Source organism: Caloenas nicobarica, chromosome Z (assembly GCF_036013445.1).
Source record: "Caloenas nicobarica isolate bCalNic1 chromosome Z, bCalNic1.hap1, whole genome shotgun sequence".
NCBI lineage: Eukaryota > Metazoa > Chordata > Aves > Columbiformes > Columbidae > Caloenas > Caloenas nicobarica.
In genome coordinates this window covers 108,594,634-108,736,143 of record NC_088284.1, presented here as the reverse complement: position 1 = coordinate 108,736,143, position 141,510 = coordinate 108,594,634, and the positions used below count along the sequence as shown (strand labels likewise).

General features: G+C 46.7%; 5 protein-coding genes across 11 annotated transcripts in view; all 5 read left to right on the top strand.

The window, feature by feature from the left end:
* The first annotated feature begins 20,134 nt into the window (after window positions 1-20,134).
* Window positions 20,135-32,825, top strand: DEPDC1 (DEP domain containing 1). Of its 3 annotated transcripts, none has more exons than XM_065657097.1 (12): window positions 20,135-20,182; window positions 21,892-22,157; window positions 22,785-22,935; window positions 23,062-23,180; window positions 23,575-23,705; window positions 24,142-24,186; window positions 27,083-27,223; window positions 27,711-28,574; window positions 29,183-29,355; window positions 30,285-30,461; window positions 30,741-30,926; window positions 32,685-32,825. In XM_065657097.1, the coding sequence occupies exons 1-12, from the start codon at window positions 20,135-20,137 to the stop codon at window positions 32,823-32,825; spliced, it is 2,442 nt and encodes an 813-aa protein (XP_065513169.1). The 3 variants fall into 3 exon arrangements, with proteins under 3 accessions (XP_065513169.1, XP_065513168.1, XP_065513170.1); XM_065657096.1 differs by having other exon boundaries at window positions 24,139-24,186; XM_065657098.1 differs by lacking the exon at window positions 27,711-28,574 and having other exon boundaries at window positions 24,139-24,186.
* Window positions 32,826-37,265: 4,440 nt separating this feature from the next.
* RPE65 (retinoid isomerohydrolase RPE65) lies at window positions 37,266-43,781 on the top strand. Its single transcript, XM_065657237.1, has 14 exons — window positions 37,266-37,276; window positions 37,929-38,011; window positions 38,356-38,506; window positions 39,062-39,169; window positions 39,260-39,401; window positions 39,810-39,957; window positions 40,246-40,327; window positions 40,665-40,797; window positions 40,901-41,040; window positions 41,592-41,721; window positions 42,308-42,422; window positions 42,519-42,613; window positions 42,712-42,823; window positions 43,630-43,781. Exons 1-14 carry the CDS (start codon window positions 37,266-37,268, stop codon window positions 43,779-43,781), a joined length of 1,602 nt encoding a protein of 533 aa, XP_065513309.1.
* Window positions 43,782-73,016: 29,235 nt separating this feature from the next.
* Window positions 73,017-112,234, top strand: WLS (Wnt ligand secretion mediator). Its single transcript, XM_065656697.1, has 12 exons — window positions 73,017-73,265; window positions 90,747-91,019; window positions 99,369-99,493; window positions 100,493-100,654; window positions 102,431-102,567; window positions 102,956-103,124; window positions 103,290-103,387; window positions 104,022-104,085; window positions 104,887-105,030; window positions 106,676-106,759; window positions 108,459-108,612; window positions 109,261-112,234. The coding sequence occupies exons 1-12, from the start codon at window positions 73,160-73,162 to the stop codon at window positions 109,368-109,370; spliced, it is 1,626 nt and encodes a 541-aa protein (XP_065512769.1). The 5' UTR covers window positions 73,017-73,159; the 3' UTR covers window positions 109,371-112,234.
* Window positions 112,235-118,677: 6,443 nt separating this feature from the next.
* DIRAS3 (DIRAS family GTPase 3) lies at window positions 118,678-120,207 on the top strand. Its single transcript, XM_065657018.1, has 2 exons — window positions 118,678-118,744; window positions 119,403-120,207. The coding sequence occupies exon 2, from the start codon at window positions 119,472-119,474 to the stop codon at window positions 120,066-120,068; it is 597 nt and encodes a 198-aa protein (XP_065513090.1). The 5' UTR covers window positions 118,678-118,744; window positions 119,403-119,471; the 3' UTR covers window positions 120,069-120,207.
* Window positions 120,208-129,142: 8,935 nt separating this feature from the next.
* The window catches only part of GNG12 (G protein subunit gamma 12), a 21,514-nt gene continuing 9,146 nt past the window's right edge, over window positions 129,143-141,510 (top strand). The window contains exons 1-3 of one of the 5 annotated variants that reach the window (XM_065657358.1): window positions 129,143-129,218; window positions 136,027-136,084; window positions 136,644-136,743. The gene's annotated coding sequence lies outside the window, so the exon portion shown is untranslated. The other 4 variants (XM_065657360.1, XM_065657361.1, XM_065657362.1 and 1 more) reach the window with 4 other exon arrangements.

Sequence of the window (141,510 nt, the reverse complement as noted above, 5' to 3'; positions counted from 1 at the left end):
AGAGATCAGAGAAAGTGGCTTGCCTGTGCAAGCAAAAATAAACCCTAGACCAGCAGGAAAAAAAGAAATACACTGCTTAAATACATTTTCTTTATTCAAATTCTGTGAAGTATTATGAAGTGATCTTAATCATCCAAGTAAGACTCAAATGACCTATAAATATAGAATTAATACACCTAATTAAGAGCCAAGATGGTATGTTTATGGATGAGCTTGGGCACAACAGAAGCAGTAAGATAAAACCAAACATACAGACACAAGATGCAAAAGGTCCAAGGAGGGAAATGACACAGGATCTGGCTGCTCGGTCCCACCAGTGCTCCAGACAGCCAGCGAAGGAACCACCTCTAAAGATGGCTCAGCTTACTCCGAGACTGTCTTCAAAGCTATCTCAAAAAAATCTCACGATGAATAAGAGCTGGAACCTTCACAAGCACCACGTACAGCCCCATGCCACGTCATGCAAGCAGCACAGAGGAAGGAAAACTGCTGCTACCTGTGCAAAAAGCCCAGGGAGCTGCAGCCCCCGGGGGGCGAGGGCTGGGGGCACGCCAGGCTCTGCAGACCCTGCACACCAGGGTGCTCCTGCCCAAACCCATCGCAGGGAGCATTAGCGTGATCCAGCAGAATTATTTATTTACAGAGAAGAAGCCAGGGGCAAGTCTATGCTAAAAACTGCTGGGGAAGCCAGACAGGCTAAAACAAAAATTCTGTTCAGTATAATGCACAGAGCTGCAATATGCTCCCAACTGCACAATATACAAAGGCAAGGTACACCAAAGTTCACTACAATGAACAGGAGATGCTCTGAGTTAATTTAGATGTATGCATTAAACAAGGGCTGCCTTGTTGCAGCCCTGTTCACTGAGTGTCATTGAGGGCACTCAACTCTCCTGACAATACTGAGTAGCCAGCAGGAAGGTCCAGAAAGATGCATGCAGTGTGAGGAGACAAGAAAGCCACATGAGCTTTGCACAAGCCAAGGCTTCCACAAGAGTCTTCTCAGGAGACAGTGGGGTGTCACCGAGTGCTACTCACACCCACAGTCTTCTTACAACACGTTGAAAAGCAGCTTGGAGAGGGAGCGTTCACTCAAACTACACCTGAAGGGTTGTGCTTTTCCAGCCAGGGAGGATATCTGGCTTTAGTATGGTATTTTGTTGGACAGAACTGCTGCTGGTTTTGACAGGCAGCACCTAAGCAGGGCTGCGGGACTGAGCCTGTGCTGAGCAGCTGCCGGCAGGCACAGAGCGATGCGAGGGTCAGGTATCTGCAGGCATCCATCTGTCCATCCATCCATCCCAGCGCCTCTGCTCCGGGGGGCTCACACAGCTGCTCACTTCCCAGGAGGAAGGCAGCGATGAACACATTGCTCCCAACCTGCCCTTCTCACAACACACAGGACAAGAGGTAAAGCTAAATAATAGAAACCTCATACATTGTGTCACATACTTGATGACTTCACTGCACTGTAATGAGCACTGGAAATAGCTGGCTTGGCCAGGAAACTGAAAAATTGCATTATCCCAGATGAAGTCCAGTAATATCGATGTTCCCTACTAGCATGAACACAAGTCCCAGTGACTGAAAGAGGAGCACAGCCTCACTTTCCAGCAAGCACAGCCATCCAAAGCAGCTCCAAGGCCTCTTTTCAGACTGCACTGCAAGACAAGTGATGCAGCTTTGATATTAACAGCTTGGAAAGCTCACCCGAGAGCATGGCAGCAAGAAGTGCGGGTCGATCCTCAGAGCCCCTGAACCAAAGCCTTTGCAGAGGTTGAAGACAAAGAGGAACCCAAACAGAGCTTCAGTAGGTATGTGGCCTTTGGTTGTGACCCATAGCTTCTCCCTGATGCAGCAGAAAATGGAGATGGATAGAGCAAGGAAACGGAGCAAAGCAGAAAAATAGCATGAAGGGGCTGAATGGTTGAAATCCAGAGAGCATTTGGGTTAAATGAGTTCAGTAAATCAGGAGCGATCTCCTGAACTCAGCACTGCTTCCAATAGTTCAGTCAAACTCTACAAAAAGCCAACACACACCTGATTTTGCTTTGGCCTGAGGAGTGGATTAGTTGGGGAAAAAAACCTCAAAAAACCACAGATGAGTTCTTATGGCTGAGCCAGCGTATACAGTTTTATATTCAAAGTCCTTTATGAATCAGTGACTTTAGCATAACAACCATATTCACAGTATTTGTCATCTGTATGGTTTTCTAGCTCTGCTGTGTCCTCCATGAACTTGGCAAACACAGCCGCCTCCTCAAAACCCAAGTTTTCCTCTGCAGACCTGGCCAAGCAGCACTGAGCTACAGCAGGAGCCAAAAGAAAGAGGTTTGCTCTTAGCAGAAAAAAAAAAAAAAAAAAGGCAAAATTAAAGTCTCCAGGAAGAAAGCTGGAAGGCAGAAATAGAGGTCCAAAAATCAGTAGACCTCGTGCTTTGACTTGGAGTAACTACCCTGTCTCCCCAAAAATAAGACAGGGTCTTATATTAAGTTTTGCTTCAAAAGATGCATTGGGGCTTATTTTTCAGAGGATGTTTTATTTTTCCATGAACAACGATCTACAGTTATTCTTGAACAAAACAAAATAAATCAACATTTATTCAAATATAGTCATGTCATCACATTCTGTCACATCTGTCCTGCTGCATTCTATTGACAACTAATTTTACTTTTTTCCATGTATAGCTGCCTGGACACTATTTAAATTGACTTTTTTATGAACTGTAACTAGGGCTTATTTTCGGAGTAGAGCTTATATTTTGAGCATCCTCAAAAATCCTGAAAAATCACGCTAAGGGTTATTTTAAGGTTAGGTCTTATTTTCAGGAAAACAGGGTAGGAAACTACACAGCCCAGATCATGCTAAGAGAGGCAACAATATGCAAAATCCTAGCATGAGATCCTACATAGTTAGATCACTGTCACCTCCCAGGGGGATGACATTTTCCCCCAATAGGTATGAAAATCCATTTTGTTTCATCAGCAAAATTTTTTAGACCCCCATCTGCAAAAAAACAAAACAAAAAAACCACCAGGAGATACAACAGGTAAACTCTGATTGTAGGATCCACACCTGGGAATCTGGGGTCTGGCTGCCATATTCCTTGGGGAGGACAAAGCAAGAGAAGCACAAACATAAAAGTCCTGTCGAGGAAAGGGAGTCCAGAAGATGGAAATCCAGAACACCGTTATGGATCTCTCTGCTGTCACAAACAAAATTAATTTAGTGTCATGTTAGAAGTTTACAACCAGCTGCCATATTAATATATGAGTGAAGGCTTAAAAGGTCTAAAGGGTGAAATATCTTATTAGCAATACAAGAAAAAATTATTCTGCAGATAACTGGTGACAAATGGTTTCTGAAAAGTTTCACATAAATAAGGCTGAAGTTGCCATTTTTCAGCAGTGCTGTCAGTCTCACACCAGAGTATGTCAATGAACATCGTATTTGTCTTTTGGAGGCTTTTTCATCTGAGATTTGTTTTAGCAGTGAGACATGATGGGGAAAATTACTCTTTGCAAGATTATGTTTCCCATCCTAACAAGTAGGAAGTATTCTCACTAAAGCCAGGAAAATGGGAACATTGTATTAGTTAATCCTGTTCAAGACAATTCCTTTACTGATTAATGTTAATAATTACTTCTATTTGTATCTCATACTAGAGGGATATAAACAAAGATTGAAATATTGTCTATATAAGATTTTGCTCATGACTAAATCAAGCAAAGGATAATGTTGCCAACAAGAGTAGCTGATTTTTGTACTGAAAAAAAAAAAAAAAATCACAACTGATTTTATGTATCTCCTTCTCCCATATGCAGGTATGGGTTGCAACTATCAAGTGCAACTGGTAGAAATTACCCGTTCAACTACAACCCATACTGGCCAGTATCAGGCAAAAATTGTTACGTGATGGTTAATGCCACAGGGGATCACTGGAGAAGCAGCGGGATTATTGATCCATGTTGGACAAAGCAAGAACTGCAGTAGCTAAAAAAGAGAATTTAGATTTTTTGAGTGTGTTATAGTCCCAGTTCCAGGTGGGTTTGCCCGTTTGCTGATCTGTCCTATCAGCCTATGTTATCTTGAGTCCAAGCACCAGCAAGCCGGCTTCTTTTTTCCAAATTCAGTCTTTGAAATGGGAGGTTGTCCCAAGACATTTCCAGACACAAGCCCCAAATTCTGCTCTAAGCCCATTGTCTTTAACTGCCTGTTCTGCCTGCAGACCCACACTCACCTCCCCGGTTACTGCACCCTGCTCTCATACTGGGCTTTGGAGGGGACAAACCAGGATTAGTTAAGAGATGAATGGAGTTGGGTATTTAAAAGATTGATTCTAGCTGCCATCATTGTGTATATTAACTTGGCTGAACAGCAATGGGGAAGTCACTCTAAAAATATCTGAAGGGACTAAATACCCAGGATGCACTACTCAGAAAAATAAGACTACTGGAATTTAATATTAAAGATGAGCTGTCAAGTATTTAAAAAAACCCACCCTCTTCTTTTCCCTGAATTTGTTTCTTTATGTGGGCTTGAAAGACTATCTAGAATGGCTTTGCTGGATTTGTTCTTTGTTTTAACCTTAACATATTAGGAATGCCAATATTAGCCTGTTTTTCTACACAATTCTTGAAGATCCCAAGGATGTATTTTTAAGCCAAGCCTTAAGGAGAGATGCTGGATTTTTAGCAAAGCCTTCCTTTCTCTGAAATGTTAATTAGCCACTGAAGTAGAAAAATTAGGGGGAAAAAAGCAAAAAGCAGAAATTCACAATATTGTGCTCAAACGGGAAAGGTTGAGAGGAAAGAGTTTTCACTTCCTTTCTTCTTGAGACTTTATCTTCACACATTTTCTCAGGTTTTTGTAGACCAGACACATAAGCAGCTTAAAATAAATATGCTTCAGCCCCTTAAAGCCTTTTTCCAGCTACCAGTGTTTAATTCATTACATGGTCTAGCTTATTAAGGGAGCCAACAGAACTCTATTTTCAAGATATTAGAAATTAAATAAGCAAGAAAATATAATTCTCGATTTTCCTATTATTTGTCATTATAAACAAACATTCTCATTGCCCTTTGTTGGAAATATATAATCAGCTGTGGGAAAACAGCCTTGGACTGATGGTATTTCCAGACAAGCTGTGGGCCCGTCCTTTCTAGAACAAGGCAACTGATAACAAGAAAATTTATTCAGCTAATTGTACAACTGCATTGCAAAAACTCATTGTGGGACTTCTCTTCCCAGCTTCCAGCTTGGCCTCCCTTTCCAGCAACATCATGGGGAAAAAAAAAATATATATATAACATTATAAAGAACAGATGAAAGAAAAACCAAAACCAAGGGGCTGCAAGGACGCTTTCATCTGCAGGTCTTCAAAAAAATACCTGCAGGGCAGATACTTGTGATTCCAGCTGAAGCAGCTCAGTGCTGCGAACGAGCGCAGAGCAGGACCTGGCGCTACCTCGGCTGGAGCTCGGACGCTGCTGCATCCCACTTTTCAGAACAGTGTTCTTCTGAGAACTTTACGTCAAGACAGGATTTCTTTTCGAGAGAGAAGACGGCAACGTTGGTGTAGCCAGCTCCAGCTAACCCAAATTTATCCCAGCTATGCCTGCAGAATACAAATGGCAAAGGCAGGCGGGACCCAGAAGTGGAGCCCAGCTGAGCCCTCCCTGTGGCCCTGGCTCCAGACTCGGTTCCACAGGGCTCCAGGGTGTGAAACCCAGATTTACAAGATGCTACCGCCAGCCATAACTCCCCCAGTGCCCTTAGAGAGGTCCATTTGGCATTTCTAGTGTCAGGAAATGGTTTTGGTGATTTTAAGCCCAGGCTGAGCACGTGCCAGAGGTGGGCACAGCTGGAGATGGCTGTGCTGGATGAGCACTGGTGCTGATAGAGGCACAACTCCCCCCAAAATCCACTCTACAACATACAATTTCTTGCAACAGACATTGAGACCAGTTTCATTTGTCATCTCCGAGCCACGCAGGAGATTAATTACTCTCTGCTTGATGCAGCATTTCAAACTCCCTTTGCTTTTGGACTCCATCTGGCAAGCGGATACGCACCTTGAAAACGGAGCTTCCCAGGCGCAGCTCGGCTGGAGCCGCTGATCCACGACCCATCACCTGCACCACGGGCACTGCTCACACAGAAGCACCGCTTTCATAGCTACACTCCTAAGCCCACAATAAATAGACTTTTTTTTTTTTTGCAAATAAAGTCATTGCCAAGGAATATACTATTTGGCTCTGCTCTGTTTAACTGAAAAATTTGCTAGGACTGAACTACTACAGCCTGTATTAAATGTTGAGATTATCGAACATGAGCTTGTACTGAATTAATATTTTATCGCTCCTGGGTCCTGTGTGGGCTGGCTGTTCTCCTGGAGTGCTTTAGCACCATGGAAACGTTGGGAGATATTTTCTCTTAATTGCATGAATGGTTGACAGATAACAGTACAGTACCATGGAATTAAGCCCCAATTGCTAATGAATTCTGATGAGCTGCTAGGCTGTTTCTGTTGTTTTAATTTTATTTTTAAACCTCGCAACATCTGTCCTTGTCCATTATAATTTCTAAAAGCTTTAACGTCAGTAGGTAATGTACCTGTATGACAGGTAATATATAATTATCACAATTACAACTCGCACAAGGTGAGCCCTTTAAACTAAAGGGAGAATTTCAGTTAAGAAATAAAAGAATAAAAATCACTTGAGTGATCAAAAACTCTAATGAAATTTTTCTTTTCCTTTTAATTTTCATTTTTGTGGCAAGGTTAATTCAATAAATAATAGTGTCTTGGTTTTACAGTTGTCAATAAAACTGTTCAAGCACTGTTATTCAAAACTATTGTCAGCAAACACAGGTAGCTGATTATAAATCAATTTTTTTTTATTTCTTAGGTTAGAATTGTTCAACAGCTTGTAGGACAGAGCCCTAGAAATCACTGAGCATTATTATATAATGAAGCAGTCTTGCAGAGCACTTTTTTTTTTTTAAGCATAGTTGCTGCATGATTCACCCTACAGTAACTGTTCAAAATGCAGATTACATCTTTGCAAGAACACTTTATCTGCCCATGTAAGTTTGTGACACACATTCCCTGCATCGCTTGTTCCGCATTACAGGGGGTTTCCAGAGTGTCCCGTGTACGGTTGCTCAACCACCTGCTACTGATGGACAGCAAACTGCGTTATAGTAATTAACCCTAAAAATACAAACGAAAGGCAACTGCATTCTGCAAATGAGAGGAGACAAGAGTACCAAAATTAAGCACAGCACCAGTCCCTTTTGCACGCTGCAGTATGATCTACTGCTAAAATTGCTTGATACTGTGCTTTAAGTGTTATATCACCACAGTTGTACTGAGCGTTAGCCCCAAATTAGTCACCAGGCTAAATCCATACTCTGAGCCTAATCTGTATCCACGTACCATTTCAAGGATCCACTGCTCCTCAAAAGTTTTCTTGGCACTTTAAACATGGCAAGCTCTAAAATATTTTCAAAATACTTTCCAGATTTTAATCAGATCACATACGGAGACACTGAACTCTGTCTATAGGTGACAGACAGTCTGGAAGGGATTGACAGATTCTTATTCACCCTGTCTGTATAAGAGCAGGGAAACAGAACACGTGTGATAAAGGGGCAGGTTTGAGAGCTGGGGGATCATTGTGCCCACTTGCTTCAAGGTCTCTGCCAGAACCCTCAAAGAGTCCTTATATAAGAAACCAAATTATATTAATGTCACTTATTATTATCATTAATATAATATGCCATTAGAAACTTCCAGTAAAACTTGTTTGATTTGGGGTTTCGTTGTTATTTTGTTTGTTTGTGGTGTTTTTTAGGGGTTTTTTGTTTGGTTGGTTGGTGTGTGTATGTGTGTAGTTGTTTGTTTGTTTAATTGAGACGAATTTAAGCCAAATGTCCAGTCTGAAATGAGCTGTTTCTGAAAAGCCCACGCAATTCCAGTTCTGCACTTGGGTTTAGACCCAATTTTGTCACTGTGCCCTTTTTTAAACATGCAGCAGTAAAGCCTGGATCTACTCAGGATCTCAGATTTCTAGTGTTCAAAGTCTGGGTTCGAGCTGCACACTCTGAACCCGTCTCTGCTACCAGCAAGGGACAGCATCTAAACAGAGGCACCAGGACAGACGGACTACGGGATATCCCTCCCCTGCTCCCCGTGGCCCCAGGCAGCAGTGCCCAGCTGCCCAACTGGTGCTGCTGACCCCGGTAACAGCAGCACATAATCCAGGTTGCCCATTTTCATATTTCTCCACCTGTGCACCAGTATATTAATAAAAACCCACTCACATAGGAACACAGCGCTGCTGAATCCTCACAGTCTTCCTTTAAGACAACGGCAAGAGGCCCGAATTTTCTACAAGAGATGCTCACGCATTCACAAACACGCACAAGTTTACTCCAGCAAGGTTTCCACAGAGTCCTACAACATCTACATTTGAAAAACGTCTAAATTCAGTAAAGCAAGAGCTAAATGCAGCCATGAACATTTCATAATAAATCTGCTTATTCTCTGCAGTTGTTAAGAAAATGACACCATTATCTATATTTTAAACCACAATGAACTACCTTTAAAATGCCAATCTGTTGAGGAAAGAGTTTGATTTTTTCCATGAGAGTTATGGCCCAAAGAGAAGAAAAATGTTTTAATCAGCCAAACAAGCAAGTTGTATCGTTAGTTACGCTGCAGGCATTTTTCCTGTGCTGTCACTCTCCTGTGGGGGAAGCCTCCCCAGAATAATAGCTTCCTATTTTCTTAAAATTTCAACTACATGAGGACAGAAGAGTCACGACCTAGAGGCTTCAGAAGCTGAACCGCCCAAATCTGGCACTTCTAAGCTAAATGTTCAAAAGGTTGCAGTGCTTAACTTGCACTGAAATCAAGAGTAGCTGTGAAGCTAAACCCTTGCATGTGCTTTGAAAGTGCAGGATTAATGTAAATACTGCACAGCTTTGTCTGATCTCCAGCAGAAAAGTGTTTAACATGCCATGTAGCTTCTATCCAGCCTCATTTCAGATTACAGATTTAAGGGGCATTGCTGCCAGTTCCCATGCACAACCCGCATTAACAGCGACATTAATGCCCTGCAAACAATAGTGTGAACAGTAATGAAAGAAATTATTGCACAAATGAAGAAATAGATCCCTCTGGGTGAAAAGCAGAGCTCAGGGCAGTGCCCAGCCTATGGACACCTACGACAGAGTGAGGTAAGCAGACATTTGTTCTGCATACATGAAGCTGAAAATACATGTAACTGGCAACGCGAAAGCAGAAGTCCTATGGAAATGTGCCAGACTACTCGCATTCCTATCAGCATCATTCAGTTTAAATCAAATGAATTTTCAGCATATCACTACACCACTTTTGGCACTGCTCAATCTGAGCACATATATCTAGTCTAAAACTAGAGTGGTTGGAAGTATGTTATCGGGGGAAAAAATTGGCTGAAAAGAATGGATACCAAGCTAATTACGGATGGGGCTGGTTGTATTTCCTGTTATTGAAACTGCTCCAGATTGAAGACCATTTTTTTTAAGAGGTCTCTCATCAGAAGACATTTGGTATTTCATTACTTTTTCCATTCTACCTCAGGCAGAAAAAGAGAGTGCCTACAATTTTCAGATACAAGTCCAGAGGGACAAACCTCACTTTGCAGCACTTAACCTGGAGTTCAGGCACTCGTAGGAGACAGGTAAGAGCTCCCAGGTGCAGCACGGACCTGACCTCCATCTACCATCATCTCTATGCTGCTGACGATTCTGGGGGGATGTCTCCAAGTCATTCCTGGTTTACTGCTCAGAAGTATTCACCAGAAACAAACATTGAAGAGGAGCCAGGGCATGGGTATCTCAGACTGGCTGAACAAGGAGACTGGAACAACAGAATTTTGAAGGAAAGATGCACTTGAGGCATGTGCCTAAGGTGAGAGGAGCCAGAATGCAGAGAGGGACACAAAGGTTCATATTTATTAGGATACACCACCAAATGGGGTCCAACATGAGAATATTACACACTCCCTGCTGTCCTCTGGAGCAGTTCCCAGCTCCATCATGTTGGTCTCTTTGCTTATCTGTCCTTCTCCTTCCATCCTTCCTGAGCTCCCTGGTTATTCAGAATATTCCTCCTAACGCAGCTGTTCATGCAGACATCACCAAGCCCATCGCCCCCTCGGCTGCCACTAAACCTGAAGCAGTCCGAGAATTTCTTCATGTCCTCGAGCTCATCAGCTCAGTTAATGGTTGAGCAATTCTATCAAAATCTGCTCTGCTGAAATGGAGAACTTATATTTAGCCTTCTACTTAAACAAAATAACCTACTACTGCATGAAGGTCATTTTTAACAACAAGCTCGAGCAATTTTAGAATACCATCTCCTCTTTTTGAGTCAGTGAATATTTATTTTTAAAAAATTGCTGGCTAGAAACTGAATAGTTGTAATATGATAAAAAGGATACCAGCTGATAATAGAGCACAGTGACCTAGAAAAAAAAATTTAAAAGACTGACATTTTTGTCCATAGCTTACAAGCAAATTAAGTACAAACATTTGAAAAAGTTCAACTCCATACAATTAATTCAAATCCTACTCACGGTAAATTATACTGCAGCATTGCTATGAGTCCATGACAAGTATGCAAGGGTTGCATCAACAGAATGCTCATGGAAATTACGGTCAGTGCTAGAGCCTGCACAGCCAGGGCGGTGCTGTCCCCGACCCAAACAGTGAACTGCTACAAAAATGCCTTTTTTTAATGTATATTGAAATTAACTTCCATGTTAATGCAACAGAGTACACAATAAGCAGTATGATCAACTGCACAGAGCTTTATTTTAGCTTTACAAGTACTAGCACACATGCTATAAAGATCAGAATCATTAAGCAAAGTAATTAAAGTGCACACAAATGGCTTCCTCGAGGCGATGGGGCAAGGGAGAGGAGGCACAAAAGCCTCAGCAGCATCGTCCTAAGTAGGGGTACTGGTACATTAATTGGGTGAACATTTATCAAGCCTCACACTTCTTCAGTGCATTAATCCTGACTTTGTTTCACATGGTCAATTTGTTCCTTCCATCTTCCCTCCAGGTTTTTTCTTAGACCCTGTTGTTCCTAATCAAGTCACGGTGATTTTCAAGTGGTTTTCTTTCTATTTAGAAGACTTAATTTTTTTCTACGTTATCCCTCCAAGAAAAATACCTGTATAAATAAGGTCTACCTTCTAGAAACTTTCTGCATACAGATCACCCATGGGTCAGGATTTCAAGGACTTTTCAACGACTTATTTTTCTCAGACTTGTTTAGCTACTTCCCAGACTTTCAGGAAGGCTTTCATATCCTTAGGGGCCCTGAAAGATATTTGGCCAAGGAGATCTGGACCATATCAGGTACTTGAGGAGCTCAGGGACCACAGGCAGCAGCTACTGCTCCCGAGCATCACTGCATGAATCATCCTCCCCGAGCAAGATGGTTATTAGGCTGCCGAGCAAAATATCTTTACTGATTTCAGCCTATGCCAACATGAATTTGAGCTAATACATTCCTCAGAACATGATGCCTAAACCACCTTTTTACAAACAAAAACTTTAATTTTATAAAAGTATTATTAATAACTCAGGGTTCATAAGTTCTCCTTGGAAAAAGGTATAATCTCTTTTTATTTATACAGACAAAGTAGCAATAAACCACTAAATGCAGTGAAAATATTAGATGTAAAGAACTGGGAAGCTGGCAATAATAGCCTTGCTACTGCACAACAGACCTGTGGGCTATTGATGACTTAGTACTATTACACCCCAGCTGCAAAAGTAATATGAAAATTGCGTGAACATTTCTTAAAAAATCAGCATATTACCATTAAGTTGCATCTAACAAATAAAGCAGTTTTAATTGCTCTATTTGGTCTTAGAAACCAACTTTCCAGGATTATCTCAAAAACAACACTGCCACCGTGTGGCAGAAATCGGTCACATCACAGAAAGCGATAAAGAACAGGACTCGAATCCAGGAAAACAAGGGCTTGCTCCATCTCCAAACAGCCAGACATCCTACAGCAGGTTCCTGAATTCACTTGAAGCAAGCAAGGTTTCCTGCGGGTACATATGGACCTCTGCTCTTTTCTCCCTGAGCAGTACAGGGCGTTGTACTTTAAACCCAGCGTTGTGGATTTCTTGTCTGCTTTGACTTTCTAGATTACACTGCAGTTGTCCCCAGTCCTCACTACATTTTTCAGATGTTGATCAAATGTATGCATGTGCCTTTGGGGGAAAACGGGGCACACACACTATCAACAACAGTCTGTCTGTCTGGGCACGCAGCACAGCTGCCGCATGCAGGTCCTTAAGCCCTCGTGCTAGAATAGATATTTAACTGATCTCAGACCCAGCAAGTGATTACTCACCAGTGGGAAATGTATCCTGATGTGGTGGGATCCAGGACACTAATCAGGCAGCAAAATCCTGGTGATTTCTTATCTCATGCATGAGCTTCCCAAACCTCTCTGCAGCAACTGGTAGTATTTGAAAAGGACCAAGGACTATTCCCAAGAACAATTTGTGCTTTGTGTTTTCTTGATATGTTCTCCCATTCGGTTTTTTGAGGGTTTTTTTGTTTTGTTTTTGTTGTTGTTGTTTTGGTTTTTTGCTTTTCCCCCAAGCTGTTCCGATCTTCCAAATCTTTTTACTAGGTCAAGCGATAACTGTATTTCAATTATTTAATTAAAACAGTACAGCCTCAGATGATGGAAGCAGCACAACTAACACCAGAGTAACGACCTTGAGGCTGTGTGCATGCATGCAGAAGCCACTCGCTTTGTGCTGAAGTCCTTTAGACACTACAGAAGAGGTATTAATAGTAAGATTTTTTTTTTCCTCCAGATTTTCCTAAATATTTAGTTTTACTTCCTAGTGATAATGACAGTTTCTTCCTTGGTTCCTGCCAACACCCCCTTTCCCACCTGTTTAACATGCCCAACAGCTGCCTCCTTCCACTCCAGGAACATCTGCATTTCAGAGACCTGCAGAGAATGAGTGAAGCACCACGAATCATGATGAAGGGCTGAAAACATGCACAATATTCATGTTTCCCTAGTGCTTCCAAATACCATTACAAAGAAAACTCCAGTCTGAGCATTCTCCCCTTCTGATGTAAGTACCTGCCTTGCACCAACAGCCAAGAGTTGTGAATACATATGTAAAACAACCACACTCCATATGCCATCCCATCCTTTGATCAACTGCCTTCCAAATTGCCGCACTGTGAAGCATTTTAATGTATACTTTGTACAGGCGGTTACGACCAAATGAATGATTTAGTAACAAAATGTTTGGAGTAAACCAATTGAGTAAAACTGCAGAGGCCATGTGCAATCAGCCCAGATTTGAGCAACAGCTGCTACACATTTGTAGAATAATAGATCTGATGAACTAATTTGTAAGAAGAACTGGGCACAGCTGTGATGCAGCTCACAAACCAAAAGCAACAAATTGTAAGCAACTGCAAGAAAGGATTGTTTTTCAGACCAACTTCACTGAAATTTTATGTAGTTGGGTTTGATTTTTTTTTTAAATTACATAGTTTGGTGGACAAACGAACCAGGGAGAAAACGCCTCTATCTGAAGTAACTGCTATTTAAAGATCTGTACCAGAGCCAGAAAATCAGTTTTCTTTTAAAGTACAGGAGTAATTCAATGGAGTTCAATGAAAACTACGTGAACAAATAGACACCTTGAAGGCAAATTCTGAATTTTTCCAGAGAAACACCACAGATCAAAATGCTTAGCATACCAACTACAGATATTAAACTTTCATTTGCTGTTACACCTAAAAGGAAACTACAGATTGCACCTACCCTTCTAAAAATCACCTCAGAGTGGATGTCACACAACACAGGGCTCACCAGATTTGCACAAAGCTGTTAGAGAAGCATGTGCCAATGGATTGTTACAGGTTCAGCACCATGTAAAAATAACTATGCCAAAGTTATCAGCAAAAGAGCATACACATAAAACTATATTTTAAAGAGATCCAAGTTGAAATAATGTTGTTTCATCTGTTCAGAAGTACATTTCCACTAAGCAAAGTCAAACCCAAATCATACAGACACACACAACATTGGATCAACAGAAACGATGGGCTGAAAATCAGCTCCATAGAAAAGGTCCTTGCTAATTGACACAGCCCTCAGGCTGCACCGGTGTGGGACTCTGCACTGTCTCCTTCCTCTCTTCTCTTTACAACCAGCTACAATTCTCTACTCATCTTTACTCCCTTCCACAAAAATACTGATTCAAACCCCATGTAGTTATCTGTTTTCCCTTTATTTTAATCTATTTTACTCAGAAAGTAAAAAGATATCCAGCCTTCCTGGATGAAGTTGTTGGATAATTAGAAGCAGTGCCAGTTTTTCATTTCATCACATATTTTCAAAGACCTAATAGATAAGCATAAGCAAGGGCAGCAAAAGGCATTGCAATTTCCATTAAAAAAAAACATATAACAAGGGAGTTTTTTATTAGTATAGCTGTAACCACAACAATTTGAGAAATGCTTTTCAGAGAGAAGATAAATATCCAGGGGAATTTGGAAGGAAGAGTCCAGCCAGCCAGCCCTGTGCTCCAGTGAACGGGCTGGATCCCACACCAAGCAAACACATCAAACCAACACAGTGGAGTAAGCGGCCTCAGTTCTCATCCTGTGCACCTGTGCTAGCGAGAAAACACCTCAGCTGGACCCCTTCACTAAACTATACTTAACAGCCACTATTTCATTAAGTCTTAAGCCCAACAACTGAGGGAGAAAAAGCATTAAGTTAATTAACATATCATAATGTAGTACATAAAAAACCACTTGACAAGATAAAAAAATATATGAAAGTTAAAGCAAAAGGGCTCTAATTTAGGATTGGTTCAAACATACCTCAAGCCTTACACTGTCTATATTAATTAAGTGTATTTGAAGCCAGGACTCCTCACATCTATACATACCAAGGCTTTATTTACAGTGAGAGCTTCAGATACATAGTATCAATACTTAACAATCTCAGGTATAGCCGCTGAAATAGATACTGCTATGGTATTTCTGGATGCAATGTCTTTGAATCCTATTAAAAATAAAACAGGTTTTCATTAAAGTGCAGCCTTCATCTAAGACGGTTGCAAGCACTAGCTGTTAATTATAGATTAAACATTTCTGCAAGACTTTGAAACTGTGCTTAAAACTAACCCAAATAAATTGAGCTCCAAGCTCAGTGTTTCCAAACATTCAAAGATCACACAACTTCACACACGTTTTAATTGTTTGCACGTACCTAATATTACATGAAATTTCTCTTGCAAAAAGGCTCTTTGTGCACATCACTCTACAGCAGTACAATGCCCATCTCACAACTCCTCCAGCTACAGCCACTCGTACTGTTACACATGATCCTCTCATCCACTTGATAGATTTTTCTAACAATTAATAATAACAAATAGATGGCTGTTAATTATTTCTACACTAAGCGTTCCAAACATACATTCTTAGCATTTTTATTCAGCTCAAAGTTCAGAGCTATTTACATTCTTGAAGTAATAGCATAAACACAACTCCTATGAGGTTTATAGGTCACATGGCCATAAAACCTGATGTTATTAAAGACTCTAAGGTTTTTCTTTATGACTTCCACAAAACATCAGCACATTTTTATAAAGTGCTGCAAATGAGTTTCTTCAAACCTTGTGCTGGGGAAACAAGGCTAAGACCAATGAGGGAACTAAGTAACATTTTCCTACCTGGTATCACGATGGTTTGCAATCCAAGGGACCACCATGAGGCAAAGTGCTGGGAGAGCTCTGGTAGAGACCACCTTGGGCCAATAATAGCTTTACAGACTGTGCGTTATTGCTGTTAACCAACACACCACCCTCGGCAGATGGGATGCATTGAGGATGGGGATGAAGGGCAGAGCCCTGAGCAGCTCACCAGGCTCTTGTTATCTCATTAAAAAGGGAGGAGGTCTGGGGCTGAGTAAACGCATTGGATAATGTGAAAATTTAGTGAGGAAAGGTGCAGGGTGTCTCAGTATCTGCGAGGTACAAGCAGAGCAGGATTAGAGCTGCCATCATTCAGAGGAAAGAAAATAACCAGGTGCTCATGTTGTCTGAGGCTGGGGTGATGCAAAGTGCTAGGGGAACCTGAGTTACTGAGGGGCAGAGCCGGGGATCTCAAGTAATCACTCAAGGCTGAACAACAGCAGGATTTATCCCACTTGTTTTGTTTGGTTTTTCTGCACTACTGTGTAAAACCTCCCCTCGACGTGGCTTTTTGTACAAGCTACTGACTCTACATGGGGCAAAGTTCAGCAGGAGTAGAAAAAGATATGGTTGCAAAGCAAGATTCTTCTTTTCTCTCAAATTCTCACACATGTATTTTCATTATAACCTTCACAGGCATTCTCCTCTATTCTTCTTCTTCTTCTTCCACCAATCCTTCTGAAAAGCGTCTGCACTCTCACTATAACAGTACAGTCCTTCCATCTCCAGAAAGCAGCAAATCAGCTGAAATGTCATTATCTGAAAGCTGGTAAATTCTACAGAAATGCTTTTCTAAGAAAAAAATGTCTTATAATGAAATGACAGTAATTGCTGCAGTTTGTCTTCAATGTGGATTTCTCCCCAAGGCACATCCTGCCTGGATTAGAGTCTCTGTCTACAAAATGTTGCTCTTACAAAGACTGTAGAACATGTTATTTACAAAAAAAGAAATCCAGCCCTCAGTGCTTGATATCCTCAAAGAATGATGCATAATGTTCTTGGGGAAAAAAACCAATTGCTTAAATATTTCATCCAGAAATGTAAACAGCTGAGTTCTGATCTTGTTATCTCAACGATACAATGAGAATTTTGCGCTAAGAACTCACATCTTTCAATTGTTATGCATTTTTATGCTTCCTGTTTCATTTCACTAAATATCAGGCAATTTGTTTTGTCTACTGTCTGTTTTGGGATGTGGCTCCTCGCAAACCAAGTGGAATATGTATTTGTAAATATTTAAGTATTTGTATTCCTTAATGACAAATACAGAAAGCTTACGTTATCACTAGGGGTCTCCACAATATATTCCCTCATGTTTAAAAAACACTTTCTATTTAAACTTAAGGACAAGAATGTTAATCTGCACTAAACATCAGGAGATCAATATTAAGTATTTCCAATTAGTTTTATTCCTATGTCTAAAAGCAGTGAAACAAAGACCTACAGCATACAGCAAACACCTCTTCTGTTTGTTAACGCACACAGGGAAAAGCAATCCAGCAGGACAACCATAAGCTTGATATTTTAAACGAACCCCATTAATCTCTATTTATTTTACCTTCTACTGTAACTAGTAGCAGACACCAACCGCAAACAATTCTAAAGGGGAAGCAGAAAATAACACTTTATTTTTCCGGTTACTTTCCCTCGTGCATTTTGCAGAACGTTGTATATGACGAGTTACACTCGTGCCTTCCTATAGCTAAACTGGTTTGGTATTTGTAGAAGTACACACTAGGAATTTGGTATTCTGTAATGAGAACGGGAAAGAAAAACACAGAAAGATAAAGAAATCTCATTGTAAAGCCATAAGAGTGGCTCTAAGAATAATTCTAGCAACCTGAAGGTACTCTCCAATCATTTTAAAACACTGTTTATATTTCTAGTCGATTGCATCTATTCAAGACTGTGTGTAGATACACAGAACACCTGCCTCTCATTTTTCTTGAAGTAGAGAAACCTACAAGCAAGAGTAGACTTAAAATAGAATTATAAAAGCAGAAAGAACTCTAGTTTTTGTCTCCTAGGAAAGTAATTAAAACACTCAAGGCTACACTATAACACTGCACACACTAGTATGGAGAAGACTGTAACGTCTCCCAAAATACTCCAATTATCACTTTTACTGTATTTGCCAGACATGTCTCTAAAATCTCTTTACTTGATCTAACATATGAAGTTTTACAAAATATATTAGCTCATCTGTAGGCAGTAGGTTGAACGCAAATACTTCAAGCATTATATTTTTTTAAATGACGTGAGAGAGGGAGTACGGGAAGTAATCCATAGTGAAACTGTTGGAGTCATCACTTTCTGCAGGTTTTACTCGTGGAGATTTCCCGAAGATAATCAGAACATTGATTTATACTCTTGAACTGTTTTAGAGCCTGGGTCACTGGAAAAATCAATACCACTTTCTATCTTGGCAACCACTCATCAGGCAATTTTGTTAGAAAGGAAAACAGGAGGTGAGTTGTTGAAACATATAGGTGATGAAGAACATCTCTAAAAGCTTTGAATCTAGTGAGAGGATCCACATCTTTCTTCTTCTAATCAGATGCAAAATGTAAGTAAAATAACACGGGTTCACTGAATTTTGAATTGTTTCCTATACTGACTCCTAAGTCAGCAACTGCTGGCTTACCAGCAGGTGCCACAGCTCACAGATCTGACAAAAATTATCAGCTCCTGCAACTAATTTCTTAAGCACATAAAAGCAGAATTGCCATCCCTCCTTTAGTAGGGGATGTGGCTGAGAAATTGGATTCCTTGGGGTGCTCTAGTCCTGGGAGGGACTACTGAGGTTGCTGTGTTTTGGTAATTTGGCTTTTTATTTCTATTTTTTTTTTCTTGGGCTGCAGCTTTGGGTCTTATTGCTTAAATCCACTTGTCATGCTGGTTGTGTTTTCTCGCAGCAGTGATGTTTCTATCCCTCCTTATAAAAGTGTTTAAGGTACTTGTGTGTCTATTGGCTATAAAAGTAGTTTAAGTGATGAACTCAAGATGTCTGAGCAAAGGATGGCTTTATCAAGGTGAGACACTCATGGGGTATTTATAGCTCCCAGGTTAGAAGAATACTTAGTCTACAGGCCCTGAGAAAGAATGCTTAAAAAGGAAAAAAAAAAGCAAAAGCTCTACTATTGCAATGTTTGTTAGGTTGTTGGGGCAGGGTTTTGCTGGGGTTGTTGTTGTTTGATTTGTTTGTTGTTGGTTTTGGTGGGGCACCTCTAGTATACCTACATCTGTAAGAAATGCACAGGATGAGACAAGGTAGTCCGAAAGCGTGTACTTTCTCCCAAAAGCAGAGTGCATGTGTTAAAGCAGTTGTGTGCCAGCTACGTGCTGGTCTCCTAGGACCTTTCAACAGAGATGATGGAGTGGAGCATCTCCTGCGTGAGGAAAGGCTGGGGGAGCGGGGGCTCTTTAGTTTGGAGGAAACTGAGGGGTGACCTCATTCATGGGGATCAATATGGAAAGGGTGGGTGTCAGGAGGATGGAGCCAGGCTCTTCTCGGTGACGACCAGTGATAAGACAATGGGTAATTGCTTCAAACTGGAACATGGCACGTTCCACTTAAAGATGAGAAGAAACTCCTTCCCGGTGAGGGTGGCAGAGCCTGGCCCAGGCTGCCCAGGGAGGTTGTGGAGTCTCCTCTGCAGACATTCCAACCCGCCTGGACACCTTCTGTGTAACCTCATCTGGGTGTTCCTGCTCCGGCGGGGGATTGGGCTGGATGAGCTTCCGAGGTCCCTTCCAGTCCCTGACATTCTGGGATGCTGTGACCTACGAAACATACAAGCCACACCAGCCTCTGCAAGCGCCGCCTGCGAAACCGCTCTGAACGTCCAGCCACGTCACACGAGGTTTTGCCCCCGTGTCTTACCCACGAAGTTTCTGAGCAGATGCGAGTTTTAAGCCCTGTGTTGGGGACTGACCTGCGGCTGTTGTACGTGCTTGCACACTCCGCAGCGCCGGAGCGGCCACCGCCGAGCGCCGCCCGGGACAGCGCCGCACCGGCAGGGGCTGCAGCGGCTCCGTCCGCGCCACAGGGAGAACGCCACGGCTTCGAACGTCTGCCTCTGAAGGCCCGGCGAGTGCCGCCACAGCCCTGCAGCCGCCCGGGACGCACCGACCGCGCCGTCCGAGCGCAGCCTGGCGCCCCGCAGCCCCCCCGACCCGTCCCCTCAGGGGCCCGGCAGAGCGCACGCGCCCGCCCCGTCCAATCCGCTTCCGCGGGCGGCTCGCGCAGCGAATTCAAACCGCGGGGCGGCCGTTGGGCTGCGCGCGGCGGGGGGGCCCGCGCCGGGAACATGGCGGGCCGGGCGGGCGGCCCCGGGCCCTACCGAGCCACGCAGCTGGTGAGAGCGGGGGCTGGGGGCGCGGGGAGGGACGGGGAGAGGCGGCTGGTGCCGCGGCGCCCGGGTCTCTGCGTCACGGTGACAACGTGGTGTGGACCCGCCTGCCCCAGTGAGAGCGCGTCTGGAATATTGTGTCCAGTTGTGGGCCCCTCAGCTCCAGCAGGACAGGGAACTGCTGCAGAGAGCCCAGCGCAGCCACCAAGATGCTGCAGGGAGTGGAGCATCTCCCGGGTGAGGAAAGGCTGAGGAGCTGGGGCTCTGAGCTGGAGGAGAGGAGACTGAGGGGCGACCTCATTCATGGTTATAAATATATTATATAAAGGGCGGGTGTCAGGAGGATGGAGCCAGGCTCTTCTGGGTGACAACCATGATAGGACAAGGGGCAATGGGTGCAAACTGGAACACAGGAGGTTCCACTTAAATTTGAGAAGAAACTCCTTCCCAGTGAGGGTGGCAGAGCCTGGCCCAGGCTGCCCAGGGAGGTTGTGGAGTCTCCTCTGCAGACATTCCAACCCGCCTGGACACCTTCTGTGTAACCTCATCTGGGCGTTCCTGCTCCGGCGGGGGATTGGGCTGGATGAGCTCCCGAGGTCCCTTCCAACCCCTGACATTCTGGGATTCTCGCCCTGGCGGGTTGGGTGGATGTCCCAGCGTGGGGCTGTTGGGCTTTGGGGGTGACGACGCTCGCTGTGGGGGTTGGAGGTGGCTCTGTCCCGCCCAGAGAGAAGCTGCTAAATTAATGTATGCTGTGATTAAGTTACAAAAGACGTACCCATCATTAGCCAATCGCCATGATCAATGCTTTCTGACCACCTGCAAAACCAGGGGTTATTCCTCAAGTTTTAGATCCTTCTGCATGACAAGAGGGAGATAGAATATTCAGTAATACATGGTTTAGGAGGAGAGTGCTTAGTTTATATTTAACTAATATATTGTAAGAAAGAAACTAAACAGTTTTAACTATCATCAATTATTTCTTAGTGTAGATGTATGTCAAAATTTTCAAAAAGTGCAATGCATATGTCGTAACTATGTGAATATAAGCAAGGCAGGAGCATCCAGTCTTTGGAGCACTGATGGAGAATGATCCCCTGAGCTCCCCAGCGCTGATAAAATAAAGAATGCCGCTTAACAGCATAATTGACTATTTCTTTGTTTTACGCTGGGTAGGTGGCCTCAGGGCCCGGGAAGGGACAGTGGCGGTGCCCCGGTCCTTGAGAATAGTGTGACAGCTCAGGATGAGGAGCCTGCCGATGAGAGTATGCCATTCTATCTGAACAGGGAAGGCAGAAAATACTTTATAATTGGCATTTGTGTCCTCTGACAGCTGGATTCATCTCATCTCTGAGGGCTGCTCTGAATTTGAAGGCTGTGGGTTGACAGTCCCTCAGGAGACTGAGTTGGTGTAAATGCTGGATGTGCGTAGGCTGGGGCAACAAGACTCATTCGTGAAACTCTCACCGTGTTTCCAGTTATAGAAGAATGAGATAAAAACCTAAATGACATGCTCATGGTTTTTTTTAACCTGAACTTTAATGTTTGTATATTAATGCTACTACATAATTTACTATAAATATTAATATTTGTTAGTATTAATGTTGTTATTTCGTTCATACACTTATTAACATAATATTGTTTTAATTGATAACTTACAATGATAAACTTCAGGCTTTAATCTCGCATTCTTTCCTGTTTTGTCTCCCATGCAGTGGAATGAAATTACCAAATATTTCCGAGCAGGCATGCCGCTAAGGAAACACAGGCAGCATTTCAAAAAGCATGGCAGCTGTTTCACTGCCTCAGAAGCTGTGGACTGGCTCCATGAAGTGTTGAGGTCTAACAGTAACTTTGGTCCTGAAGTTACGAGGCAGCAGACTGTTCAGTTACTGGGAAAGTTCCTCAAGAATCATGTAATTGAAGATATAAAAGGGAGATGGGGATCTGAAAATTTAGAAGACAATGGTGCACTATACAGGTACTGAAACAAAGACCAGTTAACAGAGCTCTTCAGGTTGAGAACTTTATTTAAAAACCTTAATGCTCAAATTCTCAAAAATGTCTTGCTTTGGGTTGATCACTTGGGTCAAAAATTAACTGCTAACACCATTTTACTGTTTGACTTTACTCTGCCTTGCAGTATAGACTGTACATCCTGTATGCTGAGGGCTGGTTCTTTGCTGTTGTCTAGCCACGCTTTTCAACTTGTAGTAACTCTGTGCTGTGCTACCAGTCCTGTGTTTACTTCTGTCCATTTACATGAAAGTCTAAGTGGGAAACGGACTCTCCCCTACGTTCTAAAACTAAAGGAATTAATGGCCCTCACTTCTCAAATTCTGGTCTCAGTGTAAATATCTGAGTATCTTTAGCTTGACTTTGGAATCAAGAAAAGTAGCCCAAAGCTAATTTATAATATGATAATATTAAACAGCATTGTAAAGAAAAAAAAAAAAAAATCAGTGTTTTTCCCCTGAATTTCCAGAATCTCTTCAGGATCTTATGGAATCACAGTGGCATGGAATCATAGGATATGGTCTTGGTTTAGTGACTTCTTATATTTCTAATCTACTCCTAGTATATTTAACATCTTTCCTATTAATTACAGGTTCCCTTCAACATCTCCGGTTAAACCTCTGCCAAGTTCATGTCCACAAAAAGAGAACTTGGAAAACATACCTAGAGACAAAGAAAAACTTTTTAAACTGCCGCATTTATCCAGGAGAACTTTTAGAAAACATGAGTTACTACAGTCTCTGGTAATAACTTACGCTTCTAACAGAATTACAGTTGCCATGCATTTTTATTATTAAAAAAAAAATAAAACTAGCAGCAATCATCTAAAGAGGCTTGTTTATCTTATGGTGTAAACCACTCATTTTCAGGAAAATTTAGAAAACCCAAAACCTGATACAATAGAAGAAAACAAGGAAGATGCACTGCATAGGAAGGAAATAAGCCAGGAATATGTGCAAGAAACTTGGAGAAGTATCATTCTGCTGCAGTAAGTAATATATTATAAAAAGCACCTTCTCATGTATGTGCTTTGTGTATGTAATGGTCCAATCAAGCTTTTGGCTTGCAAATTTTTTCAATGTTTTTAAAATTCTGGTTTAAGTTGAATATTTTATTGTTTATGTATTCCTTTCAATGTATTTATTAACATTAGATTGTTGCATTTAAGAAATCCATTGAAATTTACTGGTGCTGGTGTTGAAGTATATTTTAAGTACCATAGATGCTCTTTCTTACCGTTTTTTGGTGTTTGTCCTGGGCAAAAGTCTGTCCTCAAATAGTCCTTCTGGAAGTGAGAATTTGTTAAACTTATCAAGTAAGTTAGTTCTTTCTGTATCATTACTAGCAAACCTTTAGACAGCATCTGCTCTTCCTCCCCACAGTTTGCAAACCATCTTGGGCCTCCCGTCTCTGGAGGAAGTTTTGCAGCCAACACAGATAGTTCCCGAGTATGTCATCTACAACATGACTAACACGAGCAAACATGGTGTTGTTATTTTGCAGAACAAATCAGGTAAGATGATTTTTTTTTTCTGGCTTTGTTTAAAGTTTCTGTATGGTGTAATTACAACAAACAATACATAATTAGACGAGGTTCTTAGGGACATGGTTTGGAGGTGGATTTGGCAGCGTTAATGATTGGACGTGATGATCTTAGAGGTCTTTTCCAACTAAAATGATTCTATAAGAATTACAGTAATATGTTTCGTAGTCTGTCTTTTACACTTTTTCCCAGAGTACAGTTCAGTGCATTTGTGTAGAAGGTTTTGTAGGTGTATTACATTTGCTTTTAAATTACACATGTGGAGCAACATTTAAAACTAGTTTTAAATTTAATCTTTTATATTTGAGGTATTATTTAATACATGTGTGCCATTATTTGTATTAGTCACTAGGTATTTGGGCTTGTGTATAAATAATGTACTTGTTTGTTTATTTTATTTTAGAAGACCTCCCTCACTGGGTGTTGTCCGCTATGAAATGCCTCGCATACTGTAAGTCACGGAATAGCTCTTAATTTCCAGAAACCTATTTTGAGGGTTCAAAGTGAAATACACTTGTATGTTAAGATCAGTTGTGATGTTTCATTTTGGAAATTCAAATAATCTAAGTGCCCTGATGTGTGGAGAAGCCATGAAAGGAACTGTGTAAGCTTTCAGTGGAAGTGTGCTGTCCGAGGCCGTGAAAAAGCTAAGGACTGGTTTTTATGAAAATAATTCCTATTAACAAAGAGTCAGGCAGGGAGAAAACTTCAGTGTTTGGGCAAAACCCGTGTGTGGTTTTTTCTAATGCAGTTTTTCAGGAGTAAAGGGACTTTCCTTTTCCAGTTCCTGGCTTTGAGCTGGACTAACGCAGTTCCTACATTTCATATTAACCTGGGGAGGCCAGTTCACAGGAAACCAGTTGGATTTTTATTTGTTTTAGGAGAAATCAAACAAAGTTTTGCAAAGGATTTGAGATAAGAGCTTGCTTGTATAGTCAGCTTTATAGTCTACTAAATTTGTTGTTAGACCAGAAAGAAGAATTCCACTCATTTGTTCCTGGATCCTGGACTTGCAGTATAGCTCCTCTGATTCCTTCTTCTTGCCTTCCCCACCTTTTTTTCCAAACTGTCTTCAGAAAAAGCTTATATACCAAACCCTGTAAGACACCTTTTATAGTTATGGTTCAGCTGTGGAGAATGAAGACCTTAATGTCTTGTGAATCACTGTGTAGTAGATGAGTTGGAATTTTAAAGTCAGATATTTTAGCTGGTAAACGTGTTTTGTGACAATCGCACTTTCATTGTCTGCAGACTGAGAGTCTGCACTCATCCCTTGTTTTGGTGTTAATGTATGAAATATCTGAAAGTGGTTACAACCTACAGAAAATTTAGAGTTTCTGTTTTGTTTTCTTTGTGTATTTGTTTAAATGTAAAATTTAGAAAGGCGTGACGTTAAATCTTAAAAGAAGAATCAGTTACTAAAGGCATCAGTGTTACCTGTACCTGAGCAGCTGCTTTGGAACTACTGGGAAAGTATTTCCTATGAAGTAGTACAATTAACACAGGTTTTCACACACTGAGGGGGAAAAAAGGAGTACTTTCCCAGTGAACCTAATGAAGTCCAGTTTCTAATGGCTCGATCAAATGTGGATTCTGCTGCTAATAAAGGAGCGGTTTTGTTCTTAGGCGTGTGCTATGGCAGACCTGGGTGGTACTGATATCTCCTTTACAGTGCCATTGATTTTTGTGAAACTTCACAGAATCTGTCTTTGAGGCTTCCTTTGTCAGCCGTGTTTGAAATTGTTACAAACAGTACAGATCATGATTAAGTAAACTTTGCATCTTTACGAAGCAGGCTTTGAAAAGATTCTGGAGAAGCAGAGGACAGCTAGACTGACAATTAGACTGACTTTTTTTCTTTTTTAATAAAACCTCCTCTTTAAATGGCCAACAGGGCATGCTGGAGTTAGGTGAGCGCCTCTCAAATGAAAGCTGAGATTGAGGTCTTTATGTGTGTGCTTGCCCTGCTATTTAACTCTTGCCCCTATTACTGGCAGTCGCCTTCATTAGCTCCCCTCAAGGCCACACTACTTGTAACGTGGGTGTTTATATGTTTATATCTGCATATATTTCTAGCTGTGAAGTGGAACCGTGGTAGGGCTCTGTGCAGGTGTAGTGTGACTTCACCAGTACAGTTTGCAGCATCTGCTCTTGTGAAAATGATCCTTTTGGGGTTTTTTCTTCAACATGACCCTTTTTCTTCAGCTGCATTCCCAAATACATAGAGCCCCTTACGTGAAGAGCACTCTTAGGAAAAGCGGGACAGGGAAGAGCTTGGTGAGTGGATTTAAACCAAAGTGGAAAATATAGCTGAGCACTGGTCTTTGAGCATTTCAATACCTTAATTCCTATGTCAGTCCTGTATTTAGAACTAACAGGTCTTTATATTCATGAGATAAAAACTGCAAGCAAGCTTGCTGGTTTTTTTAATTCTCAACTCTGCATCTGAGTGAATTAGTTCAAGCGGAGATTTTATCTCTGCATCTGCCAGCTGTACAGTAACCAAATGATGAAGGCAGTAGGTACTTTGCACAGTGAAAACTGAAAATACACTGGCAGGGGAATTACTGCTTTAGTGTATTTTCAGTGTGGTGTGTGCTAATGTGATTATGATTATAAAGTTTGATCATATCAAAAGTTAAATTTTCCCTAGTTCTATGCGTAATTGAACCTGCCATCTCCTAATTCACTGGAATTGGCTTTGTAAGTTAGTTTATTACATTTGTAGGAGTTCAGTGGCATATAATAACGTTATGGTTAAAAGAGCTAGAAAACATCAAATATTTGTACCAGACGCCTTTTATTCATTCTTTTTCTTGTCTGTAGCAACATGGTCAAGGTTGATTAACCAGATTTCCTAGATATTTGAATTGTTTATCTGTCCGCTTCTGAAGAAAAGATCCACCATGGGAGTAGTGGTGAACAAAACTTCCTCTTCAAAACTGGGCCCAGCATGAGACTCTTGATCTGGGAGCTGGAGATTCCTGTGGGAGAACTGGGATTAGTTTGGAAATGAAGGGAAATGCTAGAATCTTGTGACTATTTTGCTGAGAAACCTAGAAAGGGCATAAATGAATTTTCTTTTTTTTTCCTGATGTGGAACAGCTTGTTGGAACTGAGTACAACTCCTCAGTGGGTATACAGAATATTTTATACTATTTTTGCTTACAAGTGGTACAGTGCTGAACTAAACAAAAATTTGTTCTTGTAGGAATTACTGTTTCACAATAAAAGAATCATGTCAGCATTATACAAATATTATGTTGATTTTTTTTAATCAAGTTTTTTAATAATGGAATTGTGAGAGTAAGTCCTTCTGTTAATTTTCTTTCTTCACCTCTTTTTAGGGCCTAGAAATAATGACATGAGCCAACCAACTTACAGTGGGTTTGAACGGGATGTATTCACAACAGTTGCTGATTACTTTCTCAATCTCCCCGAACCATTGCTTACATTTGAATACTATGAACTTTTTGTTAATATTTTAGGTATGTATGAGCTTAGAAATAATCAGTACAACCTGTAAGTTTGTATCAACAGGCGAACAAATCTGTAATTCAAAGCAGACCTTGACCCTGTAATTTAAATGGCAGGTTGAATCTGAGGAAGATCATCAATGCTGTCATTCTGTAATACAATATTAATTGAAATGCAGTTCTGTTTCATACTATCCTATAGCAATTGCTGTCTGAGCTAACATTCTAAATATGCATTAACCATAATTTTTAAAAATGTGCTCTTTTTTGCCTGTTCCTCACTATTGCAGCTTGTTACCTTTATCCTTGCATGTCGGTTGCAGTTATCTTGTTGGATTGCTTTTGGACTGAGCTAAAAACCGAAGGGTTTTACTAACAGAGTCAACTATAAATTAGTGTCTTACATTTGTTGTCTTCTCTGTTCAGTCAGCAGCTTTCTTTCTGAACTTGTTCATTTTCGTACCGCTTGCATCTTAACTTATTTTTCATTTTCTGATAGTTATGTGTGGCTACATCACAATTCCAGATATAAGCAGTGGAAAACATTCTGTCCAAGATGAGAAACATGACCCACAACCTTCGAAAATTCTTCACTTGAACTCTTTCAAGTCAACTGAGTGTCTTCTTCTAAGCCTCCTTCGCAAAGAGCCTGACAAAAAAAAGAAAGAATATGAAGGCTCCAGGAAGTCTTCTTCAGAAGAGTTAACTATTCAGAAACAATGTGCAAAGAAATTGCAGCAATATCAACTGACACGTACACAAGTTAGTGCTGAAAATCTAATAGGGGGAAGTTGTCAAAATCTTTCAGGTTTCAGGAAGGAACAAGATCCACCTCGAACGTTTAGGACAAGATGTTACTCTTTGGAAAGAATTGGAGATACTGCTTCAAGTGTATATAATAAAGGAGAATCTGATTCCCTTGGGCAAAGTGATATGAACACCACCCTGGGCACAAGAAATCGAAAACAATCACCGCTGTCTGAGCATAAAGCTAATTCTGTGTTGGAGCTTGGGTTTGATAACATGTGTCAAAACCAAACCCATGGTATCCAGAGAGTGGCTGCCTTAACTCTTCAGGATAAAGAGCTGCTTAATGAAAATTGTGGGTCGAAGCAAATACACAGGTCTCTGAGTTTACTTGGCAAGAGGAACTCCAAAAGTTGTGCCAGCATCAATGTACCCGTTGCTGAAATCACAGTAAAGCCAAGGCCTCAACTTTGTGGGCAAGGAAAACCAAATACCTCCGGTGCAGACATCAGGACGGAGGTTTCCGATATCGCCATCAGTAAGAGACGCTGCAAAAGTACCACAGAACTCTCAGAATTCTCTTTCACTCACTCTTTTATGTTGACTGGCACGCAAAGTAAGATGGATTTCTAAAGCATGTCGTATTGGCTTATTGTGTTGTCTGACTAATCTCTGCTTCCTTAATCTTTGGCACTGTTGCTCGGTTTTTTGATAACCGTATAACATGATCTGTGGGTTTTAAGAAAAAAAAAATAATTCTGCTACATTGCGCTGCCTAAGGGGAGCCTTTCATTCTTCTGCTAACAAATCATAGGGTGTAGTATGTTTAGAGCCTGAACTCGATGTGTCAGTGCTTCACCTTTCTGTTCAGGTAAGTGATGAGGAATTCTGACCTAGACACTCTCTAAGAGTGGGCAGGGGATTTACCCAGACCTGCCTGGTGGAGGAGATGCATTTTTCTGGGCTTTGAAACACGTTTTCCAGAAATACTTCCAGTAATAACATTAGTGTCACTTATTAATTGTATCAGCAGTTTACCATAATGAAGCAAATTGAAGATGACCGCACAAAAAAAAGCCACATAACATTATCTATCATGTTACAGCTGATTTCTATGAAACGTAGATTATTGTTGAAAATAATAAAATTTCTTGTACCGAGATAAAAATATCCTGAAAGCTGGTTCTAATCTTAACGACAGCTATCTTTACAATTAACTTGTAGATCTCCTTCAGCCTCATTTAGAAAGAATTGCTGTTGAAGCACTACAGATATGTTGTTTGTTGCTTCCACCACCAAATCGTAGAAAGATTCAGCTCCTAATGCGTATGATCGCTCGGATCAGTGAAAACGTTGATATGCCACGGCTGCACGATGCGATGGGAACACGTTCTTTGGTAAGAAAATTATAAGTGCAGCGTCTGATTTAAAATTGTGGCTGAAGTAACACTAAGAATACCCGCAATATTCTGTACTTGAGGTTCTTGTCCTTGCAATTAAATAGTGACTAACGGGCAGATTTTTCCTCTCAAGAATACTTACAAAAATGTGACTTGAAGCAAGCACTTTTTTGTGTCCATCCTAATATATTTCAAATATTGGTATTGCTTTTGTTTACTCTGGGAGGAGAAGGGAAATAATTTCTTAAAAGAACGTGAATGACTGCCTAATCTGATTTCTTACCCAACTGCCATCTAACTTAATAGATGTTGGCAAAGTGTCTGTAGAAAACCTTTCCCAGGCTAAACATTTGTGTATGTGAAGTTGTGACAAAACCAGTTCCAAATAAGTGTATTTTCTGCCTGATGAGTTTAAAGACGAGCTTCAAGGTCTGAATTTAAGCTTTTGTTGAAATGACTAAACACTTTTGTTAAACAAGATTAGATAGAACAAAAAAGTTACCTGCAGATGCTAATTTAAAATAAGCTTACTAAAAGCTGGAAATATGGAAGCTGCAAAAATGATTTCAAAGCTATTTAAAACTGGATGTTGGTTAGGCTGGCTCTGCAGGTTTTTAATCATCCCATTTGTCTCAAGATGGCTAATTGAACACTTTCTACAGGGGAAGACTTACTACCTTTCTAAAAATATTTATTTCTTAGCTGAAAGTACTGTTCAAAAGTGTCCAAGTCTAATGTTATAAGAAGTTACTTTTGTTTCAGGTAAGGAAAAAATTATAATTGGTTTTCCTCCTCTCTTGACCAGTGGTGCTGGCAAGAGGCTGCAGTGCCAGTTGGTACTGGGGGATTCCTTGTGCCACTGTGTAGACTGGAAAGGAGGCAAATCCCTCGGCTTCCCGAACTAACGATCTGCTGAACACTTCCAGATGATACAGACCTTTTCTCGGTGCGTGCTGTGCTGTGCGGAAGAAGTAGATCTCGATGAGCTGCTTTCCACACGGTTGGTTTCATTTCTAATGGACCATCAGCAAGAAGTATTTAAAGTACCAACTTACCTGCAGGTTGCAGTGCGAGATCACCTGGAATACGTGAGGATGGCTCAGGTTGGTGGCATGAGAGAAGTTTAAATTCATTTGCTAATTGCAGAGAATTTGTTACTTCTGAAAGTAGGATGGGAAAACTACAAATAAAACCACTGCGTTTTGAACGCAGATTTGTATTAAACTGTTGGTGTAGACATAAATATTAGCTACGTTATAAAGTTTTGTGGCTTATGATGTTGCTGTGAGTTAGTGTGCTTGGGTATTTGTTAGCTCCTTGCTGAAATAGTGATACATAATGATTTGCAAATACACAGACCCCTTCTTCAACTTCTGTTTCAGTGCAAATATCCAAAGGAAGAAATTTGTGCCATATTACCAACGTATTCATACTGCAAACAAATAACTCCTCAGGAGTTTGAAGAACAAAAGGTTTCTACCTCTCAAGCTGCAGTGGCAGAGCTCTTGGAGAACATTATCAAAGACAAAAACTTGTCTGTGAAAGACAAAAAGAAAAAGCTAAAACAGGTAAGAAACTTTGTGGATAATTCTTCCAATTCTGACAAGGCTTTTGAGGGAAGGATCTCAGGCCCTGGGACAGACCCGGAGCAGACTGGAAACCGAGGAACGCTGGGTTTGCCCCGGAGAGCTGGTTGGTGTGTTCTGACCGTGCTCTGATTGGGATTTCAAAGACAGCACCCAATACCGCATTTGGGGCAGCAGCATTCAAACAATGATTTAAAACCCATGTAATATTATTCTAAGACTCTGCTTTCCATTCCATCATGTGCGATACAATTACAGCGTGGTTTCTTGTGCGCTGGCTCTGCAAGTTTACCATTAAAATGCTATGGATGGACTTAATAAGCGATAAAATCGGTGACTTTTGCTTTAAGGTGTGAAGCTCTATCTGTTCACAACTCAAACATTCTTTTCTGGGGACTTAGCAATATACATGTTACAAAACACAAAGTTAAGATCATCTGACACTTGTGTGGCCTAATACTAAAACTAAAATACAGCAATTCTGGCAGGATTTAATGCTGGAGGGTTTTATTCTTTTTTGGAAAATCTTTGGCAAGTATTTCTGACCAATCGAATAGTGTTGTACTTGTCCTGGAATCTCCTAAGTGAGTCTTGTGACTCAAATTTGAAAAAGCAGCTTTTCGAAGCAAGCACATTTCTTTCTCTTTGCCCCTCTCCCAGCCTCTGCAACACTGACTTTCATATGTGTTGTCAAAACTTTCTGCTCCCACAAAAGTGAAGGCTGGACTTTTGTTTAAGTTCATTAAAGAAGAGTAATTAATTACAGTTGATTTAAAACTTGGAGTAAGCAAGCAGTAAATAGTGATACACAGCAGCATGTTAAGCAGGTGAAGTGAGAAGGAAGGAAATAAGACTCAACTCCTCTAACAGTAAAACTCGAAGTACATACTCACTTTTGATGAGTTCCCACTGAAGTACAGCTCGTACTGTAAGGGCCACATGTTAGCAAAGCTTATTTTTAAAAGTCACAGAGCTGTACCATTATAGTCCTGCCGTTTGTGCTGGGATAGCTAGTGGTGTGAAAAATCACAGCTTTTCAGAGCAATTATTCAGTTGAGATACCTGGAATTGGGGAAAGCCAAACATGTGGCACTTTTTAGAGCGTCAGGTCCAACCTGGGTTGTCACCAGGAGTTGCCAATGGTGTCGTGTTCCATAGGCTGAATCAATCAGCAGAAAGCCTTGGCTGGTGCATAGATATATTTACCGTTATCCGTTCCTTCCTGAGACTTTACATAATAAAAGGGCAAAATGTCAGAAACATGTCTCTGAAGCCAGGTATTTTTGTTTAATTGTATATCTGCAAGAATTGAAAAACAACTCCCTTGGTTGAGTAGTAAGCTTTCCTAGAGATTACCTTCAAAATATGCTGAATTTTGGCTTCCATGTAGATAAAACGTATTTATTGTTCTTGAAAGCCAGCTTTCCAAGCATGAACGGAATATCCAGCGATGCTGCAAGGACGGTGCGGCTGCAGGGGGGTGCTGCCCACCCTGGCTGTGGGGAGAGCACTGTCCTGGTCACAGCACCTGAGATTCCTTGGGAATAGAGCGAGACCAGAGGCTTTTCTCATTTCAACAGGAGATAAAGTGCCTGACAAAGCTTCTGTTTGATTCATTGCCGATAGTCGTGCTGCTCCTGCTGGTCCACATCCTTTCCAGGCGATTCCTGCTCAAGTCCTGCACAGCTGGAGGTTTTGGTAAAGTCTGTTTCATTTTATTTTTGCTTTTGTGTTTTCTAGTTCCAGAAGGAATACCCTCTAATCTACCAGAACAGATTTCCAACGACAGAAAATGAAGCGATGCTATTTGAGAACAAACCTACCATCAAACAACCCATGCTTAGCCTAAGGAAACCAAGATTTCGTAGCCTAAGATATTAATTTCACTGCACTTCAGCTACTTATTTATTTGATGGATGGACGTATGAATGATTTACCACAGGGCACGTGTTACAGAAATTTGAATGTTGCTGTGTGTGTAAAATGAAGAAATGTTTACATGGACGCTATGCTGAAAGGTGCCAAAACTTTTTTTTTTTGGTGCAGATAACTTTTGAATGATTGCAAAGAGAGAAATATTTATCTGTTTACACATTATTACGATATATTATGCTCAGTAACATAAATGTGAAAATGAGCATGAAGCTGTTAGTAACCAAAAATTTATATATGGTTTTCATATGGGAAACTAATAATATGCATATTGTTGTAATTTTTTAAATGGTCAGGAATTTGTGCCATTTATTATACTTTGTGTAGGTTTTTAAGTGTCTGTATGTTGTGAATAAGTGCCTCCTTTATATTCTCAAAATATTTGTCTTTAAACTAAACAATGTTCTCTAAATTTGGGACTAATTTAAAAGTTGGTTCTGTTGTTTCCAAGGGAGCCAGGAATTCACCATAAATAAAAGATTATCTGACTCCATACAATACTTGTGTTCAGCTCATCTGTAAAATTCACATAAGCTTTTGTATATTTATTTATATGAAAATTCTTAGGTATGTTTCTGACATTTTTGTGGGAAATTTATTTTGGATCTATTGGTATGCATCTCAAAGTACTGGAAATGATGGATTATACACAAAGTGACAACAAATAGAATCAGAATACACTGGATTTCCCTGTTTTATCTACAGAGTTAGAGGTTTGCTTATAAATGCTGATGGAGCCAAGAGTATAAATCTGTGTATTTGAGAGAAAAATTCAAAGTAAGTTCCTTTTTGTAAGGAAATCCTGGCTTAATATTTAAACTGATGTGCTGAGGAGAGGAGCAGGTGATGGGCAGGACAGCGCTGGGAAGGGCACAGCTGAGAGCGGGGGGATCAATGCGTAATTAATGCAGCTGAAGCGAGTACGTTAATTTGCCATAAGGCAGCTACAAGTCCTCGGACAAAATGAGGCCACCATGTAAAATGTTGCTTCTGGGTAAGTTTTAAACTATCTGCCTATTTTGGCTGTGTTTGCAGAAAAATGGAAGGGCTGCACTGGAAGAAGGTACGTTTGAAGTCCAACTTTGTTTTCACTTGAAGGTTTTATTTATTAAGCAGTTTTGTGCTTATGGAATCGGATATTTTGGAGAGCTGAGTGTTTTTCCCTCACGTGAGTGGTTCCAATGGCTGTTACCCTGTTCGGTGATCCGAGTTCTGAGCTGAGCCACTAGGACAAGAAACTGAACCATCATTGCACCTGCACATCCAGACCCTTACAGTAATTTTTATTAAACTATTGTCAAAATTAAAACAAATCTCAACTACTCATCTCTTTACCTGGTTTGGGAATCTTTCTGGCATCTCATGGGTCTTATACAAGTTCATATGCTGTGTCAGATCTGTTGGTGTTATGAATGAATGTCTCGTTGGAGGATTGTCACACTGATATTTGACATCTTAGCACATAACTGCAACCATGAGACTGCACTTCAGTTCTCTCAGGCTGTTCTCGCTGGAAAAATGGGGCAAAACCACCTTTCCATTCTGCATCTGACAGATAATTGTACATAAAGATACACAATTATATATATATGAAATCAGTCTTATATCAGCTTTTTGGCTGATAGCTTTCTGATAACTGGGGGGTATCTGGCACAATACCTATTTTGCAATAGATCATTTTGCTCTCTTCCTTAGGAGGAGGAAGGCTTGGTAAATGAGAAGCCAAGATGAGCCCAGTTTTAGGCAGTACTAGCGATGCTTTAACGTCCTGTAGATAACGCTTGTGTGAGAGGTGACAGATGTTCATCCTCTGTAAGGCCTGGTAGTAAAACTGCTTTGAAAAACCCAGTACCTGCCTAAACTTGCTTCTCATTCTTCTCCACCTGTTAAACTGTTGTGTAAATGCTTTATTTATGTGGTCCAGTTAAGTAACCTATTCCTCCAGAAGCTCACATTTCTAAGGATTTAGCTTTCAAAGGACTGCCCTCATTATTCAGAGTTCTTGATCCATGTTATTTAATGTTCCCTTCTAGCATTTTGACAGAACTTAGCAAAAATGTGAATAAATAGACAAATTGACTAGCTGTGGGACAATTAAAACGCTCCAACTGGAATGACAGATACAAATTTAATTTTCATCTAAACCTTTCTTTGAGCTACTGTTTTCTCTTGGGTAAAATTTTTTAGTGGAAGCTTTTTATAATTTTTTTTTTTTTAATTGCAAAACCTACAGTTCTGTAGGGGAGCAGTTAATCTGAGGTGAATTTGCAGTGTCCTGTAACATCTCGGTTGTGTCCAGCACAAGGTAGCAGAATTCCCTCTTTCAAGGGTAGTTTGGTCTGTTCGCTCGGCAGCAGCCGGTGCAGGTGTGACCATGATGGGCTATTTGGGTTTGGAATACGTACTTACTGTTTTGCAGACACTGCCCCAAAACTCCCTTCTCTTTTACTGAAGTGTTTTTAGCTGTTATTTGTGGTTGCCGTCTGCAATACCACCTGGTCTGCTGGAAATCAAAGGTAAATAAATTAGTTGCCTCCCTTTCCTGCACGAAAAGGTGGGATGAGATGCTGCTACTTAGCAGCACCTTTTGTGCTAATTAGCCTCAATAATTCCTTTTCCAGTCATATTAGTTAGAAGGAAGACCAGTTTTATGACCCGCTGGCAGGTATATGCCATCTCACAGTGTCCTTGGTGTTGGTGTCACACCACAAGTCCCCGGTCTAGCGCTGCCTGGTGTGTTTTGGCACCTGGCGATTCCAAGAAAGCGACTGGTTACATGGGTAAAATATTAACGGCTGAGCTCAGCGTCGAGTGGTGGTGCAACCGTGTGCTCCAAATTCAACTGCGTGTGGGCAGCAGACAGAAGTGGCAAAATTAAAACTTACAGGGGAGCAGGAGAAAGAATGATAGAAGAATTAAAGACTTGGCCCTCTGCCTCCAGAGCCGCTGGGGAAGGATGGGGCCTGGGAAGATGTGTCACCATGGAAACACTGAATTTTCATGACGTTGAAGATTAGGACACTGCCTTGGGTCCTTATCCTGGGGCTAATTAAAAATCTCCGTGTTATTTGCATTAAGAGGCCTTGGGTTTGCACTCAAGTTTATATTGAATATATTTCTTGCTGGGCTGCTTCCGCAGACAAATTACCATATAATTAAGGTTGCTTAATATGGAGGGTTAATGGGAGGCTTCAGCCAAGGAGCTCAAAAAGGCTCAACTTGGGCTCCTGGTTTTGAATTAGAAGCCTTGAATGAACCCTCAGTCCTAAAGGACACACTGTCTTGTACAGAGAAAAAAGAAAGAAAAAGAAAAATACATAAAAGGAGGAAGCCAACCTTTCACTGAATGGTTGTAGTAGCAGACCAAACATGGGGACTATTTAATGCTTAATTTTCTCCTTTCACCATAGTTTTGGTCACTGGAGCCCTCCTTCTGCTTGTGTGGGAGGAGGACCCAAAGATAAATGGAATTCTGAAATGTCTCCATCCTGTACCATGGGCTACCTGTGAGTACAGAGCGGTGATCTTTATAACCTCGTTAATCTTTGAAATTACTCCTTACAGCCCCATTGTTTTCATAAATGTCTGCTCTTACTAGAGGTTGTTTCTTAAAGTGATCTTTGGCCGTCTGTGCATAAAATAAATGATCAAGTCTGATGTGTTGGAGTGTGTAGGGCTGTTAAGATCCCGTGTAAAAATATTCTGTTACGTGCATTAGACTTCAGAAATCTGCCTTGTGCAGCAGCTGGAGCAACCCCAGTGCCCTCCCGGCCGGTGCGAAAGGTAAAGCTTTAGTCTTGCTCTCCTTGGACCAACACGTTGGAGCTCGCAAAGACAGAACTCCAGAGAAGCCCAGGGTGGAGGAAAAAGCTGGCGCGTACAGGAGGCAGGGATGATGATAACTGACACCGTCATCTCATCTCTCGGTCGGTGTCGGAGCAGGGAAGGTTTCCTGCGGCGCAGGGTGGTGAAGAGCGAGCAGCTGCGCCAAGTGCCCGGTGTGTCACCCGGTGTGTCACCCGGTGTGTCACCCAACGTGTCACCCAGCGTGTCACCCGGCGCGACTCCAGCACGCCCCGTTTCACTCCCTTCTGGTTTGGTGGTTGTTTTGTGGTTTTTTTTTTTTTCTTCGTAATCACTTCTGCTTGGGAAGAATTTAGGTCTCAGAAAAACATTCAAAGCCCTTTATTGTGTGAACAGCGAGACAAAACCTCTCAAAGCCCCGGGAGGATTTTGGTGCTGAAAGCCCGCTCTGTTCCCGGGGGGTGCGCGCCGGTGGGGGCGGCCGTGGGCACAGAGCTGCCCCCAGCAGCGCCCCATAAATACCCCTCGCACGGCTCTCGCTGCGCGCTCGGCTGCCGGAGCCTCGCGTCCTCCGCTGGGGAGAAAATGTACAACCAGTGAGTATCTGCGCGCGTCCCCGCGCGGGAGCAGCTCGGCGGTGCCATCGCGGTGCGGCGCTGGCCGCCGCGGGGCTGGGGGTCAGTGCAGGCTGGAGCGGGGGCTGTTTGGGGGTGTCCGTGCGGGTGTCTCCCCTGATTTGGGTGGCGGGGGACAGGATCACCGCTGGGTGCCAGGGGATGCTCGGTGCTTCGGAGGGGAAGGACGGTACAGCCTGTGTCTGCTGTGTCTTTACGGACTCTGCAGTCGATCAAAAATGGAACCTAACAAATAATTCTCCCTTTGCTCGAAGGGGGAAAAAAAAAAAAAAGCTTATCCAGCACCTGGGAAATACACCTTGGATTTTGCTTCCTGATTCAGGATGTCCCGAATTTGTGCACGGGGCGCGGGTGTTTGCCTGCAGGGCTGTCCTGTCTGTGTTCCCTGTTCCTCCGTCGTGCGCTTGGGGTTTGGCCGGTTCCAGGCAGCCGGTCAGAGCCCTCGGAGCCTTTTCCCCCCTCCACGGCCGCTGCTTCCCCCTCCCGACCTCTCGAGTGGTTTGCAGGCAGCAAATCGGTCCATCCAGGAGCAAACCCGCCTCCCGCAGGGGGTGGGCTCCAAAGCCACCCCCAAATCACAGGAGGCTGACGCCAGGTCTGCTGCCCCTTCCAGAGTGGAGCATCCCGCTGGAGGCTACAAGAAGCTCTTTGAGACGGTGGAAGAACTGTCCTCGCCGGTGACCGCACACGTCACGGGTGGGTCTGAGCTCCTCCTGCCCAGAGTTTGGTCTCGGGAGCTCGTGGGCAACCAGAGCTCGGAGGTTTCACAAGGGCCAGAGGTGGAGGTTGTAACAGGGCTGGCGTGTTTTCGGGTAGAGGAAGGGCAGATTGGCTGGGTCATCTTTAGACATTTCAGTATTGAACGTCTTGGTCTGCAGGAGGTGTGTAGGTGAAGGAAACAGCGCAAAGAGCTCGTGCGTGTTTACAAACCAAGTTTAATAAACATGCAAAAAAAAAAAAAAAAAAAGAAAAAGGTTTGAAGCTTTGTTCTTTCTGTCGGCACAATAAGAATTACTCGCTCTGATCTGCGTGTTCCGCAGGCAGGATTCCCAGCTGGCTGCGCGGGAGCCTCCTGAGATGCGGCCCCGGCTTGTTCGAGGTGGGCGCGGAGCCCTTCTACCACCTCTTTGACGGCCAAGCGCTGCTCCACAAGTTTGACTTCAAGGAGGGGCATGTTACCTATCACCGAAGGTACGTGGCAATTTTACAAGAAAAAACAAAATAACGAAGCATTTCCTCAACTCTGCTCTGCTGCCCAGCACGTGGGAGATGCTGGTTATCTCAAGTCAGTGCAGTTATTGGAAGAGCTCTGATGGTGAGATGACTGACACAGGCTGAAAATAACTGAAACTCGCTCACAGTTAGCAGAAATGCAACTTTTTGCACAGATTACAAAACATCGGGGAGGGGAGGGAGGGCTGGATGCAGCTGCAGCCGGTGACAGAATTCTCTGAAAAATGAGAAGTGTGTCAGTCGGAAGCTGCCGGGCTGTCGGCTCTCGGGTGTTTGGCACAGAACGTTCGGCCGAACCGCCGTGTTTCCAGCAGGTTCAGCTCCTCCCGGCCACCCCTTCCTGGGGATGCGGTTGGGGAGCAGCTGCTGGACCCCGCGTGCTCCAGATGCAGCGTGAAGCTGCGGGGACCTGCAGCTCTCATGAGGCTCCTCGCAAGAATATTTACATTTTAATTGCACAGCCCGTTGCGGGTTTACAGCTATGCCTGTCGTGTGCCTTCTCGCCCTGCCCAGGTTTGTCAGGAGCGACGCTTACGTGAGAGCGATGACCGAGAAAAGGATCGTGATCACGGAATTTGGCACCTATGCCTACCCAGACCCGTGCAAGAACATCTTTTCCAGGTACCCTGGGGTTGCGGACGCTGCAGCGATGTCCTGCGGTGCTTCCACTTCCAAGCAGCCCCTGACCGCCTGTCCGTTTTCTCTATTCAGGTTCTTTTCATACTTCAAAGGTGTGGAGGTCACCGATAACGCCCTCGTTAACATCTACCCCATCGGTGAAGATTATTATGCCTGTACTGAGACCAACTTTATAACCAGAATTAACCCAGATACGTTAGAGACCATTAAGCAGGTGCGTCTTTGTACTGCGTTTCTAAACAGGTGGAGGAATAAAACTAAAATGAAAATGTTTCATAAAAGCCTCTTACAGCAAGGCGAGAGTTGGGGTTTGCCAGGGGGGTGGCGCAGAAATCAAACCAGCTGGGAGGGTTAATGAGAGCAGAGGCGGAACGAGCTTGTAAGCGAACGCAGCGCTGCTGCTCTGAGTGATATTTAATTAGGAGGTGATGGGGTCTGCGTCCTCATGCGTGGGTTAGCATTGCCAACTGGAGCTGCATTGCAAAGGGGACGGTGATTTGGGCTTAGAGAAGAGCTGTCCGTGGCTGAAGCGAGGTTGTGCGGACCTGCGACACTTTGCAGAGCTGGCGACCTCCCACCTCCTGCAGAGAAAGCTCCTGACTTGCTGCATCTTCTTCCCCAGGTGGATCTCTGTAAATACGTGTCCGTCAACGGGGCAACGGCTCATCCCCACGTTGAAAGTGACGGGACGGTTTACAACATCGGCAACTGCTTCGGCAAAAACTTTGCGCTCGCCTATAACATCATACGGATTCCTCCGCTTCAGGCAGGTCGGTTAATCCCACCCCTGAGCGAACCGAGAACGTCTTATCCCATAAATCATTTTTTTACCCTTCAAATGAGTTTTGTCATCAAGTTACTTTTTCTTAATCTTCTTTAGATTTTATTCATTTTTTTTAAGTAGGAGAAATGTTATCTTAAAAACAATTATTTACGTGGTTTCTAAATCATGAACCGCCTTTGTGTTAAAAGCAGAAACTTGCTGGGTAAACGCTACAAGTAGAGAATAAGTAAGTGGAGGTGAAACCCTCCCTAACCCCTCGCCTGTCCCGTTCCAGACAAGGAGGACCCGCTAGCCAAGGCGGAGGTGGTGGTGCAGTTCCCTTGCAGCGACAGGTTTAAGCCGTCTTACGTTCACAGGTGAGGCTTGGTGGGGTTGGGAGCAAGGTCGCAGCTCGGGGCGCTGCTCCTGTGTCCCCACAACGCGGCTGCTCCGTCCCCGCGTAGTCCTGCGAGCACACCGCGGCGGGGTGGCCGTGCACAGCCTCGCTGGCGTTGCGTGCCCCGGAAAAGCGCCACACGGGGCTTGTAATCAGCGACGAAAATTAGGTGATATGCCAAAATCAGCACGTTTATATTCCTGTCGCTTTAAGCGATGATCTGCATGATCCATTCAGTGCTTAAGACAAACTGCTGCATGGGTTTTGTCCAAACTAACTCCTGTTGAGCTCGATGCGCTGCCCGTGTTTCCAAACAGCTTTGGGCTGACCTCGGACTACATCGTGTTTGTTGAGACGCCGGTGAAGATCAACCTCTTCAAGTTCCTCTCCTCCTGGAGCCTTTGGGGAGCCAACTACATGGACTGCTTCGAGTCCAACGAAACCATGGGGGTAAGCGGCCAGTCATACCAAACTGGGCTGTACTGGGAGGTCTATCGTCTTGGTTTCGCCTTCATTTCTCTGAGCCCAAACCAAGCTGCTGCTGGCTTTTCAGGTCTGGCTTCACGTGGCAGAGAAAAAGAAGGGCAGGCTCCTCAACATCAAATACCGCACCTCGGCCTTCAACCTCTTCCATCACATCAACACCTACGAAGATAACGGGTTTCTGATCGTCGACCTCTGCACCTGGAAGGGGTGAGTGTTGGTGGTGCCGAGAATGGAGCCGGCCGAGGGTCCCGGGCACGCCAGTCCCTGCGTTGAAATATTCACACATGGTGACACGCAGACTACGCAGCGTGGAAGTCACCCAGAGGCGCAGAGGAAGTCTGAAGCTCATTTTCCAAGAAAAAAGTGATTTTTATCTTTAATAAATGTGAGTGACTGCTGAAGGGCTGATGCTGTTTCAGCTCCTGGGGCCGCAACGAGCAGGCTCTGGGTGAGGTTTAAACGCCGCGTGTGTGTTAACACGGGGAAGTACGGCGCCGAAGCGGTGGTGCCAACCCCGCGTTGGCCGCGCAGCCGCGGTGCCTGAGCTGGGGTGGTCCCGGCCGCTGCCGCGGGTGCTCGGCGTGGAAAGCAGCGCTTGCCGGCTGTTCCTGGCAGGGCAAGCGATGCGCACACACAGCTCGCTTCTGCCGAGGGCTCCTCCTAATCCGATGAATTCTAGGGAAAAAGAGAGACGCATTTGAATCCCCTGGCTTGCAAATGACATCTTTGTTTCTGTCTGTGGCCCTGGTTCTATGCAGGTTCGAGTTTATTTACAATTACCTCTACTTAGCCAACTTACGATCAAACTGGGACGAAGTGAAGCGACACGCCGAGAAGGCGCCGCAGCCCGAAGCCCGCAGATACGTCCTGCCCCTGAGCTTCGACAAGGTACCGGGGGGACCGGCTGCCCTCCCGGGCAGGGCTCACGGCCGAGCATCGCTAGCGCTCTGCCCGACCCCACTTAATTACTATTAAACTCAGAAAACGGAAGCAGCAGCCGTTGCCAAGCGCATGGATGTTCTGTGCTTGGCAAGGCTCCGCTGCACATCGCTGCCTTCGCCGTTCAATGCGGTTCACAACACCCCTCTGCAAATGGGGTTAATTTATCTGAGGGATTTCCTGCGCTTGGGGTGTTCCTGGGTGGAGACAACTCGGATCCTCTGCATGGATTCTAAATGGAAGCAAAGAAAATACGTTCGAATCTAAGCTAAAAGATCAATAAAATAGAGGTTTCAGGTCAGTGGTGAGAAGCTGCAGCAGCATAAAAAGAAGGGCCAAAGCTCGCTCAGATGGTTTGGCATAATGAAAACTTTTCTCCGATTTGCAGAAAACCAAAACTCTTCACCCACCTCATCATTTGGCCCAACACTTAGAGGGTGATAAAATAAAATTCTGCGACGTGAGCCAAACCACCGGCTCCAGCTTCAAACAGACTAAGAAATTTGTTCCTCTTGGGTGTTTTTCTTGGTCCCAGGCTGACACGGGCAAGAACTTGGTCACGCTGCCCTACACGACGGCCACGGCCACGCTGCACAGCGACGAGACCGTCTGGCTGGAGCCAGAAGTGATTTTCTCCGGGCCGCGCCACGGTGAGATGACGACCCCCAAGCACAGCCCGCGGCAACGCCAGCACCCCCGGCATCCCACCGATCCTCATGCATACGTGTGTTGTTTTTTTATTGTAGCCTTTGAATTTCCACAGATCAATTACAAGAAATACTGCGGGAAACCTTACACGTACACGTATGGGCTGGGGCTGAATCACTTCGTCCCAGACAGGGTAACTATCACCGAACGGGTCTTTGCCATGATCTTCCAGTTTAAGGACAAGAAAGAGTATTTCTGAGGTGCGTTTTGGGTTTTTTTCCCCACCTTTAGCTTTGCAAGCTGAATGTTAAAACCAAGGAGACGTGGGTATGGCAGGAGCCGGATTCGTACCCCTCGGAGCCGATCTTCGTCTCCCACCCGGATGCCCTGGAGGAAGATGATGGTAAATACCCATTTTATTTTAGTTAAGGACACCGCGGCTCTGCTGAATTTAAGAGCCAACTCTCACTGGTTTATAGTGAGAGTTTCATACTTCATAGCCAAAACATGTCATATTTCAGGGTGAAATTTCATATTATGCATTCCCAGTTCAGGAAAGTGACAATGCAGGGGCTTGAGTCCCGCTGAAATGAAAAGGTTTTAAGCTTGTTCTTAAAAGCTTTCTTTAACCGAAGTAGACAATGCACATGTTAGGAATATGTTTAAGTCTCTCTCGCTTCCTGAGACTTAAGCCTCTGCAGAAAGCTGAGTTAAACCTTCCCAAGGCTGTGTCTGATGCTGTCACAGACTCTGAGGTTGTTCCCATGTCCCCTGCCACGTCTGACCCACAGAGCACACAAATGACCAACCTAAGAGCTATGACGTCCCATCCCTTCCACACAGGGATGCCACGATCCAGAAATGGGGATCCTGTCGCATTAAACCTGAGGAGCAGAATTCGAAAGTAATTTATAAAGTAATTCATAATATTGAAAAAATTAGCGGACAGATTTGAGATATATATTCCCGTACGTGATGTTTGTCATTAGCCCCTGCAATAGCTTTTCACAGTTCCTTTTTCAGAATAAAAACATCTTTCTGTTTCGGAAGCTACTGCGCCACGGCAGCCCGGGCTGGGGATGGCGAGAAGCCAAAATAGCACGAGAGAGAAATAAATCGCCTCGGTCTGCTTCAGAGCTGGTGGTCATGCAAAACCAGCGGGATTTACTGGTGTCCCGCGTGCAGGTGTTTTTGTTTTCTCCCTGCCAGGGGTTGTGCTGAGCATCGTCATCAGCCCGGGCGTGGGGCCCAAACCCGCCTACCTGCTGGTCCTCAACGCCAAGGACATGAGCGAGGTCGCCAGGGCCGAGGTGGAGATGAACATCCCCGTGACTTTCCACGGAATCTTCAAAAGGGCCTGACCTGACCGCTGCCCGCGACACACGGCGGTTCCTCCGGCGCAGGCTCCGCTTACGAGCGCTCGCGCCACCTGAATTCCTTCCGCATCGCTTCTTATTTGTGCGGCTACTTAATTAAGATCGAGCGTTTCAGTTCAGGTATTTTTCAAATACGCCCTTTGGCATAATGTCCAGACGTACAGTGCTAAGAACACTCGTACGGTTAAAACGACGCGAGTTCGGGGTGGCGGGAAGGAGTTTTTTGTTTTTACAAAATTAAAGTTTGCGGCAGCGGCAGAGTTAGAGATGCAGGAGACAGCACAGCGCAAACTCAGTACCTGCACACATCCTAACGTTACGTACAACAGTCTCTGTGCTCGGTTGCACGCCTTGAAGAGGTCTATTTTAGGCTAGTATTACAGATTTAAATCACCTCCTGTCACTCCTTTAGTACCTGCGAGCAATCCGGGCGCAGACTTTGCGCAGCTGCTCTGGAAACCTGACCTGGCAGGCGCAGTTTGTCCTTCACCAGCTGCACACACCGGCTCATGTCTTTTCTCTTTCCCATTTCGTTGCCCCAAGTGCAGTTTCTGGAGTTCTGGGTTTCATACTTAAACATGAATATGAAAAAAACCAGGCAATTGTTACGGCTTGGGATGAATTTTCTTCCTTAATGTGCTATAGACTCAGCTTATTCCTTTTCGCAAAATGAATTCTCAACTGATGTAATCAGAGGCTATGGTTCAAGATACAAACTTACTGCTAACAGACCTAAAATCCAGGATTCTTGTTTGTCCGTAATGGTTTAACATTTTTATTAATGGTATCAAAGAATGAGAAAATCATTGACATTAAAGATTTCTAGCACATGGTGTGAACTTTAAAAGGTTGATTACTCGAAAAGGGCTGCAGTCACTCTGCTGACAGGGACACGACCTGGTACTTCTGCTGTTCCATCATCTCTAAGAACTGCGCAATTACCTAATTACAACCAAAAGACAATATAAGCAGCAGGCCTCTGAAAGAATAAATGAGTAAATCTTACTAGTGATACACTCGTTCCGTAATGCATTTGTTCTTACTTTTTGCAAAACAATGAACGTTTGAAACGAAGAGCTGCCGGCTGGAGCATTAGGGGAAACAGGTGTGGGTGCCGGGTACCGCTGGGGCAGGGGAAGCGGAAAGGAGGAAATGTCCACAGGGTCCCAGAGTCACACAGAGACCACCACATCGCTTCCAAGTCACTGTGCTGACGAGAGAATTACTTTGGGAACACCGGGAAGTTATTCTGCTGCAAAACTCCAGTGAAAATCCATGACGTGAAAATCCATCTCTGTCACCACGTAGCTATGCACCCAGGACTTCCAATTGCAAATCAAAAATCAGCAGAACATCCCGCTCTTTCCCATGCACCCTTTTCTCAGGAGCCATTGTTCTTGGTGTCCTGTGACAATAGGCACTGAAAATGCAGAACTGGGTTTGGTCTTTAAAAACAAGATAATTTTCCGTATTTCACTGCTACTGGAGCACACGTTGTCTTTTAAAAGCCTGTTTAAAAGAAAAAAAGTTCCCTCAGCAGCAGTGCTGGAATTACAATGCCATGTTACTTTTTTCCATTTCAAACAGTTCTATCTAGCTGCATGACACTCCCACATATATAACCGAATGCCACCAACCTTTATAATAACTCATGTATTGTTTCTACTGGGTTTTTTCACTGCATGTTTTTCAGTCCTTAAGGACAGTACTGTATGCCGTCACTGGAATAGCTTCAGCCACATAAATTTAAGATAAAATAACCGTTTCTTTAAAACTAAATATGCTGAATTCTCTACTATATTTGAGAATTATTTCCCATACTCAGAGTGAAGTTTGGCACCTCCTAGGAGGACACATTCTCCCGCAGCAGCTTTTACCAGAGCGGGGCCAGCAAGGAGCATTGTGCCAATTTTATCTATTATTGCAGCTTCTCATGCCGTGGTTGGAACGTGGGCACGGGAGCCACGCGCCAAGGCACAAACAGGTGCTGCGGAGGGGAACACGGGAAGGCAAACCCATCACCTTTGTTTCAGAAACGTGCAAGAGACTAAATCGCAGCTTGGGAAGCAACGAACCACAGATATAAATGCGAGCACGAGCAACAGTGCTGATTTGGAGAGGATTCGCTGTTTACTCTGCCATAACCTAGTGATTTGGTGCTTTTCCATCATAGTCACTAAACACCCATCCTTACGGCTCAAATATTCTGTTAGGTGAGAGAGGATTTTGGCCTCCCCCACAAACAGAAAAGCTGAGCTTTAGGGATTTTTTTGCATGTTTGGGAGTTGTTCCCAGAGTCTGCATTAGAACAAAACTTGTTTCGGATCCCTACTGATCACAGATAACACTTGTACCTCAAATGGCCAGGGGGGATTCTCATGGCAGAAATTACCGCTTCGTTGTAGAAAACTCTGCCACCGTGTGACTTGCCAGGAGACAGCTCTGAAATTACAGAGAAAAGACAAAGTGAGTTTCAATCTTAGCTACAAAAGCCAGCGCTGCTGCTTCTCTCACAAAAGTGCCGTAAGCGACTCTGGGAAGGTCGCCACCACCAATCACGCCTGGCACTCTCACATGCAGCATCCACTGCGGTATTTATTCCCCGTACACGCTCTGCAATTCCACAAAAATACCCATGCGTTTCAAAAGCAGAGGTAAGTTCGGTGATTTTTTATGAAACCAATTGATTCTATGCAAATGGAGACTGTGAGCGTGGGGAAGGGGAAGCTCGTGTTCGTACTCCACCTGTGAAATGACTTCAGCACAGCTCCCCTTGTTACTCCGTTTTCGATGCCACTCCTTAAGTCAGGCAAAAACTTCTACCGTGTGTTTGCTTTTGGTCTGGAGAGAGAGCTGTAGACTCTGTGATAATACGACCTCTGTACGCTGGAAAGTAACCCGTGCAAATTCTCCTTTTACGGCGAGAATTTCAAAACCCACATTTGTAAAGGCCAGGGAGGTTCCTGCGTCGTCACCACAAACTTTACCGTAAAATACGGAGTAATTTTATAGGTTCTTCAGTTGAAACCAGAGACCTCAAACAACGTACTAATGTATGAGAGGCACCGAAGCGTTCCAGCACACGGAGGGACCCCCACGCTTGGCCAGCACTTTGTCCCCCCGCTGATATTCACGTTTCCGAACTCCGATGAGATGCGAGTTTAGCCAAAGCGGTCGCCACGGTTACAGCCGTCAAATAATCCGACTCGTGGGCAGAACTCGGTTTAACAGACAATGAAAGTCAGCCAGTCAAGAAAACGCAACATAAATCTGAGGTTTATTGCTAAAAATCAATGCGACTAAGATAAACATAGGTATTTTCTTCTATGAAGCGGTTCCAATATTACCCGTAGTGGCAGAAACGCCCCCTTGCTGTCAATATACAGGTACGGTCTGTTCTGCACGGCGGCTTCTTGAGCTTTTGTTTCTTCACCCCAACTGGATGAACAGTTCTGCCTTTTACGTTTGCACCATTTGCCGTGAAGACGCACCAGCGCCCACAGATTTTGCCAATTCCTCTGAGCGGTGCCACAGACACTTATCGGGACTCCCTAAAATACCACAGACCAAACAAGGGGCCACGTTACAGCTGGGTTATTCTTTCAGAAATATTATATCAAAAAGCTGCAAATTAAGTTGCAAATACCGCACGGGGAGGAAATCTATAGCTCTTCTCCGGAATAACAAGCTGAAAGCCAATGACATTAAAAAAATGTTGTTGGGGCAGCATCAAGTACAGACAAAGAACCAAATAAACTGTAAGCAAATGCGCTACCTCAAAAAATTTTGGTCTTGAATGAACCGGATTCTTCATTTATTTAAAGTAAAATATTTCTCAGCGAGATGAATCCTCTTTAACTAAAAATACGGTTGACACAACTATTTATGCAGCACTCTGTACGTGACTCCATTATCTTGCAGTGGCTTCCTGCAGACCGAGGGGATTGAGAAACCTCAGGAGAAGAAAGCTGAGGATCTGTAATAACGTGGTAAACGCCACCACAGGAGGGCACAGTGCGTTTTCCAGAGCTTTGCTCCCAGCTCATGTCTCCTTCCTCTGAACAAAGGCCTTTGCGGTTTTGCCAGCTGATCTTTAAGGACCAGCATATAAAATAACATTTTCCTGCTTTCATCGGTGAATCACGATTAATTGCAACGACTGTGACCTGCTCTTTCAGGGGGTATCTGTAAATGTGTGAGTCACCACTTCTGCCTTTGCATTCAAAATCAAACACGAAACAAATTTGACGAAGGCCTAGGCAAGAAGCTTCTTGGCAATATATGCAAACCTATGTCACATGGCGCTATTTTAAATAGAGGTTTAGGCATTTCAGTCAACGTTGAGGCACATTTTCTGTGGGGGCTGAAATATTTAAGTGCTGATCCTTGCAAAATTCGCTCTGCAGAGAAGCTACTCGAGAAAATAGCAGCAAGGAAACTAGTTTAAGCTTCAAAACGTTTTTGTTTGTTTGTTTTTCTTGGGGGGTTTGTTTGGTTTGGGTTTGGGGGGTCGTTTATTGGTTTGGTTTGGTCTTTTAGTCTCTGGAATTTTTACCCCGTCTCTATTTTTTTTTTGACTGTGGACTTTTTAATTAGCACTGTTCTTACGTTAAAAAGTTCCTAAAAGTGCCTGTAACTCTCACATCATCTCACAAGCAGCAACACTTTGAAAACACCACAAAACCAGTTTATTGCCTTTTAATAACAGCCTCGCTGTTCTTACATTTTCTCCAAACACATGTCGATACACGGACAGGATATGTCCATTTGAAACAGCTGAAGTTTTTGCAGACCGTCTGTATTTTATTACTTCCTAAATGTCACAGAATCACAGAATAGTTTTGGTTGGAAGGGACCTTCAGAGTTCAGCTATTCCAACCACGTCCTTTTCGGCCCGATTCTGCAGTTTGGGTGCTGCCTGTTTTACCACCACACAAAACTTTTATTTTATTTTGAACACACGATTTATAAGGTGATGCCGCTCCTCTCAAGAATAGTTGTAAGCCATTCAAATCACTAACTGCTCAGTCGAAGTGCCTAAACGCTTTCTAATTAAGTTTATCGTTAGAATATTAAAACTGATTTGATTTTTTCCCCCCTTCCAGACCTCATCCTGTCCCTGGGCTGCTTTACTCAGTTCGCTATTGTTAGTCATGCCATAACCTTCTAGAAATTACTGCTTGCTGCCTTTCAGCGATTTCATTAAAATGCATTCCTGCCAGAAAGCTCTTTACCATACATATTAATAAGGCTTCGTAGTGATAATTAAGCAATGACTAATATGTTGGTGAATGTAAGTATCCAGCATAGGCAGGAGAAAGAATTTGTAGGTAAGTTGTGTATGTTATTTTAAAATCTTGGCAATGATAATTAAGATTTGCTGAGCTACACTAATTTAAAATAATATTTTTTTTTTCCCTCTTAGACTTAAAGCAGATAGAACTGTCTTCGATTCTCTGCTGCTTTGTACCAAGAACCTCAGTGCAGGTGGAGCTGTGGGTGCAAGGGACGGGAATTTGTTACGGGTAACCAGCTATTGAAGAAAAGCCCCGATCCGACCCTGTATGAAGTCTGCAGCCTGTTTGGGGCATTCGTGGTGCTGGTTGCTGCTGATTTCAGATCACGTCTTCCCTCCTTCCACGGCGTGACCAGGACTGTCTGCTCCCGACGGTCTGAGAAACCTGTAAAGAGCTGAAGATGAGAGACAGAAGACACTTCGCAGCTTTACATAGATCTTGTGCATTTCCCGTGGGATTTTATGTGAATTTTTATGCTGTCTGAGGTGCAGGTGATAATGGGGAAGGAAAGAGTGGTGACAGAAATGCATGTAAAGCAGGAGAATACATTTGAGGAGGTGTGGACTTGCAACAGGTGGTGATGGCAGCGAGCAGGCTGGTGCTCGGCTTGCTGAAGGAGCGATTGCTGGTGCAAATGCTTGAATATGCATTGAAAGTGAGATTTGCGCTTTCTGTTTGCTTGTTTGGTTTTTAAGTGGACCCATATATCATTTCCCAGGATTCATAAGATATGTTTTAGTGCTCTGCTCTGTGAATGTATCAGAGGGATTACTGTTCAATTATACTTTTGATGCTTCTTATTTAATTTTCCATAACGAAGTGTTAGACTTTCGTAAGATACGTTCTCTCTAAACTGCTAGTGTTGCATAGCAGTTTCATTTTATGTGATCTTAATTTGCAGAAGTTTTTTTAAATACCTTTTGCAGTTAGTGTATTGGCTTGCATTCTTTTACAGGTTTTCTGGTAGATAGAATCTTTGCTCACAATCAGAATATGCTGTAAGTAGTACAGGCTGCTTTTACTCCGGCTTAAGAGGGGATTAAACATTCTCATGAAAGCTGAGCACTGCTTGCTCAGAGTAAAGAAAAAGAAACACTCTCCGTTGCATTTCAGCCTCCACAAGTATCCGAGTGAATGTTTATCACGAAGAGAAGGCATCAGTCATCCTTTTTTTGTACCGGGAGGCAGCCTGGTATAAATAACAAATCCTGTAATTAGGAGCCAATAGATTCTAATTGACTTACGTTAGTCCGCAAGCTGAAATGCAGCCTTTTCTCTGGTCGTGGCACGGAGCATCCTTTGTTCAGTGAACACTGAGGCGAAATCGAGTGAGGTAAGGGAAAAATAGCACTTCTGAATGGACGCGGCCTTGTGCAAGTGTTTGAAGTTGTTATTTTAAGTGCTTATTTTAGCGACTTTTGAGCGGAGTGTTTAGAATATATAGAGTAGCATTTAGGGAAAATGTTAATGTGGTTGCTGTGCCATTTAGGGAACGCTGGAGCCTTGGGTGAAGTTTTTACTCAACTTTATTTAGAAACTTGCTGGAGTGCACCGGATGCTGGGGAAACCAGAACACACTTTTTGGATTGTCAGACCAAAGGCAGGAAGGTTCCCACAGAGCCCTCCTCCTTATGTAGCTTCTGTTTCTTATTTCCATTTTGTTTTTTAATACCCAAGAGCTTTTAGTGGTGTCCCGACAATTGTGGCCGGGAAATTTCTCTAAATTGAAGCAGGTTTTGGTTGTTTCCTTAAAAGCGCTGACCGACTCAGACAGTCCCCCAGCATTTTTCAGGGCTTACATCATTCTAAAATAGATCCAATTGATTCAAAACAAATTTTTGCCTCAGACTCTGCCCCTCTTCTAGAAATTTGAGGAGACCAAACTCCTGGGAGAGATTAGAGGGGATGAGGGAGGGATGCGACAGTGGCAGCCTGCTCCGTGGCAGCTGGCTTTGGCATCGGTCTCTCGCCACAGAGAGCTTACAAAACGGTGAATAATTGCATAATAATTACAATTGTGGAAACAGAGCTCATTTAGATAAGACAAGGAGTGCGTCCGCTTGCTTACGTTAACGAAAAATGTGAGTTTCTGATTTGTCTTGCTGCTGCAAAAAATGCACAGAACAAAAAGAGCAGAATTATATTCTACTTAAGTCATAATCTAAAGTGTGTACAATTCCTCACTGAGGGAGCAGAGTCCTGAATTGCGCTGACACGAGCTGAAGAGAACAGAATTTGATTCAGAGAATCCAGGTAACTGGTGGCGATACCCAAGTCAGAAGAAAAATAAATTTAACTTTCGTGGGTTGAAATGGCAGAGCTGGGAAATAACCTGTTGGTTTTACCTGTACTCTTTCCAGAAATCACTGAATGGCTTCTGAAAAGCTGTTTTACAGTTTCGGTATGCAACAACTCTCTGAAGATCTGTTGCTTTCTCCGTTTTCAAGGTCTAATCGAGCCTTCTGAAGTCATCCGAAAGCTTCTTACCGGTCAGACGAGATGGAGATTCAGCTGCACATCGTTATGTTACTTGCTGGTATTTTATTCTAGGAAAGTGCTGATTGATTTTCTTTTTTCTCCTGTGCAGACGTTTGGCGATGAGTGGTGACACCAAAGCCTCAGCCTGTGTTCAGCTGTTCAGAGTCCCTTGAACATGGTTTTGTAAGGCCATTTCTAGCTACTAATCGGTGACTGGATGTGGTCAGGGTAGTTAGATAAACATACAGAGGAAGGGGATGAATCACTAAGTAAATATAATATCGATGCTGTAGGAACTGCTGTTACGTACAGCGCATTTGTGGCAGATGTGACGTATTTGTTTTCTGTTGTCAGGAAAATGTTACTTGAAAGATGAATCAAGTCTAAATGTCTAGTTCCCAACGTGCAGACCCACACCCTCCCGGTGCAGATGTTGTCTCTGTTTGGACTCTCAACCAGCGGTCAGCTTTTAACGTACCCCCTTCTTTTTACATGTCGCCTTAGAATTCGATCCCCTCATCTGAGGTCACACCAGAGAAGTTTCCATTGCTGTAAATGTCAATGTAGTTGGCGTCATTAAGAGTCCCGAAAGTAGAGGGTCTCTGTCGATGTAAAAAGGCATTTATTCCAATGAAACAGCATTATAGTTATTAGTGGGCCATGTTGGCAGTTTCTGTTGGCAATTTTTGCAACCATGCAACACGGAAAAGGATAAAAATACCACTTACTGTGATTCGCATGCCACAGAAAGGATAGCGTGCCATAGTACCAAAATCACAAAGAAAAGCCCTGCGAGTAGTTTTCTGTCCTCTGTTTTGCACTTTTGTAGGATCTTGGTGGACACCCAAAACCTACTTGAAGCGCTTTAGGCTGCTCGGGGGTGCTGGGGCTGGGACACCCCGATACTCAGCAGCCCCCGGTCCCTCCGCCGGCGGACGGGGCTGCCAGGGAAGGGGAACCGGGGCACAACGGTCGATTGTGTGCAGCCAGGTAAAGCCTTTATTCGTTCCTGTTTACAGAGTCGAGGATTTAACCATTAAAAAGGCCTAATTACAAGACAAATTGGATGTTTGATCACCTTGTTGTGAGATGAGAAGCATGCATCTATATATATACAATGTGTATATATATCTGCATGTGTGCTAAAATGAGTTCTCCAGTCCCGCAGTGTTTGTTATTTGTAATGAAAAATCTTTGTTCAGAAGAAAGAAAGATCAATTTTTTTTTTCCCCTTTATTTTGTCTTTCCCTCCGTGTGTGTTCATGCACATACGTGCACCCAATTCTCCATCTCCAGATCCCAAATGCTCGGTCCCGCTCTGCCACGGCAGGGTCCTCGGTCTGCGGCAAACCTGGGTGGTTCTCAGGTCACGGAATACATTTTCTGAAGACAAACAACTCACGTCTGAGCTTTGAACTCTGCCAAATTGTCCATGATTTGTAGAATATTTCTACCCCGAGTTCTGGTGCAAAGTTTCAGTAAGGAACTGAATATTAAGCAACAATACATAGAAAAGTACATAAGCTATTGCCAGACAAGATATTGTGGTGATACCATAAAATCCCTCTCGACTCACTGCTTTCCTGATCCACTTGGCATGAAATGTTTTCTTGACCTCCACTTACTATTATCATAAAAACCACAGGGGTTTCTTCTTGCTGCTGTTTGTTTTGTCAAAGATCCAGTGACTGGTAACACGTGAATTAACGTTTTGCAGAAGGACAGAGAGCACCAGCAAGGATGAGGAACGGCGTTCTGAAAAGTCACTTCAGCATTTTGATCTATGGCAAGCGCCAGGGCTAGAAACCCACCATCTTTAAGAAATAACGGGCTTACACATCAAATAGCTGACATTTCTCCTGCTGGTACCCACCTATTTGAATATTCACAACTGAAATGGAAACATGATGAAAAATTAATAGTCATCGCAGATCCTTTGGTGCGACGCTTATATTTTTGTAGATCTTTGCAGCAGATTCTGTTGTTATCTTCAGACTGGAATTGTTTTATACTTGCTTTGAGTGCACCCGCTTGCAATATTATATCGTGGTACACTGCTTTGTTATAGGTTTAGTTATCGGTTGACATGTTCAGCTCAGTTTGGTGCACTACAAATTATGTATATGGTTTATGACATTGATTGTGAAACATAGTGAAAAACTAACAACACCAGGAAAATAATTTTTAAAAAATCAGGGTCAAAACACCCTGTAAAATCTTAAGGTACATTTTAAAAAATTGATGGAAGGGTTTTGAATTCTCCAGCCTCCCATGGGTTACCCCTACCACACCGGGTAGTGAATTCCTTGGATCATCTTCTCACTCATATCCTTGACTTAATTGAGCTGTAGTGAGAGAAACATTTACCGAACACCTGCAGGTGGCCTAAAAAAAAAAATAAAGCCTTCTTGAAACCTCCAAGTTATTGGATAGGTCTTTTGATTCAAAATCTTTTTGAACTAGGGTCACCTGTGGTTCCTTTGCAGCTCTCAGCCCCGCTGGTGCATAAAGGAATTCTTCAAATTTCGCCCATTTTGTCTGACGAGATCTTTTTTTCAGCACTCATCCTTCATGACCACAATTTAATCATTTAAGGCGACAAAAAAACACCTAACAGTGGGCTCCCAGTTCTAATGAAGTCAATTTTAGCTGGTGGTGTTAGTAATAAAAAAGGAACACAGGCTTTCGAATCGGAAGGAACCTGGTACTTTTAAGAAGCTATTCTGGATAACTGAACGAGCAGTGCTAAAGAAATGGAAGGAAATTTAGATTTTGCCCTTGCCAGATTACTTTAATCCAACATTTATGGCAACACTGTAAAGTTAGGACTGTCAGAGGAAGAGCTTTGAGACTGGAAGGGACACTCGCTGCAAACAGAGAACTTTGCAATGTTCGTAGAGAGGATATTACAGAAAGCCAAGAAACCACGTGCGGTTAGCAGAGCAGAATTCTCCACAAAAAACCCAAAGAGATTTCCAGTTTTTAGCTTTGAAAATAGAATCCAATTTTTTCATTTTTAGGTCTCTGACCATTATCCTCTGGTCTCAGCAGAACGGCAGCAGTGTATTTAACAGCTTCATTAATGCCAGAATAACGATCAGCTGCCGCAGGAGCGGCTATTGCATCAGGAATTTTTATGCCAGAACTGCAGCAAAATTCTCATTCTTCAGAACTCAGGAGCAACGCTTGAAAAGGTAAAAAAAAATAGCGAAAAATATTATGTAATCTGAACCTAAAATACTTTCACCCTTCACAGCAAAGACTAAGGCAAAAGGGCAAGCTGCCGGCTGGGCTGAGTAATTAATCCTCAGAGGATGGCTTACTCAATTAGTCTGCTTTGCCTTGTCTGTACATGGATTTGAGTTATAACGGTATTTGCAATGAGGAATTTTCATTTGTTTCCTTGCTACAACGTGATCACAAGTTATCTGCTATGAATTCTTTCAGTGCAATATTCAGGACCGTGTGTTCCATATTTCTAATTGGCCAAATAGTCCAGATGCCAGTTTCTGTTTTCTTCGTGATTACTCATTAATCGTGTTTATCACATTTTTATATATAAATGTAATATGTAAATATTCTCAGAGTTATCATACTAGATTTCAAAACAGGCACAAAACAACAGAACTAGAGTTTAAAAAACTCGCAAAATCTTGCGCTATTTGCTGATTTATAAATGACAGCGATTACTAGCTATGTGTCAATCGCACAGGTGGGAAAAGCAGATCACCTGCCACCTTTCCTTCCTCTGGATCTTGAAAAGAGAAACTGGAGCTGGCTCAAGGGCAGACTGAAAGAAAATGGGCTTCCCTTTCAGAGAAACGTATTTGAGGAAACAAAGAGGTGTGAAGCTTTGTGCGTACTTAGAAACTCTTTTAATCTTAATGATGAGCATCCGAGACCTCACAGTTTTCTCAAGCATCAGGATGATAGAGCGATGTCATTTTATAACAAGGCCTGTATAGTTACAGCTGGAACTCACACGCATGTTTTCACAGAGTCCCTTGGTACCTGGTTAATCAGTCGGATCCTGAGTGACTCTGCTAAGATTCGGGTTAGTTTCTGAAGTGGAACACGACATGCCACCATTTTGCCTGTGTTATGTCTCTTTTTTACAATGACACTTTAATCTGAAATTTAATTATTGGCCAGCCTGGGAAGAATCACGAAATCATAGAGCTGGAAGGGACCCACAAGGACCATCGAGTCCAACTCCTGTCCCTGCACAGGACCACCCCAAAATTCAAGAGCAGGAGGGAGCCAGGGCGGGAGGTTTGGGGGGCTGCCGAGGGCTGGGGCCGGACAGCCCATCTGCATCCTCCGTCACCCCTCTCAGCTTGCAATCTTTGTGCTCCCAAAACCTTGGCTTAACCATCATTCATGCCTTTTCTTGTATCTTGGCCCGTTACATCACTTCGCCACTGCCCGCTGGTTATTTGCTCTCTATATCACCTCCCCCCAGGGGGGGGCTCAGAGAAATCAGCAGATCTCCCCCAGCAGAGCCACGAATCCTGAGCCCAATTCATTCGTGCGCAGCGGGACGGCCGGGGATTAATGGGAGGGGGAATGCTGTGAACTCCCGCGCGTTCCTGCTCTCCCGGTGGCGGGGATGCTGCCAGATGGATGTGGATGCCAGGGATGGACTGGCCTCAGCTCGGAGCTCCGGTGCCGGGTCCCTCTGCCGGGGTAGGCGCAGGAGGACTCCAAGTTCAAGCACACCTCGCTCTTCCGACTCTCGAGCTGGTTTTAGCAGTTACCAAATTCTCTAGGACGAAAATTAGAATGGAGGTGTTTTTGAATGTTAGGCCAGAGCATCATGGAAACCGGGGACGGGAGAATTAATTGACAGCTCATCTTCTTGCCAATTCGGAGTTCTCTTTCTGATCTTAAATTTCCTAAACGATGTTTCTGTGATGTAACAGAGAAGCTATTCTTAAGGAGCTTTTTACAGAGAATTCTGTTTTCTCTAGGGTGTCATCATTCAGTTACAGCTTATTGTTGTAGTTCTCCACAGTGGTAAAATACCCACTGATGGCTCTGAATTTTTCCTTTTTTTCCTCGCAGAATCCCTCTATATCTATTGACCATCTTCTGTTCTCCAGCCCCCCAGCACTGTCCGTCCGTACTGTTAAACAGCTGTGATCATCCACAGGAGTCACGCGTTGGGAGCCCGTGGTGTTTATTGTAGAATATTTCTCAGAAGAGCGCTCCGCTGCATTGCAAACACCGAACAAGTGTCAGAAACGCTGTGATAAATGAATGTCAGACCAGCACAGCACGAAGCAGAGGCACAGACCAGAAAACCGGGCGCTCGTTAGCTCTGTGGTGTGATTGGAAACGTGTCCCTCCAGGTTTCCTTCCATCAGACAGCGATCCCCGGTAATCCCCCCATCGCAGGCAGAGCCCGCGGCCGCCCAGCACAGCCGTTTTCTGTGCAATAGTGACGGTCTGGGAAACATGGTCAGGAAGGGGAAACAATTGGAAACTACTACTTTTAAGACAATTGAAGTGTAAGGGCCAGCCTGTGCCAAGACTAAGCAGAAATGTGGCAAAATCAAACGCGCAATGTTACGAAGGTGAGAATAAATTTAATTTTAATGTAATTTATAATACTATTAATTAACTTTGTGAGTACATATGATTTTAGGTAGTAGCATACTCATGTTCAAAGTCTTTATTTAGGAATTTGGGATTTGAGGGTTTGTTTACATCTTAACGTATATAATTCCACAAATCGTAATGTTTGCCATTGTGCAGCTATTTTTTCTTTCTTTCTTTGGCGTGAAAGGCCATTTCAGGCCCAGCTCAGCCCCTGTCTTTGCAGAACGGGGCGTTTACCGCTGGGCCGTGCAGAGGGTTGTGTCAGGGTGACACGCGGCTGGGGACAAGCCAGCGGGGATGGGGAAGGGGCTGTGGTACCTTAAGCCAGTGCTGCCATTAAAAACTGTCCCATGAAATGCAGCTGGGGCGAGGGAGGTGGAAAAACAAGCACAGGGATGAAGATGAATGACACTGGGGGAAGAAATCCTTAAATCAGCATTGCCACTGGAAAAATCGTAATTTTATGCATTTCTACTGTATCCTCAGTGTCCTCAGGCTCCTGAATCTCGGATGTGAAGAGCTGAACAGGCCTATTTGCTATTCAGTACCTTTTGGTGCTTTTCTGTGATTCTCAGTATAGATTTATCTTGTACATGCATATGTAAAAATCTGTTATTTTAGTTACTGTTTTCCTTTCCAACCTAAAGCTTGTATTCCTACTAGCAAAGACTTGCTGGAGACTAAGCAGGCATTGTTTAAACACTTCCCGTCTGGCTCCGCTGGGACACTCCAATCCGTATTGCTAAAGAGAAAAAAAAGATTAATCATTCTTGGTGGGTTTATTTTAGAATACTTGATTTTAACAGCGAAGGCAATTTGTGTGGCTTAACTGTGATGCAGACACTTTCCTCCTGTTGTTTGAGTCATACTCGCTTATTTTATCCAGGTTTAACTCTCCGAAAGGTCAATCTTAGTTTAGTAATTGGGGTTTTGGGGGTTTGGTGGGAACAATCTAGTTCCAAATAATTAACCTGGACAGCGTGTCATTCAAGGAAGAAAATAACTCCCCCATTTCTCTCTTTTCCTCTTAGATCTCTGCAGTTCCCAAGCCTGAGGGTCTCGGTGCCCCCGCTCACCTGCTTCCCCTTCCCAAGAGACGAGGGGCGAGCAGAACGTGTCTGAACTCCTTCTGCGCAGGAGAGCTGAGCTGGGGGTAATAATTTACTGCAGATACAGACCGACAATAAATTCGTACGCCCCCAAGAGTCTGGAAGGCACAGAGGAGGAGCAGTGACTCAGTTCTGAGTCATAGAGCCTCCCCGGGTTTATCCTGGATGATGTACTGTGCGCGCCACTCCTTCATCTGGGCTGTCTCGAAAGGACAGCCGAGCCCTCCACAGCCCTGAATATAACTGTGGAAAAATAAATGTTAGCTAGGAGCAATCATTCCTTGGCAGCAGCAGACATCGTGATGTTTTGCAAGATATTCCCTGTATCAGGTCAGTATTTTGATAAGAAATGGTGAAAAACAAAGGCGGGGCGGGCTGGTTTGGCTGCCCGGTCAGTCTGCAGCCAGGGGGTGCCAGGTCACCCCTTGGCAGGAGTTATGGGAGCTGCTTTGGGAGGGTGTTGGGGATCAGCCAGAGACCCCAGTGTTGTTCCAGCCGTGGGCAGCCATGCAGCAGCAGAGACCACGCTTATTGTGCTTTTTCTTTCTCCTCCGTTTCTTCTAAAGGTTCTTTCTGCGTTGTTTGGTGCCTGGAGCTGTGTCGCCCTCCTGCCCGCCATGGCCGTGCTCGGGCCTGCCCTTCTCCTCAGCACCGGCTCCTCACGGCCGGGGAGGACGGAGGTTTCGGGCCTGCCCTTCTCCTCAGCACCGGCTCCTCACGGCCGGGGAGGACGGAGGTTTCGGGCCTTTGGCACAAACAAGGCGTCCCGTAATCCAAACCATCTGGCTTTGCGTGGGGCCTTTCGAATCGGGTGGAAACCACCGCTGGAGGATACCAGTGGTACCAGAAGCTTTCTCAGTCAAATAAAGCTCGTGTGAGGGATTCGAACAGTCCTGCGCCCAGCCGCGGGGCGTACGAGGTGATGGGAGGAGAGGTACCCGGAAAAACCTGCGCTTTTCTGTGGCTCCGGGGTAACGTCAGCCCTGGTACCACACGGCATGCAGGAATCGTAAAGCTACTTCAGTCATGATCCCTGGTTTTTGCCGAAGTACAAGAACAGGGGGGCTGAAAATCTGTAGTTTAGATTTCAACAAGACCTATTCTGATGTGGGAGCAGTTCTAATTCCTCACGACCTTGTCGAGACAGCTTGCAGCGTGTTTCCATCCCAGAGCTGTGGCTGCTTTTGTCTCGCCAAGCACCCAGATCAAGATTTGAACCCCTGTTTACAAAGTATTTTGGTTGAGGGCATTTTAATCTCTTTGCAGGGCTGAGTACTCCCAGCTGGCAGAATAGCTGTGCCAGTTGGACTGTGGACTGTTCGTTGTTAATTTTCACAGACTTTTCTTTTTACGGATTGCAGGTATACAAAGACTTTGTGTGCGAGCTGACAAGCAATCTCAAAGGAGGAGGCCGTATTCCCTCTTTTTTCTACCTTTCCTTTAGTCCAAGCCTTATGGTTCTGCTTCCACCCTATTATTCAAAGTGTAGCACTCATTAGACCTTTGGTGAGCTGACTTAACTCCCCGTCTGGCAAGAAACTATTAGGTTTGCGAGATAAAAAGTGTGTTTTCTGCTTGGTGAGCAGCTGGAGGGGCCCAGCGCACGATGAGGCCCAGGCACGCGCGGCGGTGAGGAGCAGGAGCGGTCCCTCCGGTAGGAGCACAGAGCTGTCAGACCAGCTCGCTCCGTCCGCTGTAACTTCACCCTGAACCTCCCGCCGTGTTCCAAATTTGAACAGTCGACAGGTCGGGAAAAAGGGAACGGGCTTTTAAATCGGGACGGTGGTGCAGGGTGAGGGAACCAGCAAGATAAAAACAACCACCGATGGTGCAAATGGGCTGCGAGAGTTCTTATTTCTCCTTGTCTGTCTAACTAGACCTCCTTCGGCTAATTATATCTATTTCCCCGCGAAAGTTTCATGAATAATGTATCTTAAGTATGTTAAATGTCAGATATTTTGGCAGGGGTCCGTCTTAATGACAGTTTCACTTCAAATATGATGAATGTCCACTGCAAAAAATTCGTTTTCCTTCTTCCTGCTGACTGAGGCAGGTATTGATGACAGTCTTAGAAGATTAAGCCTTCAGTCGCTAAATGATCATAACCATTAAAAATGCATGTAAAGAAATAAATTACCCTTATTCCCTTTTCTTTTGCACACATCAAATGTGGTGTACAATGAGGGGTTGGGGTTAAAGATTAGTGCTAAGTTTGATCTGAGAAAATCTAATGAACCAACACCACACTGAACCATACAGTACCACCAGTACTGAATATACCTGGACAGAAATGCAAAATTCATTAGAAACATCGTTGCACAAGAAGGAATATTTCTTTCTGTGACTTTTCTATCTTTCTATCGTCTGGAGTCCCGTTTCATAAGCAATTCTTGCTTCCAGCTGTGTGAGCAGCAGTCCTCATGGCACATCCGTGGGCACTTCTGATCAGCCTGATGCCCTGAGGCAGTAACAAGCTCTCAGAAAAAAAATACAAGGACATTATACTCTAATATATATAAATTATTTTATTAAGCACTGTTTAGGAAACTTGGCTGCTGTTTTTTAAAAATAACTGAATCCAAAATAAGTTGCTACACCTATAAAAATGGCAGTTACAGACAGACCTCCAAATCAGAATATTATTCACAACATCAGACTCATGATCAATATCTGTGAGAAAGTGTTGCTAGAAATAGTCGATGCCATGGTAAATGTGCACGGCATTTGCTTCCTGCTAGCTCCGAACAGTCATGCCCCAGCCATTCTGTAAAGTTTCTACCGGATTTTAAATACAAGTACATATCGAAGAAGCAAAGCCACTCGACTCAATGGAGAAAAAAAGTCCTGCACATTCTGAGATTGACAGCAGTGTCATGCACTCGCTGAAGGGAACGGAGCCCCAACTCTGCCTTTGCCTTACGAGGTGATATTTTCATTCCAAGAAGATTTGCATTTATGCAGCTATAAATCAGCAGATCAGAAACAGGAGGGAAGCTTTGCCTGTGTATGTGTTCCATGGGACGTGGGGGGTTATTGTAAATCAACAAACTGGTCCTCCAGGCACAAATCTCTTCTTGAACCCAACCTTGCGGTTTGTAGCTGGCTCTGACAGCGCGGGCCAGCCCTGGCCACAGCTCGGTTGACGTCCTATATCATGTGAGAGGACCAGGGATAAAACACTGTCCCAGGTTCCCAGAGAGGTGGTGGCTGAACCATCCCTGGAGACATCCCAGGCCAGGCTGGACGGGGCTCTGAGCAACCTGAGCTGGTGCAGATGTCCCTGCTCATGGCAGGGGGGGGCACTGGGGAGCTGGAAAGGTCCTTCAACACAAACCGTCCTGTGATTCTCTGATAAAACAGATTTGGAAGCCCAGCTCCACCTAAGGGGCTTTGAGATGGGTAAGTGCCAGAGTCAAAAGACGTTTTTTAGGAAGCAGAAGTGGAGGCTTTCACAGTAGCTTTCCATGTATGAAATCAGCTGCAGAAAGTGACCAGGACAGGAGAGACCCAGGACAGTTTGGCCTGTGCTAACACTGAGCGATCACACAGCCCTCCGGCTTTCCTTGTGTCATAACGTGATAGCAGTAAAACTATCTGTGTAACCGTGCTGTGAATCAGGTTAGAAGCACTAAATAACTCACACCCACCGCCCCCCTGTTTATTTTTAACACGGATGAATTCCTCGTCCAGTTCACCCCGCGAAAACGCTTGTACAAGAATTTGCACAGCCTCTCGATGAACCGGGCGGGAAATCAATCCAGCAAACCAAAAATCTACATCCTCGTTCCAACAAAAAAATTATCTCCCAGCCAGACCAGCTCCTCAGCCTGTGCCGTGTGGAGACAGGACGAGGCGCCCGTGTGAGTTAACGCTTTAAGCCACCCGGGTCTGAATGTGAGATGCTGTGGGCTACACCTGGAAACAATTTCCTCTCCACCTCTTTCTCTCCCTGCAGCATGTCTTTGTGCTTGGCTTTACCAGGATGGAGCGGGGCTAATCCATGTGCCCAGGGCTGGGCGAGGAGACGCTGCTGAGCTGATGCTGCTGCCAACAGAAACCTCCGGAGCTGAGTAATCTGGTAAAACGCTTTCTGTCTGCCTGTGCAGTGTCTTTTGCTATTCTCTGAATATTTCTGTCTTTGCGAAATACATAAATATTTCAACAGTGGTCTCTCTAGCCCTTATTTCCAGCACTTAATGTGGAGTTGCAGTGTCCTAAACCTCCCTTGCTACGACTGATTTACACTGGGGGAGCTCCCGACTCACCCAACCAGAGGCACGTGGCCCCATAACGCGAGAAACAAACCCAAAGAAGTGATGGGGAGTGGCGACAGCAACGGCTGCACTGAAGCTCACATCTCCTTTTTTCTCCTCTTCCTTTCTTTTTTTCCTGCGTCCTCCTTTTCTGCAATTGTTAACAGAAGAATTTGAGGTTTAAAAGGTGCCTGTTGCTGAACTTTTCAAAAGTAACAAAAATGCAGGAGAAGTCTGGAGAGTTAATGTTAAATCTAAATTTAGCCGGGGTATTACAGATGGGTCTTTCATCTACTACTTATTAATAATTTACACATTTAGTGCACCTTCTCATCTTAAAATTCTGAACTGCCCAGTGATGGACACTCACAAACACCTGCCACATAAGAATTTTCCCAGTTAGGATGAGTAATTGAGGAGCTGAATTAATCAATATTGTGCAGCAGTCAGGAGATAAAATTCCTGAGTCCCAGTTTCTTCTTTTACTTTCTGCAAAAAGCCTTCCTTTCATATTTTTAGAGCTTAGAGGATGCCATGTATGTAGCAAGATACATCTAAATAGCACGCTCTCCAAAAAGTTCGCTATTTTTTAATGTTCATGAATATTTCAGGAACTCGTGCTAAGAGGTTTCGGTGCATTCCAGGACAATGATTTCAAGTTTCTGTTTTGCCTTCAGAGGAAACGTGGCTTACTGTGACACGTTCTACATGGTTTGCATTATTCTTTTAGACAGGGTTTATTACTGTTACAGAATCAGATGTCCTGAATATATAGTACTTTTGTTTTGGTTTTGGTGGGGTTTTTTTGGTAAGTAGGAGTATATGTTCTTACAACTTTCTGCCTGTTTTTCCATTTTTGTCATCTGTCCTTGACAAAAGATGGGCATCATTTTTGTTGTTGTGAGGGCAGAGGGCATTAATTTCTCTCTAGAAATTAATGGATTCTGTTAAATCATGAGCAACACCAGAGTTAAGCAATAGAGTTTACTTTTTTCACCCTTTCATCTCGTTGCTTTCCATTGCTCGAACTGGTGAATACACTTGGGTACAATTTTGCAGTGGCAGCAGTGCACAAGATGATAACCGAGTTGGTATTTTCCAGCTGAAATGTCTGTGATTCTTTTGTAAAATAATTACAGTGATTTGTATGAGCATAAATTATAGCATTTGGGAAACGTTTGCTTAACTGCAGTACAAGACACATTTAAATATTTAAATGTATCATTTCATTAGTAACCTGCTTCCTTTGCTTATATTGATGCGTTTTTAATAAGACCTCTTTAAAAATATTCTGTTTAAGAAATGCTTTTGCTCCCTACAAGGTATATGTTCTCAGAAAACTGAATGAGCACTCGAATAACATATAAAATCCCTGTCAGGGTTCATGATCCGTGCTTATACCAATTACTTTTACTTTAAAGAAAGCCTGATAGCAAACTAAGGAAATTATTCTAATTTAAAAAAAAAAAAAGAATGTGAGAAAAGGCAGTATTACACAGTATCTGGGTCATTCTTTGTTGTAGTGAGAGCGGAGAACTCGCAGAACGCCGAGAGACAAGCACCAGCTAATCTCTTTATCGCCACGGAACATGAACTTGCCTTGCAGCTGCTTTAGGTGGGTTTGCACAGAAATGCGGAGCAGAGATGCCGTCACCCTGCCAGCTCTGCATTTGGGAGCAGAAAGGCACAGGGTGACTAATAACCCAAGCTGCTGGACGCGAATGTGAATCATTGCGTTAAGATTAGAGACGAGAGATTATGTTCCCCTCTTTCATTCGCTATTTCAGACTCTGAGCAAAACAAGGATGGCGAGATTCGGTAATACGAAGCCCTTTGACAGCATTAAATGTTTTTGTGACTTGGCTCATTTAAATGATGCTGGAATAGCCAGTGACACGGGGACAGCCATTTACGGCTCCAGCTCCAAGGCACATCCCTGCCCAGGGACATGGAGCTGTAACTCCTCATTACGGGTGGATTAATCTGTGACAACGGAGGCAAATATTACTGCCAACCGCCCCCTTCTGCCGTGGATCACCTCCTCGCAGGTTTGGGATCTGTCTGCGCTCCTTGGCCGGCTCCATTGACAGCCCAGTATAGCGGTATAACTGGAAACCAGTGCCAGCTCACACCAGCCTGCTGGCTTGGGAACTGGGATGGTCAAGGAGCAGAAGGTTCCCTGACGAGGACGTGTATCCACAGCTCACAGCAGTCATTGCATTAGCCACCCCGCCTCTGATCATCTGCTCTTGGAATGAAAAAAAAAATTTAAAAATATGGAAAATAAGATTAACAAGAAAACCATTTTTCTTTCTAAGTTTTTTTTTTTTTCCCCTGTATGATACACACACTTTTATTTAAGAGGACAACAAAACCTATCTCGCTAACTCTAATTCAGTTTCTAGTCTGTGGGGCAGCTTGCCTTGATTACATTGTACTAAATTACTCATCTTGAATATATGCTTCTCTTTAATTTCTCTGCCAAGAGCAAAAATATGATATTATTTGGCAAGAGGGATGTGTATCTAAAATGTCAAATTACAGCTCATAACTATTACGGGATAGTTTTGGCAATAGCCCTTTGTGATTGTTCCAAAACAGATGTCTCTTTCTAGGAGATCCTTAAAACTAATACACGCTTTATATTTGGTTTTAGCTGGTATTTTGAGAATGTCTCACAAGGATGCTAACTGGGTCATATATTGCTTTAATTTAACTTCAAATTTCTAATTTCTCAAGACTTTCGAGTCTTCAAATTGCATTAACTGATAACTCAGCATGTACACATAGTGCAAACATTGAGAATTGCGGCTTCTTTTTTACAATAACCGATATAGTCAACCTATGTAACTGCACGTTATTTAACATAAGAGAAGAATAAAATGAAAAAGCTAGTTCATATTTGTCAACTTTTTCGTCTCTTGTTACAAGACTGTTACCACTGGAACTTGATTAAATCTCTCGTGCCTCTGCCATCTTAATTAACTAACATCAGCTTTTACGAAAATTGAATTAAAGCATGTTGCTTGGTGTTCTGGTGCTGAAGCAGCTGCCGCCGTGACAAACTCTCAGCCCATGTGCATTCGTTTGCTTCTCATGGGACTATGAAAAATGGCTTGGGTTTAAATTTAGCTGCATCTGCTAATTCGGTCTCCAGTGGATTTGATCATGGGAATGTGAAGGCTCAACAGAGAAATGGTAAGAGGCTGTCAAAAAGCCCTCTGGAATTCACTCTTTGTGTTCTGAACACTGGTAGGAGCGATTGAACCATGAAGATTTTACTATAAACAATTGTACAATTCAGCTAGTAGAAGGAATTTACTTTTGCTAATCTTATTGTCCTAAGATAGCATAATGGACATGATTTTTAATATTAAAGTGCCTGTATCTATTAGTAATTCAACTTTCTTTCCTTGCTTTTGCGGAGGTGACAAACCTGTGAAGATGCAGTCTCTGGGATGGACGAACTGCTGAAGCTATCCCAGCTCTGGGGCCCCGGCGTAAGAACAAGGACCTGCTGGAGAGGGGCCAGAGGAGCCCCAGCAATGATCCGAGGCTGGACCAGCTCTGCTGGGAGGACAGGCTGAGAGAGTTGGGGGGTTCAGCTGGAGAACAGAAGCTCTGGGGGGACCTTAGTGCAGCCTTTCTGTACCAAAAGGAGACCTAAAATAAAGCTGCAGAGGGACTTTTTACAAGAGCATGTAGTGATGGGACAAGGGGCAATGGCTTTAAACTGAAAGAGGGGAGATTTACATTAGATATAAGGAAGAAATTGCTGCCCCTGAGGGTGGTGAGAGCCTGGCCCAGGTTCCCAGAGAGGTGGTGGCTGAACCATCCCTGGAGACATCCCAGGCCAGGCTGGACGGGGCTCTGAGCAACCTGAGCTGGTGCAGATGTCCCTGCCCATGGCAGGGGGGCACTGGGGGAGCTGGGGAGAGCCCTGCAACACAAACCCTCCTTTGATTCTGTGTTTCACCGCTCCTTCATGGGTGCCTACTTGGATATGTCATTCCTTGGAAGCCTTTAACCCGACTGCACCATGTTTGAGCTGGTATCAGTGATGTCCACCACTGGAGTGGATGAAAACATAGACATGTAGGTAGAGGAACGCCAGACTGGGATGTCTTTGTGAAGGAAAGCCAGGAAATCATGGTAAATGCCAGAAGTGGCAAGTTTTGGATCGGGTTTGTGATGGAGGTTCAACACAAGGCAAGAAGCCCTGTGAGGGGTGGAGTCACCATGGTAAAAGCCATCGCAGAAGTTTCTTGTGAGATGGAAATTTCAGACTGAGGGATGGTGGGAGAGTCCTAAGAGAGAAAAAAAGAGCAGAGCTCTGAGCTTGCATTTTCATGAGGATGGAGACGAAGCAAGAACTGGCAAAACGGTCCTTGGGAAAGTTGTGAGAGCCTGAGCACAACTTTGGCTGATGACGTGTGGTCACTGCACACCGATCACACGAACTTCCACTTGTCGGAAATAGCAGGGGTGGCATTGGAATTGATACAACAAATTCAGACCAGGTCAGCATGGTGTATTGTGGATCAGCAAACGCTTCTGAGTGACCTATGTGGCTTCTGAACTGTGGCTTTTTTGAAATGGATTTTGTAGGGGTAGGAGGTAGCCAAGGTGGTGGTGGTGGGGTGTTAAGAGCGTTTTTGATGAGAGAAATCTTTTGGGCCTCTGGATGATTACTCAATCAATCAAAAAATGAAGGATACAAGCAGAGCTGTACTTACTGCCAGATGATCATTATCTTATGGAAGATGTTTGGATGAAAGATCTTGGAAATTTAGTGATAGGCTGATGATGAATCTGCTCTAGACTTGTTAGATATCCCATTGCAGAAACTTTTCCTCTTGATGATTGGATTAATGGTTGAAAGAGGCAGCTTGGCAAACACAAATGAAAGACTTTCCACACATTTGCTTTGGAGGGCTTGAGCCTTTTAACCACATGGTGATTGTCAAGACTATAAATAAAATTCAAAAATCTAGTTTAAACAGTATTATATTATCTTACCGCACTGTTACTGGCCCCTACTTCAGGATATCACAAGTCTGCACTTTCAGTCTGACAAGCTGAAATGTGCTCACTGTCAAATTATCAGCTTGGTTTTGTCTCCCGTACTTAACAGAAGCCTTGATGCTCCTATTGAAGCTTCATCCTAATGCGAGGAAGACTTTGCCATCTGATTGAAGCCATCAAGAGAGTCATCTGGGACTATTCTCTCCATGTTTTCCAAATGCTGGTCCACACCCGATTAATTATGGAATTTTTTTGCCCTGTTCCTTACCCAGACAGGCAGGACTTGGTGAGGACGCAGAGGACAGAGGGACAGCTGAGTGGTGACAGTGGCTCTGAAGGACCTGAGCTGGACATCACCCACCCGCAGTGCTGCTGAGGAGTCCAGGAGGTACCGAGTGGCTGGGAGCAGGTGTTTGGGTGTGTATCGTATAGGTGTTTGTGGTCCTTGTGTGCTTTAAGGGGAAAATCTAGGTGGCTGGGTAATTCCCTTGCTAAGCGTGTGCTCCTTTCCTTTTCTTCCTTGCCATATTGTCAGCAAAGAAATTACGTGAGGAGTCCATGACTCCTGTAGAGATGGAGCTTTGGGTTGCACATGTAGAGCCTGAAGGACACCATGGGATCTCAGACCTAGCAGGCTGGGTGGCACTGAAGTAAAAGGCGTCATGCAGGAGAAAATAAAAATTAAGCCTAGCATGGAGTTCCCAGGTGTAGAAACAGTGGCAACATTCAGCTTTCCTGGTTCCTAATAAGTGGATGAATGTTTAACCTTGAAGTACAACGGGGCTTGGAAACCACTCAAAATATTTACATTATAGAGTGGAGCTTGATTAAAATGAAATGTTGCATGCCTGTCGATTTTCTTCCTAATTCTAAGTGGGCAATCCCAAGTTGTAGATCTGTCTACTCACCCATCTCAACCCCCACGCACTTTTTTTTGGTGTGTGCCGCACCAAGTTTTACATTTCAGTAGCTGTACGAACCATCGAAAAGGCTTTTCTCACAAAGATTAAAATGTTCCCCACCATCTGTGCACTAGAAATAACACAAAACGCCCTTTTCCTGTTCTATGAGCGAATTTTCCATGTTATTAGTGTTTGTAAGAGAACAAAACCAGCAAGTTACCGATGAAAGCAGCAGGAGAACGGAGAGGGACGCAGTGCTTTCCAACGCTTCTAATCGGCTTTTCCCCATAGCAGCAAACTACACATTATTTATTACCGGGGGTAACTTCGTAATGCGTTAGGTAGTAAAGCAGCCGAGTACAAACAAGAGTTCAAAAGATTGTATCTGGTGGTGGATGACCAGGATTTAATCAGCTTTTTGTCCCCTACTATACTTTGTATTTTACGTGGGGTCAGAGTTTGCTGTTGTGCTGGTAGAAACAACCGCGCTACTAATATTAATATTAATACTAATATTAAAAAACCAAAACCTACAACAAACTTGCCTCTGTAAAGCAAAAAGGAAGCAGCTCAATACTGGACTTTTATGCAGCAACATAAGTCCAAATAATTGTGGTGAGTGTTTTGATTTTTGGGTGGGTTTGTGTTTTGTTTGGTTGGGGTTTTTTGGTTGGTTGCTTGGTTTTATTTGTTTTGAGGGTTTTTTGTTTCATTTTGGTTTGGGTTTTAGATTTCTAAAACTAGAAATTATTACTATGATCTCGCCATTTGACTTCCTAATCCAGATCATAGATGTTCCTCTGTTGAGCCTTTCTGTTGTATTTGTAGCAAATGTCCTTCTCTTACAGTTGCATTTGGAAAATACCTCTAAATTGTAGCCTTTTTTTCCCCAAGTATTTCTATTAACTGTCCAACTGAAATGAGACAACAGAGGAGAAGAAACTCTGAAACTTTCAGAGAGTTTCGTCCCTGTGCAAACTGAGCAGCCAAAACTTTCCCCAAGACTTTTGCAGTAACTTGTGGCACAGACACGCAGCCCCAGGAACGAGCAGGTTGTGGAAACCCCGCCGAGCCCTCACCTACATCTCCAGGCAGTTAAACCCCTTTGAAAATCCGGGCTCGGAGCCCAACCCTGCAAAGAGTTCTCTGTGCAAAGCCGCCTCCTCCCGCCCGCGATCGCCTGACCGCAGGAGAGCGATTTAATAGCTGAGCCTTTCAAAACAGCCCAAAGCGGGCAGGAAAAAATAATGGAATAAGCGGCGAGTAGATGAGTTCCCAGATTATTGATTCTGGAGACTGTGCAGAGATAGAAATTGTGCTTTGTAAACAGCTGGGAAGGACAAGCGACGGCCGGAGACGTGTTTTCTGCTATGCTCTGGGCCAGTTTCTCTCTCGTGTGATTTTGTGTGTGGTCATTTTCTGGCAAAAGAGAGGTCCCAATACTGTGGTATTTGCTCTATATGCACTTTGGACATGTGTCAAAAGTCACATGTGATTAGTATCTCTAAACTTTGCAGTATTAAAGATGTAGGAATGTGGTAGAGATGGAAAATGTCTTATAAATGTGAAGTATTGTTTGCCATGCTTTTATTATTTTACTTTTTTCGCTTAAGATTTTTTTCTTATGGCAGGATCTTAGCTCAACCTCTCCGATTTTTGTCCCAGAAATAAATTGCGTGGAACAAATGGGACATTTAATGGAAGATTGCACCACGTAGCTTTTGTAGAGTCATTAAGGTAGACTGGATTTAGTGGCTCTGAAGATGTTTGGTCATACAGGACCTTGCATTTGGATAACGGTGGGACCTCGGAGGGTGGCCCGGGAGTGTAAGACTCTCTCCTAGTCAGTGGTGATCACAGACTGCAATTCAACAGCTTGCGCCATTTCCAACAGAGAAAATACCAAAAATTGTCACTCAGAATAAACATCAAGGGTTAGATAGGCATCCTAAAAATTAGGATTAGATATTTCAAAATAAGCCTTTTTAATAGCAATTTTTTTTTTTTTTTTTTCCAATTTCGGTGTGAAGTATTTGAGATTTTAGGTCTTTAACTGTCTTGGCAAAAAGCCACTAATGGGCTTTGATTTTGGATGCCCATCTGTGTGAACGATCTTAGTGGGTTCATAATGGGTACAAAGGACGTGTCCATTAAGAGCTATTTTTAATAATGAAGTCATAACTGTAACGTAAAAGTAAAGCTAAAACTAAACTAAAAGAAAAGTTAAACTTGCAGTATGCTAGAAGATTAAACTGTCCTGCAGTCACAAAATGTTTAAAGTTATCCCTAACACCTACATTCCAGCTTGCATTGGAGGAAGAGAAGAATTAATTAGCTCTGCGAGTCAAGAAAAGATCACAGAAGTAAAACACCACAACAGCACACGAGCTTGGTTTCATTTTGTTTTTCAAGCCCAACTTTGGAAGCCAAAGACTTAGTGCTAGAACAGCAGCGTAGCGTTTGGGGATCACTGCAATCCTGTGTGTGTGGTGGAGCCCGGCTCTCCTGGAGATGGCTGAACACCCGCCTGCTGATGGCAAGTGGGGAGTGAATCCCTTCTTTCGCTTTGCTTGTGTGCGTGGCTTTTGCTTTACTTATTAAACTGTCTTTATCTCAACTTTTCTCACTTTCCACTTCCGATTCTCTGCCCCATTCCCCTGGAGGGAGTGAATGAGTGGCTGCGTGGGGCTGAGCTGCCGGCTGCGGTTAGACCACGACAGGCACATTAAGTGCTCCTTTGAACACACTGAACCTGGGGGGCTGGTTCTAGGCTCAGGAGGGGAATTTGCCTCCTCGGCTGGGAAAGACGTGAGCTGCCCTCTGTGGTCCTTCTCCTGGTCACGGAACGAGCGCAGAGAAAGCGAGTTAGTGACGGTAACTGAGGCCTGATCTTGGGCAGGGGCACATCCCCCCTCCGCACGGGACCTCTTCCTAAACACCTGTCAGCAAAACACCAAGCACATAGGGTTCTTGCGCTCACCTACTTGCATTGGCTATACGTTGTTTGGTCAAGGTCTGGATAACCTTTCTGAGAATCTTTCGTTGGGAGTCAAACCCTGTGCCCTCTGCTCTCTGCTCTTCCTGGAATTTCTAGATTCATTTTTTATGCTTCTGCCCATATCATCACGGTGCACAAAGCTCCCATTAGGCTAGGCAAGGCAAATAAGCACCAGGTGCTGTCTGTATCCCGAACAAACCCAACACATTACCGGAAGGTTCAGCTCCAGGGCTAGCATATCGCATTGCCTTAACTTTTGCTATCTTACTGTGATTTCTGTTGGATTTTTTTGCAATTTTTTCTTCTAAACTTTTTTTTTCTTGTTACTATTTGTTTCAGATTGTTATTGGTTTGCGCCTCTAAATATTTGACCCATCTTTCATTTTGAGGGTCCCTGTCTCTATTCTTGTCACCACTTGTTTCCTTCCACAGCTCATTTATCCTCAAGGGATGTTTTCAGCAACTCCCCATCTAGTTTCTATCGTACACAATGGTATTCTGTGTTCTTCATTGCCTGGCAGCACAGCACGGATCCTTGTGGTACCCCATGAGTACAATAATAGAATCATAGAATGTCCTGAGTTGGAAGGGACCCACAAGGACCATCGAGTCCAACTCCTGTCCCTGCACAGGACAATCTCAAAATTTACTAACACGTAAGGCACTAATGCTAGAACGTGGAGGTGATGGCAGGGGGTGGGGAACTCGTCCTGGGTGATGTACAGGAACGTGTGAGTGAGCAGACCAGGAAAAAAGCGCCTTCAGGGAGCGGGGCTGGAAGGCAGATCTGAGCTGCTGAGCGCGCCCTGCCCTCGGCTGGGGTTTGGGGACAAACGAGGGGCAGCAAAACTCAGAGAACTGCTTCATGTGACCTACTGTGATTAATCAAAGTGGTGTTGAGGGAAGCACAAAGCATCGCGGAGAAAAATGGAGAAAATGTCAGAGCCTGTTTCAGCTGGAATGGAGCTTCATGTGCCTGCTGATGGTCGGGGGATCACAGAACATTTTGTGTTGCAGGGCCCTCCCCAGGTCCCCCAGTGCCCCCCTGCCATGGGCAGGGACATCTGCACCAGCTCAGGTTGCTCAGAGCCCCGTCCAGCCTGGCCTGGGATGTCTCCAGGGATGGTTCAGCCACCACCTCTCTGGGAACCTGGGCCGGGCTCTCACCACCCTCAGGGCCAGCAATTCCTTCCTCGTGTCCAGCCTGACTCCCCTTTAGTTTCAAAGCCCGCTTAAAGCCCGTCCCCGCGGGATGCGGCGCCCGCTCCTTGTGCCTCCGCCGGCTTCCCCGCGGGCGCCGCGCGGCTGTCGAAGGTGCGGAGCAGCGGCGCTCCCCCGGCACCGCCCGCGCGGCGCCCCCGCGCTGCCTCCGCCGCTGCCCGGGCGGCTCCGGCCCGGCCCCGGAGCGAACCCCGCGCAGCGCCGCGGGGACCCCGGGGATCCCGGCGGGGCCGGGCCCGGCGGCGGGGCCGCGGAGGGGCGGGGGGAGGCGGCATCATGTGACCGGCCTCCAGCTCCTTTAAAGCGGCCACATGCAGCCGAGCGGCGGCACAATCACGGCTGGAGGCGGCGGGGAGCGGGGAGCCGGCTGCGGGCCGGCCCGGGCAATCAGTGCGGAGCCTCGTCCGCCCCATCCCCGCGGCCCCGGCCCCTTCCCCGCCGCGGGGTGGGGGAGCGGGGGGGGTTAGAAGCGGGCGAAGATGGCTGGGGCCATCATCGAGAACATGAGCACCAAAAAGCTGTGTATCGTCGGGGGAATCCTGCTGGTTTTCCAAGTCATCGCCTTTCTGGTGGGAGGTCTGATCGGTGAGTGCCGAAGGTGCAAACTTTCCTTCCTCCTCCTCTCCTCGCTCGCGTTGTTTAGCTACTTGTTACAGTATCGCTGACTCGCTCCTATGATCTAATTAGCCCGGCTATTGTAGTTAAGAAAACACGGCTCCCTGGGCCTCTTTGTGCACATTTCACTCTAGTGCCTGCAAGAAAAGAAGGGGCAGAGAAAAAGTTTCGGTTTTTTCTTTTTTTTTTGGCCTGGTTTTAGTCTGTACTTAAAGAAAGAGGAAGGGGGGGAAATCTTCAGTATGGCGACGGATCGCGCAGGCAAGCCTTGCATTGCAAAGTTGGCTTTAAAAAAAAAAAAATTATTAAAAAAAATAATAATTTCCTCCGGTGTTTTCGTACCTCTGCTCCTCCCCGTTTCTCGGCCTCCGAACCGACCGCGGGAGGAAACCGCCCCGCTTGCGATAGTGATAATAATAATTTAAAATATATATATTAAAGAAAAGGGGGCGGGGGGGAAGGAAGGAGGAAAATTAATGGGCGCTGCTCGGGCGGGGGCAGGACTGTTTTTTACCGGCTCCGGGGTACGGGGGGGGGGGCGCATTTCGGTGCCCGCCAGCCCGGCCCCCCCGCAGCCGCTCCCCCGCTTTGTCCGGGCTCCTTTCTCCTGGGGGTCCCCCCAGACCCCCCGGGTCGGCCGGGGTTTGTTTCTGCTCACGGCAAACCCGGGTGGCTGCTTTGGGGGGGGGCTTAAGCCCACCCCCCACCCCTCGGTGTTCCACACCCCCCGGGGACGGGCACGTCCCCCCACCCGCGTTTTGCAGCTCCCCGGGTGGCACACCCCCCCCCCCCCGCCGGCGGCTCAGCCCGACTTTCTCACGCAAAACCTCGTCTCAAACTTTTAAGCCCCGATTGTGTTTGTTTATGAGCTCTGCAGAATCCTCAGGCCCCGGGGTTTGGGGATGTGATTTTTTTTTTTTAATTTATTTTTTTTTTTTCCCTGGGGGAGAGCAGGGTTTTGGGGTAGTCTGTGGATTTTTTTTCCTTTTTTTTTTTTTTTTTTTTTTTTTACTAGAAAGCAGCCGAGTTATGCGCCGGCTCGTTCTCCCGATGGTCGCGTCCCTTTCCCAGCGCTGCCCTGCGGAGGAATTCCCGGCCCGAGCCCTCCCCGCTCCCAGCCCGGGCCAAGGGCTGGCCCAGGGATTCACTCCCCTCTTTCGGGATTTGGGGCTCTTGGGCTGTTCCCAAACGACTGTGTAGAAGTGAAGTCCCATTGCCCTGCAAGGGCAGCGGGAAAAACCAGTCACGCTCTTTACTTGGGGGAATAAAGTTGGCTTGTTCTCGCAGGGGTCTTTATTTGAGAGATATGGAAGAAATATCGACAGCCGTTCCTCAGGAAGCACGTTCAGTGTCCTGAGCCACTTTAGTGCTTTGCGTTTGTAGCCTCTCTAATTATCTCTTCTTAAGAGCCATAGGAATTCTACTAAACATAATTTTAAAAAACTTTTGTTTCCCTCGTTCTCTTGTTTCAGTTCACATCTGTGCTTAATAACAAAGGAGTTGGTGGCAAACACTGAATTAAAATGCACTTTTTCTAGTCTTGTGGGCCTGAACCAACACTGAAGATGAGCAGAATTGGCTTTTTTCCCTCTTTTTTTTTTTTTTCTTTCCTTTAAGAGCTGGTCTAGGACAGATGCTGAACCCAACACTGATTCATTAAAGTGTAAATGTCTTGACCTGTGTTGTGCAGAGAAGTTGTACTTGGTGTTCATCTTAAAAGCATTTTTTTCTAGTAGCTTTTTGCTTCTGAGTTTAAAAAAAAGTAAGTTGCTTGTGCAAAAGGAAGGTGGTGATGAGAAAGCCCCGGTTCTGTTGTCGTTTGGGGACAAAGATGATAAACAGATATGTTTATGTTTAGCTTTATAGGGAATAAACAGAAATGTTTCTGTTCGGGTTTGTAGGGATTGGGAGATGGAAGAACTTAAATGCTCTGGGGGCAAGTCCTGGGGGGGGATTGTGGGCAAACTTTGTTTAATTGCTGGAAAGCCCCACTCCTGATCTTTTAGCAGATAGAACTGCACTAAACAATCACCCAAACTGGTTTTTCCTCTGCAGTATTTACCACTTTGGATGCATTTACCACATTTGGATGCATTAAGAGGCTCGTCCCCTCTTCACTCCAGTGGTGGTGGGACAGCTGCACCGATGAGCTCCCCAGCCCTGCTGGGAGCAGGAAGCCTGTGACACAGCTGTAAGTTAGAATCCTGAGTCATTTGGGTTGGAAGAGACCCTCAAGATCAAGTCAAACCATAACCTAACTCTGGCATTAAACCATGTCCCTGAGAACCTCATGTCCGTCTGTCCAACCCCTCCAGGGATGGTGACTCCAGCACTGCCCTGGGCAGCCTGTTCCAATGCCCCACAGCCCTTGGGGGAAGAAATTCTTCCCCAGATCCAACCTCAGCCTCCCCTGGTGCAACTTGAGGCCGTTTCCTCTGGTCCTGGCGCTTGTTCCTGGGGAGCAGAGCCCGACCCCCCCTGGCTCCAAGCTCCGTTCAGGCAGCTCAGAGATCAGAAGGTCTCCCCTCAGCTCCTGTTCTCCAGCTGAACCCCCAGGTCCCTCAGCCGCTCCCATCACCCTTGTGCTCCAGCCCCGCACCAGCCCCGTTCCCTTCTCTCCACTCGCTCCAGCACCTCGAGGCCTTTCTTGGCGTGAGGGGCCCAAAACTGCCCCAGGATTGGAGGCTTGGCCTCCCCAGTGCCCAGCACAGGACGGTCACTGCCGGTCGCACTGTTCTTGATGCACGCAGGGATGCTGTTCTTCTGTGTGAACGATGTGTGGTCCCCAACATCTGGCCCCGTCACGCAGGAGCAGGGTGTCCCAGCCCAGGGGTCTGCATGAAGCTCTTCCCAGGAATTAGCCCCCCGGAATGCCTTGTTGTTGGGGTCCTCGTGTCCCTGGAAGCTCTGAGCTGGTAGCTTGTGACCAATTCTTTGGGTCACAGCTGGTGCCTACAGCTCGGGGTCCTTGTCCCTTTAGCCTGTCCCTTGCATGTGGTGTTTTTTAAGAGGCATCTGGTGAGAAAGGGGTCGATGTCTGGTGTTTTTCTGCGGCGTGGCTGGGGACGGCGAGTGGGAGCGAAGCGATGCGATTGAAAGCTCCAAGTGCCAGTAGCTCTGGCAGCAATGACAGGGGACGGCTGCCCTTCAGCGAGGTGTGACACAAGGTGGGACGGGAGCCGAGGTGTCACTGAAATAGCGTTCCTGGTCTGGTTTGATCCAGTGCACCGAAGGGACAATGAGAATCTAGTTATTTTAGTTTATTCAGGTCTAGACAAACCAAAATATGTACACGAGTGGAACAGGGCTACAAAGCTAAACCAGCCTTTCCTTTAGCAGTCAGTTAGGTCATGTTTCAAAACAATGACTAAGTGCTCTATTTTAACAGATTACTTGTCCAGGTCCAAAACACACAAATGCAGCGCATTGGTACCTGATACGACAACAAAGCTTCGTTTTTCTGAAATGGAGGTTTTCTGCCAGCGGTTGTTCGCTAGCTAGTTTTTGACCAGTAAACTGCATTAATGTCTGAGTTCTCATATGGCTTGCAGATTTCCAACAGCTCTTTTATTTGGGAGCAGGGCTCTATTCAGCTCTCGCATGGATTTTGCTTAGAACGGTATGTTGGCAGAGCATGAGGTGTACGTGTAAGGGAGTCACTCCCTTGCTGGGGCGCAGCTCTGGCAGCGGTCTAAGGCAGCTTTGCGAAGTGAGGGAGTGAGAAAACACCTCAAAAGAGACTTTTATTGAGCCGTTTCTTTGTTGTCGTGCTGCGGCAATGAACTGTTGGCTCCAGAAAACTGGGATTGTCGCTGCCTCAAACCGACCTGTTTTCAGGCCCTTTTCTGGTGTCTGTTCCCTGGTAAACGTCTCGTTTGAAGGTTACGCTTCTGGATTGTGTGCTACATGTTTTCTTAGGATGCACCAGTATTTGACAAAACATGATCCGTAAAATTAGTTGTAATAAAAATTCATCTCCACCACCCTGCTGTGAGTGATAGCATGGATATAGGAGGATGGGATCAAGCAGGAATGTTTTATCGTTCAAGACGCCGTTAATGTTTGTGAGAAACGAGGCTGCAGCTAATTCACGGCCGTGCCAGCGTTCCCGGGAGCCCTCGCGTGCTCTGCGTGTGTATGCGCTGCCTTTGCGACGCACGGCGTGGGTCGAGCAGGTTTCCGCTGTGCTGGCTGTCCCCGGGGCTGAGAACAAACCTTCCCACGGCTGGACCGGCCGCAGCATCCGGCTGGCCCAGCTTGTTACTGGGATTTTCGAGCAGGGTGTTCCCATGGAGGTCACCCCAACCCTCAGGACGCCTGGTGTCCTCTGCTTCTGACTGCTGGCCACGTGGGGGAAGTTCAGTGTCTCTGGAAACCTGGTGTGATCCTAGTGTGGGCTTCATGCCTCTTGGTTTCCCTTAAACCAAAGCTTTTTATTACAAATTATCTTCTTCCGTATACCTTGTGGGAAGCTGTTGATGGTGTCCCTCTTTGTAATTTCCTGTGCATCCTGGAATTCATTTATATAGACAGTATTTTAAAAAAAAAAAAAATTTACTGCTCAAGTCTGTCTAGAGTTCATGGAGATAGTAGGAGATTTTGTATTAATCAAGTCCCAAAGTGTCAGGCAGTTTTTAAAATGCCCCTGGGTGCCTCCGGTACCCAGGCCGGGTTCCTGCATCTCGGGGCTTTGTGCTGCTGGATCACCGCGAGAGCTGGGCAGATGTGCGAACCTGCAGCCGCCGACTCTGTCCCAAGTCACGGATTATCTTGGTTTCAGTTCAGACTGAATGCGGGAGAACCTCCCTGCACTGGAGACAAAGTCCAGGAGCAGGCACACGCACAGTTAAGTGCTGGAAGCCCAGTGCCCAACCGTACACTTTGCAAATTTAACTGATTGGAAAAGTGGAGGTATTTATTTAGCACATGAGGCTTCCGGACGAGGGGGATGCATTTAAGAAGGTGCAGGTTCACTGCTCCCGTGCCTCAGCTTAAGGTTGAAAAAAAAAAAAAAAAAACAGAATTGTTTTGACTGGAGCAAATAAAACTCTTGTGTGTCTCACCCAGCGAGATAATGAGTCATGTGTATAAATGGCTGAGCAGCTATCAACAATTCCAGTTCATTATCTAAATGTCTGATTTGGCTCCTGAGCGGAGAGTTCCCAGGATTTAATTTTCTTTCCTCGGATTTCATTACCTTCTCAGGGCTGAGCTGATCTTTTGGTGGGAGAGACGCTCTGATTTCTGAGGCATGTGGATGCGGCCCTGCTAGGAAAGAGTGCCTGTGGGCTCCCGGACAAAGGCCACTTTTCTGAGCCTGACTTTCTTTCGTCGCTGGCCCCTCCAGAAGATGGGCAAGCCGTGCTGACTGGGTCAGCGCTGCACCGTGGCCGTGAATGCCAATAAACTGCTCTGTATAGACACATTCCTGCAGCGCTGCGGCCTTGGCAGAAGCGCTGGGAGCTGATGAAAAAGCAGACACGAAAGGTCATGTCTGTTTAGTTTAGGTCTGCTCAATTCTTCTTTTTTTTGTTGAGAGCTGTAACTGTAGCTGAATGGGCAAATGTGCCAGAAATGGAGAGTTCCCAGGCAGAAACGTCCGCGCCGGGGGCCCGAGGAGGCCGTAAATCCTCCGGGGTGCTCGGGTTTTTGTGCTTTTTCATCGCTTCCAAACTGCAGTTTCCTTGGGAGAGATGCATCAGAGAAACTCTGCATCAGAGTCTGCGTGAAGAGGACGGTCCTCTGGCTGCTCTGCTTTTCTGTAGTGTCGGTACTAACTAAGCAGGCTTGGCTTTAAACGAGCTGAGCGCTCACCAAGTGGCGGTCGCTGGGCGCGCTGCCTCTCTGCGCTTTGCGAGTTTCAGCAGGAAGTTTTGTGTTTAGTAAATAACATTTACGGCCTTTGAAGTCAAGTTACAACTCTCTGATGGGCCCGGGCGGCCTTTGAAGGGCACAGGGTGTCCCAGGGGAAGGGCCCCAGGATCTGCTCCCTCCCATTCAAATGCAGATGAAATTCTTTACATATCTGAGTACTGGGGGTTTCAAGGTATCTTGTTATCTGTGCTGTGGGATTTGCAGAGTTTCGGGCTGTCCCTGGGGGGGGAAAAGCTGCTGGATAACATCAGGGCATGCCACTATTTTCAACCTCTGCAGGGATTTAACATCTTGGCTGGCTGTTTTCTCCGAGTAAAAAGTTGACAAAGGATGGCTTGAAGAAGATCAAACTGTGGCAATTAGTAAATCAGTTCTACCTTTTCTCTCTGTTTTTTTTTTTCCTTTTAAATAAAATATTTTTGCATATGTATTTCCGCATGTATGTAACTCGTGCTGCAAGTGCTTTTAGCATTTGTTGCCGCTGTTGCATCTCTGTGTGAACCGTGGAGGTCATTGGTGCAGTTCTCCAGCAAATGTTCATCTATTAATACTGGTACTCTGTTGCCTCCTGAGGTTTTCTTGCTTTGTGGTGTGCTGGGGCCGAGGGAGTAACCCCTGATCTGTGAGTGAAGGCCCAAAGCTGCAAATGCAGCATTGAAGAATAAACCTTGAGCAAAACAAAGAAAAACAAACCACCACCCCCCCAACACGTGTGCAAACACATCTCTAGCTACTGCATGGATATCGGAAGCTGAGAAAGTGTAGAAATTCCTCAGAACCACAGTAAGTGCAGGAAACCTGCGTGCAGAACCTGACCTTGGGCTGGACAGGGCGCTGGGCCGGCTTGGCTAGACCAGGCTTGTGCTGGGGAAGGTTGGACCAGATGATCCTTGTGCTCCATCCCAACGTGGGGCTCTGTGATTCAAACTGGGCTTGGTGGGTTGGACATGTTCATTCTTATGGTCTGAAACAAACAAACAAGAGAAACGTATAGTATTGAGAAATACTATCAGGGTCTTCAGCTACAACAGTACATCTGGCAGCTCCCTCTGTAAATAAGGATGGAAATGGTGTTGTGGGGGCTTTAAAGGACCCTGGTCTTGATAAAGCTTGAAGTCAAATGATAGGAAAGAAATACCTTTCCCAAGGGGAGCGGGTTTCCAGTTTGTAGTGATTTTTTTTTTTTTTTTAGATTAATTAGCTTATTTCAATGTGTAGCACTTCTGCATATAAAAGCCGCTGCAGTGTTTGAAAAAGGCTTTCATGTAGCTCGTGGAATAGTAACTAGCAATAAAAAATAGTAATTTAAAGATGGCATTAGTGGTCACTCATTAACACGTTAAACCGGTAGCATCGAGCTCAGGAAAGAAGGTGGTAGAAAACTTCCCTGCTGCAGTAAGTATATACTTATAAATAGTAAGTATAGATAACGTTATTTGGGTTCGTACCATTCTGGTTGGAAAAGCTGAGTCTGTCCGATGATAAATTAGCTTGTTTATTCCTGTCCTGCTGTTGGTTAGTGTAATGAAGCAGAAGCCCATTGTGTGTGCTCAGGGGCAGCGATGGCTCCGCACAGAAGGGGGTAATTGAGTAGAAAAGCAGAATATTCCTGGTGCATGGGAGAAGTTAACACCACATGAGGTCAGTAGGATTCAAGCTTTAATCAATGTAGACACAATGCAATTGAGATTTTCTAAAGGGCTTGTTTATGGTGCGAGAGCAAGGGTCAGTAGTTAATTTGAAATGCTGTAGGTGTTCGAGATGAGAAGGTACAAAATATATATCATAGAGGTAATATTCATGTGGGAGCAGAGAGGGGGTGTTGTTCTTGGTACTGGGCTGAGCTACAAGAACTGGGTTTATTGCAGGAGCTTTTTGAAGATTTACTTAATTTATTGAAATTAATAAACTGAGTGATGGTGCCTCTCATGCAATTCTAAGCATACGTAATGTTGTAAAATGAAAATATTGAGAAATTGAGCTCACTTACAGTATTTTGGTTTACCTAAAAATTAAGTCTAAGTACAGAGGAACAGTGTTTCTTGTTTCTCTGAGGAATAGCTCCTGAGTTTCCCCCCTTTACAGGTGGGATCTTATTGTCTGCTTTTTTTTTCTCAGAAGACAAAAGGGTGGGCGAACGCTTACATGTTAATAGAAATAGATCGATTCAAGGACAGTGATGCTGAAACTAAAGGAAAGCTACTAATTGCTGTACTAGAGAGATGTTAAAGCTGGCAAGCCTTGAACCTGGGCTTTGAGAATTAAAATAAGTAAATAAAAATAAAGAGTTGGACAGCTGCTCTGTGCTATTTGCTGGCATCTTTCAGGGTAAGTCCAGCGGGCTACGAATGGCGCTGGAGTTTGTCTAAATGAGATTTCTCTGTTCCACATGCCCTCGCCTGCCCCACAGACCATCGCCAGCACGCTTTGCAGGAGACGTCAGCCCAAGAGATGGGTAGGAACGGGTTCCGCTTGCGGCACAGAGACGCGAAAGGGTATTTATTAAAGATTGATAGCTGTTTGGAGAAAGGAGGCTTTCCTTTCTTCTCTCCTTAAAGACCTAATGTTTTTAACTCTCACTTTTTTTTTTTTTTCCCTCTGAGAAATTTGAAGGTGCAATGTATTTGGGGCAGGATGCTCAGTTTCTTCAGCTGTAGGTTTCATTGTGGGGCAGGGGCCGCGTTGGGTGTCCCAGCTGTGCCATGAATCACTTTGGCTGTTTGCTGCCACTCGGACTCCTGTTTAGTCTACGCGATGTGAAAGAATTTCGATTCCAATTGAGATGCAGGAGAGAAATCCTCTCTCTTGGCAGCGAGAATGGTCTCCAGTGCTGAGCAACCAACTCATGACAGCCGCTGAATCAGGTCATCACATCTCTGACCTCTCTGTAGATGTAAGGTATGCTGAGGTGTCTCCTGCAAATCTGTTTATTTGAAGTTATTCTAGAACACCACCATCTTTGGGTGAAACATCGCTACCAGTTCAGCACAAGACTGAGTAGTTTTGGATCATTAAAAACGGAAAGCAATTCAACTTCTGGCTGTCCCTCCTGCACCAAATGTGTCTCTTTTAATTGCCGCTGGTTTTTGGGGACAAAGCTTGAGGAAAAAGCTATCTTCTTGAGCTAATGTACCGTTGGATATGTGATATTTTAAAATACCATATTGAAAAAATTCTCAATTTTTTTTTGAGAAAAGTCTCGCTGGGGTTGAAATGCAAGAGTTGCTTCAGTCTGTAGGGTGCAGCTGAAGTGGCTTTGAAGGCTCATGAGGAACCATCGTCTGCAGGTGCTCCCAGGCTGAAACCATTGCAAGGAGCCGTGTGTCCTTGGCAGGGTCTGCTGTGACCCACGTCATTTGGGGTGACCCACGTCATTTGGGGTGACCCACGTCATTTGGGGTGACCCACGGGCTTTTGCAATGAGCCAAGTGCCTCCAAAGCCTCTTCTGGAGGAGGTGGAGCGGGCGGCTTCCCCAGCAGCGTACGGACCAGCCGTGCCAGCGGGTCACCACGTACCTTTACAGCAAATGTGTTTATAGCATAAACGCAAACAAGCTTCAAAGAGGGGAAACTGTTTTCACTCCTCGAACCAGTACAAAAAGCAGAGAACTGCAAAAGAGAGGTTGCTCGGACATGGTCAGTATTCTCCTGCCTGTGCTTGCCTGGGCTTCTAAGGAAGATTCAAGCGAGGAGGGTTCTGGTGGGGACGGTGACCCCTGCCCGTGTCCCGGCACGCCGGCTCCTCGGAGATCACGGCTGGTGCCCTGAAAGCGTTTGCTGTGAAACATCCCATCTCTTAACTTGTCTGTGGGAAGTTTTTTCTCTGAAGTAGGGAGGCTGGACGGATCCAGCAGCCCCGCTGGCCTCGTGCCCACGGCTGTCGGCATCCAGCCCTGTGGAGCGACGGGGTCTCTGCCCCGTGCCAGGGCTCCTTCAACTGTGTACCCTTCTGCTTTAGCATAACAAAACCAGAAAAATGGACTGCGACTGTCCGTGCGTGCGCAGGAGGGAAGCAAGCAGATGAAATGTGACTGGCTGTGAGAATGGGGCTCTCGTGGTGGTGGTCGAGTTCTTCTCTTTTGGAAGTTGAAAGGTTGAAGATGCCTTGTGAATTGATACCAGTTGCAGAGTCCTCGTTGCTGGAGGTTTGAGATGCAGCTGAGTAGGGTGCTAGATAATCTCAGGTTGGACTAGGTGATCTTCAGAGGTCCCTTGTAACTGGAGTGGTTCAGTGATTGCTGGAGGCTCGCCGGGCTGGCTCCTGTTTGAGGTGGCTCCTGGAGATCCGTGCTCTGCACCGGCTCCGGCAGACCCCTCCGGGTAAAGCCCGGCTCCGGCAGACCCCTCCTAAGGGCACCTGCATTGCTGCAGCGCTTCCCCGACTGGAACGCGGGCTGAGCTTATCCACTGTGTTATGCACAAACGGCTATTTAATTATTTACAGGCTGACATATATCATTTAATATCTGAAGCTGAACCAGCCCACAGGCGGAATGGCTGAGAGCAGCCTGCTTGGCACCGCGTTTTCCCCGAAATCCCTCTGCGCTGCCTTTGTTTTGCATAGCACTTTGTAATGCTGCGAGTTGACTTGGCTGCAGCTTCACAAAGCATTTTTTTTTCCCACTTGGTTCAATGCTCGCTTGAATTTAATGGGACTGGAGCCAAACAAGTAATGGAAGCCAAGTGCCGACGTTTGTTTGGTGTGCAGATCCCGAAAAGGAATATATATAGTAATTGTCTCTTGCTCCTCAAAGCTGTAACTTTGGCAGAGGGGATACTTGATTTAGCATGCTAAGTCTTTAAAATCATAATCAGTCGGTGATGAAAACATATTTTTATGGCTGTAATGGGTTGCATCAAAGCGAGAAACACTCATCATCTCTGTAGAAGTAACAATGTCTCTTAATTCAGAAATGCCTGCTTTTAAATCACACAAAGATCTGTCAAAGTTAAAAAGCTGAGATTGCTTGGCCTGCATGTCTGGCTTATTTCACAACAATATTCCTAATATTGATTTACAGCTGAAGTTTTAGCCACACTTTCTGCATTGAGGCACAATAAATGAATATTGCACAGTTTTATGCACTTATGGCACATCTTTAAAGTCATCCTGGCCTTGCAGTTAGATTTCCTATTTGTTTTTTGAATGTTTGATTTTTATTCTGTTTTGCCACTCCTGGCATATCAATGATTTGTTGGGTTTGGGGAGTTCTCTTTGGTTCCTGGAGGGCCTTGGGGTGCAGCAGGGGTTTGGGGTGCAGCACCGCTCCATGTCTGGGGTGCAGTGGGGACTTTGGGGTGCAGCACTGCTCCATGTCTGGGGTGCAGTGGGGACTTTGGGGTGCAGCACCGCTCCATGTCTGGGGTGCAGCGGGGACTGTGGGGTGCAGCGGGGGTTTGGGGTGCAGCACTGCTCCATGTCTGGGGTGCAGTGGGGACTTTGGGGTGCAGCACCGCTCCATGTCTGGGGTGCAGCGGGGACTGTGGGGTGCAGCAGGGGTCTGGGGTGCAGCACCGCTCCATGTCTGGGGTGCAGTGGGGACTGTGGGGTGCAGCACCGCTCCATGTCTGGGGTGCAGTGGGGACTTTGGGGTGCAGCACCGCTCCATGTCTGGGGTGCAGCAGGGGTTTGGGGTGCAGCACTGCTCCATGTCTGCGGTGCAGTGGGGACTTTGGGGTGCAGCACCGCTCCATGTCTGGGGTGCAGCAGGGGTTTGGGGTGCAGCACCGCTCCATGTCTGGGGTGCAGTGGGGACTTTGGGGTGCAGCACTGCTCCATGTCTGGGGTGCAGTGGGGACTTTGGGGTGCAGCACCGCTCCATGTCTGGGGTGCAGCAGGGGTCTGGGGTGCAGCACCGCTCCATGTCTGGGGTGCAGTGGGGACTCTGGGGTGCAGCACCGCTCCATGTCTGGGGTGCAGTGGGGACTTTGGGGTGCAGCAGGGGTTTGGGGTGCAGCACTGCTCCATGTCTGCGGTGCAGTGGGGACTTTGGGGTGCAGCACCGCTCCATGTCTGGGGTGCAGCAGGGGTTTGGGGTGCAGCACTGCTCCATGTCTGGGGTGCAGTGGGGACTTTGGGGTGCAGCACCGCTCCATGTCTGGGGTGCAGCAGGGGTCTGGGGTGCAGCACCGCTCCATGTCTGGGGTGCAGTGGGGACTCTGGGGTGCAGCACCGCTCCATGTCTGGGGTGCAGCGGGGGTTTGGGGTGCAGCACTGCTCCATGTCTGGGGTGCAGTGGGGACTTTGGGGTGCAGCACCGCTCCATGTCTGGGGTGCAGCGGGGGTTTGGGGTGCAGCACTGCTCCATGTCTGGGGTGCAGTGGGGACTTTGGGGTGCAGCACCGCTCCATGTCTGGGGTGCAGCAGGGGTCTGGGGTGCAGCACCGCTCCATGTCTGGGGTGCAGTGGGGACTCTGGGGTGCAGCACCGCTCCATGTCTGGGGTGCAGCGGGGGTTTGGGGTGCAGCACTGCTCCATGTCTGCGGTGCAGTGGGGACTTTGGGGTGCAGCACCGCTCCATGTCTGGGGTGCAGCAGGGGTTTGGGGTGCAGCACCGCTCCATGTCTGGGGTGCAGTGGGGACTTTGGGGTGCAGCACTGCTCCATGTCTGGGGTGCAGTGGGGACTTTGGGGTGCAGCACCGCTCCATGTCTGGGGTGCAGCAGGGGTCTGGGGTGCAGCACCGCTCCATGTCTGGGGTGCAGTGGGGACTCTGGGGTGCAGCACCGCTCCATGTCTGGGGTGCAGTGGGGACTTTGGGGTGCAGCACCGCTCCATGTCTGGGGTGCAGCAGGGGTTTGGGGTGCAGCACTGCTCCATGTCTGCGGTGCAGTGGGGACTTTGGGGTGCAGCACCGCTCCATGTCTGGGGTGCAGCAGGGGTTTGGGGTGCAGCACTGCTCCATGTCTGGGGTGCAGTGGGGACTTTGGGGTGCAGCACCGCTCCATGTCTGGGGTGCAGCAGGGGTCTGGGGTGCAGCACCGCTCCATGTCTGGGGTGCAGTGGGGACTCTGGGGTGCAGCACCGCTCCATGTCTGGGGTGCAGCGGGGGTTTGGGGTGCAGCACTGCTCCATGTCTGGGGTGCAGTGGGGACTTTGGGGTGCAGCACCGCTCCATGTCTGGGGTGCAGCGGGGGTTTGGGGTGCAGCACTGCTCCATGTCTGGGGTGCAGTGGGGACTTTGGGGTGCAGCACCGCTCCATGTCTGGGGTGCAGCAGGGGTCTGGGGTGCAGCACCGCTCCATGTCTGGGGTGCAGTGGGGACTCTGGGGTGCAGCACCGCTCCATGTCTGGGGTGCAGCAGGGGTTTGGGGTGCAGCACCGCTCCATGTCTGGGGTGCAGTGGGGACTTTGGGGTGCAGCACCGCTCCATGTCTGGGGTGCAGCAGGGGTTTGGGGTGCAGCACTGCTCCATGTCTGGGGTGCAGTGGGGACTTTGGGGTGCAGCACCGCTCCATGTCTGGGGTGCAGCAGGGGTCTGGGGTGCAGCACCGCTCCATGTCTGGGGTGCAGTGGGGACTCTGGGGTGCAGCACCGCTCCATGTCTGGGGTGCAGCGGGGGTTTGGGGTGCAGCACTGCTCCATGTCTGGGGTGCAGTGGGGACTTTGGGGTGCAGCACCGCTCCATGTCTGGGGTGCAGCGGGGGTTTGGGGTGCAGCACTGCTCCATGTCTGGGGTGCAGTGGGGACTTTGGGGTGCAGCACCGCTCCATGTCTGGGGTGCAGCAGGGGTCTGGGGTGCAGCACCGCTCCATGTCTGGGGTGCAGTGGGGACTCTGGGGTGCAGCACCGCTCCATGTCTGGGGTGCAGCAGGGGTTTGGGGTGCAGCACCGCTCCATGTCTGGGGTGCAGTGGGGACTTTGGGGTGCAGCACCGCTCCATGTCTGGGGTGCAGCAGGGGTTTGGGGTGCAGCACTGCTCCATGTCTGGGGTGCAGTGGGGACTTTGGGGTGCAGCACCGCTCCATGTCTGGGGTGCAGCAGGGGTCTGGGGTGCAGCACCGCTCCATGTCTGGGGTGCAGTGGGGACTCTGGGGTGCAGCACCGCTCCATGTCTGGGGTGCAGCAGGGACTGTGGGGTGCAGCACCGCTCCATGTCTGGGGTGCAGCACCGCTCCATGTCTGGGGTGCAGTGGGGACTTTGGGGTGCAGCACCGCTCCATGTCTGGGGTGCAGCGGGGACTGTGGGGTGCAGCGGGGGTTTGGGGTGCAGCACCGCTCCATGTCTGGGGTGCAGCGGGGGTTTGGGGTGCAGCACCGCTCCATGTCTGGGGTGCAGTGGGGACTGTGGGGTGCAGCACCGCTCCATGTCTGGGGTGCAGCGGGGACTGTGGGGTGCAGCGGGGGTTTGGGGTGCAGCACCGCTCCATGTCTGGGGTGCAGCGGGGACTTTGGGGTGCAGCACCGCTCCATGTCTGGGGTGCAGCAGGGGTCTGGGGTGCAGCACCACTCCATGTCTGGGGTGCAGCGGGGACTGTGGGGTGCAGCAGGGGTCTGGGGTGCAGCACCACTCCATGTCTGGGGTGCAGTGGGGACTGTGGGGTGCAGCAGGGGTTTGGGGTGCAGCACCGCTGTGTGTCTGGGGTGCAGCAGGGCTGCGGGTTGACAGCGAGAGCAGATACGAATCTGGAAGTGTTCCTGCTTCAGCAAATCCATTTCCTTTCAGCAAATCCCTTTATGCCAGCAGCGATGCTGCTTTTCAGCTAGAAGAAACTTGCTGCTGTCAAAAAAAATCTGAAAAAAATGCAGTTTATAAACAACAACTTCCTCCTGGCTCGCTGGCTGAGTCGTTCCCCTGCCCGTAGGATGGAGCGTGGATCTCGTCTTCCTAATGAAGCGGCGCGTTAGCGGACATGCGAGGCAGAGCTCCTGGCTGGGGTCCCAAAAAGCAGTGGGGATGCTGTGGGGGTGCTGTGTCCAAACCCCCCGGGAGCCGGGGACGTCGCTGTGCCGAGAGCCGGTGCTGCCTGGGGGGTGTCGCTCCATTTTAGTCATTTCTTTTCCCATTGAAGTACTTGCAGTTTGTAGGTCGGGTGTTGTTCCTTGTTGCTGGAGGTTTTGGGGTGGTCTCTTTGGGAAGTCCTGGACCATCTGTCAGAATGAGGATGGTGAGAATGTGAGAACAGCTTTCTGCAGGAGCCCGCAGGCTGAGCGGCTTGTCCCCAATTTTACGTGACCACCCTGGTGCCTTTTCTCTGGAGACTTCAACATTCAAGTCATCTATTATTCTATATCCCTGCATATCTGCTATTCGATATGCCACTTGTGTTTTAACTCACAGTAAGGAACACTTCAATGCTTATCACTTGCATTACTGCTTTATTCGATCATTAGGTTAAATTTGCACTTACATTTTTTTAATTTCAAGCCCTATTTTTGTTTTTGAATGTTTGGGGTTTTTCATAAATGCCATTTCGCAAGAAACATGCATTACATAACTTTAGTTTCTCCAAGTTCTAGTGAAAACAGAAATCAAGTAAAACCTTTTAACAGCTTAAAAAGAGAGTTAACCTGCTCCATCTGCTTCCCAAAACCTGTGAAGCCGGAGGGATTCCATTACAGCATGTCCAGTGGTGCCTTCCTGGTAATAGTCAGAAAATAGGACAGTGCTGGTTTAACTGCAGTGGAAAGTGTTGGACATTAAAATGTGTTGAGCTGGCTGTTGTGCAAAAAAGTATTTCTTTCTGTGACAAAAGGGGAATAGATCTGAGTGACAAGGGAATTATCGACCCGGTCGCTTGGCTTTCTGACCCGTGGAAGCCACTCAGATTGTATGGGAGATGGGGAGCTGGAGCATCCCCAGCTCTGCTCGTCCTCGTGGTTTGCCAGTTCTGTGACGCATTAAAATATTTATGTCCCACATGATATTGGAAATAGGGCAGAACCACTGTCATATGAATTCTTTGCATGGAAGAGCTATGCTGGAAACATGTTTGAGTTTTTAAAAGCCTTTCTCTCAGATTTGAGGGTGTTTGCTGCAATTCTAGCTGAAGGTGGAATGCATTTATTTTCTGCTTTCATCCCTATTTGTACTTCAGAGTTTCTGACTGTCTGATGTAAAGCCCAAGCAATCAATCCTCCATAGTTTTAATTGTCTAATCTGGGATGTTACAGGTTATATTGATACAATGAAAATGGGTGTCTTGTGCCCATGCACAAAGCCTCGTCACTGGCTGTGCTGATGGGGCCACTGCAGTTTGGGGAGCACAAGATCTTAAAAAAAAAAAAAAAAATGCTAGCGGTAAAAAAGAGAAATCTTTGGTTGTGATGGTCATTAGTTCACACCTGACTTACAGCAGAAGGAAGAGACCTCCACGCAGAATGTTTCTCTCCCGTTGGCAGCAGTGGCTGAGGAAGGGCCTTTGCGGCGTCACGGCGGGGGCCGGTTACCCCGCACCCTCCGTGCAGGGGGTTTTGGGGAGGGCGAGATGGCTCCCACAGCACACTTGCAGCCAGCAGATGTTGGCGATGGCCCTGGGCTGGGTGAGATGCCCAGTGGTTCTGCTGTCCCCCTTTGCAGGGATTCGGGATAACTCGCATCCTTGTTTGGGCAGCAGCTGTGTGATGGAGGTGGGCCCAGCGCACGGGCGATAGCCTTGCGGGAGAGAAACCCGCTGGCGTTTGCTCGGTTTTCCGAAGATGCTTTGCTGGCCTTGCTGACTCGAGCTGTGCTGGGATGAGGACGGACCTCCAGGTAAAAGGGGGTGAAGTGGTGGCAGTGCCGCCTGCGGTGAGGTTCATCGTCCCTGTGGGAGATGAGGCAGCTGTGGCCTGGGGGTGCACTGAGGGTGGTGAGAGCCCGGCCCAGGTTGGCCAGAGAGGTGGTGGCTGAACCATCCCTGGAGACATCCCAGGCCAGGCTGGACGGGGCTCTGAGCAACCTGAGCTGGTGCCGATGTCCCTGCCCATGGCAGGGGGGGCGCTGGGGAGGGCCCTGCAACCCAAACCATCTGTGATTTTTATGGATCTTCACTTGACATACGGCAGCGCCGAGCACTGCTGGGCCTGAAAGTAAGTATAGGAAAGATTAACGTAGCAACATCCACTGTATTCAGTGCTGGCAGCTTTTTTTTTTATTTCCCTGATGTTTTTAAAAAATAATGGCATGTTTGAGCAGCGAGACGAGCCTCATGGCCGAGGGAGCGTGTGGTTCAGATCGCTGCGGGAAGCCTTGTCCTGCTCTGCAGGCTTAGTTCATCTCTCTGACTTTGTGATAGCCACATGCTTTTCAAGTGGATTTACTCCAGTGAGAAAACTGCAAGAGTGTATGCACAGAAAAAGATGCCAGGAGCCTGCTTTGTGATCTCGGTGTAACTGAGGTATCCAAGACTGGGCTGGCAAATTCCTACTGCTTCAGCTAATCCTAATTTGATCACACTACAAAGTCAGTAATATGTCTGTAGATGTAATAAACTTAAGTAATTAACTGCAAGCTCAAGGAGCTGTGAAGGAGAATCATTTGATGCATTAGTTTTAAATGGTTTTCGAATAGTTGAATGGAGACCTGCGTGTTTGATGGGGAAGACACTATATAAGGTCACCCAGGATGCTAAAAATGTGCTTCTCTTCCACTTGCAGCTCCCAGCCCCACCACAGCTGTTCCTTACACATCAGTGAAGTGCATTGATGTGAGAAAAAACCACCACAAAACCAAGTGGCTGATGCCGTGGGGGCCCAACCACTGCGAGAAGCTCAAGGACTTTGACGAGGCGGTGAGCAGGCAGATCGAAGCCAACGACATCGTCTTTGCCGTGCACGTCCCCCTCCCCAGCAAGGAGATGAGCCCCTGGTTCCAGTTCATGCTGTTCATCATGCAGCTGGACATCGCCTTCAAGTTGGACAACGACCTCAGTAAGTCACTCTCCATCGCTCATTAGATCCTGATTGGGGTCTAATCTCTTAAAGTTGTTTTTCTCCTGCACTGTAATGTTAACTGGTATGGTGCTTCCATACAGTGAAGTGAGCAGGAGCACGTTCTAAAGGTGGGAATCAATAATTTGGCATTTAATATCTTTTTGCACAGAGAGCTGTTGATGCTGATGGTGTAACCAGCGAGTAGCTAAGCACATGGTGAGCATGTTCCCTGGTTTGAAGTTTGTAGACCATCAACAGCTGTGCTGGTTTAAGCCCAGCGATTTCTCTTCCACAGCATATGCTCACAGGTTTCATATAGTTTTCCAAAATATTCCAGGATGCTGAGTGCACAGGAATGGCTTGCAGTCGGTAATATAGCCCAGCCCTTTCAGCTGCCTCTTTCCTCCTTCGTGCTCCCATCCCTTGTGCTGGTTCTGCATGTGCCCAGCCTCTCTCTGCCCCAAAAATCCTTTATACAAAGACTCAAACTGGTTTCCCAGTGCTGAAGACTATAGGCTGTGGTATTTTTCTCCATGTTTGCCAAATACTTCTGTGTGATGCCTGCAAGCCAAAGTAATTAGTAAATGAAATTATTGATCCATAAGTTTACACGAGGAACTCATGTCTGAGTGTTCAAACACGCACTCTCCATTGGGCACCAGTTGATGTTTATTTACTGAGCCTTTGTCACAATAATAACTTCTTCAGTTTGGACTGAAATAGTTGCCTTACTTTCTGTCAAGCCTTGCGAGGTACATTTTTTTTGCTAGGATTTGGTACGGGCAGATGGAAAATATCTTCTGGCCTTGAAACTATACAGTGGTCCAAAAACTGTACAGGTACGGGAACTGTGGAAGAAGCTGCATTACCGGAATGCACCATCAGTACCTGGAAGAAGATAAAATATATGAAAAACAAAACAAAAGCAGGGGTGCAGGTCACCGGGATCTGCTGGAGCTTTTGCAGCAGCTTCCCGTGTCCTGCCTCGCCTGCCCGGTGTGGACCCATTCCCTCCTCGATGCTTAATGTAGCGTCATTAAGATAAGTTAAAAATGAGATTGTGTAAAGCCTACGTACGTATTCTTAACCCTGTAATTATCTCTAAAACACAGAGACAGTAGCTTTGTAACTTTATTAAAACCTCGGCTGCTTAGACTTCAATAGATGATTGCATTTAGAGAAATAACACTTTGTTCTGAGGCATTTGAAGTCAAACTGCTGAGTTAGGAATCAGTAACTGGCTGAGCACAAGTTGCTAAGATGCCTAACAAGCTTTTCACAGTATTTCTCCTGCAAGCTCAGTCTTCAAGTCATTCTTTGTGCTGTTCAGTGATGAGGTCATTCAAAGGTGGGGACTCTTTTTTTGATATTTAAAAGCAGAAAAGCTTGTCTTGGGCCACCCTTTGGGTCATGAAAGCGAGGTCTGGAGGTGAGCCCAGCCAGCTGGGACACACTCGGGTCCTGGTCATTACCAGTTCAGTAGCTGCTGCTGTTCTTTGTTTATAAGAAGCATTTGGAGATGAGGGACATGAATACTTCTTGTGGAGGGAGCTTATTTGGCACATCTTGAAGACTTTTCTTTTATTGGCTGAAGGAAGCATTTTAAAATGTTACTTTCCTATGCTTTGTGCCAAGCTGAAGGCAGATGTAAATTAAGTGTAAAATCTAAGGAACTAGTAAGTAACACATTTCTTGCTTGCTAGATTGTGTTGTAACAGATTTTAAAAAAATTAATCTTGTTAAGCCAAAATAATTGCATATGTCTCTGTAACTTGCTGCTAACTTTGCGTTAGTGTGAAGAGCTTCATTGATCAGGTAACTGGAATTAGCTCATCAAAAGAGGCCACCCTGAAGATGTGAAATAACCTCATTACTTCTTTTAAATCAACAATTTGAGTTTCTTCTCTTAAGCTTTAAATCTGAGACCTGGGGAGTGGGAGAGCTGCCTCGGAGGGCCGGGCACCCCAAAAGGCCCTGGGATCTGCACCCGTCAGCCCAGGAGCCACAGAATCACAGAACTGTTTTGGTTGGAAAAGACCTTTAAGATCGAGTCCAACCATTAACCCAATGCTGCCGAGTCCCCCTCTACCCCACATCCCTGAGAACCTCATCTCCATCTGTCCAACCCCTCCAGGGATGGTGACTCCATCAGCCTGAATCACATTCGCCTTGGGAACTTGCTCTGGACTTTCAAAATGCAGATGTTTAGAAATGTTTTTCGAAATGTGGATGTTTTCGAAATGTGGATGTTTAGAAGCTGAGTTACCTCCCTCCTGTTTATCCATCACAGAAAGCTGGGAGAGACTCAGACTTGCTGTTTCTCTGAGGAAGAAGCTACTTCTGTGCCCAGGTTCTCCATGTCCTTTTTTGATGCATTGTGTATTCAATGATTAAAGGACCCTTTTCCAGGACAGGGAAAGGCAGTGGGCAGAGAAATGAGATGAAGTTATCTCAAAACCGCAGCAAAAGCTGTGATGGGAAATCTCAGTGCTGCTCATGAGGGTGGTGACACATGCGAGCAGGACCCGGCTCTTTTCATGGTGCAAAATGCTGCGTTTGCAGGGACTGCGGGAAGCAAATGGTCTGTGTTAAGTTAAATGGGCTCTGGCACTGACACAGTGTCCCGCTGTCCATCCCTGCGGCAGCATCCTGGGGGGCCAGCAGCCATCTCTTGGTTTCCAGCCGTAAGAAATCTCCGGTGCACAAAAGGTTCTTCTGAAGCCGAAGTGTCGCTCCATTACTGCATGGTTAGGTCTGCTTGCCCTTGCTGGCTTTGAGGAACAGCAGGTGCTTTTGGGACAGGGATAAAGGCTGTTCAGTTCATCGAGGACCGTTCTCCAAAACAGCACCTGCCCTCGGAAGGACAGAGTCTGCTCCCGAAGCCACATGTCCTTCCCACGCCGTGGTCATCCACTGCGGGGATTTGCGTGCAAGCCCCCTTTCCTGGGCAGGTTAAGTGGTTGTCTCCGTTCCATGCCCATCAGATTCACTTTAAAAACTCAGTCCTGCTTTCCTTTAGTTGTCACTTGTTGGCACATGTCGCTGCTGGGCCCTCGTGGGCAGGGCACCTTGCAGAAGGGTGGAGGATGTGCTGTGATCTTCAGAGATTCATCTCTTCTTTTAATTTATTTTTTGGGCTGGTCTGCTGCCACTGGTCTGGGCCATTTGCGTTGATGAGCTGCAGTGTTCTTAATGGGGAACATCAGTCCCTCTCTGAGCTGCTTTGCCGCACGACCTTCTACGTGCCAAGAAATAATTCCCTGTGTCCGTCCTTAGGTGAAGCAGGGACCTGCTCGGTCCCCGACTGCCACCGGCTTCAAGAGCCCCCAGAGCTGAGCTCTTGGCTTTCCTGCCTCAGTTTCACCTTGGCAAAAATTAAACCTGAAATTGTGCAATATCAAATTGACACCTAGGAATGCAATGTCCCTGAGGAGCGCAAAGTGACGGCTGTGCTGGGCAGCGGATAGTGACGCCTTGATTTATCAGATGGTGTAACAGTGTGGAGGAGCCTTTACAAATTTTCATGTAAAAAAAAAAAGACAGCTTTTCTTCTCTATCTAATGGTCTTAAAATGTCAGTGAGTGAGAACAATTTCTGGTTTCCTTGCAGTTGGAAAGCAATTGTGTATGGCTGAGCACTGCAGACTCCCGTTCAAATTCATGCAGTTTTGGTCTCTTCAGTAGGTTTTGTAATTTTAAAGAGCTGGTGAAGCATGGAAGTGTAATGCAAATAGTTGTAGCGTTTCTTCTGTTTGCATGTGCTCCTTCCCATATAGCGGTATTAGTATGCAGCCAGCACAGAGCCATCTTCTGAGACAACTTCTCTATTTTTAGATTATTTTAATGTGAGTGACGATATATTCTGCTAATATCACAGTGCAAAATAAATCATGGAAAAGATCTTGGGCACTGAGCGTCTGGCAGTAAAATGCCAATGTGAGAAAGTATCTTGGGGGTGCTCGGAGGAAAAGGGGCAGCGGGGAGCCCCTCGCTGTGGGGGTTGTGGCTCTGACCTGCATCTCACAGCCCTGGGAATGGAGACAAAGCTCCGAGCTGGGAACCCCAGCAGGAGCATCTTCTCCTCGTTGGTCATCCCTGGAACACATCATCATTTAAAGGAATTTGTCTCATTTCTGTGGAGTTTTTAGTATAATTCTGTGATACAAATGAGGCTGTCGCTCAGCGCTTGAGGTAATATCAGAAGTCGTTTACCAGGCTGCAGATTATCTAGACATTATTTACAAGATCTGTGAAGGCAAGGTTGGTCTGGAGTGTGCCATGAAGAGATGCTCTGACATGGTCCTTGTGAGATGAAGTTTCCTGGCACGAGCAATTTCATCTCTTGCTATTGAATAAGACAGATTTTGATCTGTTTCTACCTTTTATTGTTGGGAAATTCTGGAGAATCTTGATTAACATGCGTGGAAGAACCGAGTAATTGCTTTCCTCGAACGTGTTGGCGTCTGGGAAGCCGAGCACAGGTTTGCAGTAGTTTTTTCCTTCCTTGCGTGTATTCATCCTCTTCTGCTGTGCCTCAGCCTTGAATAATTAAAATACTCTCAGCACTTCCAGAAGCAAAAACTGGCTTGACTGTCAGTCTCTTGCCTCCTGCTCGCTCCTCCCATCTGCTGTTTTGATGGCAAGTAACACCGTTTTACAGCACCTTTCTTTTATCCTGAGGCTAAGCGTGGTGGAACGTCAGCTGCTGCTCCTCTCCCTCTTTTCTGTGTGTATACCTGCCCGGGCACGCAGCCTGCCCAGGGTGTTCAGGGTATTCAGTGTTAATGCTGTGCACAAAAAGCACAGCCCCAAATTGTCTGTTCACCATATGACATTTTGGGAGATTCTAATCCGTGGGTCTGGAAAGGCACACACGAGCATTATACCTCCTGCCTTCTGGTTTTCATACTTGAGGGCAGCAGCAACATTTGGATGACAAAGATGAAATGCCGAAAGCTGTTTTTGTTGGACTTAATCCCAAGCATTCCAGTTGGGTTTTATGGCTTCTGAAATGAAGTTTGTAGTTCTTTTTAGGCGGGCCAAGTTTAACCTTATGTTCCCATTTATCTGTTTTGCTGGTCTTCTAAATAGCGGATCTGAGATGGCAAATTCATGTTTCATGGAAACCCAACTGATGGCTGCTGCGGAAAGGAACTTGATAGCAATCTGGATGCTGTGGATCATGTGTGGAGGAAAAAAAACACTCAGAAAAATCTTGATGCATCCACATCAGATGCATAACTGAGCCACCTCCAAATGCTGTATAAATAGCAGGTCTAAACCACAGATCCCATCCCCGCCCCTTCCCCTCGTTTTGGATGAGTGCGCCACCACATAATCCCAACAGAAATATAGCTGAAAAGATGACAGATCTATGGGACGTGCAGTGCTTGAAAGACTCATGCTTATGTGTCTAAACAGCCTCCTTTCAGAATTATGAAGACCAGATTTTTTCGATATTGACGTGTCTTTGCAGCCTGTTCCCGTGCGCGGCTGCTGCGGCCAGGGCGGGCAAGCCCCGTTTTCACGCGGGGGGCTCTGGTAGAAAGCTATGGGTGTTGGCATCGCGCCTGCCTTCCGCAGCCGTGCGGGACGGAGCACGTACGGTGTCTGCCGTGACGCAGCCCTTATGGAATCTGCGTGTGTGTCAGCTTCCATCTGCAGAGCCATTTCTGGCCTCCTGAGCTCGGGGCTGTGCCATGGTGGGCTTCCAGGGAAGCAGGGAAGAGGGCACCGCTTCCGTGTTGGTACAATATATGGTTCTGTAGCCATCTTCCAACACTTCATCTCCTAACGCTTCATTTTCCAATGCCTCCCCAGGGTGGGTGGTTCTGTAGCCATCTTCCAGTGCTTCTCCATGGCGGGTGGTTCTGTAGCCATCTTCCAATGCTGCCCCACGGCGGCTGGTTCTGTAGCCATCTTCCAATGCTTCCTGACAATAAGTGATTCTGTAGCCATCTTCCAATGCTGCCCCATGGTGGCTGGTTCTGTAGCCATCTTCCAATGCTTCCCCACGGCGGGTGGTTCTGTAGCCATCTTCCAATGCTGCCCCACGGCGGCTGGTTCTGTAGCCATCTTCCAATGCTTCCTGACAATAAGTGATTCTGTAGCCATCTTCCAATGCTGCCCCATGGTGGCTGGTTCTGTAGCCATCTTCCAATGCTTCCCCACGGCGGGTGGTTCTGTAGCCATCTTCCAATGCTTCCTGACAATAAGTGATTCTGTAGCCATCTTCCAATGCTGCCCCATGGTGGCTGGTTCTGTAGCCATCTTCCAATGCTGCCCCACGGCGGGTGGTTCTGTAGCCATCTTCCAACACTTTTCCATGGCGGCTGGTTCTGTAGCCGTCTTCCAATGCTGCCCCACGGCGGGTGGTTCTGTAGCCATCTTCCAACACTTTTCCATGGCGGCTGGTTCTGTAGCCATCTTCCAATGCTTCCTGACGATAGGTGGTTCTGTAGCCATCTTCCAATGCTTCCCCACGGCGGCTGGTTCTGTAGCCATCTTCCGATGCTTCCTGACTATAGGTGATTCTGTAACCATCTTCCAGTGCTTCTCTGTGGCGGGTGGTTCTGTAGCCATCTTCTAACACTCCTCCATGGCAGGTGTTTCTATGGCCATCTTCCAACCCTTTTCCAGCAGCTGTGGCTCTCAGTTTGGAGATCTCTGGCAAGAGGCTGGGTTGTAACATGCACATGCTCGTAGCAGAATGTGTTCTCCTTTCAGAGCCTTCCCTGGGAGCTGTGTGTGGTAAACAGGAGGATTTTACACCTGGTATTGCTGGTACGGACTTGCCCCAGGTTTTTAAACCCTGTTTATGTGTGGCTGCTTGGCAGGCTTCAGCTGTAGCTCTGGATTTCATGAACTTGCTCAGTTCTGGCACCTCAAGCCTGTTCTAGCCCATCTCCTACTCGCAGTGATCACCTCTTGGCAATACCCTAGCAAGAGCAGGTTTAGAAGCAGTTACACCCAGTATTCCGACTGTGAACATGTCCAGGAGAGGAGGAACTGACTTTTTCCACTTAAATTTGATGTGACCTTACCTGGGCATGTAAACTCTATGCGTGTGTTTGCTGATGTGCAAACTGGTGCATCCATATAGACAGAGCAAGTCAGTGCTGCTGGGGGGCGTGTGTGTGGAGGGCTGCGCTTAAAGTTTGGTGTAGAATGACTTAAGTTAAAAAAAACGTGGAAAACATCAACTCCATGCTCGTTTCTGAGGTTCTTGGCCGTCCTGGCAGTGTTCAAGGCCAGGCTGGACGGGGCTCTGAGCAACCTGGTCTGGTGGAAGGTGCCCCTGCCCAGGACAGGGGGTTGGAACTGGATGATCTTTAATGTCCCTTCCAACCCAAACCTTTCTATGACTCTGTGATCCCTTTTTTCCAGCAAGGCCAGCATAACTAAACTTCTTTTTTTGTTGTTGTTTTCTTGTAAAAGAACTTTGTGTAGTGTTTTCTCATTCCTCTGTGGACCCTGGCTTATCTTTTCAGAGCACATGATCCGGGATGTGGGCAGTTGTGAAGTGATGTGGACTTTAGGTGATTCATTTTAACTTCTCCCTTTTTGTTTCTTCCATTTAAAATCTCTCTAGTAAAAAACATTATTGTTAAGGGCTGTATTCTAGACCTTTTATTCAAGTTGTTCGGCTCCAATGTTTATATATGGTGAACCTACAGTCAGAAGAAACCTGAAGTTACCTTGATAGATGAATTCTGCCATCATATCTAAATGAACAAAATGTACTATTAGTGGCGCAGTCTTTCCTTTATACAGTTCATCTAACCATATACAGTTGTGTGCTTCATCTTTTTTGTGGTTTTCTGTAACTAAACGCTATTTCAATGTCGATTGAAAGCAAATCCTACGATGCAATATAGATATTTCCTGAAGCAGAGGGACCCATCGCACAGCCTTGCGTTACCTGCAGAAGGTCCAACTACAAGCCCATCTTCTTATCCCTCGGCCAACCCACCACGAAGAGGCCGCTCAGTTGCTTTTTGGCTTTCTGTCTGTCTCTGCAGCTGTCTGGATTCCAGTTTTAGATGAATTATTGTTTCTAATGCTATATGAATAAATAATGCTTTTCACCCACAACCCTAACACAAGCTGTAAGTCATATGTTAGAAAAATTTCAGACCTTTATGACCAGTAAAAAGTCTTTCTTCTCTACTAGAGAGGAGATAAATGTGTGGAAAAAGGTAATTTGATCTGTATTGTTTGGAATGCAAAATTTTCCATTCCCTTCATAGCTGTGAGCCTTTCAGAGGTCCTTTCAAAATTAGAGAGGCTCTTCTGATGTTCCGTACCGTTCCCCTCTAACAAGCCTGATGTCTTCTTACTCTTGCAGAAGAAAACGCAGAAATTACCCTGGATGTGTCATTAGCGTATCGTGATGACATGTCTGATGATTGGGAAGAAATAGCTCATGCAATAGAGATCAGGAAGCTGAAATGCACCTTTGGCTCACCAAAAGTAAGGGGTTCTGATGGCGCTGGGGGTGGGAGGTGTGGGAGGGTGGTGGGAGTTGTCGTCTTCCTTTCCGTCATGGTGCTTTTTAGAAGCTTTGAGTTGTTCAATCATAACTTTCAAACGTGTCAGCTTTTTCTTGGCTCAAAGTCTTTCAAAACCTGGTGAACTCTATGCAGTTGGTTCTGTTTGGCGATAGAAGGGGATGAAGTCGGAGATAGACTTGAAACCGCAAAGAACACCGAGGTGTGAGGTGTTGCAGAGGTGTTGTCTGGAACTCAAATGCTTTGAGATCTGCATAACCCAAACCGTCCTAGAGAACTTGGAACTTTCCATCTCGTGCTTCTGTGATGGAAAAAACCTCGTTCTTCAGGAGTGGTGAGGAAAATCCCTCCAGGGACACTGCAGCACTCAGAGAACCTGGAGACGTGGGGCAAGAGCTTCTTGAAATAACCTCTTGGTGCCTCAGGCTACAAAGCTTGGGGGCAGAGCACACAGCTAGCACTTGAAAATAGAGCATCTTGTTTAAGTAAAGATGTTTCTTTTTGTGCTGCAGACTAATTCCTGTGCTTAAATTAATCTGGTGTCTTTTCGCCATGCCATGTTTTTAAGCTCCGTGTCCTGTTCTCCCACTCCACATCCCTTTCAGCAACCCGCTTATATTTCTGGTAACGCCTGTACTCTTCCATACAGCCACGTATGCGTAACAAATACGTAAGAGGTGGAGAGGGGAGTATTGCTGGTAAAACGGGGCTTAAGAAACTCCAAACCAAGGCATGTGTGATTGGGGTGCGTATTTTGTTTGGCTCGAGCTGTTCTTGCTGAGGGAGGAACCTTGGATCCCAGGATAGCCTTTCATCTCAGAAGGCTCCTGCGGCTTGAAGTGTATTCAAGAGCCGGAGATATGAACCTGTTTGAGGTCGAATGCTATTGACTCAATGACCCCAAACAATCAAAAACTTGACCAAAAATGTCTCGTGTTGCTGCTCTGCGCCCTTTCTGCAGACTCTGGAATCTGAAGGCCGTCACTACGACTGTGACTTCCTTCCCTTCATGGAGATCGGCAGCGTGGCCCACAAATACTACCTCATCAACATCCGTCTGCCCGTGAACGAGAGGAAGGGCATCAACGTGGGCATTGGGGAAATCAAGGATATCCGCCTCGTGGTGAGTGTCCATCTGGGCTCTGTCTGTCCTCGCCACCCCCGGCAGAGCGGCTGTGCCCCGTGATGCTGCGGTCGGCGAGGGCATCTCCCCTGGGACCGCTGCAGCTCGTTTCTTGGTTTCCTCTTAGATCCACAGCAAATGTCCTCCTCTCCATCGTGGGTGGCTCCTGCCTGCAAATTGCCTTTCTGCCTTCCCCAGTGATGCCCTCATCCGCTGGTCCCTTCTGAGGAGCCCTCCCCAGGCCTGGCGCAGGGTCACCCCCGCGCTGCCCGGTGACCACCGCTGGAGTTGGGCTCTTCCCACAGCTCCGAGACCCCCCCGTGTCCTCCCCACCACAGCCTGGCTGGGGTGCAGAGTCACAGAATCATTTTGGTTGGAAAAGACCCTCAGGATCATTGAGTCCAACCATTAACCCACCCCTGGCACTGCCCCATGTCCTGAGAACCTCATGTCCGTCTGTCCAACCCCTGCAGGGATGGTGACTCCAGCACTGCCCTGGGCAGCCTGTTCCAATGCCCCACAGCCCTTGGGGGAAGAAATTGTTCCCCAGATCCAACCTCAGCCTCCCCTGGCACAACTTGAGGCCGTTTCCTCTGGTCCTGGCGCTTGTTCCTGGGGAGCAGAGCCCGACCCCCCCTGGCTCCAAGCTCCTTTCAGGCAGGTCAGAGATCAGAAGGTCTCCCCTCAGCTCCTGTTCTCCAGCTGAACCCCCCAGAGTCCTCCACCTGATGAAGCCTCTCGCGATGGGAGCTCAGGAGGAGCTGAACAGCAGGGTTCGGGGGGGGAGCTGGTCTGTCTTGCAGCTGGCCGTGGCCACGCAGATGTTCGGGGGGCTGTCAGCTGTCCCTGCTCCTGCCCTCCCTTGAGGTTTGGTGGCCATGGGGTGCTCCCAGCTGGAGAAGCTCCCACCGCCGTCCCTCCGGCAGGAGCAGCGAGCCAGCCGGCTGCGGTGGCTGCAGACGGCGGTGGGAGGGCCTGTGTCTGGGGAAGTGCGTTCATCTGGCTGATGTGTTTCCCACCAGCGGTGACTTCACTTCAGGAGTATCTTGTTACTTGTCTGAGAGCAATTCTGCCAGTTTTTTCCACGCTGTGTCACAGTTCCCCCCTCTCGGCTGCTCTCCACCTCGCAGGGGAAGCTGTGCGTCTTGGCGTTTGTTTGCAGGACGTTTGAAGCTGGGGCCTGGGTGCTGGGTAGGCACTTGCTCCCTTTCTCGTGTTGTATCTTTCAAAGAGTAGCTGCACCTGCAAAAATGACCCGAGGCTGGAACAGCTCTTGTATGGGACAGGCTGAGAGAGTTGGGCTGTTCAGCCTGGAGAAAAGAAGCTCTGGGGAGACCTTATTGTACCTTTCCGTACTTGAAAGGGGCCGATGAGAAAGATGGGGACAGACTTTTGAGCAGGGCCTGTTGCGAGAGGATGAGGGGTGATGGTTTTAAACTAAAGGAGGGAGATTCAGGCTGGATATAGAAAGAAATTGTTGGCCCTGAGGGTGGTGAGAGCCTGGCCCAGGTTCCCAGAGAGGTGGTGGCTGAACCATCCCTGGAGACATCCCAGGCCAGGCTGGACGGGGCTCTGAGCAACCTGAGCTGGTGCAGATGTCCCTGCTCATGGCAGGGGGGGCACTGGGGGAGCTGGGGAGGGACCTGCAACACAAACTGTTCTGTGATTCTATGTGCTTGCATGTAGTGCCACATATATGTCTCTCCTGTAAGGAGCAGCACAGATTAACGATGTTAAACCTGCCCAGCGGTTACATTCCACCTTGGTTTTCCATAGGGCATCCATCAAAACGGAGGCTTTACAAAAGTGTGGTTTGCCATGAAGACCTTCCTCACCCCCAGCATTTTGATTATCATGGTCTGGTACTGGAGACGGATCACGCTGATGACACGCGCTCCCGTCCTGCTGGAGAAGTGAGTGGGGGCTCATGCGCTGGCCAGGGTGACCCTCGGGCAAGAGGACCTTGACCAACGTGGTCACTGCTCCCTGGCAGAGCCCATGTTTGGGAAGACAGGAGTGGTCTCTTCTCTGTCCCCTTCCTGTACCCAGGCACACTGGGAGCAGGAGACCCCCATAGCTTGTCTTTTCTTTCCCGTTAAACCCCCAGAGAATGAGCAGCTGCATTTGCCTGTAGCTGCTCAGCGGGTCTCAGCCCCAGAGGGTTTGCTGCCAGGAGGTGACATGCCACCACCTGAACGGTGCTGGATTTTCTTCTGTTGCTCTTCATGCACAGCTTTGGCTTCTGGGGCTCTGCATCCTGGCCTTGCAAAGTGGAAAGAGATGGTGTTTCTGCCTCTCCAGGGTCATCTTTGCTCTGGGAATTTCCATGACGTTCATTAACATCCCTGTGGAGTGGTTTTCCATTGGATTTGACTGGACTTGGATGTTGCTCTTTGGAGATATTCGACAAGGCATATTCTATGCCATGCTTCTGTCATTTTGGATCATCTTCTGTGGAGAGCACATGATGGTGGGTATGACAGAAGCAAAGGTGGTTTCCAGCCCCACCATCAACTTCCTTGTACATATTGAGTGTTGGAAACAACGCTGTGGGGACTTGCTCTGGGTGAGAGGACTTCACGGTAACTTGCTTTTCCTTTTACTCCTCCTCCCCGTCTCTTGACCCTCTGATTAGGACCAGAGCGAGCGGAATCGTCTCTCGGGGTACTGGAAGCAGGTTGGACCCATAGCTGTTGGCTCCTTCTGCCTCTTCATCTTCGACATGTGTGAGAGGTAGGTGCAGTGCTGCTCCCCAGGGCCAGCTGTCCCCAGCCACCTGCCACCATGGGGACCAGCAGCTTAACCCCCATGGCTGGATGCCCCATCTCGTGAAGCGAGAAAAAGCTCCTCTCAGTGCCCTGGAGCATCTCACAGCAGCATCTTGTCTCATAGGGCTGTAAATAAACATGTCCCACCTTGTCTCCTCCTTGCCTGAATGGGAAAGCAGCTCTTCCTAGGCTGCAGAGCGGATGTGGGGCTCTCTTACTGCAGCCTTTCCATACTTAGAAGGGGCTGATAAGAAAGATGGGGACAGACTTTTGAGCAGGGCCTGTTGGGATAGGACAAGGGGTGATGGTTTGAAACTAAAGGAGGGAGATTCAGGCTGGACATGAGGAAGGAATTGTTGGCCCTGAGGGTGGTGAGAGCCTGGCCCAGGTTCCCAGAGAGGTGGTGGCTGAACCATCCCTGGAGACATCTCAGGCCAGGCTGGACGGGGCTCTGAGCAACCTGAGCTGGTGCAGATGTCCCTGCTCGTGGCAGGGGGGGCACTGGGGGAGCTGGGAAGGGCCCTGCAACACAAACTGTCCTGAGATTCTCTGAGCCCCTTGGCTTCTGTGCAGCTGGGTGTTTTCTCTCCTCTTTGCAGGGGGGTGCAGCTGAAGAACCCCTTCTACAGTATCTGGACCACCGAAGTGGGCACAGAGCTGGCTGTATCCTTCCGCACAACTCCGGGCAGGAGGCGTCTTCTCCTGGCAGACACCTGGGGGGTGTGGGGAGCCCTCCTGCTTTGGGTAGACGGGGGCTGTGAGGGGCGCTCAGGCGCTGCGGGAGATGCTGGTGTCATTTGGAAGAAGCAGCCCTGGCAGTTTGGAGCTGGGGACCTCTGGGGACTGTGCTTGGGAAGTCACTGGAGAACTGAACCTCTGCACAAGGCGTTTGAGATCTGGGGGAAAGCACGAGGGATTTAGGTCCTGGGTGCCATCACTGTAACCCCAGAGGCTGTGCTGTCCCAGCAGCACCCACTTAACTTTCTCCCTCGGCCCCAGCTGCGATGGCATCTGCTCTGGGACCCTCCGTTCGCATTGCTGAGGCGTTTCCATGAATTGCTGGTTCAGGTCCTGCTGGCAGGTCTTGCTTTCACTGCCGCTAATTGGGATTACTGGGCTGAGATAAGCTAATGCGATTATTTCCCCTTTGGCAGCATCCAGCTCGGGTGCAGGAGCCTCCCTGGAGCCCGTGCTGGTTGGCGATGGCTTCCCAAATCCCAGCAGGTTTCGGAGGGGCAGGCATTTCGGTGGGTTGTCCCTCCTCAGTGCCGCACCGAGCGCTGGGGACATCGGAGCCCGTGTCCTCGCTCGCTCGCGGGCAGGCTGCTGTCCTGAGCGATCGCTGCCTGCTACAAGTTTAATTATGATCTTTAAGACAATATTAAAATATGTGAATTGCCTGAATAATGTTTGCTGTTATTTCTGTTTAGCTCATACCATTTTTTCTTAACCTGCGCTGCCCAGATGGCCTTTATTATCGTCGCGGGAATCTGCTTGTGTCTCTATTTTCTCTTCCTGTGTTTTATGGTCTTCCAAGTGTTCAGAAACATCAGTGGGAAGCAGTCAAGCCTCCCAGCCATGAGCAAGGCTCGCCGCCTTCATTACGAGGTAATGTCCCTCCTCATTGCACAGATTCTGTATTTTTAAAATGCATTTTTGACCTTAAAGTCTATATTGAGACCTTCTCTATCCATGTGGTCCTGAATTGGGAGATCTGATCTTTATTGGCTTTCTTGTGTTGCTCAAATCCCCTCAAGATTTTTTATTTGACTGTCATGAAGTTTCTTCTTTATTGGGTTTTTAGTCCCTCTGAAGTATTTTAAACTGTCAGGAGGGTATATAAGGAACCCCTCCTTTCTGATCAGTAGTTGCTGTCTCCCAGCTTACTGAACAGTATTGGAGGATAGAAGAAAATTGGCCAAACTACCATTTAAATTACTATGGGGGTATAAGCCCATCACTTCCCTGTGCCTCTGTTTCTCCTTATTAACGATTGTGTCTAATGGAAAGTGTTCCTAAAACCACCCTGTTTTTCCATGGTGTGAATTCAGATTTATGGGGTTGTCTCTTCTTAACCAAGTTGCAAGAGGGAAACCGTCCTGCTAGGATCAAAATGCGACATGTTCAGCCCATTATCCCCATTTTTAGCCTATGATTTTTTTAATCTTGTTTCTGTCCTAATTGTCTTTAACTGCTGCAAAACATTGGAGCTCGCTTCAAGTGTTGTTTCCATGGATGTGTAAATATTTGTTGCTAATGTTGTTCTGTTAAGTGATGGTCACTTCTGATTTAAACAAGTGCATTATCACCCATCAGGAACGCACATAAAAAAACTAGAAAATCAGACTTGAGAGAATGTGAACAAGATATTGAGCAATTTTTTCCACATTTCACTTTAGCAACAGGCACAGGACTTCAGCTCATATTGTAGAGCTGCTGGGGCCGTGCTCTTCGCGCAAACATCTGGCAAGCGTGAATCTGGTCTGGAAGAGTTAAATTAATAGTCATTTGTTGTCGCAGTGTGGCACAGTCATTACGCAGACACTGACATTTCCACCAAAGTTCCAGAAACAGGTTAAAAAAACCCAACACACACAAAACAAAACAAACCGAAAAGGATTTGTAAGTAAAAAATGTAAAACTAGTGAAAGCAAGTATGGTATGCAGTCAGATTCCCAGCCAAGGGAGCTTGAGCTATAGTTTGTTTTATAACGTACATTTTTCAGTAATAGCCAGCGTGATTTTGATGAGCGCTGGGAATGGCTGCGTTTTGTGGGCAGAGCGAGGAGGTGAGGATGAGGCTGGTCCCGGTGCCCGCTCTGTGGACGCGCCGGCTCGTCCTGCTCAGCCCCGCCAGCCTCACAGATGGTGGGTTTACAACAGCTGTGAGCAATCAGGCTGGAACCCACGGCTGACACTGACCTGCCTCCTCTGCCGTGTTATCTGGTGGTAAATCGGTCCCAAAAGCAGATGCAATGGAAAGGCAGAGCTGTCTGGATGTGCCCACCCCGCTGCAGCATCCCGGAGAGACGCAGATGTGTGGGGAGCGGAGAATATGGGCTGTCGCAGACACGGGGCAGGAGTGGGTGGAGGTTGTTTTGCTTTGGGGTTTCGTGGGTTGGACCCTTTTTTTCCTTTGCTCTTTTTTTTTTTTCTTTAATTTTGTTTTTATACTTGTGTCCTGTATATGCTAGAAAACAAATGGGTTTTGTGGATTCTGTTGGTGTGACCAGTGACATTTCTGTCTAAACAGGGGCTGATTTTTAGGTTCAAGTTCCTGATGCTCATCACCCTGGCTTGTGCGGCGATGACCGTCATCTTCTTCATCGTCAGCCAGGTGAGTGATCATAGAATCATAGAATCATTTTGGTTGGAAAAGACCCTCAAGATCATGGAGTCCAACCAATAACCTCACACAGTCACTGCCCCATGTCCTGAGAACCTCATCTCCGTCTGTCCAACCCCTCCAGGGATGGTGACTCCAGCACTGCCCTGGGCAGCCTGTTCCAATGCCCCACAGCCCTTTGGGGAAGAAATTGTTCCCCAGACCCAACCTCAACCTCCCCTGGCACAACTCGAGGCCATTTGATGGGACTGAGCTCCCTCTGAGAACATCAGCCTCCAGTTCCCTCACACTGACATCTTGCTGTTCAGATAAGACATGCCCATTATAAGCAGATAAGTTGCTTTTCAAGAAGTTGTTTTCATTTACTTGAAGCACTGCCATCAAATTGCTCAGGCTGAAGCCTCGACAAAGGCCTTTGGCTCAGGGTGAGGTTTGGGGCTCTGCTGTTTGAAATATCAGCCAACACACTTTAGTCATTTCTGAGAACTCAGCGAGAGGAAAATGTTCTGTTCGCATTGAAGAAATCTGGTGGCTTTATCTGCCCGCAGAGAAACAACAGAATTCAATCCTCCCTGGGCTGACTTTGCAATCCTGCTGTTTCCAACAGCCTCTGTACCTACTTATTGTGAGCCCTGATGCAATCTCTGTACAAATGAGCTCATATCGCTATTTAAATGTGCTCGGATGTTACTCCAAGTGACTTTTCAGATTGCGTCTGTCTCCAAGGTGTCATTTCTGGTTGTTCCTAAGCAGAGGCAGCTCATAGCTTTGGGAGAGCCCTGGGTGCAGCCTCGCATGTCCAATATTACCGAATTTTGGGTGCAGGAGCATTTGTCCCTCACTGCACCACTTATGCTTTGGGGTACATGCTGGGTCCCAATGCAAAATGCAGCAGCAGATGATTTTGCTCTTAAAAATCTGTTAGACTGAAGTGCTGGTTTGAGGAATGTCACTCGCAATTCATTTCATCACTGGCCATTAAATGACCATCGCTGTGTATGGGCGTAAAGCAAATCATCATGTTCACCTATTCCTTATAAGCTAGTTTAGCTTTTGTCTTTCCTCTTTATGTCTTTTTCTTTAATGGAAAGCCAGCATTTCAGTGCGACCTGTCTGCTGTCTTCAAGTAATATTAATATTGATGATATTTTCGCAAACCTTGACAAATCTCTGCATGCCTGAGGCTGCTGCTGTCAGCCTCAGCCCCTCTCGTAAGGTGGAAGCAGCAAGCAGGTATTCAGCACATGATCTCCTCGCGTTATTCATGCTGGTTTTCCTTGCATAAAAGCTCTATTTATAGAAGTCTGATGTTTTCAGATGTAACTAGTTGTCTCCTAGGTACTGCCCTTGATGTGGCAATCTTTGCTGAACACATCAGTTACGGCAGTGATACATCACACAAGATGAGAGATTTTGTCACGTTTAAGAATGATAAATCAAAGTTAAAGAAATCCTGGTGCAATCATTTTGTAAGGACCATTTTTCTCCTGCAGATGGAGACTGAAGAGGAGAATCCTCGCCTCACTTCACCGCATCACTGAATCTGTTGTTCTCCATTTACTCAATCCTGTTGAATTGATGCTGTTCTTATTGATTTACTCTAAGTCAGTGCTTTGGGGGGTGACTTCTGTATTTTTACAGAATTTGGTCTTGCTGACCGGCCTGTGCGTGTCTGCTTTCTCCTGGGCAGGTGACCGAGGGCCACTGGAAGTGGGGGGACATCACGATCCAGGTGAACAGCGCCTTCTTCACCGGCATCTATGGCATGTGGAACCTCTACGTCTTCGCCCTGATGTTCCTGTACGCACCGTCGCACAAGAATTATGGGGAAGACCAGTCGAATGGTAAATGCCTCGAAATGAGCTGGAGGCTGTCATGGAAGAAAGTGGTATAAAGTGTGTGATACCTTTTGTGCATTTTTTTTTTTTTTTTTTGCACCAAATTGTGTGTTCATAGAATCACAGAACAGTTTGGGTTGGAAGGACCTTCCCAGTTCACCCAGTCCAACCCCTGCCGTGAGCAGGGACATCTTCACCAGCTCAGGTTGCTCAGAACCTTAAAATGTTATGCCAAGGGTGGCTTGTTTTTCTTAGCAGACATTTAAATTAGTGACTAGGTTAAGACAGCTTTGAGGATTTAGCCAAGGTGTGTTAAACCTTCTAGGTGTTTTTCGTAGTTCTTAGCAGTGCCCAGCTGTAAGTGTGTAGTTCGAATGGAGAGACAAGGAAAGAAAACAATAGAAATCTGGGCAAATGGAGAATGGCAGTGCTGTTGGATTCCTTTATCCATAGCCTTCAGTAGCACAGAATTCATCCTTTGCCAATATGTTTGGATTTAAATAACTTTAAAGTAAAGCATTCATAGGAATGTTGTGTGTTCCATAGCTTGGGTAGCTCCTGAAAGCCTGGAGGGAATAAAACTGATCTTTTGCTTTCTAACTGTCAAATATTCTATTGTGAGCCCAGGCTGACGAAGTCACTTTTGCTTCTCAGGTGACCTGGGAGTCAGCAGCGGGGAAGAGCTCCAGCTGACCACCACCATCACCCACGCGGACGGCCCCACCGAGGTCTACAAGCTGGCTCGCAAGGAGGCTCAGGAGTGACGCGGAGGCGGCTCAGCCGGGACCCGGCGCGGGGTGACAGCGGGGACAGCACGAGGCTCCCCAGGAGGAGACCTCGCCAACCGCACCTGCTCCTCCAGCACCCCGAGTATTGTCACGGAGCGGTGATGCCGAGCAGAACGTTTGTAAACTCTTTAATACGGTGTAGTTATTCCTGGGGGGAGGGATATGTATATTGTGTTACACTCGAGCACGTAAAAACCCGCTAGAAAAAAGCACTAAGGTTGCAAAGTCGCCCGTTGGGAGGTCAGGAGGAGCCAGAGCTGGCGCAGGGCAGTTTTTCTTTGGCTGCCATGCGCCTGTGCATGAAGGCGGTGCAAGAAGCTCAGTCCATGAGCACATATTCAGTACTTCACGTCTTCTTGTGTGCAGCTTTAAGCAAGGTATGGGTTAAGATGGGAACTAAAGCCTCGTTGTAAAATCATTCAATTCTGCCATCTATAATTGTGTTGAACCTTGTTTGAGGTCTTTAGTACAGCCCTGCAGCAAACCTCTGTCACTTGAATGAAGCACAACTGGGGAAGAGAGTAGACTGTTTGTAATATATAAGATTTTAGTAGAAGCAGCAATGTGCTTTCTCAGTGTGTTTTACAGCTGTTTGTTAAATGCAGGGGAATAAAAAACTGGATGCCTGAGCCGAGCTGCGGGAGAAAGGGAGGCTCCTGTCCCGAGGTCCCAGCAGTGCCGCAGCCAGATCCTGCCTATTCTCAGCCTCTTTGGCTTCCTCTCCCTCTTGTCTTACTCCGTCTGACCTTTTTGTTGCGGCTCATTCATTTGCACGCTGCTCATGTGCCATGGGGAGAGCAGGAAGGCCGCGGGAGGGACGGTGTGTTCTCGCTGCCCAGGCAGTCCCACTCCTCCTCGCGCTGCCGGGATGGGGAATGCTTGGCAGAGCTGGATCCTTCCAGGGATTATCGGGCTTGAAAACATCCGCTTGTCCCGGCACCGACTTGGATATTTGCTTTTTGGAGCAAAAGCAGACAGTGAGGTTGCTCACCCCCACGCTGTGAGACTGTTGGCAGCATGAGGGGAGTGGGAACTGATATGGGATGGAGGCGTAAACTGGACCATGCTGGGGACCAGTTAAGAGAAGTGTTAATGAAGCGTGGCCAGAAGGGTCTTTGCTGCCCAGGGGAAACCTGGAGGACCCAGAGCGCCTCATCATCTGGCACTACTAAATGTCTGTGTTAACTGCCCGTAACACATAACTCAACCTCCCAGTTTAGTCCTTAAAAGATAAGAATGTGCTACTGGTGTCTGTTGCAGAGGGGTGAGAGATGAGGGAAGAGGGGTGGCTTCCCAAGCTGCTGACAGGCGTCATGGGTACCAGTAGAAACACCATCTGGGGAAAGAGAACACGATGTCCTTGGATTCTTAAAACTTCTGAAGTTACACATCAGTTTGTAGAGTACTAAGGCCGCAAAATGGAAGTATAATTGGGAAATATCAGAAGTGAGTTCACCTGTGAAACCTTAGTCCATCTCTAGCCAATGTATGGATTGTGACACGCAATTAAAGCCCATTGCGTGCTGGCTTTACCGTCACGTTCTGGTTCGCGAGTGAGTTTGGGCTCCGGTTTGCACCGGGAGGTGCTGGTCCGTCGCGATTCCCCTCCCAGCAAGCAGCTCGTCCCCGGTGCTGCCCCGCACACCCTGCACATCCAGCCCGCGCTGTGCACGGGCTGCAGCTCCGCTCAGCTCCAGCCGCCCCCGGCGCCACCGCAGCCACGGTAGTAACCAAATCCAGCACCAACTTGCTTTGCCTCTCGCTTTTCCTTCCCCATAGATAATCATGAGTCCTTTTGGTTGCTGGGAACCCCAATTTGTGCTCCACCGAATGGGTCTCTGATTGGGGTGTTGTGTTTTTAATTGGAGCTACTATTAAAAGAAAATATTGTTCTGTTCAGCCCCGCTGGGAGCCCCAGCTCCCCTGGCAGCATCTCAGCTGGGATGCGGTTTCGGAGCCGAGGAATGCTGAACGCATCGCTCCCAGCGATGTCCCTCGTGTGCTGCTGTGTCTGAGCATGCAAAGTCCCTGTGGCACAGAAAAAGTGCTGAGCACCACTCAAGGAGTTGGCTTGGGGTGATTTTTGGATACTTGAACTGGAAGACTAATAATTTTTTATAAGTTGGGGGTTTTGGTTTTTGGGGTTTTTTTGTGGTGGTTTTGTTTTTCGTAAAGTGGGATGATGATGCCTCTCTACCGAAAGGAAATGTAGTTTAAAAGGGAAAAAAAAAAAAAAGCAAAATGATAAAAAGGAGTGTGCACACTTATGTGGATTAAGTGCTGGGACTGCACCTTCAACATGGATGGCAAAATGTAACTTGTAAGCAGTTAACATAAGGAAAACAAATACTAGTAGGTAAAGCAGTGTTCTACTCGTAGTAGTTGTTCCATTACAAAGTGAATTAAATTAATGCACATCATCATAACACCAGCATGTTCCTGGCTGAGTGCTCGACTTTGCAACTTCAACGTGCTTTTTACATTGGGCTCTTACGTGATATTTATGTTGTTCCGATAGATGTGTCCGTGGTTTCTTTTACAGCTTAGTATAGCGTTGCGTTTTGTAAAGGCTCCTTACAAATGGGGAATTGCAGCTTTAAAACCAAATTTTGTGTCAAAACTAACCATTTGTTTACGGGACACATGTATGTGTGCGTGCGCGCGTGTGTTTTTTTATTTCTTAATTCCTAAGCCCTACTCATATGTCTGAGAAATAGTTCCTGGGTCTTATTAAGCTATATCCTTTTTTTGTTTAGGTTGAGTTCAGTTTTTACAGAATGCTTTAAGCAACCTGGAAAATGTGTAGTTTTGTTAATTTAAATAAAATATACAATATTGTGGATTTGTGGTCGGCCTGCTTCACTGACCAAGGAATCGTAGCTCTTGTGCTGTGATCTCGTTTGCTTTTATTTGGTCTTTTACTTTGGGTGGTTGCAAGTTGCACAACTTGTTGCTGAGGAAAATGATTGAAAATTTGATGACAATAGATTAACTTTGATACCGACAGCTTGAAGTTCCCATTGCAATAGGGGCTGCCTTGATACAATGGCACATGAGAGGTGGGGGGAACCGGGCTGCCGAGTTTTAGGCAGAGCCTGCAGCTCCATTTCTGCTGCAGCTTCTCTGCCCCAGCAAGGAACTGGGGCTGCTTGAAGATGAACTAGAAGCAGTACAGCACTTTCTGGATCTAACGAATTTCAAAAGAGCAAATTCATGAATTTTAAATAACTCTAAAACACTGCCACCCTCCCACACAGTTTCTCCTCCTAGGTTACTTGTTCTGGCTTTTTGCTGGCTGGGGAGAGCTCTGCCCTGGCAGGGCTTGGCTGCCCTCTGCTGCCACAGAACATGGCTTTCGGACATTAAAACACAAAATAAATTCCTCACTTCTAAAAATGTGTGAAATTTGCTGATGTGCAGAAGTTCCTATTACCTCCAAGTTGCTGCCCAGCATCAGAGCTGTCCCAGGAGCTTTGTGGGTCTGCGCCATTGGGCAGGGACATGGCAAGAACTGGAGAGGAATGGGAAAAACCTGGGGCTTTCTTTAAAAGGCTGTTTGGTGTTGCCACGAGCTGCCGACTTCAGCAGGAGAAGGGAAATGGGTTATAATAGACTTCTGTGGGTGAGCTGGGGACCACAATTTTGAGGTCAGCAAAGGGTCTTTGGTTGGAAAAGTTTTTCTCATTGGACCACTTTCTGCATTTTCTCAGAAGTCTGGGACCAGAGTCTTTTTTTTTTTTTTTTTTTTTTTTTTTCTCTCTGATGCTGATTTGTGACTGAAGAGCAAAGCAAGGAGCTGCCACAAGAAGTCTGTGCTGTGATTCTGTAGCGATGTTCGGGGAGGTACTGGGGATGCCCATCCTGCTGGCAGGGTACGTTAGCTCTGGGACAGGCTCAGGGAAGGGTGACAAAAATGATGGCAAGTCAGGTGGCTGCGTCTCGCCACATGCATGACAAGGGGTGATGGTTTAAAACTGAAGGGGGGAGATTCAGGCTGGACATGAGGAAGGAATTGTTGGCCCTGAGGGTAGTGAGAGCCCGGCCCAGGTTGGCCAGAGAGGTGGTGGCTGAACCATCCCTGGAGACATCCCAGGCCAGGCTGGACGGGGCTCTGAGCAACCTGAGCTGGTGCAGATGTCCCTGCTCATGGCAGGGGGGGCACTGGGGGAGCTGCAACACAAATTGTTCCATGATTCTGTGCCTGCTGGCCACAGGCTCCGGCAGCAAGGCTTGCGGGATGGACCTGGCTCATGTTTCCCAGCTTAAAAATGGAAGAAGCTACTTGTGACGGGCTTTGATCTCCCAGCGGTGATCTGAGACTGTCCCCAGTCTCCAATGGTGCTGATGAACACTGGTGAGATGGAGGTGCTGGTGTTTTCTCCTTGTCCTTTTCAATCCGCTCCCAGCAGTCCCCAGATAATTAATATTTTGTGGGACACTGAAACAAGTTCCCGTCTCCCACTACAAATCCTGTAGCTTAAGGCTATTGTGTGGGATTTCATTATGATGAAAATAAAGCATTGGCTGTATCGCTGGGGAAAGAATTGCAGGAGACTGAACCGTAGGAGATGAGATGTACAGAGCTGGGGACTGCGGCTCACATCCGCTCCCGTTCTTATTATAAATGACTGTCACGCCTGCTCTGAAAGATGAGACACAGTCGGTACATTTTTATTGGGGTAAAATAAGGAATAACAGCGACAGATTTATTTTTGGAAGGCTTTTGCCCTGTGCCTGGCACAAGGCCTTGTCACGGGTCTGCTTTCCCACTTAGCACCTGACATTACACCACACAAAAGCCAATAGCTCTTTCAGTTTTTCCCTTGTCAGAGAGTATTATAGGAAATCAATACAAATTTCAGGCTTTAGATCCAGAGTTTTAAATAAAATACAAGACCTCGTCATGGCTGTAGCTGTTGGCACCTTCTGCCTCTCCATCTCTGACAAGGGTAAGAGGAAAATCCTCTGCTCGGCCCGGCTGCGATGGCATCTGCTCTGGGACCCTCCGTTCGCTGCCGTCACTCGGGGACACGTCGCTGAGGCATTTCCATGAGTCGCTGGTTCAGGTCCCACTGGCAGGTCTTGCCTTCACCACTGTTAATTGGGATTACTGGGCTTCACATGATTAATGAACAACGGGATAAAATCTCCCGGATAGCATCAGCTCTTTGCATAGTTGCGATCAGCAGCTGCGATTACAGCATTAATCTCCTATGTAAAAGAAGTACAGTTTATTAGAACTTATTTCTGTCCCTTTGTATTAAGCATGAAGCAATGTTGCTTAATGTGCTGTTAGAGAGATGTGGTTTATTCTCCTGTTTTAATTTTCTTCATTATTTTTAGTAGCAGTATGTCATTATTATTTCAGACAGGAGCTTTCAAAGCAGCTCAGAGCAACTGGGCGCCTTCCTGGTCTCAGTTATCGTTCCCGTTATTTTTGGTGTTTCTGAGTACCTTGCGAAAGTTGAGTGTTCTGCTTACAGGCTGTGCAGCTGAGCTGAGAATGAGCCCTGATCCTTATGGGCAGCTGACTTGGAGATAACTCGCTTCTGCATCTGAAACAGCTGGCCCGGTAGCTGAGCATCTGCTTTCATTTTCCCCTGGTAAATAACGCAGTGAATGATGACAGGACTTGACAGGGCTTCATGTTAAGATTGAAGCTCCTTGAGAAAATCCTCTGGGCTTTTTGTGTTGGACAAAAAAATCCAGAGCTGTATGAAACAGGTCCAAAGATCCTTTTTTTTTTTTTTCAGCCTGGGATTGGAGACAGGCGTTACAAGGCTGCTCGGTAAGGATAGAAGCACTTCAAAATAGATGGGAGAATACCATGGAGTCGGTGAGGCAGCATCAGAGAAATAAGAAACGATAACCTGAAAAAAACAGAAATGGTTTTGGAGAAATAAGCTTGGGGAAGGACTGAGAAATGTTCCGTCCGCAAGTGCTCACTAACGCTTTAGGTGCTGCTGTACCTGCCACAGGGAGGTTTGGCTACAGATCGAAATTGCTTAAGCGCTTTACGAAGTTGGAAACACAAATGGGAGCGATATCGCTGCAGCAGATGCAGGTTTGGGAACAGATGCTGTGATGCTGGGGGTGGGACAGCCAGGGGGTTTCTACCCAAGTGTCCTTGTGCAGTGGGAAAGAACCGGGGCCACCAGAAGTCAGGATGTGACCAGGTTGTATATGATCCAGAGGTGACCCCAGGCATAAATGGTTCATGAAATGCATTCATTTTTAGTAGGTTAAAAATGCGCGGTGGGCAGAGACGTGACAGCAGGAACATGAGGAAGCACAACGAGGGCAAACAGGGCAGGAGAAACAGGCAGAAAACTTCTGCCCTTCACCATCAGAAGCCTTCCAGTTTGTTTGTTTTTTCTTCAAAGCAAGGAGAGACTACCCAGAAAGGGAAGCATTGTCTTCAGCTGTCAGAAATTCGCCTACTAATACACGAGGAGCAGTATCAGAGCCTGACACAAGGACATGCCTGCGCTGACGGATTCTGGACCCATCAAATGCCACTCTGATGGTGACACGGGACCTGCTGTGGGTGGCTAATTAGCAGCAGTACCAACGTGTCTCTGTCTTATCTGCAGATTCTCAGTTATTCTTTAGTTTTCCAGCAGCACTGGGGGGATCGCAGCTGCCACTGCGCTGACGGGGAAGGTGTGATGGAACAAACCACCTCCTCAAGCAAAGTCACATCTGCTCTGCCCGAGTCACTGCTCAGCACAAAGATGGACTCGTGTCCAGTAAGGCAGGTACTGGTGTGGGCAAAAGCTTCCTCCAGCATCAGGAAGAATGAAAACTATTCAGAAGCCTTGAGAAAAGGGCAAGCTGACACCAACATGTTTCTGCAGGAGAAGAGAGGTGGTGGATGTCCCACCCCTGGGGACACCCCAGGCCGGGCTGGACGGGGCTCTGAGCAACCCAGCAGGTCAGGTGTATTGGAGACTTGCAGAAACTGGATTTTGGGATAGGGGAAAACTAGCTTTAGCAATGAAAATCATGCTTTTGTCAACATTTTCTCCTCTTTGGACATACTCCCTCTGTTCCAGGATTTGTCCGAGGCTACCTAGAAGCACATTGCTCTCCAGCTCCTGTACAAGTGTAAGCAGATTTATAGAGCTTTTATACTGGGAATGCAATTGCATTAAAAGTTATAGGCTACATGTGTCTTTCCTCTTTCAGTTACCGTATTCATTTAATTACTCTCTAAGTCATCAGCAGGATTCAAATCCAGGCTACCTTAACCTCCTCCACTTGGCTTTTACGGCTGCTCCCGGGTGTTCTGGATCCGTTAGTGTCACTGCGGCAGAGCAATGTCCCACAAGGGAGTGATCCTTCATTCCTCCGGCTCCAAGATCCCCAGGAAGGCCTGTGACAAACATCCCCAAAAGAGATTTAACTCTTCAGTTTACAGACTTGAGCGTGCCCCAGCCAGAACCTTGCGTACTCATCCCAGACCGCAAGCAGCGGCATCGCCCTTCTGCGACTAGGATGTAATTATGGCTTTGGAAACCAGGGGTTATTAAGCACCGTGTGTTGGGACAAGCAATTATTTCTTCGAGAGCTTAGGCTGTGAAAGAGACGGTCGCCGCCGGTCTGCACGGGGAGCGCAGGAGGAGCAGGGGACAGGGCGGACAAGCTTGCTGTCCAAGATGTGCCACCAAAGGGACATGCAGAAGTGTGTGGTTGGGGTGGACAGGAGGCCAGGTGGTCTGCAGGAGATGCTGAGGAGAACCATGTCCCTGTAGACTTTCAGAAGTATTTTATTTGCCCCTTTTAGAGCTGTTATTCCCTAAGTCAGGGCCTGTAGCCCACAGAATCGGGGGAAACATCTACTTGATGGTCTTTAACCATGTTTTCAGTTACAACTTCTGTGAAGGGGGGAAAAGCTCTGGACCGTCCCCTCCTGAGGCTGGTGGCACAGGGAGGTCCTCAGGCGGGTGTACCGGTCGCTTCAGCTGCAGAGTTTGTCCTGCTGTGGTTTAATAATAAGAAAAGTGTGAATCTTTGCAAAAGGGTTCCTGCCACGGGCAGGGACACCTGCACCAGCTCAGGTTGCTCAGAGCCCCGTCCAGCCTGGCCTGGGATGTCTCCAGGGATGGTTCAGCCACCACCTCTCTGGGAACCTGGGCCAGGCCCTCACCGCCCTCACCGTGAAAAGTGGAAGCTCTGGTCCAAGATGGAGTTCGCACTCAGAAAAAAAACCCACAGCATTCTAGAGAAAAAATTAGGAGAATTCTCATCCGGGCAACGCATCATCCTGGTCACAGTCAGACACGGGGATGGTTTTAATGGTCACGGTGGGAGATGTTGCTGTTAGTACAAGCTAAGATGGGCTGTCCCGACGATCGGGGCTGAACAAATGGCGCTTGTCAACCTGACAAACGTTGAACCTCTGCTCCCAGGCTGGTGCCCTCAAGCCCTCCCAGCCTCTGGGGCCAGGAGCTGGGGAGGAGAGCCGACCCCTGCCAGCGCGCCCGGCACAGGCAGACGCGCGCTGCGGGGCTGCTGGGGCGGTTTGCCATCACCAGCTGGTAATTGTCTACATTAAACAGCTAACTAATGAGCCAGGCTCAGTCCCTGAGGTCAGTGTAGCCCCTCTCTGGGTGCAGCGGGGTGCATGGGGCCGGTGGGAGGCTCTGGGGAAGCAGGTTTGGGGTCCGCCTGGCAGCCCGGGGGCCATCGCTCCTCAGCTCTCCCGCTGAGGGCCGGCCGCCATCTTGGGGCGGGAGGGCGGGCGCGGGCTGGGCCTCGGCGGGGCTGCGGCGCCGTGGGCGGCAGCGGGGCGCCCTCTGCTGCCCGCCATGCCGGCGGCTCGGCCGCAGGGGCGTGAGGAGAAGCCGGGGGGCGGCGGGAGCGGCCGCCGCGGGCCCGCTTCTCTCGTCCCCGGGCCGTTCTGGAGGGGTGGCAGCGGGGACATGTCCGCCTTCCCCTGTCAGGCTCCGGCTCTGCCCTCGGAGAGGGTGTGCGGAGAGATGGCGTTTGGGGAAATTCCTCGTAAACGAGGAGAAGTGCAACTTGGCGATTGTGAGATGTAACTCTTTATTTGCCAAATCGGAGGACCTTAAGGGCCCAAAGGTTTGGTGGCTTCTCCGGGGGAGGGGATCCCAGGTCACCCCTGCCGGTTTTAAGGGCAGTGGGGGTGGAAAGCTGACCCGTGTTTTTTAAGTTTTGAAATAAAATAATTCCCGGCTGTGAGCGGGGAGTGCGCAGGCTGGGAGGGAGCCAGCAAGGGCTGTCAGGCCGGGGGGCCGGGGCAGGCGCTGGGGGCCGTGGACGGACAGAGACGCCTCCCTTTGCGCACGGAATGGAGCACCCAAACTGGGCTTTATCGCCAGATCCAGGTTGTTGATCGCTTATTTATTTACGAGGATTTTTTTTTTTTTTTTTTTTTTTTTTTTTTTTTTTTTTTTGGAGGGGAAGGTTGGGGTTTATGTTGCTTTCGAGGCAGGAGGGGCAGGGGCTGGGAGGGGCAGCCCGGTGGGAGCCCGCGGGTGGGTGGGTGGGTGGATGGACGAATGGATGGATGGACGGACGAATGGACAGACGGACGGATGGATGGATGGACGGACAGACGAATGGATGGACGGACGGACAAATGGATGGATGGATGGATGGAGAGCGATCCAGCAGCCCCAAGAGCACCCGAGGTGTGGAGCGGGGAGCTCCGGGGGCAGGAGGAGGAGCGGAGGGCGGCGGGCACGGTTTCCCTGCTGCCGGGAGGCGGTTTCAGCCCTGTCTCGCCAGCCAGGGGAGCGGATGGCTACAGGTGAAGGCGTTTGCTCTTCTCCTAACGTTCAATTGCGCGTGGGGTGTGTGTCTTAGGAGGATTGTGGTTTATTTCTCTTTAAGGCAAGAAAAAAGGATGGGAAGGGGAGTGGCTTGTTTAAATGCTTATTTCAATAACGTGCTGTAAAATTACTGAGATAGTGTAACGATTTCTTTGCCTTTCTCCCTGCTCCTCTCTTTCCTTTTGCACCCCTCCCTCCTCCTTCTCCACAGGCCAGCGCTGCGTAAACTTGAAGAACTCGGGCTCTTTCAGTTAAAATCTTCGCTTGCAGCACAGCAAGCATGCCTGAACAAAGCAATGACTACAGGGTGGTTGTGTTCGGAGCAGCAGGGGTTGGCAAAAGCTCCTTGGTCCTCCGTTTTGTGAGGGGGACTTTCAGGGAAACCTATATCCCCACGATCGAAGATACGTACCGGCAGGTGATCAGCTGTGACAAGAGCATCTGCACCCTCCAGATCACAGACACCACGGGAAGCCACCAGTTCCCTGCCATGCAGCGGCTGTCGATATCCAAAGGGCACGCTTTCATCTTGGTGTACTCTGTCACCAGCAGGCAGTCCATGGAGGATCTTCAGCCCATCTTTGACCAGATCTGTCAGATTAAAGGGGACATCCAGAAAATCCCCATCATGTTGGTGGGTAACAAAAGCGACGAGACGCAGAGGGAGCTGGATGCCAGCGAGGGGCAAGCGTTAGCCAGCAAGTGGAAGTGCTCCTTTATGGAGACGTCAGCCAAGATGAACTACAACGTGCAGGAGCTCTTCCAGGAGCTCCTGAATCTGGAGAAGAGGAGGATGGTCAGTCTCCAGGTGGACGGGAAGAAATCCAAGCAGCAGAAAAAGAAAGATAAACTGCAAAGCAAGTGCTCTGTTATGTGATTGACTTTGGCTGGGCTCGCACCGGTGCGTGGTGTAATCGGAGCAGGGACTCCCACGGAAAATACATTTCTGCTGGAGGTTTCAGAGAAATCTGTGCCTTAGAGGGCTGCTGCTTTTCCTGAAAATCTCTGCTGGATTATTTGATGTGTTGGTTTTAAAGATAATGGCTTTCTGCATGTTTATTTTTTTTAAACAATAAATGTTAAATGTCAGCAATTACATGTGACGGGAAGTTTTTAATACCAGAAGTTTACAGAAGAGAAAAATATCAGTCAGAAACATCTCCATTCCTGTGAGTACATTCTGGTTTTTAAGTATTTCCAGCCTATTAGCTCGAAAGAAATCAAAATGTCTATAATAATGTGTATACTTCAAAAATTGTTTTCAGGAATCTATTGACCAGGGCAAATCTTTAACAAAGCTGGGCATCTGCACTGCAAATGAACACAGATGTTGTTTCAGGTGCTTACGTTCTTGGCAGACAGACTGGCTTGCGTACCAAAGACACAGTTTTTGTATGGTAGAATTTAAGTTTTCCTGTGTGCTGTGCAATTCCCGAGACGTCTGTGTGTGATTCCAGCTATACCTGTATATAATCAGGCTGTTTGCTTTTTTACCCCCTCTACTCTGACTTCCCCTGTTCCCTGAGGCCGGAGGGTCCACGTGCTCTGGCTCCAAACCAGGCGTGATTCTCAGTGTCCTTAACCATGAGCCGCCTCCTTCAGGAAGGTGAGCAGGGTGCTGTAAGTACCAGGTGATGTCAGAGCTGCTTATCTTGGCAATTCACCTTTTCTTTCTCAACTGTCAGTCTGGTTTTGTGTGTGGCTGAAGCTACTTTTGCCTGGAGTTCTCCTAGATTTTTTTTCCCTTATTTCATCCACGTTACCTGGGTTTTGAGACTTAAAACAACTCGGTTCAGGTAACACTGCTTCAAGAAGAAAAATCTACACCTGCAAGCTGCATGTTTAAAGCAAACTCCTCTCTGATGGAAACTTTTAGCAGATAGTTCGCACAACTGAACAGACTGGACACATGGGCTTAGTCTGTCTCTTGTCTCCCTCACACTTTGTTTGGGGGTTTTTTTGGCATGATAAGCTTCATCTGCAGTGCATGGTCAAGAAAGATTTCAAGAAAATAAGTGCAAGTATTTGCTATCAGCCTATGTTGTAATGTACTTTATGTATTAGTACCAGCAGAAGACTGTCAGGACTTCAGTGTTGCACTGTAGGTTTGATTTTTACACAGCAACACAGTCTTGACACAAGAGACATGGGAGAGGGGAATGCTGCTTTTTATAGCACTTTTCTAGTGAAGCGATTTTATTGTTGAACAAAATATGGAACAGGAGATGCTGGAAAGTACATTCCCTTTCTTAGTTTGCAAGCGTTAGTGCCTATTAATAACTGCTGGTTTCTACATAAGATGCTAGAGAAGGGCCTTTGCACTGTTATTTGTGTGTTGCAGACTGATACGGAAAGCTGTGAAGTTTGTGTCCGTGTTAATATCTCACGTATTTGAACAATCCTTACAGTCAGTGCTGGCTCCTGATGCTCCACTGTCTCCTCTCGCTCCACTGTCTCCTCTCTGTCCGTGAGCCACTTTTCCAGCCTCCTCAGGCCGTTCTCACACACACGTAAGGGGTCAGTCGGCTCCATGTTTGCCCCAGTTCCAGCAGAAAATCTTGCTTGTTATGATTTCAGAAACCCAAGCAAGTTATACATGAGTGTTCGGTGCTGACTGAAACAGCCACGATGGCTTTGCTTGGCAATAACTCTTGCGTTTTCCTCCATAACTCCGTGCATGGGTTTTGAGCCCTCTGTTCTTTCATTCCCGAGCAGTCATGAAATGCTGCTCTGTGGGTCATTTCTAGCATCTGGCAATTATTATTGCAAAGACTATTTTGGTTCCACTCCAGTCTTTGAAACCCCTATAAGACATTTTATATTTAAGCCTTTTTCAAATGTCAGGAGACCTAGTAACGTCTCCGCAACTCCCACTGCCTGTGCGAAGGCAGGGCGGTGTGTAGCTGCGATTATTCACCCAGCTGAGATGTTCTGCAGCGTGTCATTAGCGCTGCGGTGTTTGCCATGGATGTGGTATGGAAATCACCGAGAACTGGGGTCCGGCAGAGCACGAGGAACAACTAATGTGAACAAAAGAGGCTCAGTCCCTCCAGTGCCAGGCAGAATCGCTGGCGCATTCAACAAGAGGAGGTCCCATGGGACCACAGGGGTGATGGAGATGCTGGGGTGGAAATAATCTGTGTTTTGGGTGCACGAGATCAATTGTGTTGTAAGTTAAAACCGTATGAATAAATTGTGTGATTTTCTTTGTTGCCAGACTGAACTAGTATGACTTTTGTGTGTGTACAATCCATCATTCTTATAAGAAGGGAAATCTATTTCAGTATCTTCAGAGTCTTCCAGGGAGCCATGTAGAGAATGACTATAGTTAGTAAGAGTGAAAAATACCATATTGCTTGGGGATGCTCATTAATCCTTACGAAACAGTGGTTGTGTTAAATGAACGTTCCTCTGTAAACCTTTTATTCGGATCAGCTTCCTCGTAACCCAGATCTGGTGGGTCTGTGTGTGGGGACAGACGGTGGCATCGTCCCTCCTGTGCTCCTACAGCCAGTGGCCTTGGGATAACATCATTATTCTGGAGTGACAACATAGCTCTGGAATTACGGCCCTCAGACTAACGAGAGAAGAGCTGAAAATACATCATCATTAGGGACCGATGGGTAAGTTTTTGCTAAAACCCTACTTGAAGCAAGACGTGTCTCGTGCAGATGTTTGAGGAGTTTGTTGCACACATGCTTAAGTTGTATTTCTCATGTAGGAGCATTTTGTTGAATTAAAGGAATAATGACTTTTCTTTAAGGATTTAAGCAGTTTGTAGTATAAGGAGTATATGTTGGAAGTAAGTGGTTTGGCCTTTTTTGAATAAGTGCAGTTTAAAAAAGTGAATGAATCTGTTGTGTTTGTTTTTTAAAATAAGATATTCTGATAAAAGACATTCAGGTGACAACGTGGGTTTTTTTATGGAGCTGTTTCTGCATCCTGTAAACTCTTCAACTTGGAGACACCTTGACACGCTGTTCGCATCTGGCGGGCAGGGTGGTAACTCGCTGTTTCTCAAGTTTGTTGTTTTTCTCTGTTTTTTTCTCATTCAGACAAATTTCATTCAATCCCAGAACCCACCGCTTTCCTGAAACGTTCTTCCCGAGTTCAGATGTGGTGAGACAAGGCCACAGAAGACACTGACAGAACTTGTTGAGTTGCTGTTAACACCTCCGTGATGTCTTTTCAGGATCACGAGGTGAACGCAGTCGACGGTAAAAATTCTCTGTGCAACATCCTGAATGAATCATGAGACCTGGATGAAGGCTGAGACTTTTCGGGCAAAGCCACTGCGTTTACTCCTGCCCTCTGTCTCAGGAGGTACCAAGGACTGGCAATTCCAAGCTCTGGCCAACCAGGTATGTATTTCCAGCACTAATTTAATCCTGGCTTTGAGGTTCTCAACCATGAGCTGCTTTAAGTTGGAAGCAACGTGGACTGAGTGGAGCATAAAGACAGGTTTTCCTTAAATCTGTGGTTCAGAATCTAAAGCTTGGCTCAAATTTTACTCTGAATCATCAGATCCTTGCTTTCTGCTACTGCAGAGCTGTTAAATATTTTTCAGAAACAGCATTGCGGTTCATTCTGGAGGATGTGTTAAGCAGTATTCAGACTAGAAGGTGTCAGATTTAATGGACAAAGATAACAGCACTGCAGGCCTTCTGTTTCTTTGCTGGAGGAAAAATATTATGGCACCTTTCATTTTAAAGCTGTTCCAAGGTTTCCTCTCTGCAGTCCAGAAATTCAAACATTTCTCAATCAGTTATACTTACAGTTTCCATGCAACACTTGTTGACTGGCTTGGGGCAGCTTCCTTCTTGAGTCTGGCCAACAAATCAGTGTCAAAAGAAAATACCGGCGAGGAGAATCACAAACAGCTCTCTGTGCCTTGCAAGAGAAAACATGAGCAGTAGGTGGAGTGTCCACCCACATGTGTATTTTAAAAACAAGCAGCCAGAATACTTCTATTTTCTAATTCCTCTTGCCAGAGCAAAGCAGACACAGGATTAACGTAGCAAACAGCTCTGAATAATAGCAGTGTTGCTTTATATGCGTGGTCCGTAGCTACAAGGTACATGGTGCACTCTAGAAGAGTAATAGCGCATCTTAATCATCATCTGCCATCTTCTACGGTTTCTGTGGCGTAAATTAAGTACATCAAAAGCATCCAAGAGCTAATGGAAACGCTAAAGACGGCTTAAAACTAATCGCAGCCTAGCGAAATGTGGTAGTGCGACAGGGAGTGTCCCTGTGCAGTCCTGACATGTCACTTCCACAAAGTAAAGCCTGCAAAAGGGAAGGGGATGAAAATTAATAAATAGGGGGGCATCTGTGCTCAAATTGTTTCAGCTATTTCTGCTGTCAGATGCTTTACCGGCTGGCCAAGCCAGAACGGGGCGATTGGCTGATTTCTTGATTATCTGGAACGATGAGGCAGAATGTGCTCGAAAATGGAAAATATTTCTATTGGCTGTAAGAAATGACTCTTTCCCACAGGCATAATTCCAGGCATTGATTTGTTCTGTTCCTTTTTTTAGGTGAAAAAATAGCCCTTACATGCAAGAAAGAGGATGCTGAAGTGCGGCTGGTGTTTGTCCATAATGTGAGTCATGCGTAACAGAAGGATATTTGGTGTTTAATGTTTTTTGTTGCACTCGTTACTGCTCAAAGCAGCCTTAGAATGGCCCAGGGTCTCGCCTGGGTTACAGCCCCATCAGGCCATTTTTGGCTGCTGTATATTTTCAGTCTGTGGTATGGTGCCAGTTGCTCTTGTAACGCATATGATGTAAAATAATCTGGTTTTCTCATGGGACAGGGTCATTTATCACACACGCTCCTTTTGGGCATCATTTTCCAGGGAAGGCTGAGTCCACCAGCCTGGTGATGGGGATTTTAGTGAGATACTCCTTCTTTTGTGGAAGAAATACATGGGAAATAGTGAGGGAAAACAAGCACAGAGAGGGTTCAGACAGTATTTTCAGAGGCTGGCTCCTCAGGACACAGGTAGACAGGCAGAGGCAGCAAATCCAGAGGAGCCCGGGCTCTGGGTTCTTCTCCAGTGACACTGGTGCTGGTGCATCTTGTCCCTTTATCCATTTTCTGCTGCCAGAAGGGACTGAGGGACCTCTCTAACCCACTTCCCTGAGCATCGTGGGTGCTGGTGTCCCCTCTCCCTGGAGATCTCCCCGTGGGTTAATCCACTGCCCTGTTCTGCACTGGAGCTGGCTGGGAGAGCTGAACTGCAATATTTGTTTCCTGTTCTTTCTCCTTTAGCAGAGTCTATTCAACAAAATGGCCAAGATACTGATTTTTTTTTTCTTTTTTCCTCTGGGGATGCAAGAAACCGCAGTGCCAGGCTGGCTGGGATGGAGCCGGATGCTGGCAGCACGGGAGGGAACACTGGCCAGGAGCAGGGACCATCACGGGAGGGATTGTTTGCTGTTAGCGGGGCAGGGATGGCCTGAGGACTGTTCTTGCATGTGGAACATGGTCACAGGTCTGAGCCCTGCACAGAGGGGCGATGAGGGATGGCTGCCCCGTAAGTTACATTGCGCTGTCTCTTGTACCTCCAGTTCTTCCCCACATGTCTACGCAGAATTCGATTACTCTTCTGCTCTAGAGAAAACCTTTCTGGGCTGCTGGCTGTGCACATCTGTCTGGTTTAGTTAAAAAATACCTTGTATAACTATTACTCTGGACTCTGCGCCCAGTGAGCTAAACCCACCAGGTAGCTGGGACCACCCCATTCCCGAGAGACACGACACCCACCTCTGCCCCGCACCAGCACCTCACCAGGAGCAAGCTCCAGCCTGCTCTCCACTGTTTTCAGGAGCATGTTTATCTGCATTTCTAGTTAAGAATAAGCTCAGTGCAGCCACCAAGGCAAAACTGGGAGCGATTTGGCTGTTCTTCTCCAGCATGGAGCTTGTCCACAATTCGGATGGGGAAAACACCCCAGTTCATATGGTAAAACCCACGTCCCTGGGCAGGGCAGGGCAGGAGGCTGGGGATGTGTCAGAGCTGCAGCATCCTCTCAGCCATCCCTGGGATGAGAAAGGAGCTGCTGTGTCAAACACATGGAAGAAATCTGGCTTTGCTTTAGCATGGCCAAAGTGCACGCTGAGACCAGACCTGCTGTCTTTCCAGGTTTACGTTACTGCAGTCTGTCCCTTGGCTGAACTCTAAACCTTGGAACACAGGAAATAATGAGAGTTGAGCAAAGATGAACGAGCGTGGTGGACGGGATTACAGCCTGGGTACCGCACCGCATCCCACAGGCGTGGACTGATGCCGATGCCCCACGTCCAAAAAACAATGTTCATGCACTTTGCTATGGGCTAAGGGGAGCAAAACAAAAGAATACAGTAACATAAAACTTTTTGGGGTGGCCTTGGTTGAAATACAGGTGTAAGGTGTGAAAAGCAAACTGCAAAAACAGTCACTTTGCTTTGTGTCACCTTCCTCTGTGTGTCTGTGCTCAGAAGGGGGGTAAGAACAAGGCTAAGGCAGGACAAGGGCTGGGGATGTTGGACCCCTGGCCTGGCTCCAGAGAAGATTTTCATGGTTTTTCTTGGTCCAGTTCTGGCCACTGATCCCTGTCCTGTCCTTGGGGAAGTCATTTCGTTTCCCCATATCCCCCCTGGTCGTTCTGAAGGGACAAAAGGTGGGAAGCAGGTAAGCTCTTGAAGCAAAGACTCTTTAATAGTCATCTAGATCTCTGATCTCGGCTTGATACACTCTTCTAATACACACTAATAGTAACAAACATTTATATATATGTATATATTTGTGTTTGGAGGAGGAAGGAAAAACTGTGCTTGTATAAAAAAAAAGTGCTTGTGTCACTGTAGATCTGAAGAAATCAGTCCTGACTTCAGACAGAGGCGAGACAGCCTGTGTTTAATGTCTGGGACAGGAAAAAAGGAGGGAAAACCAAGAGATCTCCTCGTGCTGGCTCCTTATCCAGCACCTGGTGAAAAGGAAAATAAAAGTTCAATAGAGAAAATACAAAGTTAAAAGTTGCTTTATGTTTTCCAGTAGCATTGGAGTGACAAGGCTGGTCCCATGTGTGGGTGCAACTCGCTTTTTTTTATGGAAGTGTTGAAGAGCGCAGGGTGCTGCAGAGGCAAAAATATAATATTCTTGTGTAATATTATAAAATATTCTTGTGTCCACCAGCTGCACGGGAGCAGGGTGGCCGGAGCCCTGCAGCCTCTGCCAGCTGCAGCCACATTTTTCCAGCATATGGTCACTATTTCTTTGGTGGTTGCAAAAATAGTTGCGAGTGGCAGATAAAAATGACCTTTTTAAGAGGAAGTGAAGGAAAAGAAATGGAGCTCGTTACTCATCAAAAGGACGGCAGGAACAACAAATCCCGTCGTGGCTGGGAGGGGAGGAAGATGCCGCTGCGGGGCAGGGGTGCAGGGATGGGTCCAGTCTGCCCGGTACGTGCCCCAGTGCACCCAGTGTGTCCCCGAGGGCTGATGCAAACCGGCTGGGGGGGACAGGACCCCCAGCAAAAGCTGCTTTTTGGGTCGGGCAATGGCCCCACGATGGGCTGGGAGCTGCTCGCCTGGGAAGGCTGCGCTGCAAGGCAACAGGTAGTTAATTAACGCTGGTTAATTAAGCTCACGGTTAGAACTGAATGAGTGGGCAGCCGCTGCTTTAACCACGAGAGGGCGTTGCTTCCCGGCCGGCTGACGCTTGGGGAAAAATGGCTTTCTGGGTTTTTTTTAATTACAAATTGCAGGAGGAGTTTGTTCTCTTTTGACAGTTTTCCTATGAGTTTTGGTCTTGGGGTTTTTCTTTGCACTCCAGTGTGATGCCATTGAACCATCGCACTCCAAATGTTCCCGTGTCCTCCTGGGGTTCAACAGCAACGAGTCTGGTATAAAAACAAGACTCAGCCCCAACTTAATCTGATCTAACGAGTGCTCCTGCAGGCTCCCGGGCAGCAAACTGAACTTATGCGTTAATCAACTGAAGACAAACATGCTCCCGAGCACTTTTCAGCATCAAAGCACCCAGCCCCGCATGCAGAGGCACGTCAGGCCTGCTCGGGCAGCAGGCAAGTCTCTGCAGATGCCAAACCTGCTCCTCCCAGGGCAGACACTGGCCCCGCTGCCCTGCAAACCCCACGGGACACCCGGCCGGTCCCCGGCTGTGGGGACACAGGGATGCTCTGCCATGACACCCTGCAGGCTGGGGCTGCTCCAGTTCCCGGGGAACACGCTGCTCCTATCGCAATCCCTTCGGAAAGAGTGTCGGCGGGGCTGAACCCGGCTTTGGGAGCAGGAGAGACCGGATTTGGTTGTGCAACCTCCCATCAAGCTGGAACTTTCAAGGCCAGGCTGGACGGGCCTCTGAGCAACCTGAGCTGGTGCAGATGTCCCTGCTCATGGCAGGGGGGGCGCTGGGGGAGCTGGGAAGGTCCCTTCAACACAAACCGTCCTGTGATTCCATGATTCTAACTTTGCACATCTCCATGGGGTTTGGGGGATGATGGGGTTTGGGAATGGGCATCTTGTCCCTCCTGTTCTGCTCCCTTGTGCTGCGCACGCTTGGGCTCAGGAATAAAAAAAAAAATTAAGAAATTAAAATATCAGTAGTATCTTTCTTAAAAGTGTTCATGCTTGTAATAGGAGGAAAAGTTGCGAGGTTGAGGTTGGATCTGGGGGGAAGATTTCTTCCCAGAAAGGGCCGTTGGGCATTGGAACAGGCTGGAGACACCATCCCTGGAGGGGCTGAACAGACGCGGAGATGAGGTTCTCAGGGACATGGGTTGGGTTAACGGTTGGTCCTTAAAAAAAAGAGGGGAAAAAAATGTATTTGTTAGAGTGGGCGTGGGGAGGCCACGCCCCCCGCCCGCCCTGGCCCCGCCCACTCCCGCCGGGCTCCGCCCCGCCCCGAACGGGGCGGGGCGGAGCCCGGCGGGAGTGGGCGGGGCCAGGGCGGGCGGGGGGCGTGGCCAAAGCCGCCCGCTCCGGTCGCCCGTGGAGACGGGCGGAGAACGGAGCGGCGGGCGGTGAGTACCGGGCCCGGACCGGGGAAAAGGCACCGTACCGGGGGCCCCGCTGTCCGGGCAGGGCTGCACGGCCTCGGGGCGACAGCGGGAGGCGGCAGCCTGGCGCTGTTATCGGCTGAGCCCCCCCGGGTTGGGCCGCGGGCGGTGCTGGGCCCGGCGGGCGCGGTTCGCGCGTCGTTTTTCGGTTGGTTTTGTGGCTTTTTTGTGTGGGGGGGGAGGTTTTATTGTAGTTTTATTGTAGTTTGTCGCAGTTTATCGCAGTCCCGGCCAGAGGCAGCGCGCAGGATGGAGCCGCTTTGCTGCAGTTCAACAAGTTGCGTGCGGCGCCAGAAAGGGGCGAAAACGCTCAATTGTGTAAAAAAAAAAAAATAATAAAATAAAATAAATGAGGCCTTTCTGTTGGCGACAGGGGCAGAGCTGCAGCACCCGGCCTTCCCCCGCCTGCCTCTGCCTGGCCGGCCCTTCTCTAGGGCGTTTGATTTAAATGCAAATATTGACTTGTGCTGTGGGTTTCACATACTTCTTTTGTTTCGAATATCTGTCTCTTTGGCTCCATAATAACTTTTTAAAAATGAGCGCTGAAAGTTTTTACTTTCTTAGTCTCCGTTCCTCAAAAGACTCGGTACGTATGTCCATAAACCACGACAGTTTATTCCCCACAGATGGATGAACAGAGCAGGAGGCTGCGGAGGGGCGGCCTGCGGATAAATCATTTAAACTTTATTTATTTTACCGCTCCCACCCGTTTTCCTGGGCCGGTGCAAGTTTCCCATGTGCGAGGAGCTGTGGGATCGGTGTGGGAAGGAGTTTAATTAGCGGTGAGCGTCATTATTCCAGGCGGTTTCGTGTTGATACCGAGAAGATTACCCGCCCTGGTGCAGTCATGAGTTTACTTTAGCAACTTCTAAATTGGAGTATTCTATTCCGAGCTTAAATTCTTTACTTTTCGGGGAGGCAAAAAAAAATATCTGGAGTGTATATTGTATTTTTAGGCTGGTGCTGCTGGGAGGTGGAAGCTGGGCCTCGTTAGTTCTGACGGTCAGGAAACAATTTGATTAATACAGCATATCAAGTAGAATTCACAGTAATTTGTCAGGTTATCGGCCGGCATTTCTATTGACATGAAGCTAATAGCATCAGTGACGAGGTGCTTGTTTGCGTTTGTCTTGGTTGTAAATTGGTTTGGAAATAAAACTCTGTGAGTAAACAGCGAGTAGTGGACGGCAGGAGCATTTCATGCTGCTTTGGCAGCGCTAAATGAGATTGAGGGATTAGTGCGCAGTTAATGACTTCTCAATCCCGCGTGTCATCCCGGTTTGAGCGTGTTACGGTTGTTTGGGATATCTTTAATCGGGCACTAAAGGGCAAATAAACCCCAGAGGAGAGCAGGGGATGGGCCCTGGTGCTGGGGTCAGGTTCGCTTTCCTAATCACCCAGCTGATGGGGTCACCTTTATTTAAAAACGAAGCTTTCGTGCTAGTTGGAGAAGTTTCTGAGGGCTCCCAAACCACGGGCAGTGCTGGTCAGAACCACTGGCATTACACTGAAATGCAAATATTGAGTTGTGCTGTAGGTTTCAGATACTTCTTGTTTCAAATATACATCTCTTTCGCTATATAATAACTTTATTTTTAATGAATACTGAAAGTTCTAAATTTCTTAGGCTCTGTTCCACAAAAGACGGGGTATTTTTGAGCCTGGTTCTCGGGATGCAGGCAGTAGCACGGTGATGGCTGCATGATCCCTTCAGGTTTTGCTGAAGTGTTGAATCTCTTGTGGAAGATGCAAAACACGACAGCTGGGGTGGGAACGTGCTTCCCGAACCCCGATGCATCATCCTTTGATTAGGCTCTATTGCAAAAGCAAATTCAAATCACTGCAGAATTTCATGGTACGGCCCCATAAATCCCCACCCTCAGCCCTTTCGCTTTGTCCTCCGTGCCAGAGCAGAGATTACGGCTTTGTGGGGAAAAAAATACTTTAAAGCAGCGTATAGTTGGCATGAGAAAGCACCGCAGCCTTTGCCGAGCTACGGAGCAGCATTCCTGGGAGGGTTGTATCGCTACAAATTCATCTGCGCCTCCAAAAAACTATCGGAATGGGTAGTGGGGCTCACGGGTCCCGTGTTCCAGCACAGAAATGTCCTCGTTGTACAGAGGCAGGAATCGGTGGTGAAACTGTTGTTAGTTTTAATGGAAGCAGAAAGCAAGTTCCCCAGATCTTGAAAGTAGTTGTGGAGTTGCCGTTTCTTGGGAAATCGAAGCTGCAGATGCTTGGTGACTCTCGGGATTTGCTCCGCATTAATCACTGCTGGGATCGTGCGGCTATTTTCTGAGTTTTGCAATATTACCCAGCTAGACCTCATTTTTCTGAGCCTGAACGTTCATCCCGCGTTCAACACTGTGGTCTCTGCTGAAATCACATCTTTCCTGCTCTTGGCAATAACCTATAGAGGAACACAGAAGGGAGAGAGAAGAGACAATATTAATGTTGTGAGTAACAAGTTTTCGCTCTGTATTTTGCAAGGATTAATGAGAAGGAGCAGAAGGAGCAGAGGTAGTGACAAAAGTCCTTGCGGTGACCGAGTTACGGTGGAGTTCTCCGTGGGTTTTTTCGGGGATAGGTAGAAGGGGTAGCGGTGGGGGTAACTGGGGAGGTGGGGGTACGTGTGTCCGTCCCCCGGGCAGACCCACAGCGTGGGGGGAGCCGGCGTTCCCGTGTGCTCCCATGAGATGCTCGGGGACACCCCCGCTGGGTGTTTTTAGTTGTGTTCTTTTCAATATTCAGTCAAGCAGGCAACGTGTTTATATTCAGCTTCCTGTATCCGTATCAGCGTCTTGGCATGTGATGGAGTTCCAGAGGAAAAAAAAAAAAAACCAACACTGTGTTGTAAGGGTTATTTGTTTTGCAGCAGCGAACGACTGCTTAAGCAGCTCAACTGGAAGCAGGAACCAGACTTGCTCTTCTATTTCTTTACACCGTTTTTCCTCCTGTCCCCTCTCGCCTGTCTTTACAAACCTGCCGTACAGGCACAGGTTGCTGTTTGGCACGTTTTGGGTTTGGATGTATGTGCAGGTAAGTATCCTCTGCCGCATTTTGGGGCAGCAAAGCAGGTCTTTGTTGCGGTAGGAAGGGGAACAGCACGGTTCTCTGGCTGTGCTCTCTTGAATCACCCCTTTGCTATTCGTACCCTTGTGCAGAGGCAGCTGGAGCTCACGGGGGAGATTTTGCATCGTGTTGCTCTCTAAATGATGGTTATTTTTGTGCAGCGACGGTTCATTTTTGTGCAGCCATGGTTCATCTTTGTGCAAAAGCCACCCCAGCTAGATGCTGATATTCAGAATAACTTCTTGCCCTCGCCGGGGTAAGAACTGGGCAATTCAAAAGCCGACACTCAGTGTGCACGGGAGTGGGTGGTGTGGGATTAACCACAGGGAAAAGAGAGAGTTTTCCAGTGATTTAAGATGAGGAGAGGAAAAAAAACCCCAAACCTCCCAGTTTCCATCCAAGGTGGCCTTGCAGAGGAGAGGGCTTGTTCGTCAGGAACAGGCGTTCTAATTGCTTATCAACTTGAGCTTTAATTTAAAATTGTCACATAGGAAGTCTGTCTCTAGAAAGGCTTTTCCTGAGCTGTCCGTCCCTAATCGGATATGTTTAGATTTCTGTCTTCTCTTGTTAGGTCTTTGGCCTTAAATTTTGGTGCAGTCTGCAGTTCTGAGGTACGTGACGTATCTGTGTACACTTCTACAGTTAATAAAAGAAAAAAAGGTTCTTTGGCATGTCGTTAATCATCTTGATGAGTAGCTGGAGTGTTTCCGGAAGAAAATTTCCTTTCTGTTTTAAAAAATAAAACCAAGCAGACTCCAAAGGCATTTATGCTGGTTTTTTTTTTTTAGCATGTGCTGCCGTATCACAACCAAGTGCAAGAAATTCTGTCCCGAGGCAGGTCATTATAGTTTGCATTAAAAAACCAAGGTTGCTGTGAAGGATCCTGTGTAGTATGGTGCAGCTTTCCAGGCGTTTTCAGAACCTTTTGCTGATGATCTTTCTCTCCCTCGTTGATCCCGCTCTTTAATTGTCCTTATTAACCAGCAGCAGCACAGCTGGCAAGAAGTTGTCTGCTCTGGAAGGAGGTGCTTGAGGGGAACGTAAACCAACGTGAAACACGAATTTGCGGTTCTGCAGAAGCCCGGGAAGCTTTTGGTTCTGAATCTAAATCTCCAGCTTCATTCGCAGGGAAAAGGATCCGTCTGTGCTGCGGAGGAAGAAGTTAATTCAGTGCAACAAAAAGTCTCAGAAATCAGAGATTACATTGAAAGAGCTTGTTATTTTTGTGAATGAAAAGCCGTAATCGTTCAGCCGAACTCTTGTTTTCCTGCATCGTCTCACTCCTGTAAGGTGTGGAATGAAAAATATTTCGTTCTCCTGTTGCTCAGTTTTGCGGCCGTCTGGAGCGTGTGTTAAACCACCGGGGTCACTGCCCTAAAAATGTAAAACTTGGTGCTGTTATAAGTAAAATGCTCTGGTTTGTTGGTCATTGCTGTGAATAAGATGGAGCAGATCCCAAAATACACTTTCAGCTGTGTTTTTAGATTCGAGCCAAAAAAAAAAAAAGAAAAAGAGTCAGAGTTTTGGATTTCAGCTTGGAGCTGGGATAAGCAGAAAGCGTCGCTGACAGTTTTGGGAGACGGACCATCCTTTTTCCAGCCGAATCTGGTTTATGTTACTGTATAAAACTTGGCAGGGGTTTGTCCGGGGATGCTTGCGCTGGCTGCTCGTCCCGGGGCTGCTGCAGTGTTCCCTCGTGTCCCTCTCCCCCAGTTCGTCCCTCCTCCGAATGTTCCCACTCCTGGGGGTTCGGAGGGGGGTCCATTACAGCGGCCTCAAACTACGCTGGAAATGTTGCGTTTGTGGGCTTTTATGACTGATTTGACAGGAGCTTTGATTAGGCAGGGATATCAAGTCTTTATGGCCCTAGGGTGGAAAGCGGCCCCTATGAACCATATTTATTTTTCATTTAAAGATTACTTTGTGTTTTGATCTCCATCTGGAAGCAGAAGTCGATAGATTAAAATTTCTCTTACTTTTCCTTAATAATTTTCAGGGTGTGTGCCTGGGGCGAGAACTTGCACAGATAAGCAAAGCAGAAACTTTGCCATTAAAACTCGTATTTTGCGCAGCTGTCACACGTATGTAAAGGAAGGTTACACATCGCATTTGTGTTTATTTCTTTGCCGTATGTGAAAAGCACAAGCTTGGCCCCGGCACAAGGCCTGGCTGCAGCGCAGCAGTCGCTTTTTTTGAATGCAATTTATTTTCCCACTCCTCACCATGATTTTTAACCGCAGCTGTTAAAATTTTGATGCCGTTTCCAACGTGGGAAGCAGCGTGTGATTTCTAAAGCGATGCCAGCCCAGGGCAGGCGGCACCTCTGTGCCCTTGTGCATCGCTTTGGGGTTAGTTTGCCGGGAATTGGCTCTCCAGGGCCTGTAGAGCTCGTAGCTAATTGCGTTATTCGGCCGGTTGCAGAGCGGTGCCAGGGCTCCGTTGGCAGATGACGTTTGGTTTTCGTCCAAAAAGTGTGAATGGCGATTCTGGATCCCGCCGTGCCCTGGTTAATGAGTTATCTCTGCCCCACCTGCTTTGCCAATTTAATAAATGCCCAGTGCATATAATCTGTGTTTTGCACCATATTTGACTCTATAGGGGTACAAAGGTATCTAAACCTGCATTATAAATTACAGAAAAGGGTAACATAGCAATTCCCAGTCAATGTTAGATTGTTAAAGTCTGGTTTTAGAGCTTGATGTGTGTTTGCACTGAATGTGTGTGCCCTTGGGCTCCGTGTAGCAGCAAAGCAATGCGGATAAAAAGAAAAACAACTTCATTTGTAAATAAAGAGGCATGTCACCTTGTGGTTTTTATCACCTTCGCTTTTACCCGTAGCACCAGGGCGGCCAGCTCGGTTTGTGTTATAGATGGATGTTTTTAAAACAAATAAACCCTGGTGTTCTCCAGGCGCTGGTTTCTGTTCTTAGCGGTGCCAGGTTGTACATATCAGGTGCCCAATTCCGCTGTCATTCATGACCAAAACTCTTACAAAATTGCTGCCCTCACTGTATTGTCATTGCTGTATAGCTTTAGTATAAAATCAGCAATTTATACAATGAAAATTTAAGAAGGGTGTTAAATATGGCATGCCAGTCTTGCAACAGTGAGCAGCATCTGACGCAGGAATTTGTACTTTTTAGGACTGATCAAATTCCCGGATTTTTTCTGCATGTGTAGAGGCCTCTGTCGAAGCACAGCTGCTAGAATTTATCTATATATCCATATCTGTCACAAAAGGCTCACATCTCGGAGAAGGCTATGGGGAGCGAGTAATACAGGCACTCAGCACCGTCCACACTGACACTCAATGTAAACCTGCTCGGGGCTTTACTCCGAGTAGTTGAACTTGTTCTAAAGGCGGTAGCTTTTCTAAGAGCTGCCTTTCAGCCTCCCTGCCGTAGGTCTGGGTGGGATCTGCCTCGGAGGAGCCGGTGCAAAAAGGCTGTGAAGAGAAAACTTGTTGACTTAGTGCAGGTTTGGGAGGTGAGCAGAGGGAACTGGCCACCCCGGCCATGTCCTTGGGAGGGGAAATGGGGAAACTGGCCCTAAGAAAGGTTCGAGGTAGATTTTTCAGTGAAGCCTATCTTAAAACTCTGTAGTCTTTGTATCTGGAAGTAAACCACAAGTGCTAACCCCTCTTAGCTTTGGCTTTCTTGCACCGTGAAGTACTTACAGTTTTTATTTTGCTCTGTTTCAGGATCATTACACCGATAAAATCAAAGCGAGCCGGACAGGTAGCAAGGCTGCCTATGTAGGTGAGTTTCCAGTGCACGCTTCTTCCTTTCTTTCATGCAAAATGCGAAGCAGCGTGACAAGTCCCAAACCCCAGGGATTTAATTTTATTCTGGAGTAGAACAAATACGAACTAGTGGGCGGCTTTGCGGAGGAGAGGCCCCGGGGACGGCCCTGGGCAGGCGGCCCTCGAAGGCGTTAGCAGCAGCGGTTGTGGACGCTCATTCACCTCCCGTTTAGCTGCCTGACCACCTTCCCCTTGAATATTGAGGGCAGAAATGCTGTTTTGAATGGGCTGCCTCTCCCACAGAAATTAGGCTTTTCCTCCTTTACTACGCCGCTTAGCGAGGGGCAGCGTGGAAGTCTTCATGGATTTCTGTATTTGCTGTGTTATGTGTGTGTTGTTTGACCATCTCAGAATGCAAATTCCTCTTCCTATATTTGCCCCTTCATTAAAATAGGTGCTTTGATAAATTGATGTGACCGAGAAGCTTGTGAAATACTTTGCACCCTGTTGGTGACTCTGAGCTCAGACGCACAGAGCATCTCCCACCAGCGTCCTCCGCTTTATCTCTCTTCCAGACGAAAGAATTCGCTGAAGGTCACGTAACCTGAGGCCACGCTGGATCTCGTGACTCCCAGTCTGGTGCTTTAACCACGGACCGCTCCTGCTTTACGTGCTGTAAGATGAACTGATTTTGATACAGCTCAAAGTCTCTTTGTGAAGGTCTCTTTGCAGTTTGCGTCTGTCTTTTCTGGTGTGAGTTACTGTCTGTGGGGAGAGACAGGTGGGGAAACTGCACCACAGCTCGTTAGGGAGCACAAGTTGTCTTTACTAATGACTTCAGGCCGATATCTTTAAAATAATACTGCTCAGATGTTTTTCAAAGTAACCTTGATCTAGAAGGCAGTTTTCGTGGTTTTCGTTTGTACTAAAGATATAAAAAGTTAAGTCAGAAAAAACGCAGAGGAAAATAAAAGCAGGTTTTTCCACTGCTTGTTTCCCGACAAGTAAATGGGGTTTGACAGAGGCGCAGCTATGGAGGCTGACTTTGAAAATCAAATGTAGCTGTAGCCCAGTTTTGATCGGCAGGATGGTGCTGGGATAACTTGTGGAATGGAGGTTACGCAGGAACACATCCTTAATTAAATACTTAGAATGCTAAATCCAATTAAAGATCTTGGGAGTTGTCTGTTTTCTTTCATTTCACAGTTTTGGATTTTTATGCATTTTAGAAAGACTAATTAAGACACTGGCAGCATTGTTTGTAATTTAAAAGGAGATTTCAACTGTAAAATCTCTACATGTTCTCAAGTGTAAATTCTCTGAAGAAGCTAACATCACAAATTGGTGTTTTAAGGACCTTTTATTCTCCATGCGCACTGACGAGCAGATGTACCTGCATGCCCAGACTTCCCATAGCCCGGCCCTGGTTACAGCACTTTCTCCAGGACACACAGATGGAAGCAGAGTTTGTCGTACTGTGCCTTTCCTGCTGCAAAAGTGGTTTTGCAATCTCGCTTTTATACCTCCGACATGTAAAACCCTGTCTCTGTGCTCGCTTCAGACTCGTGTCACGTGTAAGATCTGTGCTTGTGCAAACTGTACAAAAAAACCAAGCAACTTTGTGCAAAACAGCAGCTTCTGTGCCCACCAGAACACAAGCTGGGTGTTGTGGGGTGCCTCGGTTTCCCTGATCACTTCAGCCGTGGTGCTGTGCAGGGTGTGCAGCCCAAAGCACCCACATCTTTCACCAATACCAGGGGGTGCGAGCACTGCAGCTGCCAGATTCAGCTTTTCTGCGCGCACGGCAATAGTGTGATCCTTGAATATGCGAAGGAGTTGGCTTAGTCAGGGCGCGTGTCGCGTTCAGAGTTAACTCATCCCTCATCCCATCTGTTGAAATGGGACAGCACGGCAATAGTGTGATCCTTGAATATGCAAAGGAGTTGGTTTTGTTTAGGGAGGACCTTGTTTTCTTTTACCGAACCCAAACTTTCTCTAGTGTATATAAAATATTTGTGCTGCGATTGTAAATCTTGCCTGATATCTGTTTAAAAATAGAGTCTCTCTTGCCAGGAACCTGCTAGCCATCCCTGTCACCGCCGCGCTGATGGTTTGATTTGTGGGAGCTGCAAAAGCAGGAGCTGCAAACTGCACAGGGCTTGGCTGGGGCTGCGCAGAGGGAGGGGGGGCTGTGAGCGGTGCCCCCACTTTCCCCGAATCGTGGTGGTTTTCCCTGGGAGGTTTGCGTGGTGGGTGCTGCGTTCAGTACTGCAAAGTGTTTGAGTGTGTCTGAGTCCTCCTGGTGAGCTCTGATATATCGCACAACCTCGTCTCTCCTTTTGTCAGGTGTGGTATAAGCATCACAGAGAAAAATGGGTAGAAAGAGTAGAATCACAGAGAAAAATGGGTAGAAAGAGTAGAATCACAGAGAAAAATGGGTAGAAAGAGTAGAATCACAGAACGGTTTGGGTTGCAGGGCCCTTCCCAGGTCCCCAGCGCCCCCCCTGCCACGGGCAGGGACATCTGCACCAGCTCAGGTTGCTCAGAGCCCCGTCCAGCCTGGCCTGGGATGTCTCCAGGGATGGTTCAGCCACCACCTCTCTGGGAACCTGGGCCAGGCTCTCACCACCCTCAGTGTAAAAAAAATTCTTCCTTGTTTAGTATCCCTAATCCGTAGCATCTCTAATCGCTATTTCATTTTACTACTTAATTCTGCGTTCGTGCTGAGAGCAGGACTCCGATGTTTTCCTGCTTACATGTTTTATTTTCCGTTCTGTTTAGTAGCAGAGCAGAAGGACGAGGTTTCAGCCGCGGCAGTTCCGTGTGCCGGCGTCTCGCCGCGGTTTCCACTGGGTGTCAGCACGGCCCCGTGCCGCGCACAGGAGCTCAGCCCTGGGCTTCCCCTGGGGCTGCCCCCGCTGCTGGAAAAACTGGGTTGGCCGCATAACCCGAGCGAGGTGCAGCTTTGCCAAGCTGGGATGGCGCAGGCGCCAGAGGTGGGTGAGCCGAAGGGGCTGTTTTGCTGGAGGGACCGTTGCCGTCTCCGAGCAGAGCAACCGGTTGGAGCGGGAGTGCCGAACGTGCCCTCCTCGTCCCAGCGCTCACTAATTAGGGTTGCATCTGGGACAGCGGGTCCCTGTTTCTGGAAGATCAGCGTGGGTAACTTTTGTGGTGTGTACTTTGAAGGCGTGGATGTGATAAGGAGCGTTCCCGGAGAGGTGCTGTGGAGATAAGCAGGCGGGAATGGGCCTGGACCGGGCTGTGTCCGGCAGGCGTGACGGATCAGGGCTGCTCACCCTGCGCTTCCTCCACACCGACTCCTCCACCCTTTTTCCACGCCCGAGACGCATCCTGTCTTCCCAATTATAAAATTATTAAAATATATAAAGTTTATACATAGTTATATAAATTATAAGTGATAAAATTATAAAAGCATGGTCTTCTAGCTGGCATCCCCTTCGCCGGGTGCTTTTGGAGAGGTGCCGGGACGTGCCGGATCCAGGAGGACATGTCAGCGCTCGCTGGGACTCCAAATACTCGCAGCAAACGCCGTTCCCCTCCAGACCTGCTTCAGCGCAAAGACACGAGCGGTTTGGCTGAAGGTGGTGCCAGGTGCTTTGAGATTCCTCCAGCAGATTCTTCCCTTCGGGGACCTCAACATTAAAAAACCAAGGCCGTGAAATATCACGACGACCGAGACTTTCTGACGCTTGCGTGCAACCGTGTTTCTGTACGCTGGCATACCTGGTTATGCTGTGCTGCACCCTCAGGATGGAGTTGTTTATTTTTGCACCCAGTTACGGCCTTTAATGCCAGCGTCAGGCCTCTTGGCTTGGAACTCGGAGAGTTTTTAGGTTCTGCAAGTCATAACAAACCTGCTCCCGAGCAGCCCTGTCTGCCCCGTAGGAAAACCAACAACCAGCGTTCAAGTCCCGACCGGCCGCCGGCCTTGGGCTCCCACGGCAGCGCCTGGGAAAGCGGCACGTGCAGAAGCACTCGCAGCACCCAAGAATCCACAGAAAACGCACCGAAACACCCCACGCCCTGGTGCACTCACCCACGGTCATCCCAGGTGCCGGAGAGGGGCTCTGGTGTCACCCCCTCCTTAAATCACCCCCTCCGGGGCCATTGCGGCTCCTCCTCGCTCCCCATGAGCACTGACCTTAACTTAGCATCAGGTTTATGGTCGGACTTGGTGGTTTTAAAGGTGTTTTCCACCTTCAGTGAGTCTGGAGCAGGACAGGGTCCTTGCATGGGAGCAGGAGGGCTGCAAAGCCCTGTCCGATGGGGGGTCACCCCGCCGAGGAGGTGGCAGCCGCACAGGAGCAAGGATCTTCATAAAGCAGAACTTGTAAGCACAGAAAAGCAACCATAAAAATGCCGCCTTCATACCCAACAAATCTGTTCTCTGTATTTTCAGAAGCAAAACTGCTGACTTCAGAGGTGGGAGTTGGCTCTTGGCTCTTTATTCCTGCTGGTTCTGGAGCGTGTCAGTAGGTGAGAGGAGACATCTGGATCTGGGGTTTGATGGTGCGTTGTTACCGAATTGTTTGCAGGGTCGCGGCTGAAGGCAGCGGGTGAAAGGCTGCGGGGAGGCTGGTCACCGCTACGTGGCTTTTGCAGGCAGCACCGTGAAGCAGCGCGGAGCTGTTGGTGTAGTTCGACGGGCAGAGTTTTTAGTTTTGGTGGTGAGATGGAAACCAGATCCAACTTAAATTTGTTTCAGTAAAACTGGGGAGATTGCAGGACTGGGGCAGTTTCATTTGTAAACCTGCAGCGCTTGTGGAATCACCGAAAGCGTAAAGACGAGCTCCTGTGGTTCCATGTTATGGTTGTTTTTTGGGGCAGAAATGCTGCCAAAACATCACCTGGCACCTTGGCAAGGAGGGAACCCCTCTGCCAGGGCTACGTGGGGTCACCGGCAAGGCTGGTGTCACTCTCTGGTTTTGGGGCTGCTCCTTTGCCCACCATTTCCCAAAAAGCTGTGCAATTTGGAGCCTGCTGTGCCGTGGTCTCCCTGCGCCCCTGCTCAGAGGGCATCTCCCCCTCCTGGAGCCCGTATCACCCTCAGCATGGCTTCTGTGGCTCGGAAAAGGGAGACGCCTTAGAAACTCGCATTTGCAAATTATCTGTAACTTTAGATTCGCGCCGACCCCCCGCTGCAGGCTGGCGCCCTGAAACCCGCGGCTGTTAAAGCCATGAACATCTTCTGCGCTTTTACGTGCCGTGGTTTCTAGCGTTGTCGTTTTGTGTTTGGTTCAATCCGCTCTATCAACCTACAGTTTTTAGTTACTCAACTTAAAAGCTGGTTTGCTTCAAAAGAAATAGTAACCAGATACCTTTTTGAACCTTTATTCGGCTGCTGGCTGGGGCTGGAGCCGCAGTATAAGTTGACTTTACATAACCAGAGCGAACAGGGAACTGTTTGCGAGGCCGAGCTGC

Coding starts and splice junctions, on each gene's coding strand:
- DEPDC1 (XM_065657096.1), top strand. CDS start 20,135: ATGGCGGGCCGGGCGGGCGGCCCCGGGCCCTACCGAGCCACGCAGCTG. Junction 23,706..24,138: donor TATTTTGCAGAACAAATCAG/GTAAGATGATTT, acceptor ATTTTATTTTAG/AAGACCTCCCTCACTGGGTG. Junction 27,224..27,710: donor ACTTTTTGTTAATATTTTAG/GTATGTATGAGC, acceptor ATTTTCTGATAG/TTATGTGTGGCTACATCACA.
- RPE65 (XM_065657237.1), top strand. Junction 38,012..38,355: donor GGTGACCGCACACGTCACGG/GTGGGTCTGAGC, acceptor CGTGTTCCGCAG/GCAGGATTCCCAGCTGGCTG. Junction 39,170..39,259: donor TGCAAGAACATCTTTTCCAG/GTACCCTGGGGT, acceptor TTCTCTATTCAG/GTTCTTTTCATACTTCAAAG.
- WLS (XM_065656697.1), top strand. CDS start 73,160: ATGGCTGGGGCCATCATCGAGAACATGAGCACCAAAAAGCTGTGTATC. Junction 91,020..99,368: donor CAAGTTGGACAACGACCTCA/GTAAGTCACTCT, acceptor TTACTCTTGCAG/AAGAAAACGCAGAAATTACC. Junction 103,388..104,021: donor ATCTTCGACATGTGTGAGAG/GTAGGTGCAGTG, acceptor TCCTCTTTGCAG/GGGGGTGCAGCTGAAGAACC.
- DIRAS3 (XM_065657018.1), top strand. CDS start 119,472: ATGCCTGAACAAAGCAATGACTACAGGGTGGTTGTGTTCGGAGCAGCA.